Genomic DNA, 139,944 nt, shown 5'->3' with positions numbered 1-139,944 from the left:
ATGATAAGTCACTTGTTCCCAGACAGCAGTTATTTTGGGGTTTCAGACTTTCTGGCTTGTTTGAGGCACCGTGAAAACCCGGAGGCCTTTGGGTTGGGCTGGAGTTCCGAGGACCTTGAAGTAACCTTACGTGAGTGAGGGGGGAGGAAGCCGTTTGCAGGAGTTTGTGCTGCAGGATGCTATCGCTATGGCACCCATTCACAGTAAGTTCCAGGGAAGTTGCAGTGCTCAGAAGATGTGAATCAGCCCATAGCCCAATGCCAGGTCCAGGTCCTCACTCAGGGTCCAGCTAGGATTGCAGGGGTGAGAACTGACTCTCACCTGGGCCTTCTGGGCCCTCCAACCCGCTTCCTTCCCAGAGCCGTCCTAGAGTACGCAGCAAGCCTGGAAGGATGGGATAGGGCATCCCCTGGGCACCGGAGGGCAGGACATGGGCCAGACAGAGAGGAGGGCACCTCGGGATGGCCTGATGAGCGGTGGGTGAGTCAGAACCCACCTACAGAGCAAGTCCTGGGAATGCCATAAGGCCTTACATGAAGGTCCAAAAGTCCCGAGCACTGGGCCGCGGCTGGGCCGTGCTGCTGGACCCGCTGAAGAGAGACGCCTTCTGCTGGAAGGTGGCCACGGTGAAGCTGTGGCCTGGGCCCCCTTGGGGCTCCTGGGCCCTCGAGTCACAGCTGAAGTAGCAGAGGACGCAGGCGATGACCACTGTGATCACCAGCAGCACGGCCACCACGCCAATCACTGCTGTCTCCATGGCTCCTGCACGTGGCCGCAGACCCGCTGGGGCGCAATGGGGTGCCCTAGCCCCCCATCTGAAACAGGGGGAGGGGTTCTCCGTAAGGTCAGAGAGGGCCCTGTGCTGCCCCCGTGGCCCCCTAAGCCCTGAGGCCCCCAACTCAACGCGCCCTCCTGCCGCACTAGGCGCTACTGCAGTGTCCACGCGTGCGGTCAGGGACACCAGCTGCAGCTTCCGCAAGACGCACCAGTCCTGGACAAAGGAGCTCCGGACTTCCCGATCCCAGGGCCTGGAAGGAGGGGGCCAGAGGACTGGGCTCAGAGGGAGCTTCGCCAATCCGGCCCTCTGCTGACGCTGACGCCCGGCTTCAAGAGAATTCCTCTCTCCTCTCGCCTCCTCCTCCTGCTGCTGGGCTCAGGATAAGACGAGGCTCAAGGACCTTGGGGCTGGTCCTTGAATCTGCTGCTTCCGGAGCAGGACCCAGGCAGAGAGGGAGGTGGGCAGGAGGGCGGGGCCGCTGAGGGCCAGGAAGGAGGGGAGGGGCGTGTCCCTTTGACCTCCTTTTCTGCGTGGAGGTGGAGAGCTGCTGTGTCCTAGGGCAGAGGAGGGCTCAGAGTAACAGCCCCGGCAGGCGGCAGGCGCCGGTGCCCTGGAGCTGCAGAGAAGCCCATGCCCCATCCTGGCCTTCGCACCCCACCCCGCTTCCAACCTTTCCGGCTCGTCATCCTGCTCCTACCCTCGTGCCTGCCGCTCCCCGAGATGTGCACACTCACCACCACCGGGCTCTGGCTGTGTGTGGAGGGGGCCCGGATGGAGGGTGTAGAGGGGAGGGTTGCCAAGGATGAGCTGCTGTAGGCGCTTGTGATTGCTGACTGGGAATCTTCCTGCGATTGTGATAGAAGACCTGGCACGGGGGTGGGGGGCTGCCCAGTGTCCCCACCCCGCCCGGCCTCTCCCAGCCGCTCCGCCCTGCAATACTCCGCACTTCACCATCCTCTGGGATCAAGGGCGCCTCTACCCAGGACTCCCCATGCATCGCCAGGGCAGACCTTAGTCCTTCAGTTGGGGTCGTGACAGGGACACGGAGGAGAGAATGAGGACATACATAGGCTGCTCTGTGGGGTTGTCCTGGGCGCACCCTGGTGGTCCAGAACCCGATATCCACTGTCTTGGATACTGAGGCACAGCCGATGGTAGTGAGTGGTTAAAGGCAAGCTTGGCCTTTCAGCTCAGTGCTCAGAACCAAATTCATGGCTCTGCTAGTGACATGGGAAGGGAGGGAGGGAGAGAGAGAGAGAGAGAGAGAGAGAGAGAGAATGGGAAAGAATAAGTGACAGCAGCAAGGGAAGAGGACAGCCGACCTTTGCCTGTGATCAGACATGTTTGTCCCAGGGATCTTCTTGTGGCCACTGTCATCCTGAATCCCTTGATGGAACCACCCCAGAGAAACAAGGAGCAACCGGCATCTCGGCAAGAGCCCTCGTCCTCACCTTACCGCCCCCTCTTTGTGCCGAGCCCTTATTCCTCTTGGCAGATCAGATGGAACATGCCACTGTGGACCAGCCCACGTGCTTTCCTGTGCTCTTTGAAGAAACCTCTTGTGACCAAGCAGGCAAGATGGGTACTTTGAAGACCTGAGTCCAACATATCCCAGCCTGCTTTCTTAGTGGCCAATAAATCTCTTTCTTGACTGTGGAAACATGAGAATCAACAGTTAAGTAGACATTGCCCCTGTCCACGACCCCAGATGCCATGATGGTCCTGAAGAGACTGAAAAAAGACCACAGCCTAAGGTTCCATTGACGTCAACAGCCTAAAGGGAGGACCTGGCCCAGGGCACAGTTGGGGAAGGCATCAGAGATAAAGGGGCTATCAGAGACCATTGGCCAGTGGGTTACTGACTTCCCTCCATGCAGTGTCCACCTCTCAGGCCCCCACCACACACACACACACACACACACACACACACACACACACACACACAGTGGACATGGTGTACAGACATGGGCTCCCTCAGTGAATCCCAGGAAGCCAAAGATCCTCCGGGCTAGTCCTTTTAAGGCCCCACAGTTGTGCTTGGGAAACCCCAGGCCCCAAACAGCTAACAGCGCTTAACTTCAATTGCATTTACTTTTTCATTGAGATGAGGGGCTGAGAATCCTCCCTGAGCCTCTGAGGGATGGTGTGGATCTGTGCTGAGGGTACAGGGAGGGGAGGGACCCCCCAGGAGTGCCCAGATCTCTGAGGACAGGAGCCCTTGAATCCTGCCTGGCCCCAGGGAGATAGTGTGGTCAGTGCCTGCTGCAGCCAGGCAGGGAAACAGGGGCCCCTTGCAATGTGGATCCAAAAGGTCGTCGTATCTCCAAGCCAAATTAGCCCAAAGGCCTGAAGGCTGGAAACCTATTTTGATGCAGAAATGAGGCTGCTAGCATCAACTGAACCTCCTCAGGAGAGCAGAAGCTCCTGCAGACAAATGGCTGTGAACTTAGAAAAGAAGACCACAAAAGGTTCCAGTGGTTTTCTTCCATCATCCTCTTCCCCTGGTTGATGCTATTTCTTAAGGACATAGAAAGTGTCAAGTGGAGCCACTGGACAAAGCCCTATAAGACTATCACTGCAAAGGCAGGGAGTGCCTCCTGCAGCTTGGGGATGTCCACTCCTTAGCTTGGAATGTGCATTCTGCTCTCTCCCATCTGGTTCCTTCTGCGTGTGTTGCTCTTTCTCTTCCCTCATTGTCTTACTCATTGTCCCCAAGATGTCTTACTTCACTACACATCTCCTTCCTAAAATACTTGCTGTTGTTGTTGTTGTTGCTGTTGTTGTTGTTGTTTGGACTGCATCCTGCAGTGCTCAGGACTTCTTCCTGGCTCTGAACTCAGGGAATCACTCTGGGCTGAACTGGAGATCTTATGGGGTGCTGGGGGTCAAACCTGGTCTGGCCACATGCAAGGCAAGTGCTCTGCGGGCTGTACAATCCCTCTGGCCCCTGCTTTCTGAATTCTTTTCTTTTCTGGGAGGAATGAATGACAAACCTGACAACCTGGACTGAGGTCATGTTTAATTCTCCATTCCAGACCCTGACCTTAACCTTCAGTCCAGCCTGAGGTCACAGCTTCCTGTGGAAAGAGAAATGGGAGGGCAAGTTCCCAAACTGTGGAATCAAGTGGAACTTGGATGTAATCTGTAGTGGGGCTGGGGAGGGGGGGGGGGTCACGAGTGTCCACGTCCATGTCATGCACATGCTTGTGGCTGACTTCACCAGTCCCGACCCTCCTAGGCTGACCAAGGTGGGAGAAACAGAAGTGGCAACACTCCCATTCTTAAGTTTCCTCCATCCCACACTCCCCACTGTACCTAAGTCACCTGCAACTAACATATTAGGGATGACTCTCCGGGAGTCAAGCGACCTGCAGCGTTTAGCAGACACCCAGGAGAGCTGTTTCTTGAGGGAACCCATTTCTCCCACTTGCAATATAATGCATCAGCAGAAACATCCAGAAAGATTAACTGTGCATTGGAAACCCTTTGAAAAGAGCCCAAAATTCTTCCATTCTGAAGAGGCGGGGCCTCCCAAGAGTGCTCAGAAGGCTCAGGGGACCCTCCTGGGGAGACACAGGCAGCTGGGCCAGCAGGTCAGAGTGGTGCCAGGGGCCATCTGGGCCACGCAGATGATGTGGAGGAGCTCCCAGGCCTTTACCCAGTGATGCTGAGGGGCAAGGAGCTGTACCAGGGCTCAAAGCCACATGCCCTAAACTCTGTACAATCTCCCTGGTCCCAACAAAAATTCTTCTTGGGCAAAATTACAAGCAAAGAAGAAAGGGTTGTGGGGGGTGAGGATGGAGGGGAAGGTTGTTGCCCTCCTGACCTGGCAGAGATATAAGTGAAGAAAGTGGGGGGGATGAGGGAGGTGTTTTCCTGGACTGATGGCTGGCTCCAAAGGAGCAAAGAGGAGTGGGGGGTGGGTGCAGTGTGAGGATAAGGACCTAGAGGCCGACCCTTGCTAAGGACCAGGGGAGTTTTGGAAGATCCCCTCTCTTGCACCCCCCCCCTCACCTCCTTCCCCCCCAACACTCCAGTGGCAAAACCTCTGGAAGGCACAGAGCTCTGTGTGTGTGTGTATGTGTGTGCATGCGTGTGTGTGCACGTGTGCTTGTGCGTGTGTGCGTGTGTTTGTTGGAGGAATGGGTGGGAATGGGGGGCTACCCTCAGGAGTCCATATGGGGGGGATGTAAGGGAGGGAGCAGTGGAGGCAAGTTTGAAGGATAAAGGCAGGGATAAATTCAAAGATTGGTGACCCGTGGTCCACTTACCCAGCCCAGAGTTGTTGAAGGGGTCTGACTTCCTGTGACGCCTGACCCCGCCCCCAGCCCTGCAGACAAGCCACCAGGAAATGGAAAAGAAACAGGAAGCGCTGCTCCAGTGAGTCACCAGGCCCTGATTTTCCGGCCTGTTCTCAAGCTCCTCCTACCACCTGGGTGTGGGGGGGAGGGATACCTCCACTTCCCACCCCATTGGAAGGCCTCAGAGTGTAATTTCTTTCCTCTCTCAAACCCCACCGGCTGTTCATGGACCTACTTGGGATCAAAACTCCAGATTCTCCATCCCATGCCCGAGACAAACAGTCCCCCTTTGTTCTCTGGTCACCCCACTGTCCTGTTGCTGGCGGGGTTTGTGCCTAATGAGACCAGGATTGGTCCAAGAAGTCAGCCCTAACCTCCACCCAGCTCCTAGGGCTGTTATCTGTTCTTGAAGAAAACAATTTTCAGGAGAAAGACAGAGGAATAGAGTAGCTTTATAGAGGAACTAAGAGGAGAGAGAGGAAGCAAAGACCCCACAGAGGGAAGAAATCATAAACCCCACGCTGGGATGCAGGAGACCCCGGATGGAGTGTGCACTGCTTTTGCTTTTGCAAAGAAGTTGTTTTAGGCCTTTCCACGCTGGTTGTGCTCAGGACTGTGTGCAGGTGGGAGCTTTGTGAGGGCAGGGCCAGGTGGTCTCCACTCAGTCTTACCAGGGGAGCCCTTTGTGCTAGAGGAACCATTTCCTCTCCCAAGGGGGTCCAGCCTTCCAGACTTTGCGTGGTGACAACATAATTTGTATTCAGATCACCACCTTTGCTTTTGTAACTTCTGAAATGAATTGCCAAGGGCTCCCCCACGCCTACCAGGCTACTTCATTCCCAGACCAGCACCACGCCCAGGCTGCCTGGAGATGGGAAGTAGAAATAGGAGTCACGGATGCAACTGACCCATCTGCCAAGAAATCTCCACTTCAACCCATCCCGTGAAGAGGGGTTTCTGCAGGCCCTAAGCTCAGCTGGGTGGGCTGTGAAAGCACTGGAGGAGAAGCCTGTGGGGAGAGTTAGGGCATGCCGCCTGGGAGGAGCCTCACCATTCCTCTGTTTGAGTCCTCTGAGTCCCACAATCCCAGAGTCCCCCTGGACTTGGAGAGCCCTTGTGAACAAGGCCACATCCAAATCCTAATTCTGCTCTCAGGCCCTCCCTTCCCCCTTACCTACCAGCTCTGCAGAGTCCATCAGTCCCTGCTGCACAGCCAGTCTCCAAGCCCCAGGCAGCAATGGACTCCTAGACTCACGGCCTCTCAGTCACACCCGGAAACTCCCTTCCACTTACTTGAGTTGCAATCAACAGTCTCTTCACCAACTGGTTTTTTAGTGGATTTTATTTTCTGGCATTCAAGCGTCAAGGAATTGAGTGGGCCTTCAGCAAACGAAAGTGCTGGGCACCTTCCTGCTCCCTGACTGGCCAGAGGCAGAGGAGGCAGAGGCAGCGCCAAACTTGTTCATCTTTGCGTGTGCCCCCCAACTCCCCCGTTGCCGTCACTTCAGGTGGCTACAGGGAGCTGCAGTCCCCAGGTGGTGTCCCCCTCCAAAGGACCACCTCTGCTCTCACCATCTGGCATCCACAGCCACCCCAGGGGCTCCTCAGTCCTCTGCTTCTGGGGGTCACTGAGCAGAGTTTGTAGATGAAGCCTGAGTGGGACCCGGCCATAAGTCCTGGCACTCACCAAGGAGAGGCGCCCTGCAGCCAGGAGGACACCAGGGGTTCATTCCTCTGCGATGGCAGGACCACCGGGGGCTCCCATCAGCGATGGCCTCGGTGAGCATGGTGATGACCGTGGTGGTGGTGGACATGGTGGTGGCTGTGACCGACATGGCGCATAGGAGACACGTGTCCAGGACGGTGGGGATGATGAGACCGCCCCAGAAGGACCCGGGAGCGAAAGGGGTATGGCCTCCAGACTCGATTTCTTCTGACGTTTGGAGCAGGATTCCTCTCCACGTCCAGGTCCTGCTGTCCAGGGGAAAGGCAGGTGACCAGTAGCAGCAGCAGCATCAGAACAGCCATAACCGCACCTGTGAGCAAGCCCACCAGGGTCAAGCTCCCCAGGAGGTCTGGCATCTGCATGCAGCAGCTGGACAGTCCCCAGCACTCGGCGGCTCCCAGCTACTCGCTCCCCCGCAGAGGCCTCTGCCCCGTCCTCGCACTCGCTTGGACTGTGCTGTCTCAGCGCCCATGGGTTGGAGGGCAGCCAGGGAATGTGGGCGCAGCCTGTTTGGGCTGGCCCCACAGGCCAAGAGCAGAGCCAAGCTCCTGCTAGCGCTGGGGAGGCCAAAGGAAGGTGGGGTGGGGACAGAGGTGCTGCCAGACAGGGCCATGGGGGACAAGCTCGGGGGCTGAGGATGAGAGAAGGCAAGGTCCTCCCTGGCCTGGGCCTGCCCCATCCTCTCCCTGGGCCTCAGCACCCGTCTTTATCAGAGACTGCGCCAAGAACCTCGTCTCCAGAACCACATCACCCCAAGCTCTGTGATTGTTATGCCACTTAACTGCTCTGAGTTTCATGTGGCTCCTCTAAAAATAAGGACGAACAGAGCCCCCAGCAGCCGCTCGATCCCACAATCCAAAATCGCTGCCATGTCCCTGGCCAAACTCCATGAGGTGCCCCAGGTTCTCAATGAGGTCTCGGAACAGACCTCATCAGGATATTAATCTGCTGAAAATTCAGATATACAGGTTTTGTGGCTGAAATCTCCAGGCTTCTCTCTGGGTCAGGATGGGCTACTTTCCCCCACTGCCCTGTACTTCCATGAGGCAGGCTGGTGGTGGTAGTGATGGGGTTGTGGCGGGAAGGGAAGGGCGTGTTGGAGGATGGTGGAAGGGAAACTGGGGACATTGGTGGTAGGTGTGTACTGGTGGAGTGATGAGTGTTGGAACGTTGTATGATTGAAACCCAATCACGAACGGCTTTGTAATGGTTTTTCTCAGTGATTCAATTTTAAAAAAATCTTTTTATTTAAAAATAAAATTAAAAAAGGGTTTTGTTGCAGGCAGCAGACAGGTGAGAACCTAGTCATGTGGATTAAAGTCATTTTGTCTCCAAGACAAACCAGCTCAAAGGCATGGAGGCCTTTGAAATACAGGAGCCTATTGAAAAGGATGGAGGCCCTCTGAGATGCAGGAGTGCCTCGGCTGGACCCCCTGATAGGAGAGGTTCCTGCAGGAATGGGAGATGGAGAAGGGTGGGGTGAGCACAGAGGCTGTGACTGGACTATCCAAGAAGACCATCCATAGTTCCAGGGTCTCTCTTAATAGTTCTCTCCTCTTGCAACAGACTCTTGTGGGCAGCTTAAGAAAACCTTTTAAAAAAGTAATTTGGGGGGCTGGAGTGATAGTACAGTGGGTAGGGAATTTGCCTTACACAAGGCTGACCTGATTTCGGCTGACCTGGGTTCGATCCCTGGCATCCCAGATGGTCCCCTGAGTACCACCAGGAGTGATCACAGAGCATAGCTGGGTGTGGCCAACCTCCCTGCCAAATAAATAAAATAAAATAAAAATGTCCTTAAAAGTAACTTTTTAGAGGTTGCAGAGGGGTTGAAACTCCTTCCTCGCAGGCAGCCCACCCTGGTTCAAAGCCCAGGCACTGTGTATGTCCTGTTGAGTACCTCCAGGGGTAGTTCTTGAGCATAGAGCCAGGAGTAAACCCACTGAGCACTGTTGGTTGTGATCAACAAAACAAAAATTTAAAACAAAGTAAATAAAAGTAAAAGGCACTAAAAAATAAAAGTGACTTAATAAAAGCAAGTGGAAAGCCTTTCTGTCATGCAGATTTATCAGACCTCTGAGACGTACACTCTGAGCTCTATCCTCCGGAGAGGTCCCTGTTCCTCTGAACATGCTCCTCCCCTTTCTCTCCCCTCATAGTTCCCAAATATATATATCTTAGTTCACTATTCATCTCCTTCCTGAAATTCTAGTAACTTGGGCAGAGGAAGGGATGGACTTTCCTTTCCCACAGAGAGCAAATTTTTCGCTCCAGCTTCAGTTCTACAATTGGCCCTGAGGACCAGGAAGGGGAGGGGGAGGGGAGCGGTTACCCCACACCTTGTCAATCAAGTGGGACTCAGACTGAGTCTGACAACTGCCTCGTGGGCTGGTGGGATATGCATGTCCAGGTTGCATAGGTGCTCATGGCCAACTTTGCCCACCCTAGATCTCCCAGGTTCTGCCCCGGGATGAAGGTGGGTGAAGTGGGAAGGCAGAAGCACTCCCCTCTGAGGATCCTACCTTCCTCCACACTTCACCCAAGTCACAACATCCTCCCTCAGGGTTTTCTGAGGATGCTGAGGAAGTTAAGACCCAGAAAGCACTAACACCATTTGCTGCCACATGTTTGCCACTGATATTACTGCAGTGGCCTTTGGACTGTTCAGCCTGGTCTCTGGGAGCCTGTGACTGGGCCCACAGATAAGGAGCCCAGTTGGGTGGATTTTCATCTTCCAGGATCTCTCTCAGGGCACATGTTTCCTGCCCAGTGTGGGAGCCAAATGTGCCTGGGGTTAGTCCACAGCTGCAGCAGGCAGGATGGAGACCTTAGAGCTCAGAGACATGAGGCCCAGCTACAGCCTCCTGGTGCCTAGAGGAAGACACTGGAATCAGAGAGAGGACCCCTAGCAGTAAGTTTCAGAAAGGAATAAAATCAATCAGATGTGGGAAGTTCTGAGAAGTTCTCTTGCCATGCCCTGACCCAAAGTTCTGGCTCAGCCTTAAAACTGGCCTGAGGCTCAGCATAATCAGGATGTCCAGGAACTCAGCACAACTTCAGGAACAGACTCAGGAGACAACTCAGCAGGCTCTGAGACCTGCTAAGACCTAACTGCAGTTCACTGTTTCTCAAAACCTTTTCTCCCTGACCAACACCCTAGCAATGGACTCTATACAGAAAGCTCTCAAGCCAGGGAAGTTTGTCAAAACCCTGTAAAACCCGGCTTTGATTGTTTGTTTGGGGGCCATACCCTGTGGTATCCCAGCTCTATGCTCAGGATCACTCCTGAAGGCACTGTCCAGCTGTGCGCATGGCCAGCACTTCACCTACTAAGAACCAATTTTGGAAAGCAAGGGGTATCTTCCTCTGGAATTTCCACCCTCTCGACTTGGGGTGGATCACTTCTGTCCTTGATTTCATGGGGTTTGTTCTCTCTTGAGCATGTTTCCTTTAAGAGAATTTGTTTTACTTCATGGTCCATTTGAAAATTCTCTTCTCTGACATAGTGAGCGTGAAGTACTTCCAGTACTACATTGAACAGAAGTGGTGATAGTGGGCATCCTTGTCTTAACCCTCATCTTAGAGGGAAGGCCCTTAGTTTTTCCCCATTGAGGATAATGCTTGCCATAGGCTTGTAGTAGATGGCTTTAACTATATTGAGGAAGATCCCTTCATTACCCATTTTGGTGAGAGTTTTCATCATAAACGGATGCTGGATCTGGTCAAATGCATTCTCTGCATCAATTGATATGATCATATGTTTTTTATCTTTTCTTTTGTTGATACGATGGATTGGAGTGGGTAGGGCCTTGCAAGAGGCCAACATGGCCGACCCAAGTTCGATTCCTCCGCCCCTCTAGGAGAGCCCGGCAAGCTACCGGGAGTATCTCACCCGCACGGCAAAGCCTGGCAAGCTACTCGTGATGTATTCGATATGCCAAACACAGTAACAATTGTCACAATGGAGACGTTACTGGGCCCGCTCGAGCAAATTGATGAACAACGGGAGGACAGTGACAGTGACAGTGATATGATGGTTTATGTTGACTGAATGTTGGGATGGGGAATGGGGACTTTTTTAACCCCCTTTTTTTTAACCCCATCCACCCACCAACTATACAAGGGGGCCATGGGCTGTAAGAAGGTCCTAAGCCAGTACACTCCCTGCTGCCTCACCTCACTTGCAGGATAGCCAGGGCCCATCATCCCTGCCCATCATTTCTGCCCAGAGGAAAGCTTCCAGAGAGGAAGGAGTTAAGCGATGCCCAATAATCCTCTTCATTCCATACAAGCCTGGGGTGGCCCTCTCCCAGGGACAGGAGCTCACTGTCACCCCGGGTCACCCTATTTTCTCAGGGGCAGCTCCGAGTCTCCCACCTTCCCCCAGGCGTGCAGTTCTCCCAGCCCGAGGACTGTTTCCAGCAAGCATCTCCTGGAGAAGTGGGCATGCCTCTCCCTGGACAGGCCTGTAGGGCCAGCGGCCACCTCCGGGACCGTCTCTCTCTCTCTCTCTCTCTCTCTCTCTCTCTCTCTGAGGCCTCACTCTCCAGGAACAACCTTCTGTGGATGAAAAGGCCAAACATTCCCTTCAACCAAATTGGGCTCCAGGGGGGCAGCCGGCCTCGTGACTATTTCTCAGGGGTATGCCACTTGAACTTTTAATGATGCCGGAGTGAGATCTCTCTCATGGCTCCTGAGGCCCTGGGAGCCCCATAGACTCCCCTTGGGGCCTGTTAAGGAGGGAACCCGGCCAGAAGAAAGAGGAAGAGGAGGTGGTAAGGAGACACAAACTGAACTTTTCCCCTAGAACGTCTCTAAAGAGGCTCTGCTCCAACCCAGCTCCCAGAGCAGGCTGGGGCCTGACCCTTGCTGACATGGGCCAGCCTCTCAGCATGGGGCAGGCTGGAGGAACTGTGGCCAATTAAGAAAATACACTTGCCGTGAGGGTCCCCAGCTCTGCGGGAGCTCTGTAGGCGGGTAACCTAGTCAACCCTATTGCTGAGTAAGGAACGAGGACAGCTCCAGCGACACTGGGGAGCTCCCACAGAGGTGACAGGGAGGAGCTGGTACAGCTGCTGATGAGTCTGAGGGGACAGGGATTCAGGGGGAGATCAACCCTGCCTCACTCATGCAGACACACAGCCCCCCTCACCCCCCCCCTTATTTTTTCTTTCTTGGTTTTTGGCTTTGGAGTAAACCCAGCAGTGCTCAGGAGCTATTTCTGACTCAGTCCCGGCAGTGCTCTGGGACCATGCGGTGGTGGGATTGGGCTGGGTCTCTGGGGCGGGTAAAGCCTGTGCTGCAGCTTCCAGGTCCAGCAGGATCACCTCCACCCCTCCCCCACTCCCAGCAAGAGCTGCCCTCAAAGTGGGGATTCAGTGTCTGTTTTGGAGCCCCGGGGTAGGTATCGAGCCCCCTGTCCTGTGGGGCTTCAGAATAGACCGAGACCAAGGCTGGAGCAATAGTATAGCAGGTAGGGTGTTTCCTTTGCACACTGCCGACTCGGGTTCGATTCCCAGCATCCCTGAGCACCGCCAAGAGTGATTCCTGAGTGCAGAGTCAGGAGTAACCCCTGAGCATCGCCGGGTGTGACCCAAAAAAAAAGCAAAAAAAAAAGAAAGAAAGAAAAAGAATAGACCAAGGCCTTCTTGGAGGCCTGACTGGACCCAAGGGTCTGTCTGCAGCACTGTGACTTCAGTGAAACGTGTGGCTGGGATCAGGGATTTCCCAGAGGAGGAAGGCAGTCCTGTCCTGTTGTCCCCGTGTCTTGGAACCTCTGCATGCTGCCAAAGCAGCCTTGTGAGCTGAAGGACTGGGCTACCAGACCACACAGCGAATAAGCTTTTGGAGATTGTATCACTGAGCTTCATGAGGGGACTTTCCAGTGGGCAGAGGCTTATTACTGGCTTCCTCAGACCCTTGTGTACTCTGTTAAATCAGCGCTGCTCTCTGAGCCGGCTCCTGCACCAAAAACCATGAGTGCACCCATTCATGCACAGATGCGTCCAAATGCCCCCACACTCACAAGCTTGTGCCTCTACTCCCTGCCAGGGGTCCCCAACGGGCCACCATTGTTTTCTCTAATTGGTGGCACCACCTAGTGGTGATCCTGCAAATAAACCAGTTTCCTAGTCTGACCTCTCTCGCAAGATAGGGCCTCCTGATTTGGGTTTATAAATAATAACTTGAATCCATGCACTAATTTCTGTCAAAATCTAATTCTGGTCCGGAAATTGCTGGAAAATGTTTTTTATGAGATACAACACAGATGGAACCAGATCAAGGAACACAGTAATTAGGAATGGGGTTCTTGGGAGGGGGAAAGTGTATAGCCCAGCAGAACACTCCTAAATCTTATAAAAGATAACCAGGATGAGGGATAAAGAGCAGATGGGCACTGGCAGGAAGCAAGAAAATGGTTGGGCTCTGTACACACACGTCACTTGCCTACATCTTGGCCTTCTTTTGATATGTGCAACAAAAGCAGACTGGCTTGTAGGGCTCCTAATATCAGGTCAGTTTAAGAAAGATACTCCTTTGCAAGGCCTTGGACTGTCTCTGTAGATAATGAAAAGTTACCCAGACAACAGCAAGCTTCTCTCTTCCTCTCAGCAATTCCCCTAATCTAATCATGAAACACTAGATCCTCCAATCCAGAAAATGAAAACATAGACAACGAGGACTTTTTATTTCTCCATTGACTAAAACCAAGATACTTGAAAATCATCTACATGGTATTTTATAGGACTATTTTAAATTTCAATCTCAAATCATTGCAGATCTAGTTTTCTCTGTAGCATGAGGAAGTTGCGAAAAATTACAAGACATATAAAAAAAGGATGAAAAATAGAAAAATGACAAAATTCCAAATTTATACACTTTCTTTTTTTGAAATCTCTACACTTTCATGCATGAAATTGGCAATTTTGGTCAATCTATACCCAACTTTGGGAAAATGTATAAATCATGAAATTAGCTTTCAGGTTATAAATCAAACAAGGAAAGATAGCTGTGAGAATCATCTTCAAAATTCTGAGGAAAAAGGAGCGGGGGGAAGGAGGGAGAAAGATATATATAAAGTAAGAGAGAGAGAGAGAGAATGTCCAGGAAATTAAATATATTTATGTCATGGGCACTCTAAAAACTTGGAGAAACAATCACTGAATAAATAAAATGTCCTGAATGAAGAATTGTTTTTGTTTTGTTTTGTTTTGTTTTGTTTTGTTTTGTTTTTGGCCACCCCCCTCCACACACCCAGCAGTGTTCAGGACTTACTCCTGGTTCTGCTCTCAGGGATCACTCCTGGCAGAGCTATGGAATGCCAGAGAACGAAACCTGGTTGGCAGCATGCAAGGTTACCCACTTACCCACTGTAAGATTATCTTACCCACTGCACTATCTCTCCAGCCCCTGAAGAACTAAGTTTTTAGATAAAAAGTCATGTCAAATATGTTGATAGTTCTGAGTACTAGGAAAGCATTTGATGAGACCAGGTCAGACATGCAAGAATACCCAGGAGAAATTTTACCATTTAAAATGTGATATGATGGAAAGTATCATGTTAAGCGAAATGACTCAGAAAGAAAGGGATAGACATAGAAAGATTGCATTCATCTGGGGAACATAAAGTAACAAAATAGGAAACTAACACCCAAGTATGGCAGAGATTAGTACCAGGAATTTTACTCAATGACCCGGAGGACAACCACACATGTTAGGGGAAGGGGGAGCTCAGAAAGAGAAGGGAACACCAAATAAAGGGTGTTGGGAGGATCCGCCCACGATGGGAGAGCATGCTGAGGGTAGACTGTCCACCAAGCATGATTGCCACTCAGTGCCTCTTTTGCAGACCATGGCACTCAAAAGGAGAGAGAGGGAAGTGCCCTGCCACAGAGGCAGGATGGGATGGGGGCTGGGGGGGGGAGGGGATGCTGGGATCCGGGGTGGTGGGAAATGCGCACTGGTGGAAGGATGGGTGTTTGATCATTGTATAATCAAAACCCAAGCACAAAAATGTGTAAGTCTACAACTGTACCTCATGGTGCCTCACTATTAAAAAAAATGTGATATGAGGAAATTTATAAAGGAAAACAAAATTCTACAGCCAGAAAGAATATAGTTGGGGCCAGAAAGCTGGTGTAGGAGTTAATGTACTTGCCTTGCACACCACCAACCCTGGTTCCCAGAGCTCTTGTCAGGAGTGATCCCTGAGCACAGAGCCTGGAACGAGTCCTGAGCATGGCTGGGAGTGACCCCAAATTCAAAACAAAACAGAAACAGACGAACAAAAAAGAATATAGCTAAGCAATTTCTTACAAAACTACCATATGATTCAGCAATCACATGTCTTGGTATTTTTTGTTGTTATTTTGTTTATTTTTGGAACACAACAGGTGGGGGTACTCAGGGCTTACTCTTGGCTCTGAGCTCAGAAATCACTCTGCTGGGGCTTAGGATCCATACGAGATGCCAGGGATTGAACCCAAGTTGGCCACATGCAAGGCAAGTGACTTACCCACTGTACTATCACCCCAGCCCCTTACATGCCTTGGTATTTATCCAAAGGAAATAAAAACTTATGATAAGGCGCATATGCTGCCAGAGCCCATGTGATGCTTGTGCTCACATGGCTGAGCACATGAGGCGGCTGAGCACATGTGTCGCCCGCATCTCCCCTCTTGAGATGTGTACTTTCATGCTTTCGTGTCTAATGCTGGTATGTGTGTAGAGGCTCTCTCCGCCTTGGAGAAGCCTGTGTTCTCTCTTGAGTACGTTACTCTCTCTCACTCTCTCCCCCTCCACACCTTAAAATCCTCCAAATAAAATCTGTTTATTTAAAAAAAAACTTATGATAAAGGTTTGCAGAAGCTTTGTTTTCCATTTCCAAAATTCAGAAGCAACCAAAATGTCCTTCAGGAGATGAATAAATTATGTTATAGTCCAACAATGGAATAAGTGGGTGCTACAGATAAATGAGGTATCATTTCATGAAAAGATGTGAAAGAACTTTAGACACATATTACCGAGAGAAAAGACAGTCTGCAAATGCCATACTTCAAGATTCAATTATGTATCATTTCAGAAAAGGCAGAATTATGGAGACAAAGAACTTGTGATTGTCAGGGACTTTCCCAAAGGGAAGGATGAGTAAGATAAGTTGTTTGAACATGAGGCCAGATATCTGAGAAATTTCTATAGCTATCATTCAATTTTGCTATCATTAATTTTATTTTTACCGTAGTGCATTTTAATTTTAAAATGTGAAGTTTTAATTTTTCTTTTTAGTTTTTGGATCACACCAGCAGAGCCTGGATGGCATCTCAGCACTATGCTTAAGGGTGAGGACTGGGGTTTGGGGTAGTGCCCAGTCTCTAGCAGTAATTGAGGCAATTGAACCTGGTTTTTCCATTTGCAAAGATGGCCCTTTGAGGCATCTTCACAGCCTCTCAAATAGTCTATTAAAAAAAAAAGAAAAAGAACAAAGAAAATAACCTTATAGACAATGGGAGTTCTTTAAATGGTTTTCAAAGAATAGGTAAATCTTGCTGCATTTAAAAATGTATATAATTTACTTAATAACCTACTATAAGGCTGACAGCAACTCTGATAAACAACATGAAAACACTATAGACAAGTCTCCAAATAATGAAAAACAAACAGCACATTTATATTCCTAGCAGAACAGTGGGAGATGAATAATCCAAAAACAAACAGGTTATTCTAGGAATGCGAAGGTGGTTTGATATTTTCATGTCTATTGTTGTAATTAATTATATGGAAACTCTTTTTTTCCACTTCAACATCTCGTCATCACAACAGATGGCAAAAAATAAAAAGTTACAATTCATTTTTGGATTCCTGATATAATTAAACAACAACAAAAAATTGGGAGGTGAGCTATTAGAATGTTCTTTTAAAGTAATGAAAAAGGAAGCTCTCTCAAAAGTAGCCAATGTCATGATTCTTGATGAAAAAGCACAAATGTTCCCATTAAAATCAGAAACAAGCCAGAATGTTTACTTAAAGTTTTACTTAGTTTCACTCAATGAACTAAGAGCAAGAAATAAAAGGTGCAATGATTAGATTCACGTCATTGCATAGCTAGAAAACTCAAAAGAATGTGCTGAAAACTTGTTCTCACTAAGAAGAGTTTTGTAAATATCATTTAAAGATAAGAATACAGTGCAGCTCACAGATTAAAGTTGGAACAAATCCGGGAGAGCTGTCTGACCCTGCCAAGATGACACAGAATCACCAAGTGTTCCTTGGACTTGGGTTTTCCAAAGCAACGGGAGATGAGATGGGGAAAATTCTGTTAAAGGGGCCAAATGTGTGATGAAGAACAGAATTGGATTTTAGTGATGGACTCAGGCGAATGTGCACAGATTTGGATTTTTAATGAGGCATATGTGAAACTGAAAAATTAAAAACAAAAAGAAATCCGAAGCTATATATACCTCCACAAATAAATATCATGTCGTGTTCCAAAAGGAAAAAGAAATGGAAAGTAGAACGCATCCCCTGGGCTTTCTGAAGAGCAGGGGCGTCCAAAGAGGCCCACCGAATGTGGTCTCTGTGTTTTGCCTTTGCATATTTTATTTCATTCTTGATTTACATGGGCTGGAGCGATAGCACAGCGGGTAGGGCGTTCGCCTTACAAGCGGCCAACATGGCCGACCCGAGTTCGATTCCTCCGCCCCTCTCGGAGAGCCCGGCAAGCTACCGAGAGTATTCGATATGCCAGACACAGTAACAACAAAGTCTCCAATGGAGACGTTACTGGGCCCGCTCGAGCAAATCGACGATCAACGGGAGGGCCTTTACCTTTACCTATCTTGATTTACTACCTGACTGGGCGCCACCCCAAAGGAAAGGCTCATTTATTCATAAGCAATAAACTTCTGCCTTGCTGACCTACTTTATTTTCATGATCGTATTTTTCAGAAATCCTACCCTATCATAGTCCTACCCTATCTTTGGTCTATATATTCATTTTTCTTGGGAAAATGAGTTTTCTTAGAATCAAGCAAGTTGTTACACCGGCTCCTTGCAGGCCATGAAGAGACAAACTTTGAAACCATGGACAGGAAACCTCTTGCCCTGGGCAGGCGCTGGCTCAGCATGGCTCTGTCCACAGGGCCTGGACACAGTCCCTGCCTTTGAGAGTCTCAGCAATCCCACCAGCCCTCCATGTCCTAGCCAAGTGCCCCATCTCCCCTTCTGCCCCATCCAGGGCCATCTATAAAACTATCTGGAGTCTGTCAGCTCCTACCATGAGGCCCAACATGTCTCTTTCCTTCATCCCTGCCACCAACCATCTATCCTGCCTAACACGCTTATGTAGACAGAAGGCAGAGACAAATTGGAACTAGAGTCAAAGGTTCTTTCCTCTCTAATTTTCCAAACCTTCATCATTTCTCAAAAGCACTATAGTGGATAATCTTGTTTTTGTTTTTGTTTTATTTGGGTTTGGGTTTGGGCTTGGGGCCACACCCTGAAATGCTCATGGATTACTACTGGTTCTGCGCTCAGAAAATCACTCCTAGTGTGCTCAGGGGACCATATAGGATGCTGGGAATCGAATCTGGGTTGACTGTGTGCAAGGCAAGTGCCCTACCTGATGTACTATTGCTCCGGCCTCTCTTGTTGGTGTTTTGTGGTTGTTGTTGTTGTTGTTCTTTGCTTTGGGTTTTATTTCATTTGGTTTTCACAGTCACATTTGATGTTATCAGGGGTCACTCCGGACAATGCTTGGGAAGCCATGTGTGGTGTTGGGATTGAAGCTGGGCCAGCTGCCTGCAAGGCAAGCACCCTACCCTATACTCTCTCTCCTGTCTCTTTTAATGGTTGTTGCTTCTCTGCTAGCCAGCCCATACCTGATGTGGTGTGTCAGGCAGACATGAGGTGCCAGACATCAAAAGGAACTGGGCGATAAATCTCTCAGCCTTCTCTTTGTCCCCTGTGTTCATTTTTAAACCAGTATCTAGCCAGCCCCATGTTTGGTGCTGGGAGGAGGGAGAAGAAGGACACAGTCCATGCTCTTCGGGAAACTTTCACCTTGGACAGAAGGAAGATAGGGACACAAATGGCACAGTGAGCCAAGAAAATTCTAGAACTGAAGTGTACACAAGGATGCAAGGATGAACTAAGGAAAGGCTCATACATAAGCAATAAATTCCTGCCTTGTTAACCTATTTTATTTTCATGACTGCATTTTTCAGGGCTGCTGAAGTTTGTAACAAAATGACAGTCCGTAAAAACTCCAGTGCAGAGAGTTCCTGTACACCCCACACCCCACATTCCACCTCCTCCCCCATATATCCATCCCCACCAAATGAGCACTTGTTAACAGCTACAAGCTGACATTGACACCACTTGCAGAGAAAGGCTGGCACAGCTGTCCTGGTGACAAGGACGCTAATCACCCCATGCAGGGGCAGTGCCATTATTTCTAGGGTGAGAACAAGGAGCTCCCTAAGGTAATGAATCACATAATCCAATTCCATACCTCCTTAAGGATGAGAAAACACCTTGGGACAGTCAGAGACACCCAAGAGCACGACTCCCAGCAGAAAACTTAAAGACACTGTGCAATTATCACAGGTTATGAGTCTCCTGAGAGTCTGATAACACCCGCTCTTTCAGAATGGGTCTTAAGATGCCACTAGCACAGAACATTTCTGGATGATGTCCAGTAGAGAGGAGTTATTCCTTTGGTCTGATCTCAGAAGCTTTTGTTTTGGGATAGGAAGTGTGGATAGGTATCTCACATACCTCCACTACATAACACAGAGCTCCCCAAATTCAGCAGAACCAAAGGCCTTGATTGAAGGATAGGTCCAGACTGAAGACTCAGGGATTCAGTGAACGCAGGATCACTAGCAGCTTGTAAAAGGACCAGAAGTCCCTTCCTTGAGGAGCTGGAGGTTCAGGTAAGAGATAATGGCCATTTGCATCCAGACTGGGGGAAGAGGAGAGAGAGAAGATTGTAAAAATATTTAAGATAGAGTTTCTGATTCCTTTGATGAGGAGAATGAATGAGAATGAATGAGACCAGTTGTAGTTACTGGTTTTGGCATATCGAATACACAGCGGATAGCTTGCCAGGCTCTTCCGTGCGGGCGGAATACTCTCGGTAGCTTGCCAGTCTTTCCGATGAGGAGAATGAAGGCTATTATAATGCCTGGGTGTCTAGAATGAACAATTAATGTGGTAGAGTGAGTAGAGATAACTTTTTATTTTTGTTTTGCCACATCCTGCAGTGCTCAAGAGTCCTTTCTGGTGGTGCTTGGGAAAGTACAAGGTGTAGAGTATTGGACTGAGGACTTCACACAATCAAGGGAAGTACTCTACCTCTGATCCACATCTTGAGCTTGGAATAACTCTTTGGGTAGGATGCCAGTGAAAGGGGAGAAGAAAGATGTGGCAGTAGCCAGAGAGAAAATTATGCCATTGAAGGTTTTTCTTTTTGCTGTTTAGATCGGGTCTTACATTTCAGAGAATCATCAGGGGAGAAAGATGGCTCATGGAACGAGGTTCTTTCAGAAGAGAGGAGTGAGGGATGAAACTGGTGGGATGTTTCCATACTGACTTCCTGAGACTTGTGACACTAGTCACTGAGACAGAAAATTGGTGTTCAGTAAAAACCTCCACTTGTTTAAAAATTAATCAATATAAAATAAATAAATAAATATTAATCAATGTACTTCTTGGGGCCTGGTATGTGGCTCAAGTGTTACAGCACACGCCTTGCATGTGCAAAGACTTGAGTTTGAGTCCCATCACTGCACACCCCCACCCCAAGCACGCAGGTGTGGCCCCCATAATAATAAAAGAAAAAGGCTTGCTCTTCAAGCCCATGTTCTCTCTTGAACACATATCTTGCTTTTCTCTATCTCTATGTCTCTGTGCTTGCTTGTTTGTTCTCTCAAGATCATGTTTCATCTTGAACATATATCCTTTTCCTTCCCTCCTTCGGCATCTTTCTAAGTAAAAAACAAAACAAAACAAAAACAATAAAAAAGAAATATGTGTCTCTAATCACCAAAGAAAAAATGTGGAAATTTCTTCAAATCAAACAGGAAATTAAAATGTTATAAAATGAAATAGAAAGAGCATTTATATTAGAAAAAAAGGGAGTCTGAAATTTTATTTAGAGCTTAAAAATAAGACACAGTCCATTCTGGAGTTGCCCACATCTCAGTTTAGAGTGTGTAATTTCTCTTCTTTACATCTTAGGACTTTCTCTTTATCCTATTCCTAAATAAATCTACTTCGCTAGAAAAATTAAAAGTTTTTAAAAAGTTAAGAGAAAGAAATCCTAAAGTGAGCAGGTATAAATAATGAAGATGAGAACAAAAATTAAATACAGAATAGAAAAACAAGAGAAAAATGAACAAAGTTCAAGAGTTTGGTTTCTTTTGGGGGAAAATAACAAAACAACAAATCCTTAGCTAGACCAAGGAAAAAAGAGAAATAGCTCAAATGCATAAATGAGACATGAAAGAGAAGACATGAAAGATACACAAATGAAAATGAGCTTGAGGAATTATTCTAAATATTATATAACCCAAAATTAGATCACTCTTAAAAGAAATGGACAAATTCCTAAAACACACAACCTATCCAAACTGAAGGTTTTTCATTTTGCTTTTTAGATCGGGACTTACATTTCAGAGAATCATCGGGGAGAAAGATGGCTCATGTAAGATCAACAAAAAGCCAAAATAACCTACAAATAACAAGATCAAATCAGTAACTAAAATCTTCCCAACAAAAAAATCTAGGTGCTTCACAGGTCATCTGTGCTAAAAACAAACAAACAAACAAACACTCAAATAAGAATAAAAGCCAGTCCTCTTGAACTCTTCCCCCAAAATAGGAGAGGGAACATTTGCAAACTCATTTTATCACACTAGCATCATCCTAATGTCAAAGCCTTAAAGTCACAAGAATGGAATACCAACATACCAACATACCTGATGATCACAGATGCAGAAATTCTCAATAAAAAATTTGCTCGAGGCCCTCCCGTTGATCATCGATTTGCTCGAGCGGGCCCAGTAACGTCTCCATTGGAGGCTTTGTTGTTACTGTGTTTGGCACATCGAATACGTCACGGGGAGCTTGCCAGGCTCTGCCCTGCGGGCGAGATACTCTTGGTAGCTTGCCAGGCTTTCCGAGAGGGGCGGAGGAATCGAACTTGGGTCGGCCATGTTGGCTGCGTGCAAGGCAAACACCCTACCGCTGTGCTATCGCTCCAGCCCGAATAACACCAGCAAAATTATTGAAATACTGAATGTCTTAACAAATCATTATGAACAACTTTATAAACCACAGTGTTTATATAAAGTGTAAGGGGGCAATGTTTTTAATTAAAATTAAATAATTAATTAACTAAAAATACCAGCGAAATGAAGGCAGCAGTACATTGGAAGTATTATACACAGAAGACAGGAGTAATCATAAAACAGGTAGTGGCTGTCCCAGGTTTGATCCCCCCAGATGGTTCGTCAATCCCCCAGCTGATCTGGGAATGCAGAGCCAGGAGTAAGCGCTGAGTACTGCTGGGTGTGCTCTGCCTCAAAAAACAAACCAAAAAAAGAAACAAAAAGTAATATATATTGTAATCAGGTTCTATTTATCTCAGAAATGCAAGGATGGTTCAACACACTACAAATGAACAAAACTACACAAGATCACCTTAATTTTTCCAGGAAAAACATTTGACAAAATCCAAAATCCTTTCATTATTTAAAAAAAAAAAAAAGAAGGAAGCATCCTTAACAATTATATCTCTGGTTAAAAAAATTAAAAATTTTCCTCCAATATTGAAAACAACGCAGAGATACTAGGGATACGTCTTAGTTTTATCACTTTTATTCAACATTACACTAAAATTTCTCCTGAGAGAAATAGATTAGGCAAGAAAAAGAAATTAAAGTCATCTGAATCATACCAGGAGTGGCCCCAGAGCATGCCTCCCTGTCCCTGAGCCCCAGAGGGGGAAAAAAAAGGAGGAACAAAGCTGGAGTACTAACATTCCTTGAGTTTAAAACATACTGCAAAGCTACAGTAATAAAAATAGTGTATTTTGATTTCTATAAAAGCTTTATAGATCAATGGAATCACTTAATCATTTAATCACTTAATCCCCGTTATTCATCGATTTATTCGAGCGGGTGCCAGTAACGTCTCCATTCATCCCGGTTGCGTGCTAGTGTAGCCCAATGGTATCTGTTCGTTTTAGGAACATGTAGAGCCTCAAACCGATCGTTTAGGGTCTTGACGAAGAAGTCTGACCATCTTATAGGTGGGCGTCCACGTGATCTTTTGATGTCTCGTGGAATCCAATCAGTAATGGCTCTAGTCCAGCGGTTGTCTGTAAACCTCATTACGTGTCCAGCCCATCTGATTTTTGATGTCTTGGCAAATGAGACAGCGTCCCTGATTCTTGAGCGTTGACGAAGATCAGAACTCCGGATTCTATCTCTCATTTGAGTGAATCGTGATATTCCAAGCATAGTTCTTTCAATTCCTCTTTGAGAGACCCGAATAGTGTTCTCATCCTGTTTTCGTAGGGTCCAGGTCTCTGAGGCATATGTTAATGCAGGAAGAATAGTGGAATCAAAGAGATGTGCTCGTAGCTGGAGGTTCTTTGTCCTTTTAGTTATTTCTTCAATGCTCTTGAAGGCATTCCAAGCCGCTCTCTTCCTCCTGCGCAACTCAGGTGCCAGGTCATTCATCATGTTGATTTCTCGACCTAGGTATATATAACTGTTGCATTCGGAGATGGTGGTTCCGTTGAGAGCGAATGGAGCGTCAGGAACAAGGCTGTTTCTCATAAACATTGTCTTCGTAAGATTCAGCTGTAGTCCGACCTTTCCACACTCACGGTCAAAGTCCGCAAGCATTTGTGCCGCTTGGCTGATGTTTGGTGTTATTAGAACGATGTCATCAGCAAAGCGGAGGTGGTGTAGTTGCCGACCATCTATCTTCACTCCCATGTTTTCCCATTCTAGTCGTCGCATGATGTTCTCGAGGGTGGCACTGAAGAGTTTTGGTGAAATGGTATCACCCTGCCGAACCCCTCTCTTGATATGGATGATTACTTCTTTGTAGAATGGTGAGATCTTGGTAGTGAATCCGCAATAGAGCTCACGAAGGATCCTGATGTATTGAGTTTGTACGCCCTGATTGGCTAGGGCTTCCATGACCGCTTCCGTCTCAACAGAATCAAAGGCCTTCTTTAAATCAATGAACGTTAGACAGAGCGGCATCTTGAACTCCCGAGATACCTCAATGAGCTTGGTTATTGTGTGGATATGGTCAATGGTACTGAATCCTTTTCGGAATCCAGCTTGTTCACATGGTTGTCCTTCATCTAGTGTTCTGCTAATCCTATTCAGGATGACTCGAGTGAATAGTTTGTAGATGACAGACAATAGGCAGATTGGGCGATAGTTGCCAATGTCGTGGATGTCTCCTTTCTTGTATAGTAGTACAGTCTTGCTGGTTTTCCATTGGGATGGAACCTTGCATTCAGACAGGTAGCGTGTGAAGAGTCGAGCTAATGTATTGATGAGTACTGATGGTAAGTTCTTCAGGTGTTCAGGTCTGATCTTGTCTGGGCCAGGTGCTTTTTGTTTCTTTACCGACGAGATGGCATGTTGGATTTCGGAAGGGAGAACATTGGGAACGACATATCCATCATGTGGTATGTGGTATGTGGGCAAGTGGATGTGGCTATTAAAGAGATCTGAGTAGAAGTCATGAATAATCTTCTCCATTGCCCTTCTGGAAGATGTGATAGATCCATCATGATGTCGGAGGGCAGTCATCTTGGTTTTGTAGTTGGTGAAGGACAGGCGGGCATTACAAATGTTTTTCCCAGCTTCTGCTGCATCTACCAGTACTGCTGCTCTCCTGTTTTTGAGGTCATCCTTGATGACTTTTCTGCACTGTTTTGCCAGTTCGGACGTTTGCTTGTGGTTGCCTGAGGCACGTGCCACGCCACGTTGGCGAATAAGTTCAAGAGTGTTCGAAGAAAGACGGTTTTTTGTGGTTATCTCTCTCTTGGCATTCCTTGCACAATCATGGAGGTGCTGAATCATTCGATCGTATTCCTCATCAATGTTGTCAATGACGGCATCTTCCCATGTTGCTGCAACAGAGCCAAAGAGTTCCCAGTTGGTGGTTGTTCTGGGAGTCTTCTTCTTAAACCTTGCATTCTTTTCTCCTCGTTCTGTGAGGTAGAATTTTGCACGAAGAAGACGGTGGTCTGATCCCGTTTGGAATTTTGGGACAACAGCAACATCGGTTAGGCAAAACCGCCGACTGAATATGATGTGGTCTATTTCATTGTGGAACCGTCCATCGGGAGACTCCCATGTCCAACGTTTAGATTCAGCCTTTTGGAATTGTGAGTTACCATGGAAGGTTTTGGTTGACATGATGAACTCAGACAGTCTGTCACCTTGTTCGTTCCATTCCAGGCCATGGGTTCCGATGTGGAGTTCATCGACTGATCTTCAATGGAATAGTATAATAAATAACTCAGAAATAAGCCTTTAGTGAATATTGGACTGGAGTAATAGCACAGCAGGTAGGGCAGTTGCCTTGCCCACGGTTTTGATTCCTCTACCCCTCTCGGAGAGCCCGGCAAGCTACCAAGAGTATCCCGCCCTCACAGCAGAGCCTGGAAAGCTCCCCGTGGCGTATTTGATATGCCAAAAACAGTAACAACAAATCTCACAATGGAGATGTTACTGGTGCCCACTAGAGCAAATCAATGAACAATGGGAGGACAGTGCTACAGCACTACTATTGAATATTGAATATATACATATTCAAATAATCTTTGACAAAGATATCAAGATTATGCAATGAAAGATAGTCCTTCCAACGGTGCTGCAAAAATTAAATATTTCAATGCCAAAGAGTGAAGTTGCTGTCTTACCTAACATTATATGCAAAAAGTATTTCAAAATGAACTAATGACCAAAGGCTAAGTTCTGAAACAACAAAACTCTTAAAAGAAAACATGGGGGTAAATCATTACAACATTGACTTTTGCAATAAATTCTTAGGGATAATACCAAGGTCACAAGTAACAAGAGAAAAAATAGATAAGTTGGATTTCATAAAAATTAAAGTATTTTGTTCATCAAAAAACTGTTCACACAGTAAAAAAGGCAACCTACAGAACATAAGAGAACAATTTTGAATCAGATAAGGAATTAATATATAGAACTAGAGAGAAAAATTTTTTTTGTTCTTGAGCCACACCTGGCAGTGCTCAGGACTTATGCCTGGCTCTGAGCTCAGGGATCACTTCTGACAGGTTTGGGAAACCGTATGGGGTGCCAGGGCTCAAAAACCTGGTTAGTTGCATGCAAGGCAAGTGCCTTATTTGCTGCAACAACAACAAAATAAATGAGTGGAAAATGGACAAAGAATTTGGATAGGCATTTCTCCAGAGAAGGTATGCCAATTGGTCAATAAACATGTGAAAGTGGGTTTCAATATCACTAATCACTAAAGAAATGCTTATTGAAGCTACAATAACATGCCACCCACAACCTTGAGAATGACCACTCTCAGAAAAAAAAAAAAGATAAGCATTGAGGAGGATGTGAAGTGAGTGAAACCCTGGTACAGTTGAAAGAATGTGAGAGCAGCACCCAATAAGAGAGAGAGAACAAAAGTGTGGGATGGGGGGTATGGGGGTGGGAGGGATACTGGGATCCATGGTGGTGGGAAATGGGCACTGGTGGAGGGATGGGTATTTGATCATTGTATAATTGAAACCCAAGCACAAAAAAATTGTAAGTCTACAACTGTACCTCATGATGTCTCACTAATAAAAATTTAAAAAAAAAAAAAGAATGTGAGAGGATATAGTCACTGTGGAAAATGTTGTGAGGCTTCACAACAGAAACCAGAAAATAATTGCTATATGATCCAGCAATTCCAGTTATACACAATACAAATTGAAAGCAGGATCTCCCATGTTCTTAGCAGCTCCAGCGGGCCCAGTAACGTCTCCATTGGAGACTTTGTTGTTACTGTGTTTGGCATATCGAATACGTCACGGGTAGCTTACCAGGCTCTGCCGCGGAGGCGAGATACTCTTGGTAGCTTGCTGGGCTCTCTGAGAGGAGCGGAGGAATCGAACTCGGGTCGGCCATGTTGGCTGCGTGCAAGGCAAATGACCTACCGCTGTGCTATCGCTCCAGCAGGAAAACTAAAAGCAATCCACCTGTGTATGAACTGGTGAGTAGAGGCGCAGAATATGGTATGTGCAAACAATGGAACACATGCTGATGTATTTTGGGGGGCTTGGAGCTATACAAGTAGTGTAGTATTTGGGAGCTACTCCCTGCAGTGCTCAGGGGACTATGTATAACTTCTTGGGAGAAACATCTACTAAGTTCCCTGCATGTATTTTTTCATTCATGTCAGATATGGAACCCAAGCTGTCCCCATACAAAACATTCACTCATCCCGTTGAGTTAGCTCTTCAGCCCACAATGATATCTTTTTAGTCTAAAAGTAGCAGGAATTTCTGAAGTACCCTGCAAAATGCTTAAACCTTGAGAGCATTGTGCTAAGTGAAAGAAGCTGACGGGCTCATCTTTATATGGACTTGGTTCTCTTCCTCGCCTCCAGCAATTAGGATGACCATAATGATAGCTGGGTTTAGCAGCCCCCCCACCACCACCCCACCATTCTCCAGGATCCTGGTTCAAGCATCCACAACAACTCAGTGGGTCTGAGGGTAATTATCTCAGATACTATCTCCCTGCACCTGTCCACAGCTTTCTAACTTGCGTCTCTAAACTGTCTTCCAGAGTTTGCTGAGGCTTTCCTCCAGCTGCTTGTTGCTTCGGGTGGATGAAATGAGCAGACCACAAACCAGTTCCCTCATTGCAGTAATCCCTTCCTTCCTTCCTTCCTTCCTTCCTTCCTTCCTTCCTTCCTTCCTTCCTTCCTTTGTTTGGCTATGGATTCTTCCAACCATCCAGCTTCATTTGCTTGCCGTTCCTGAGCATTCCTGGTTCACTGAGGCTGCCGCCCCACCCACTTTCTTAGTGCTGTTCATTTTTTTTTTCAGGTAACTGTATACAAATTCCGTCATCTACAGCTTCTCAGAACGTCCCTGCCCAAAACCACTGCCACAGATTTAAAAAGAACTTAATTTGGAGGTCAAAGTTTGGACATACTTTTCTGATATGTGAAAGAACATCCAGATACACAAAATCAAATGTATATTGAAGGGCTTTTGCCCTCGTTAAAATGGGGTCAAGATGATTATAATCCCTAGAGAAAAAATAGTTTACGGCTTGACAACCATTTGCTGGGTTCTGAGACTAATACAGAGCCGGTGTCTTCTCTCAGAGTCCCCTGGGGGAAAAGGTGGCAGAGTAGATGGTGATCCTGAGAAGAAAAAGGAGCAGGAACACAGATTTTATGTCTGTTAGATTCTTACGCCCATGCTCCTGCAGTGCCAAGGCCTGACGTTCTGGAATGGATGGAGGGCTCCCCAAATAATCCTGCAACAGTTTAAAGAATGGCCTGGTGTTGTCCACTAGGTGGCACCCAGGAGCTGGGGTCATTCACTCAACCCAAATCTGTCCTGCTCGTATGACAGGAATCAAACACCAGCAAGAAGAGCTAATCACAGAAATACAAGGAAGGTTCACCAGCAAAGGGAACATTTAGGTGTATTGATGCACCTCACCTTGTAAACGTAGTGCAAGAGGAGCTGTGGTGACCAGGGCAGAGCGAAAGACCTGAGTTAGTGGAGAGACCAAGCTTCTGGATGGGAAGGCATCATCTGATTAAAAACATCAGTTCTACTGCCATAATAATAAACAAATTAAAGGCAAAAATCCCAGAAGAGGTTTTCCTGAAATTTAATAAGCTGATTTCAAAATGTTTCTAGGCTGATAAAATCTCAAGGCTGAACTAGGCTGCCAAAACGAAGAAGGACTAAAATGACTGTACTTTCAATGCATGTACACTGGCATCGGATGCATCCATCGAGGAACTGATGGTTCAAATGCGAAAAATCAAGTACGACATCATTGATCTGACCAAGGCGAGAAGACATCTATCATATCACACCATTTTCAACACTGAAGAACTGTTCCTCAGAACACACGACAAAAGAGGCGTCGGTGGTGTCAGTGTCCTTGTCAACACGAACTTGGCCATGAGCATTGATTCATTCGAATGCCTAACAACTCGAATTGGGCAATTACACTTGAATAGATGTGGCTCACTGCCAGCAGTTTCTATCTTCGTTGTCTACACACCAACATCCAATAACAATGAAGAAGAAATTGAGAAGTTCTACATGGAGCTGGAGAAGTTCTATAAAGAAACAGATACCAAATGGGACTGTCACTGTCCTTCCATTGTTCATCGATTTGCTCGAGCAGGCCCAGTAACGTCTCCATTGTGAGACTTTGTTGTTACTGTGTTTGGCATATCGAATACGCCACGGGTATCTTGCCAGGCTTTGCCGTGTGGGGGAGATACTCTCGGTAGTTTGCCGGGCTCTCTGAGAGGGGCAGAGAAATCAAACTCGGATCAGCCATGTTGGCTGCGTGCAAGGCAAACGCCCTACCTGCTGTGCTATCTCTCCAACCCTACTAAATGGGACAATAGAAGTTAATCTAACACAAAAAAAGGAAATTCAAACCCAGACTTAGCCATAAACAGTTGTTTTGTTTTGGGACCACAACCAGCAATGCTCAGGCATTACTCATGGCTCTACACTCAGGAATTACTCCTGGCAGTGCTCAGGGGACCATCTGGGATGCCAGGATCAAACCTGGGTCAGTCACATGCTAGGCAAGCACCCTCCCTGCTGTACTGTGGCTCTGGCCCCATCCATAAGCATTTTTAGTGTAAATAATCTAAACATCCATATCAAAAGGCAAAGCTTGTCAGATTGCATTTTTTCATTTTGTTTTCATAAGTTTGTTCACATTGATTGCATTCAATATTTCAACACAAATTCCACCACCATTACACCTTCCCACCATCATTATTTTGAATTTTCCTGCCACCATTCAAGTCTGCCTGCCAGGGGCAGATGCTTGATAATTTATTTACTATTGCTTATTATGAATATCATGAGAGGTCTGGAATTCTAAAATTGTAAATGGTTGGGGTCCAGAAACATCTCTGTAGGGAGCTAATCCATTTTGAAAGTCATTTGGGAGTCTCTGGATCAAGGCTGTTAATGCACTGGAATAACGCCCAGAGGCAGATCGTGGGCATGAGAGCCAGGACCCCAAGTGGACAGGGAGACGGGAAGGGACAGCCATCTCCTGGAGTCTTAATCTTTAAACCCGCATACCTGGGTTTTGCTTCTAGAAGCTCATAGCCATTGGGGTTTCACCTAGAGGGGGTGAAGAGGCACACCTGCTCCATCTGAGGTGCCCCTGAGGAATTGGCTCCATCCGGGTTCTGGAGAGATCTCCAGCAAACTGCTTTCTTCTGGGATTCACTGCTGTGTCTCAGATTGCATTTTTAAGGGCAGACACATCTCTATACTTTTATTTGGGGGTTACGATTGTTTTGGTTTGGGGAGATGAGCAGTGGTCAGAGGGCCGGGGGACACTCCTGCGATTCTCAGTCAACCAGGTTGTGGTTCAAAGCAGGGGCCCAAATCATGGTGCTTCTCAGATCCTGCACTGGTGTGGATTGCCCAGGCTGCCCTAGTACTGCTTGAGACCCCTAGAGACACACCCAGTGCTGCTCAAGGACTGTGGGTGCCGGGAATTGGTCATAGTCAAGGCATTCACCCACATTATCTCCCTGTCTCCACCAAGTAGTTTTTGGATAAAAGAATATTAACAGGGATAAAAGGCATATTTTGAAAGTGACAGAGGTGGGGCCCGAGTTACCTTGCACGTGGCCAACCAAGGTTCGATTCCCAGAATCCTATGTGGTCCCTTGAACACCGCCAGGGGTCATTCCTGAGTGTAGAGCCAGGCATAAGCCTGGGCATTTCGGGGTGTGTCCCAAATACAAATTAACAACAAAAAAAATGACAACGTATCAATTCAGCAGATGACTTAACAACCCTAACAGTTTCTGTGTCTAACAACAGTTTCAAAATACATAAAGCAAAAATGAACAGAACAGAAAGGAAAATTAGACAAATTGTGGTAGACAAACATTCCACCATCCCTTGCCTAGTCATTGATTCAAGTAGATAGAAAAGAAATAAGAACATAGAAGATTTGAACAATAATCTCAGTAAACTTACACATCAACATTTATAGAACACTCAGAACAGTTATCACAGGGGTAGACACCAATAACCTCCTCTAACTCTGAGGTTCAGAGGTTTTAAACTGCCATGGTCAGTGCATATGGGAAACTAGGGATTTCATTCCTCTCCTCATCCCCCAGTCATGGGAGAGATGCTCTACTCCAGATACCAGAGAATATGGGGGCTCATAGTTCATTCATCCCGGCTTGTGCACACTGGAAAGAGAAAAGTTGAACAGATTAGTACTGGGTGCTCCTAGCAGCAAAGCAGGGCTCAAACACTTTGGGAGGAGAGTTCATAAAAAACTTTCAAAAAGTAAATTGAATGGCATTTGATATATCTATCTCAACAAAGATAAAATAAAATTATTGTTATTTGCTACATGGATTACTCTCAAAAGAATTATACTAAGTGAAGAAAAAACAGGGGTTTTTTTTGCTTGTTTGATTTCCAGGTTTTTTTGTTTGATTGATTGTTTTATTTTGGGGCCACACCTGGCTGTACTCAGGGTTTACTCCTGGCTCTGTGCTCAGGGATCACTCCTACCAGGGATCAAACCTGGGTAAGGCAAGGACCTTACCCAGGAAACCATGGTTTTTTAGGATTCTAGAATAAATGAATAAGGTACAGTTGCAGTAAGCACATCAGTGGGAAGGGAAGGAGGTCTGAACTCTAAGAGGCTCAAGAAAGCATTGAGGATGATAGTAAGTCTAATAATCTTGATTGTCAAATGGGCTAATGACAGTAGACACATTATGTAAATATTAAGTAGGATATTATGTAAATTCCCGCCCGGGATCAAACCGGGGACCTTTCGCGTGTGAGGCGAACGTGATAACCGCTACACTACGGAGCGATAGCACATCTGTAGGGCATTTGCCTTGCACGCAGCCAACATGGCCCACCCGAGTTCGATTCCTCCGCCCCTCTCGGAGAGCCCGGCAAGCTACCGAGAGTATCTCGCCTGCACGGCAGAGCCTGGCAAGCTCCCCGTGACGTATTCGATATGCCAAACACAGTAACAACAAAGTCTCCAATGGAGACGTTACAGGGCCCGCTCGAGCAAAATTATGTAAATATTTATAATATTATAGGATTAGGCTGGAGCGATAGCACAGCGGTAGGGTATTTGCCTTGCACACAGCCAGCCCAGCCGAGCCGGGTTTGATTCCTCTGCCCCTCTTGGAGAGCCCGCAAGCTACCAAGAGTATCTTGCCCGCACAGCAAAGCCTGGCAAACTACCCATGACATATTCAATATGCCAAACACAGTAATAACAAGTCTCAAAATGGAGATGTTACTGGGCCCGCTCCAGCATTATAGGATTAAACAAACGTGCTTATATGTTACTTATCTTCAGTAAGAATACCAGGAGAAGACAGGAGGACTCAAGGACTAGAGCATGTGCTTTAGATGAAGCAACCCCAGGTTCAATCGTGGAATCTATATGGTTCCCTGAATATGACTGGGTATGGCCACCCCCTATCACCACTACCACCCAAAAAGAAAAAACGCCGCAAAAAATACTTATATATGATCACATGTGTAGTTGTCATGTGTAGGAGCCTAGAAGTAGACAGAGACACACTCATAAAGCCAAGAGTAGTAATAATCTTTGGGGAATAAGGACACAGAAAGGGAGTGTCACAAAACTATCCAGCACTGCTACCTCTTGTATTTTACATGAATATCACATGTACAACTTGTGCTAAAACACTGATTTGATTTTCCGATAAAAGAAAGAGCAAAATGGAGCTTGATAAGAATATTCAGACCTGGGGGGGATGGGGGGTGGGAGGGATGCTGGGACCCGTGCTGGTGGAAGATGGGCACTGGTGGAGGGATGGGTACTTGATCATTGTATAACTGAAACCCAAGCACAAAAATTTATAAGTCTATAACTGTACCTCATGGTGTTTCACTAATAAAAAAATTAAAATAAAAAAAATTAAAAAAAAAGAATATTCAGACCTCCCACAAGCACTGGACAATCCAGAGACTGTTGACTCTCTCTGGGGCTTCCGTACCACAGAAGTAATCCCAGCTGAGACAGAGGCACAGGCAGAGGGATGGGGAAGGTCAATTTGGAAAGGAAGATGCAAAAAACAAGGAGTGAAAGTACTCTGATTCAAAAGACTAAATGGACTGTACAAGAGTCATTCCTCTTCTGGAATGAGACAGTCAACCTGAGGAAGAGGCCCCTGACCCAGTAGAACAGGGTTCTGGACTGGCAGACCCAGGAGGAACCCTCAGAAGCTGTTCTGAGGGCACAACAGGGTGCAGAGGTGGAGAGGGGCTGGTGGTTCCAGATCAGGCTGCCTACGGCAGACTGAGAAGGCCAAGGGCAGTGCTGTCATGGGAGCCATGCCCTGCCTCTGCTCCTCCAGTAGGGAAAGGTCCTGAGTCAACACTGGCAGGGTGGGGGGTTGGGGGGAGGGGACAGGAGGACCCCAAGGACCCTGCTCTGAGATTCCTCAGGTCTGTCCTTATATACTGTCTTATACCCCCCCCCCATCCCCTCTTCTCGGGTTTTTCTTAAGATTCTGTTGAGAGTTGAGCAAGGGCTCCCTCTCCCCAGACAGCATGTCGTCTCTTCACCTCCTCACTCACATAACCTCCTAGTTCCCTCACTGTCCTTTGGCCCACCAGTTGTCATCTATACCATGCATTTCTTCATTCCCAAATATTCTGGAGCACCGCTGAATGGGTTCAAGCTTGGGAGGTTGAGTCTCCCTCAAGCTGAGCCTCTCTCCAAATTTTCCACCCAATTAAACTACCTAAGTAGACGCTCTGAGACTTCATCCCTGAAGCACCCCAAAGTTTCCAGCTAGCCACTTTCCCTTTCTCCCTGTAAATTGCTTTGGGGACCACAGAGTCCCTTGGCACCCAGGGAGCTTTTAAATGTGCTTCCTGCATTTAGCTTATTCCCTGGGAGACTGGGGGCCAGGAAGGAGCTGGGAGCTGCCCAGTCAAGGGGTCTCTGGCTGTCCCCTGTAAACTACTGGGTCCTCTGCTCAGTCCTGAGAATCCCCAGCTCCAGACTAGCCAGTCCAGCCAGTAATGATGCATTTTGAGCTCTTGGCAAATCTCTCCAAATTCTCAAGACTCCGCTCAATTCTCTCTTTATACCTATCTCAGTGAGTTCTCTGAAGTCTGGCTACATTCTCTCCATTGACAGAGATGGGTCAGCTGAAAGCTGGGGCCCTACCATGTGGGGGGCCCTAGGAAGAAGAAGCTTGGGAGAGCTCCTATGACTTCTGATCACTGTCCACAGCAGAGAGGACCCTTATACCTGCAGCATCCGGGGGTCCAGAGAGAAGGAACCAGAGGCACATAGAGGTGAGTGAAAAGTGGGAGAGTAGCGAGAGGAAGGGGAGTAGTGGAGACTCAGGCTTTCCAGGGAGGTACTGGGGCCTTGGCATCCCCTCAGCTCACTGTGTGCCGTGAGACTTAGTGGAGCCTGACTTGGGGGCATTTGGCCAGGAGGTGGGTGGAATGGTAAGGACATGAGGCTGATACACAAGGCGCTACCTTGTGGGTAGGTCAACACCCCAGTCTCGGCTCCCTCAGGCTCACCCCAGGAAAAGGCAGGCAGCGAGATGCCCAATGCTGCTCTGCAGAGACGTGGCTCAGGCTGTGTGTGTTCATGTTAGTGTGTGTCACTGTGAGTGTGTGCCACTTTGACTGTGTGTGGGGATGTGGATGTGTCAGTGTGGTTGTGAGGATACAGATGTGTGAGTGTGAGATATATGAGTGTGTGATGTGGGTTACTGTGTGTGACTGTGTGGATATGTCAGGGTGGGTATGTGAGTATGTGATATGTGTGACTGTGTGTGTGTGTGCGTGTGTGAGTGCGTGTGGAGATCTGGATGTGTCAGTGTGGGTACGTGACTGTGTGAATAAGTGAGTGTAGAATATGTGAGTGTGTGATTTGTGTATGAGTGTATATGGATATGTGGATATATTAGTGTGCGGAGGGAGTGTATGGATACTTGAGTGTATGATATAAGTGACTATGTGGGAGTATGTGTGTATGTGTGTGCATGTGTGTGTATGTATAGAGGTGTCAGTGTGAGTGTGTGTGGAAATGTGTGTGAACATGTGTTTGTGTGTGTGACCTTGTGAATGCACGTGTGTGTGGTGTGTTTCTGAGTATCATAAGTGTCTTAGCACACATACATGGTGTGTGGGGTTGGGGGACCCACGCTAATGGACCATGTTCTGACAGGAATCAAATGCTGCAGAGGTTCCTCCTGACTTTAGGGGTGAACACAGAGTACAAGTTGCAGGGGGCTGTAGCCTGGATCAGCTCCCGGAGCACAGGACAGCACTACGCTGCCTCTGGGCCTCGCCCCACTTCCTGCACCACCTGCTAATGCACACTATGTAAATGGGGCGCCTCTCCATGAACCCAGGCTTCTATATCTAGGAATAAACCTCTGATCAAGTTTTCAGGTCCCCCATTTCTCTGGAAAGGATCAGGCAGAGGTAAGATTCTCCTCTGAGTCCCCAGGACTAAGGCAGGACTCTCCTTTCTGGGGACGTGACCCTACATTCCTGAGCTCTGCCAGCTTTTGGGCCCCATGTCCATAGTGTGTGAGAGAAGGAGCAGTCGCGGGACCATGCAGCCTGGCCCACTGGTGGCCCAGGGAGACCCAAAGACCCCAGAGTGAGAGGGTCTTTGATGGGATCCCAGAGAGTGACAAGATTGAAGCTGGCTCAGGGCACCTTTTTTGGTCCTGCAGCACAGATTTAGGGACACAGTGAGGAGGATCCGTGTGGGACTTGCTCACTCAGGGGCCGCCAGCACGTGTCCTGGTCAGGGATTGGTCCCATTCCCGCTCGCAGTGAAGCCTCAGGGCTGAGTTACGCAGGAAAGGACCTCACACGACAGAGTCGCTGACAGGAGTTGGCGCTCATCCCAGACTGGGCCCTCCATAGATCTCTGACACACGATCAAGGCAGAGGGTGAGTCCTGCTCTCAGCTCGGAGGAGACCTTGGGGCTGAGGGGACAGCCATGACAAGAACATGCTGCCAGACAAGAACAACCAATATCTGGGCTTGACAGACAAACATCTGCTGTGAGAACAGGGCAGGTGCCGGGCTCTGTGGCCTGGTCTGAGACGCAACTTCCAGGAACCCTCTGGTGACCTGTTTCTCATTCCGCACATGGAGATCCATTGAGAGGAACCCTCGGGGCACCTTCCATGCAGAGACTCCTGAGTGGTTCATTATCCCTGAGGGGTTCTTGGACACAGAAAGTGGGAGTTAGGTCTGTGCCAAGAGGTCCATCAAATGAAGCTCCAAGGCCCCAAGAACAAGGTCTCCTGGGGGTGAGGTCACCCCTCTTATCTAATGTGGAGACCTCAGAGCTGCTGGGGTACAAACTCAGTGATAGATCCCACAGTCAGCAGCCCCTTAAAACTGGGCTGAGGAGACACTCAGAGGCCCACAAGTTCATAATCAGGAAAGAGCCACCCCCACGGGGGACAGTGTGAGATTGGGACCACAGGTCCTGAGAATAGGAGAGCCTTAGTGGCCCTCAAGTTCGTGGGTCTCAGAAGTGGGCCTGGGGAATACAGGGATAGTACTGCAGGTAGGGTGTTTGCCTTGTACATGGCCAACCTGGGTTCAATCCCCGCCATCCCTTATGAACCCCTGAGCCTGCCAAAAGTAATTCCTGAGTGGAGAATCAGGAGTAACCCTGAGAACTGCTGGGTGTGGCCCCCAAACCAAAATACAAAACAACAAGTGGGCTGGGCCAGAAGCATGGGTGCAGGTGCTCAGACCTGAGTGAGAAACTCTGTGGGAGCCCAGCAGTCAGTGGGGACCCACTTTTCAAGGTGCTTCTGAGGTGTGAGCCCTGACCTCACTGCCCCTCAGTGTAGGGTGCAGCCTGACCCACTGTTCTGTCACAGGAGGGCCCCAGGTCCAGCAAGTGGGAGACACCCATGTGGTGCGGAGCTTCAGGGGTCAGATGGATGGGCAGGGAAGTGCTTTGTTCACTTGGATGAATCCCGGAACCTCCACTGCCCACTAACATTTCTGTTCACACTCTCTCAGGGAACCCAGTCCTCAATATCTTCTTTGTTCCCATGGCTACAAAGAGGGTGAAGGCACAGGGGTTGCCCATCTCAGAGAGAAAATGTGTCAGGGATCAAGAGTGCACACAGCCCTAAACTTTTGTCTCTCCCTAAAGGCAGTTCTGTGGGCAGCCTCCCTGCGACCCTCTCCCCTCCATCCCAGCTGTGTGACCCCAGAGCCTTGCGGCATGGAGCTGCAGTTCAACTGGACAGAGGTGTCTGAGTTCTTCCTGAAAGGGTTTTCCGGCTACCCGGTCCTGGAACGCCTGCTCTTCCCTCTGTGCTCTGCCATGTACTTGGTAACGCTGCTGGGGAACACGGCCATCGTGACGGTGAGCGTGCTGGACCCCCGTCTGCACACGCCCATGTACTTCTTCCTGGGCAACCTCTCCATCCTGGACATCTGCTACACGTCCGCCTTTGTGCCCTTGATGCTGGTCCACCTCCTATCCCACCGCAAGACCATCTCCTTTGCTGGCTGTGCCATCCAGATGTGTCTGACCTTGTCCACGGGCTCCACGGAGTGTCTGCTACTTGCCATCATGGCCTTTGACCGATACCTGGCCATTTGCCAGCCCCTCCGGTACCCAGTGCTCATGAGTCACTGCCTGTGTGTGCTGCTGGCAGGAGCTGCCTGGGTCCTCTGTCTCATCAAGTCAGTGACAGAGACAGTCATTGCCATGAGACAACCATTCTGTGGTCACCGTGTGATCAGTCACTTCACCTGCGAGATCCTGGCCGTGCTCAAGTTGGCCTGTGGTGACACTTCCGTCAGTGAGGCCTTCCTGCTGGCAGGGTCCATTCTGCTGCTGCCTGTGCCTCTGACCTTCATCTGTCTCTCCTACATGCTCATCCTGGTCACCATCCTGCGGGTGCCTTCAGCCACCGGCCGCCGCAAAGCCTTCTCCACCTGCTCGGCGCACCTGGCTGTGGTGATGCTCTTCTATGGCACCATCATCTTCATGTACATGAAGCCCAAGAGCAAGGAAGCCCATGTGTCTGACGAGGTCTTCACCGTCCTCTATGCTGTAGTCACTCCCATGCTGAACCCTGTCATCTACAGCCTGAGGAACAAGGAGGTGAAGGAGGCTGCCAAGAAGGTGTGGGACAGGAAATGGAGCTCCCAGTGAGGAGGCTCTACAGGTCAGTAGTGGGGCTCTGACAGGCCCCCAGTGAGGCAGAGTGGGGTGAGAGCTGGGACCTGCACCTTCCCTCCTGAAAGTCAGCGCCAAGTCCCCAGAGAGCAACTCACAGGCCTGCTCTCTCCCCAGTGCTGCCTTGGACCTGCTCTCCTTACCCAGCTTCCAGGTTGCCTCATAACTTCCTCTTATTCTTCCTTCCATCTCTCCTCCCAGTCCTAGAGGAGGCTTTCTGAAAACCATGCCTGCGTGTGCCTGTCCCCTGACTCCCGACAGCCCTCAGGACAGACTCTGGGTTAGGAGTCCCCCATTCTGTGATTTTTCCTGTGAGGAAAGGAAGACAAATCTCTCTTGTGGAGCAGAAGGCAATATTTGGAAGATCAACCAAGAGTTCCAAGTACCCAGCCCAGAATCTGAAGACAAGTTAGAACAACGTTTGATAATCCAGATGTTTTGCCCATCAGTTTGAATAGATTACAGGCATCATCAAAGTCAGAACTACCTGGAAATCTCAACACTTCACACACATGAGTTCAGGCCAGAATCCCTACTAGGACTTAGTGCCTGTGTTTGATGACTGAATGGAATGACATAGGTGAAACCTCATTCCCTTTCTTTCCTCGGAATCCATTCAAATTTTTAACTGGTGGAGAGGCTCTCATAGGGGAAAATCTGTCAGAATGAACCGAGGCTTCAATTTTATGTTTTAATTAATAAAGTTATGGTTTAACTTTGGCTGAGACCTTTGATTTCCATTACCCCTGTGGTCCCATCCCCTGCTCCTCTCTGGTCTCAGCATTTGGTCCTCACCCCCAGTACATTTGCTTTTAGAAAAGTCACTGGCTGGGTCAATTTTTCACCCATGAATGTGGATCATTTTCTAATATCCATAGTTCACTAAGGTCGATGAGGAAATGTCATACTCTGCCCATGTGCTGAGAACAAATTTTATGAAGTTCTGGAAAAATAAGTAGGAAATATGAACCAAGCACCTCAGAAACTTCAGACCCCTTGACCAAACAGCTCAACCTGTAGGAATCTAATCAAAACAGAAAATAGAGGTGGAGCCAAAGATTCATGTATAAAGTTACTAATCACAGTTATTTTTCATAAGATAGCAATAATCTTAACATCACACCATTGGAAAGAAATCCTTATTTAGATTAATGACTGAAATGATGCAGTCACAAAATATTTTGGAAGAATGTCTGATTAGAAACAATATAATTTTTAAAAATTCAAATACATGACTGTGTTCATAATAATATGAATAATATTCCCAGTGTTTTCACATTGAACACAGACTATATGAATAAGGATGTATCAATTCTGGGAAATTATGAGAAAATATTCCCTAACAGTTGTTTCGTTGTGTGCTATGATTGTAAATGAGTAATTATTCCCTACATTGTTTATTATTTTTAATATGAATGGAATTTTGGTCTTTATATTCATTTTTAACCATTTTTATTGTGGTACTAGGATTTATAATATTGTTCATTATACTCTTCATGCATGCATCATTCCATCACCACACCCATCACTAGCGTGCCTCCTTCTCTCTACCAGTGTCCCAAGGCCCCTCCTAATCCTCCTATATAAGATCAGTACTATAGACAAAAATCTTTATTTCCAGTTACTGAGACCATTTGTGTTCCCTTACTATGGATATATATTTTAATTGTTAATCTTTTGAGGGGAGGGATGGGAGTAGGTTTTGGGCCTCACCCAGTGGTATCATTCCTGACTCTGTTCAGAGTGCAGTGCCCTGGCAGTGCTCAGGGAACAGCCTATGGTGCTGGGGATTTGAACTAGGGTTGGCCACATGCAAGGTGAACGCCTAAATCCCCATACTACCTCTCTAGTTCTTGTTCATTATTTCTAATGCCTTGAAAGCAACTTGACTCCAGAGTGGGGAAGAGATGAGCTAAGGTCATAGAGGAGAACCAAGCTGGATTGGGGTAGGAGATGGAAGCAGTGGAGCAGAGGGTGGAGCTGAGCAGTATGTGGGAGACGGACGGGTGAGGGCAAGAGGAGCACTTGAGGTGAAGCCCGAGTTGTGTCTATTGGGGTGGGCAGTGCTGCTCCCCTGTAAGACGCCCATGAGGGAATCAGATGAGGAGGTGGCAGCTTGCATATGATGAGCATGATTTACACGGGGTAAGCTCAGCGGTTCACGGGGTAGCCAGGTACACTGGTCTGTCATTGTCTAGAAAATCAGTGACAAGAAGACAAACGAGTGCCTTCCATGCACTCTGGTCCTGATCAAAGTAAAGAAAGACGAGTAACTTCAGAAGGAAAGTATGGAGCGGCTGATGTCCCATTCATATGCTTTGAACCCATGCACTGTGCTAAATGGGTCCCCTGGAATGCAAAAGAAGGGAGGAGAAGGGGACAGAGAGGCAGGGAGGGGAAAGCTGGAGAGATTCATGCTCCTGGTCAACCTGCTTAAGGTCTTATCAGTCTTTCACACCCTTCACCCAACACAGTCCTAAACATTGGTGAGTTGAGATCTTCTCCGCTGTTCTGGGAGGAGAGAAGACATTTCACAGTGTGGAATTTCCAGGCTAGGACAGGGATGCAGTCCCACTCCCAGGCTCCATCTAAGGACAAGAATGCATGAAACAACACACCCTTCAATCATAAGCCCAGTGGCCCTCCCTGCCAGAGCCCTCCGGGAACCTGCATCTCTACAGTCCCACTGCTGCCAAACTTGGAAACTTGAATGTTTGCAAAGTTCTAACTTTAAATTGGGCAGGGACTGTGAGGTCCCCAAGATCAGGGAGCAGGCAAGATACGGCAGTGTCAGGGGACCAGGATGCTAGTCCTTAGGGTCCTGGGCTGGCCCATCCCAGCACAATGTGACTGCTGGTAATCAACTTGGCCCTTGCCAAGTTTTGGGCAGTTCTCTGGATGCAGCTCTGACAACCATGCCAATGGAGGCCTCCCGCTCCTGGCTAGGAGGTAAGAGATGCTATTTGGCAAGTGCTTCATTCTCACACAATCTATCTAAACTTAGAGAAGCCACAGTATTTTCCTGCAGAAAGGGACATAGATATTAATATTGGCTAGCATTTATTTCATAACTACCACATGCCAGGCTCTGTGCTTTAAGTTTTATATGGACTTTTCACCAGACGCGCAAACAACCTCACCAAGAAATCCCAGTGTGTCTCTACTTTAAGGTAAGGGTCGGAGGCCGGGAAAACTAGCAGCTCTGATAGGTCTGGACAGGCCCCATTCAGCTCACTCTGAAATCAACAATCTCTTGATTTTCTACCCAGTAAGGAAGTAGTGAAGCAAGAATCCCAGATCCAGGAAATTTTGTGAAATTCTAACAGCAACTGTCTTATAATTATAGTCCTCATCACTCTTTTAAAAATAACTTGTGACTCTCTAACCAAGCATTAGATGGTTCAAACTGAACTGGTTAACTATTCAAGTTTATTTGATATTTAACTGGAAGATGAACCTGGTCTGTCAAACGGCAGGGTTGGTAGATGCTAGAAAAGAATGAGGAAATCTTTCAGAGGTGGCAGAGCAGTGCAGATGCTACACAAATGGCTCGATTTTATGGAAGGAAAATGTGACCAGGATTTTCTAGGAGACTCAGAATAAAGAAAGGAAGTTCAAAGGCCCTCTAGGGCTCATCCCAGGCCAGCCCACCTGCAGTTAGGATGTACAAAATTAGACGGTGGAATCAGACTATTTGTACGAGAAATACTCAGTTTCCTCTCACTCCATGGAGTTGGTTTCAGGCAGGGATGCAGTGTGAGGTGTTGGCAGAACTGTAGAGGCTCTCCAAGAGGACTGTGATTCTCCATAGTGCCCTCATGCTCTGGAAGCTTCTGGCTCTCCTCCCTCTGGACCCATGGAAGGGTCACCTGAGCCCCATGGCCAAGCACTGATGTGTCATCTGTCATATCTAGATGTGAGGTCTTCACTGTTGATGTGAGGAATACCCAGACCAAATAAAGCTGACATAATCCTGTGGGCTTTCTGGACACTGCCCACTGCTGCCCATCTGCCTGTATTACTGTGTGGCCCACAAATGATGCCATCAATATCCACATGGGCCTTGACAGGGGAAAGGTTCCCCACCACTGATTCAATGTTTAGGTGGTGGAGTTTCCACCAGTCACTGGCTCTGAGAAGGATCACATGGAGCCCAGCTCCTGGGACCGACAGTGCACGGCCTGATGGAGAGAAACATCTGTCCCAGTAAGACACCCAAATCTCCAGGCTGTGGGTGTTGCAGTGTAACTATCATATCTTAGCTGACGCACCAAGGGGCCAGCAACTGCCCCCCCCCCACCAGCCCCTGACCCAGTCTGTGCCCATGTGGTAGAGTTCAGGCTGTCAGTACCTGACAAGCTCCTTGGACCTTAAGTCCATAGCCTTGTGAATTGGACCTAAATCCATGAATATTTTGGATAGGACTACGTGATAAAGAACCCCATCCCCAACTTTTGATGGCATCTTCAGAGAGCAGCTCTTTGTGGGTAGAACCACCAGTGTTCTCCACTGTCCCCACAGTTGCATCATTCTGGTGGAACATGTTAGAGATGAGTGGTTCCAAGGCAAGCTGTATGGGGTGAGAAAAAAGTATGGGCCCTAGAACAACACTGAAGCTCATGCGCTTATCACAAATGCTCCTGGGACTGGGTCTTGTGGTGTGGCAGTGGTGATAGGCAAGTCCTGTGTCTACATTCACCGTCCAGTCTGAGGGAGAAATATAGCCAAACTCCACTCCACAGCACAACACAACCACCTGTGTGGATACAGAGTGAGCAGCTCCTTGAGGGGTGATCAGTGTGTGGTGGTTTTTGAGAGGGAACATTTGGGGTGCAAGGTGGGAGCTGACAGGAAGGCAGAGAGAGAAAAGCTGCTCCAGCCTGAGGGGACCCAAGAGAGGGAAGGGCAGCAGCAACGTGAGGGGCCATAGATGAGGGAGAGTTGCCGGGGGCCCAGGAAGGTATAAGCGAGGGATGGAAAGGTGGTGAGGCAGGAGGGCAGCCATTGGTCACCCCCATTGTCTTGTCATTACACTTTGGTTTTTGTGAGAGACAGAGAGTGACATCAACTCTCAATGCAGAGTCAAGTGTTTCACTTGTCACCTGCATGAACAACCACTCCTGCCCCCATGCCTGTGACTGAATCACAGGTGAGAGGACAAAGTGTGGAACCTTTGTCCCGTGGAACCACCTTCCCCTAGTCTCTGAACTCGTCCTGAATGTGATGAGTGACTATGGGCCATACTGGCCTCGAGATCAGACCCCAAAACCAGCTTCCCCTCAGCTCCCCAGATGTAAGGTTCACCTTGGTCTTTACAACCTGGGATTTTCTAAAGCATCCAGAGAGGAAGTAACATGTCCCTGGTATGTAAGAGAGTTAGGCAAAGCCTTGAAGCCCTTCAGGACAGAAGCTGCTGCTGCCCACTTCCGGCCCTCAGTACTGGCCGGGCACAATCACTCAGTAATGAGGCTATGGAGGGAGCAAACGAGGCTTCATTTGTGGTCCACCCTCAGCAAGACAACCCCTCCTTTTTTTTATTCTTTGAGGTACTTTTCTTTTATCAGTTTTTGCTTGTTTGGTTCCTTGACTTGGGGACTTCCCCCTGCAGGGCTGGGGAGGGGGGGGGAGGCTACACATAGATCAGTGCTTAGGGATCACTCCTAGAGGTACTCAGAGGAGCATATGGTGCTGAGGATGGAACCCGTGTCTGTTACTTGCAAAGCCCGTGCTCCAGCCCTTGATGCCTTCTCCCTGACTGGCCCAAACCTTCAAGGTCCGATGCGGATATGACTTCAGTATCTTTGGCCAGGGAGAGCGCCCAGAGGTCAGGGCCACAAGCAAAATGCAGGGACCAGTGTTTGGTCCCTGGCACCAAATGGCATCCTATGGTGTGGATATGGAGCCCTAGTGATCCACTGCAGATGCAACTTCCTCAGGCCTGAGTTTGCTGAGAATCACTGGGAGGGTACTCCCAGACCCTATGTGTCTTCTTGGGAGACCCCCTCCCCGCTAAAGATGCTCCACTTAGAACACAAATTAAACAACAGGTCAGTCAGAGAGCTCCTTAGCAGCCAGCCTGTCTTGGGCTAGAAGAGGGAGAAAGGCCCAGGAAGCCCATGGCTACAGGTATATCTTGAATGTGAGCCTGAGGAAGCACACGAAGATGCTGGGCTTTGTTGGGGGAGGGGGGTGGCCATACCCGGTAATGTTCAGGGGTTACTCCTGACCCTGCACCCGGAAATTACTCCTGGCAGTGTATGGGGGACCATATGGGATGCCGGGGATCAAACCTGCACTTTGCCTGCTCTTCTGTCTCTCCGACCCTGCACATGGAGGTGTTGGGCAGCTTCCCGGCCATTCCTGTGTCTCTGAGCTACACAACATTCCATTTCTCAGTGAAGCAACAGAGGTCTCAGAGAGGCCAGGTGTGCTGACCAATACTGTGCAGTGACAAACGTCTGAAGCAGGAGTGCAGATCAGGTGCCTGAGCCAGAGCCCCCTGATAGGGTGAGGCAGAGGCAGGAACGGAGTCCTGCTCTGACATGTAGCTGAGGAGACTGGTGAGCCATGTGTGAAGCAGAGGTGAGGTGAGGACTAAGGAAACAAGGGGAGCAGGTAACCCCACAGTAGCAGACATGGAGCAGAGGCATGGAGCTGGGCTCTGAGAATGAGCAGAATGCCTGCCCTGACAAAGGGGGGGAGGACAGGTTAGTATAAAAGAGGCACTTCTGGGCAAAGACGTAGAATTGGGGAAATACACAGGTAGGTGCAGGTAAGCAGCAGAAACGGCAGCCAGAGAGCAGAGACCCAGGGGCAACCAGAGTAAAGACATGGGGTACATTATTAGGGTCTCCTCCCCCCACCTCCTTCTCTTTCCTGCCTCCTCCACCTCCTCTTCCTCCTCCTCTTCTATAACCTCCTTCTCCTTCTCTCTTTCTCCTCCTTCTCTTTCTCCCTCTTGCCTTTTTCTCCTTTCCCCTCCTCCTCCTTCTCCTACTCCATTGCCTCCTTCTCTTTCTTTCTTTTACTGTTCTCTAACCCTCCTTAGGGCTGGAGCGATAGCACAGCGGTAGGGCATTTGTCTTGTGCGTAGCCAGACCAGCCGAGCCGGGTTTGATTCCTCCACCCCCTCTCGGAGATTCCGGCAAGCTACCGAGAGTATTTCACCCGCACAGAAAAGCCTGGCAAGCTACCCATGATGTATTCAATATGCCAAACACAGTAACAACAAATCTCAAAATGGAGACATTACTGGGCCCGCTCGAGCAAATCGATGAACAATGGGAGGACAGTGACAGTGACAATCCTCCTTATTCTCCTCCTCCTCCTCCTTCCTCCTTCACATTCTCCTTCTTTTCTTCTCCTCATCCTCATCTAATACTTCTTCTCTCCCCTCTCCTCCTTCTCCTTCTCCTCTTCCTTCTCCTCCTTCTCCACCACCTTCTTCTGACTTTTAGCCACACCTGGCTGGGCTCAGGGCTTTCTCCTGGCTGCCTACACTTTTTGCTCCTATACTATTCCTCCAGCCCCAGATTATTGCATCTTCTAAAAAGGAATGCTACCCTCAGCTCCTATTTCTCCTGTAGGCAATCAGGATCATCCACAGATCCGCAGTCCTCATTAGACTTTCATGCTTGGTTGACACTGTGGGGGCTCTGGTCATCCAGCACAGGCCGCTAGGCCAGAAGAGCAGGTGCTATCGGGAGAAAACTGGAGCCTCTGATGACTCACCCCTTTGTGCCAGCAGCCAATGATGTGCCACTGCCAGTTAGTGATCAGTGATATCACTGCCACTGGGTTAATGTAAAAAGCAATATGGAAGAAGCCATGAAACAAATCACGGGAACCAGAACCATGATCAATGATCCTATATGCATATTTTGTGTGTGCTTTGAAAAGTGCAAAATGAGGGCTTAGAGAGATGAGTGGAAATCACATTGACATGTGAACTGGAGTAGAAACACTCAATATTTGTCCCTCACAGCAACAGGAACTCATCATCATCAGTCACCAACCAGCCTCGAGGCTCCTTTCATCTCACAGCAGAGGCAGCGGCACTTGTGGCAATGGCCACAGCTTCTTCCTGGTCACTGTGTTCTCTGACCTCTGCAGTCACAGTGCCTAAACAAAACCCAGCACACGCCTGGGGCTCCAAAAACACTCAGCGAATATTAGGACCCTGAACTGCTGTAGGTATAAATCAGCCACACGAACTATTGACCCATGAAAGAGGCACCCTTCCACCAGACAAGGACCCCTTCAGTTCCAAAGCAGCATGTCAAGCCTGAACCCCAACTTGACTGCAGAGCTGAGAGGAATCTCGTGTACCTGACGCCCCCCTCTTTCCAACAGGGGGCGACGCTCACCTCCAAGCACAGGGCCTGACCCACCCAGTCCCCACAGCTTCCTCAGCTCCCTGCCAGTCAGACAGCTTCCCTCTGGGTGGTGTGGAGGGAAGGAGGGGAGGAGATGAGGGGGACAAACCACAGCACCACAACAGAGTTCGTCCTTCTGGGGCTCCAGGAGCATCACACCCTCGAGCTGGTCCTGTTCCTGTGCTGCCTGGGCATCTACTCCATGAATGTGCTGGGAAACTCCCTCCTCATCGTGCTGAACATGCTGGACCCCCGCCTGCACACCCCCATGTACTTCTTCCTCAGCAACCTCTCCCTCATAGACATCTGCGGCACCTCTGCCTTTGTGCCTCTCATGCTGGTCAACTTCCTGAAAGTCCAGAAGACCATCTCCTTCCCTGGCTGTGCCCTGCAGATGTTCCTCACCTTGGCCATGGGCTGCATAGAGTGTCTGCTCCTGGCCGTGATGGCCTATGACCGCTATGTGGCCATCTGCCGGCCACTGAGGTACCCAGAGCTCATGAGCATGCGGATCTGTGTGCGGATGGCCCTGCTGAGCTGGGGCACAGGCTTTTCCAACTCACTGCTACAGTCTAGTTTCACCTGGAGCCTCCCCTTCTGTGGCCACCATGTCATCAACCACTTCTTCTGTGAGATCTTGGCTGTGGTCAAACTGGCCTGTGGGGACATCTCTCTCAATGCCCTGCTATTGATGGTGGCCACCATCGTCCTGACGTTCACCCCCTTTCTGCTCATCTGCCTGTCCTACATCTTCATCCTGGCCACCATTGTCAGGGTCCCTTCTGCTGCAGGCCGGCGCAAAGCCTTCTCCACCTGCTCTGCCCACCTTACCGTGGTAGTGATTTTCTATGGGGCCATTGGCTTCATGTACTTCAACCCCAGCGCCAAGGACCCCCAGTGGGATAAGATTATTGCCCTGTTGTATGGGATCTTGACCCCCTCCCTGAACCCCATCATCTATAGCCTGCGCAATGCAGAGGTGAAGGCTGCTGCCTCCGCGCTGCTGCGGGGAGACCTGCTCTCCAGGAAGCTGTCCCACCTCTCCTGCTGGCCTTCCCGCTCGGGCTGATTGGGGCCTGGTCTTGTGGGCATGACATGCAGCCCTTAGTGGCAGCACACTGCCATGGGAGGCTTTCCCCCAGCTCCCTGACTGCTCACTGATGGGAATCTACACAGAATCAGCATCCCCTGGCATTCAGTGTCACTCCGCATTCCTGGAATGAGAGTTGTTAAGAGTCACCACCACCCCACTACCACCACACACACACACACACACACACACACACACACACAGAAACAAATAAGGAGACAAGCCAGGAACACTTGGGAGTGAGGGGAACAAGGCGCCAGACCTGCCGTGTAAAGTCTTGCTGGTCCTCTTCCTCCCAGATCCAACAGTACCTCAAACTCAAACTGGCCCCAATGGGTGTCACTGCTTCAGAGGATGAAACATGACCTCCAAGCCACCAAGAAATTGGCAGCTTTCATAGTCTCACCCCTCCAAGGGCCACCCCATGCGTCACCCCTGCTCTCCACTGATGCCTCCACTCCTTTGTGTCTCCAGTATTCAAGTACCACGACACATTCCTCACCTAACTCTCTCTCCAAACACTGCTCCCTGGCACTAGCCTCCCCAGCACCCACACAATCCCACTGACCTTCCCTCCAAGGGCTCCTCACTTCCCAGAGCTGAGACCAATACCGTCTCTTGGTCCCACCTCAGGGCTGTCGGCTACTCTCCACAGCCAGCCCCATGCTCCTGCACTGGCCAGGCCTGGCCACAAGCGCTCTTCCCAGTGCCCTCAACAAAGTCTGTCTCTGAGACCCATGTGCCCCTCTGGCTGCCCCCTCAGGGTCCGCAATTCCTATCCTTCAGCTGACATGTAGCAGACCCGGGTGAGGCCTGTGCTCTGTGCCACGGGCTCTACTTGTCCCTACAGGCCTTCTCTCTTACTGACCGGGAACAAAACACAGAATGGAACCTCTCAGGCATGACCCGAGAGGACACTTCAAGCCCTTGTCATGGGAACTCACTCAAGCCTCACCCACATCTGACTCTTCCACAGCCCTCTGCTTCAGGCGATCTGTTTCTCCCTCCTTTCTCCTGTTGTGGGCTTTCTGGGCCTGCTGTCTCTGCCCTGAATTCCAACTCTGTGGGTGCATGTATCCTGTGACCAACTCTGCTCCTTAATGGATCGAATTTCGGACACAAAACACTTAGCCCAGTCACCTCACTCCTCCTCACCACACAGCCACCTCTCTGTTCTGTGTCCCAGGAAATACATTTTAGAAGCTTGGACCATCCAGCAATGCTCACTCAGAGCCTTCTTACCCTTTCCCCTTGTCTCTGTCCTCTTCAATGAAATCTCTTATGAATTCAGCCATTTTAAAAGGAGGGTAGGGGTCGGAGAAATATCACAAGGGTTAAGTGCTTCCCTTGCATGTGACAGATACTGGTTTAATCCCTGGCACAGCATGTGGTCCCCCAAACACAACTAGGAGTGACTCCTGAGCACAGAACCAGGAGTAAGCCCTGAAGCTGAATGTCTTATTGACAACACTCCTTCAACAAATGGATGGTATTGAGAAAACTTGACAGCCATGTGAAAAAAAAAAAGGCCTCCTATTTCACAGCATATACAAAGTTATTGTAAAATGCATCAAAGACCTCAATGTTAATTCAGAATTCATGAAATACTTGGAGGAAAACATTGGTAGAACTCTCTAACATATTGACTTGAGAGATTTTTGTCAGTGATTCTACTCTACTGGCAAAGAAAACAAAAGAAAAATTAATAGATGGGACTGCATCAACAGAAAGGTTTTGCACTATAAAAAACAACAACCAAACCTAGAATAAAAGGATATCCTAATGAGAAAGAATACTTGCCCACCACTATATGACAAAAGGGTAATATCCAAGCTATCTAAAGTATTACAAAACTCAACAACAGAAAAACAAGCATTCCCAAATAAAAACATGGAAGGAAGCTGAACACAATTCCTCAAAGACACACACAGAGCCAATAGGTATACAGAAAATGTTCAGCATCCCCTCTAAGGGAAATGAAATTCAAAGTGACAATAGCTATAACTTCACACCAGTAATAATCTGTATTTAAAAGGATGGAAACAGCTATTGCATTGTGGATGTGGTGAAACAGGAATTATTTCAATGTTGAGGGGAGTGTCTGACTCAACATCTATGGAAAATGGTGCAGAGAGTTTTTCAGACATTTGCAACAGAAGCACAGCAATTTCATTTCTTTGCACCTACACACAAACACAAAAACATTTATTCAAAAAGATATACGTACATCTATGTTTATTATAGCCCTATTTATAATAGACAAGACAGATAAAAAAAAAACCAATGGCAGATGAATGGATAAAGAAACTGTGGTATAGAGATGCGACTTAACAAAACTGTCCCTACAAGAGTAAAAAAAGTTTATCTCCACCAGATCTGCACTATAAAAAAATGTTTAGTGTCTGAGGCTGGAGCAATAGTACAGTGGGTAGGGCACTTACCTTGCACACAGCCTACTCAAATTCAATCCCTGGCACCCCATTGGTCCCCCGAGCTGGTCAGCAGTGATCCCTAAACACAGAACCAGGAGAAAGCCCTGAGCATCAATGAATGTGGCTCAAAACAAACCAAAAAAATGTTAAGGGTCAGGGAGATAGCTCAAGTGTAGAGTGTACGTCTAGATGTGCAAGCCCCTGAGAGCAATCCCCAAGAAAACACAGCTCCACCAGCATGGCCAGTTGAAGCTCTAGTGACCTCAAAGCAACACCAGATCTGTGCACCGAAATATTAGGCCTAGAGCAAGGAAAACATTACCAGGAATGAGATCAGGGCCCCTGTACACCACTCAAAGTGGCTCCTATAGGTGTGTTATACCCAGCTTCATGAAATAGCTGAGACACAGAAGTGGAGTAGGACAGAAGTTTGTTTCATTGTGATGGACCCAGGGATTGTGTTGTGTTGTAGGACTCTAATCCAATCGGCAATGCTTCAAAAACAGGTTGCACTTACACCCAAAAGATACATTACAAAGAGTGTCAATGAAAATCTGGCAAGATTAACTACAGTCACATGCAGACATCAAAAGGGAGAGCAAAATACAGTTCACACAGGAACAAATGATCCTGTACTCCACTCAGGGTCGAAGAACACCTTCTCCCAACCTTTTTCAGCAAAGATGTTCACCATTAATCCCATAGACAGCAGCGGAAGCTGCTTAGAGTGAGGAAATCCAGCTTCTCAGCCCTCATCAACATGGCTATGACTTCTAATGACTCGGAACCCAGTAGTAGATGAATGATGCTCTTAAACCTTTAACCAAAGGATGTTGCTGTCCTTAATTAAGTGGTGTTTTAAAGAATTATAACAATAACTTTAGCATAACAATTAAACTAATTTTGGTTCGTAACAGGGCTGGAGCAATAGCACAGCAGTAGGGTGTTTGCCTTGCACACAGTCAACATGGCCTACCCGAGTTTGATTCCTCCACCCCTCTCGAAGAGCCCGGCGAGCTCCTGAGAGTATCTCGCCCGCATGGCAAAGCCTGGCAAGCTCCCCGTGGCGTATTCAATATGCCAAACACAGTAACAAGAAGTCTCACGATGGAGACGTTACTGGGCCCGCTCGAGCAAATCGATAAACAACGGGAGGACCGTGACTGTGACAGCAAACAAGATGTAACCCAAGGGCAGGGGTTTGGGGGAGGTCCTGGGCACTTTGGTAAAGGTGAGGTGAAGTTACTGTACACCAAGACCACAAATGTCAAATTTACTATAAACTCATCACCTTAACATTAATAACATTTTTTAAAAGAAGAAGTGTTGAGAGATTTCTTTTATATAAAAGAAAGAACCAAAAGTAAAAAGACAAAGTCTCACACAAGGTAACAAATACTATCACATAATCATAAAAAACATAGACAAGAATTAAATAAGACAAGGGGCTGGAGCGATAGCACAGCGGGTAGGGCGTTTGCCTTGCACGCAGCCAACATGGCCAACCCAGGTTCGATTCCCAGCATCCCATATGGTCCCCCAAGCACCGCCAGGAGTAATTCCTGAGTGCATGAGCCAGGAGTAACCCCTGAGCATCGCCGGGTGTGACCCAAAAAAGCAAAAAAAAAAAAAAAAAAAGAATTAAATAAGACAAGCAAAACAATCAGGGAAGGGAGGAAAGAAAACACAGCACACACAACACGCCCATGAGCTCCAGGAACTTCAGTGGCCAGCAGATGGTCAAATAGTGGTCATAGGCCATCACGCTCAGGAGCAGACACTCTGTGCAGCCCATGGCCAGGGTGAGGAACATCTGAGGGGCACAGCCAGGGAAGGAGATGGTCTTCTGGGCTTTCAGGAAGTTGACCAGCATGAGAGACACAAAGGAAGAGGTGCCGCAGATGTCTATGAGGGAGAGTTTGCTGAGGAAGAAGAACACTGGGGTGTGCAGGCGGGGGTCCAGTGTGATGAGGAGGGAGTTTCCCAGCACATGCACATGTGTGGAATAGACACCCAGGCAGTGGGCAAACAGGACACTGCTTCTGCTTGAAACTCTGAACTAATTGGATCAGGGGAATATGTCTCACTTAGATTGTGGAAGTTCTTAGCTATTATTTCTTCCTCCCCCCGCCCTCTCTCTTCTCTTCTGGAATTCCTATAATGCTAATGTTGTTTCTCTTAAAACTGTCCCATAAACCTCTTGTTCTTATAGCTTTTTTTTTCACGTCTCTTTTGATGATTTCCTCTCTATTGGCCTCAAAGTCTCTGGTTCCATTATTGAGTACTTTCCTTCTATTGCCCAGTCACTATTGTGTTTTTCTGTCCAACTACTAAAAGCTCATTCTTTCTTTGTCCAGCTACTAAGAACTCAGCTTATCCATTTTGCTTAAAGCTTCTTCTTACTTTCTCCAACTTTACTGATAGTCTCTTCTTTTTTATTTCTTCATTTCTGAGCCCATGGAGGTTCACCTGAGCCTCCACGGACTCATGTGACGACTGCCTCTTCAATGCTGCTGATGGAGATGCACCCACACAACTTCTCTAAGGCTCAGGAAATGACCAGTTGATTACCAGCAATCTCAATGTGCTGGGATGGGCCAGCCCAAGACCTTAACGACCAGTCTCCTGGTCCCCTGACACTGCCACATCTTGACAGTTCTGTAGTTGGGGAGATGGTTACTGACTAACAAAGACAAACAAGGAGCGAAGTCATGAAGATGATGATACAGGAAATTTTTGCTTTGCTCCCAAGAGAAGCAATTAGCAACTATCCACAAACAGGACACCATGAAAAACCCCCACAGCACAATGATGAGACTCAAGCACCCTTGCACAAAAGAGAGCACACAAAAGGCATCCGGAGGGCTTCTGAGGAGATTCTCACATCACTGGGGAAGGGGGTGAAAAGAGGCACAGAGTTAAGTGAGGAGAATGGAGGCCACATACTGCAGCCCAGCCAGGGACCTGGGATGAAGAGAGCAGAGGCAGTGTGGATGCATAGACAGATAAAGATTAGAAGCAGAGAAGTGAGGGAATTGCACACTGCTGGTATCTCAGCAGGGAGAACAACAGAGAATTTTTTTTAGCTGACACTCCACCCCCTCACCCATCAGGATGATCATGGTACATGAAATGCACCAATGAATATACTACCAAGATATCCCAGAGAGAAGAGATCAGGGTGGGGCCACATAGAGCAAGACCTCCCACCTCACATCTATAATAGTGGCTGACTGTTCTTACAGTAATTGAAAACTCAATCGCAAGAAGAAGAAAGAATGGATAAAAACATAACATCCAGATGCAGTTAACATCAAAGGTAAACAGGTTAGTTCTAAGTTGCTAATCCGTTTTCCAATGGGAAGGCAGAAGAATACACCAGGAAACCTCAGACCTCAAAGTCATAGGAGATTTCAAAGAGATCAAAATCAAGGACATGGACAAGTACATCCTTTTAATAAATGAACTACTATGTAGAAAATCACCGAGCTACATCACATACACTCTAAAACAGAACGAAACAATTTATGGAATAAGAAAGGAAATGCAGACCAGAAGGAGTTTTTCACCAATTAAACCAAAGTTTATAAAAATTGTTCTAAGATATGAGATATAAAAACACAAAGAGTTAAATAAAACCTACCATAGAAAGCATTCCAAAACTTTCATGGGAAGCATTTTTCCCAGGTGAAAGAATCAGTGAACTTGAAGTAAAACCCAGCATTTATTCAAATGGGAAAGAAAACAAAAAAAAAACTAGGATAAATGAAGAAACTATACAAAAAGTATAGATTTCAACTAAAATAGGAGACATGCATATTTAGGATAACAGAAGGGGGACTGTTAGAGGAGGGGATGGGATACCTATTCAAAGAAATAATCAGTGGAAGGTTCCAAACCTAAGGAAAAACTCCATATAAAAGTTCACAAAGTTGATAGAATTCCAAGATAATAAATGTAAAAATACATAAATCAGACACATCATTGCTTAATATTTTTTTTAAAAATCAATGATAAAATTATTAAAGAATGTTAGGGGAAATAGAAGATAAATGGACACCCGATCATCAGTTTTCTCAGCATGAGCTTCACAGTCTAGGAGAGAGTGAAATGATTCTTACAATTTTTTTACCTTTTTTTTATCAATTGAGATTCTGTGATGTACAATAGTGTCAATGACTATTTCCCATGCATACAATTCCAACACCACACCCCCTCACCACACTTCTCTCCCCTGGAACTCAGTTCTGTGCATCTGTCCTCCCATTGGATTGCCTTTGGATCTCTGCTGCTATCTTGCTTGTGTATCTTTACGTCCCACATATAAGAGATTATTATATATCTAGCCCTTTCTTTTTAAAAAAGATTATTTATTTTTATTTTATTTTTATAAAGTTGTTCACAATAATTTGTTACATTTAATTATTCAACACCAATCTCTCCACCATTACACCAACCAACCACCTTATTTCAGATGTTTACACCCTGCCACCCAAGCTCTGCCCCCAAAGCAGGACCTAAATAATTTATATTGTATTGCTTGTTATAAATAATCTACTAAAAATTAATCCAAAAATTTTTCTTAGAGGAAAGTAGTGAAGGTTGCTGTGTTTCACCCTGGGACCATTAAGCCCTTGTATAGGAATTTTAAAGTTTTAAATATGGTTATGCAGTTCAGGCTAATTTTTTTTTTTTTTTTTTGCTTTTTGGGTCACACCTGGCGCTGCTCAGGGGTTACTCCTAACTCATACACTCGGGAATTGCTCCTGGCGGTGCTCGGGGGACCATATGGGATGCTGGGAATCAAACCTGTGTTGGCCATGTTGGCTGTGTGCAAGGCAAATGCCCTACCCGCTGTGCTATTGCTCCAGCCCCTATTTTTTTTTAAATGTAAGAGTCCTGCTATTTATTCAGCCACTGATTAGCTGATTGAACTGGGCATGAACGTCACCTTACTTTTTTAAAATTTTTTTATAATTTTCACGGTCACGGTCCTCCCGTTGTTCATCGATTTGCTCGAGCGGGCCCAGTAACATCTCCTTTGGAGACTTTTGTTGTTACTGTGTTTGGCATATCGAATACGTCACGGGTAGCTTGCCAGGCTCTGCCGTGCGGGCAAGATACTCTTGGTAGCTTGCCAGGCTCTCCGAGAGGGGTGGAGGAATCGAACTTGGGTCGGCCATGTTGGCTGCGTGCAAGGCAAACGCCCTACCGCTGTGCTATTGAATCACCATGAGAGCAGCTACAAAGCTTTCGGATTTAAGTCTCAGTCATACAATGAAACACCCATCCCTTCACCAGTGCCCATTCTTCATCACCAAAAACCCCAGTATACCCTCATCCCACACCCTTCCCCTACCTGTGGGGGCAGATGATTTCCACATTACTCTCTCTCTACTTTGATCACATTCAATATTTTGACACCAGACCTACCATTATTATTTGGGATTTTACCCCAACACTGGAAGGATAGCAAGGGCTGGAGGGATAGCACAGTGGGTAGGGCGTTTGCCTTGCACGCAGCTGACCCGGGCGAATCAGGTTCAATTCCTCCGCCCTCTCGGAGAGGCTGGCAAGCTACTGAGAGTATCTCGCCCTCATGGCAAAGTCTGGCAAGCACTCTGTGACGTACCCAATATGCCAAACACAGTAATAACAAGTCTCACAATGGAGACGTTACTGGGCCCGCTAGAGCAAATCAATGAACAATGGGAGGACAGTGCTACAGTGCTACCCCAACACTAAGATCTGCTGAAAAGGCAAAAGTAGACAATTTGTTTTCTATTGCTGGTTAAGAATAACATATGATGTCACGTGGCTGCAGTAGTGGCCGCGCGTTATTGAAATTTCAAAATTTTAACACTTAAATCTAGAGGGATTTCTGCCAAAACCTGCTAGGTTCCGAGATTTGTTCCTGAGTCTCTGGGATCATGGCCATAAAGCAGCTTGATTAGGAGCCAGAAAAGCTGTTTATGGGCGGCGACTTGGGGTCTCCTTGGGGTGGGGAGGGAAGGGTTGACTCCACCCCCATCCTGTGACGCCCTACGTGTTTCGTCACTGAGGGTCCAAACCTGACTGTCCAGTGGCCTCTGGAGGATGGCAGCCACCGAGCCACCTAGGGGGAGCAGGTGGAGGGACAGCACCCTTTCACCCCTGGGGTGGCCCGGCAACAGTAACCTACAGCAGGATCCGAACGCATTTCTGCCAAAAGCTGCTGGGTTTTGAGATTTGTTTCTGAGTCTCTGGGATCATGGCCATTAAGCAGCTTGATCAGGAGCCAGAGAGGTTATTCATTGTCAGTGACTCGGGTTCTCAGGGTGGAGAGGAAAAGGGCCGGCTGCACCCCCATCCCATGAGGCCCTGCGTGTCTCGTCACTGCGGGTCCAAACCTGACTGTCCAGTGGCCTCTGACAGATGGTGGCCACCAAGCCACCAAGGGGGAGCAGGCAGAGGGACGGCACCCTTTCCCCCCTGGGGTGGCCCTGCGAGAGTAACCTACTGTGGGGTCTGGACACATTTCTGCCAAAGGCCATTAGGTTTCGAGATTTGTCTCTGAGTCCCTGGGGTCATGGCTGTTAAGCAGCCCAATCAGGAACCAGAGAAGCCATGCCTCCAATTATATGAGCCCGAGGTGGTTTGTGGGTGTGTCTCCCACATGCCTAACTTTTGGCTGTTTACTTTCTTGGAAAACTGCCCCAAGTTTTTGGGGTCTGGCCAAAGGCACAGCAGCAATTTGGGGGTATCTGGAAGTCTGAAGGAGCCATTAGGCTGCTGATGCACTCACCTCACAGATACAGATTGACCTGCTGGTGGCACCATACCCCCCATGGCTAATTTTTTTTTTTAACTGAATGATGACTTTGGAGTCCAAGGGCATCTCTATGGCATATAATTCTGTGCTCTCATCTGAGAGATTTATTTCTGAGTCTCTGGATCATGACCGTTAATGAGATTATATAGCGCCAGAGGCAGTTTCTGGGCGTGACTATCAAGCTATCAGAAACACAGAGAGATGAGGGTGATCACCCATTCCCGAATCTGTGTGGGCCTGGAGATTTTAGCCACAAATCCCAATACCTGGGTTTTTTCAGCAGATTCTCTCATGGATGAGGCTTGTCCAAGCCTGTGGAGATCGCCAGGAGCATGGTGGCAATTAAGTTCTGGAGGGTTTCTTTCTGATTGACTTCACTTAGCATGGCATCTTCTAGTTTCATCCAAGTTGCAGCTAGTTGTATAAGTTTGTTCTTTCCTAGAGTTTCATGGTTGAATATCACAATTTTAAAAGATAGGCACCACTAGTTGCAAAATATTTTATTTTGTCTGGAGCCAGAGTGGGCCAGAGTACTCCAGCTAGGGCATTTGTCTTACACACAGCTGACCCGGGTTCATCCCTACCACCCTGTACGGTCAACCAAGCCCATCAAGAGTAATCCCTGAGTGCAGAGAGCCAGGAACAAACCCTGAGTAAGTCCAGGTGTGTCCCAACCACTGCCCCCACAAAAAAGAATACTGTACCCTACAAACTGGGCCCGCTCCAGCAAATCGATGATCAACGGGAGGGCCTTTACCTTTACCTTTACCTTTACCCTACAAAAATGTTATTCAAATGTGATGAAGAAATTAATCTTTCATACTAAACACATGACAGTTGTAAAAATGCAAAAATGTCTACATTATTCTCAAATGCCTGGAAATTCAACAAAGCAGGGTTTATTTTTTCCAACTTAACAGTTCTGTGATTTAACAAAACTGTATCTGCAAGAAAAAATAAAAAGTCAACAAACTTTGCCACCTCCAGACTGTCACTATAAGAATTTATTGTATAAAACTATTTCTACAAGAAAAATAAGAAGTCAATGAACTTTGCTGCCCCCGGACTGTCACTACAAGAATTTATGCTACAAAACTATTTCTGCAAGAAAAATAAAAAGTCAAGAAAGTTTGCTGCTCCAGTCTGTCTCTATAAGAATTATTGTCTCTTTTACAGAAGGAGAAAAAGAAAGAAGACAAAATATTAAGCAAGGTAATCAACAGTATGGAAGGAGCAGAAACAAACATGAATGAAAATGAGACAACAACAAAGCATCAAGGGTGAAGGGGGAAAAATAAGAACAGCTTCTATTAAAAGAATTCAATACTAGCCCACCTGCAAAAGATTATTTTAGCTACAGAATGACTGATACAACCCTTCTGGGAAACACAAAGCAAAAAACATGGAATAAAGGCACAAGAAAAGAAAAATAAGTTTTGGGGGACTAGGTAATGTCTCCTTAAAAGCTTTTAGAAGAACTCACTATCTAATCCATCTGGACCCGGGCTTTTGTTCTCAGAAAGGTTTTTTAATTACTCTTTCAATTGCCTTACTTGGAATTACTCTGTTTCCAACAACAACGTTTGGTCTTTAGTATTTCTGAGTTGTGTGTTGTGACTTCCCCTTTCATCTCTCATCTGATTTATTTGCATTTTCTCTTTCCTTCCCTGTGAGTCTATCTAAGTGTTTGTCTAGCTTGTTTACTCTTAGAAACTGATAAACAGGAGCTGGAGCTACATTGGTAGTGTATTTGCCTTGCACTTGGCCAAACCAGGTTTGATCCCCAACACCCCATGTGACCCCCCCTCCCTGTGAACTGCCAGGAATAATTCCTGAGTGCAGAGTCAGGACTAATCCCTGAGCATCACCAGGTATAGCACACCCCACCCAAAAAGAAAAAAAGCCCAACACCTCCATGTGCTTCCTTGGGCTTCACATCGAAGCTACATCTTTATCTATGAGTTGTCCAGGTCCGTCCCTTTCCCTGGAAAAAAATTCTAAAAGACAAGTCACTGGATAAAAGGAAGTCTTATAGCAGCTGCTACTTTATTTAATTCTCTTTTGAAACTGTCAACTGTTCAAAGATCCTTCATTAAAGTGAAGAAAAGGAAGAACATCAGCAGGAGAAGGAAAATGTGGAGTCTCACACACTTGATACCTCCCTGACTTAGTGGTCACCCAAAGTGCTCAGGTCTCACACCCTATCCAGCAACCCAGGGTCTGTACTGGAAGGAGACAGTCACCTCAGAGCTAGGACTCAGAGAGCATGACAGAAAGGCACCTAGAGGCCCCAGAACCTCACAGGGAAAGGTAGGAACTCAGGGAAAACTTGTCTTCAGTGCTCAGGACAGGACTCCTCAGGGCCAACTAACTAAACCTCAGGCCCTCCTGGGGCAGAACCAGAACCCTGGACTCTAGGAACTCCCTCAGCCCCAAACCTGAAAACTTGTACATTTATAAAGTTTGAACTTTGAATTGGGGAGGGATTGTGAAGTCCCTGAGGGCAAAAACACATGAGCTGCGGACCAAGAGGCTGGTCCTCAGAGCCTGGTCTCCGGTGCATCCTAACTGGGCCTCTATTGACAGTGAACCCCATGCTCCGGGAGCCTCTTGGCAGTTGCCTGCCTGTCCCAGCCAGTTGCGTGAACAAAGACTGCTGGGCCTGGAGGACAAAGCTAAGAAGATGCATCTAGCTGGTTTGATATTCTCATGAAATCTATTCCAAACTAGATAAAAATGAAACCTTTTCTTGGGCAAGGGCAAACACCATATTCGTGTCAGCTACCACATATTGGTTTCCATATGCCAGGCATTGTGAGGAGAGGTTTATGTGCCTCAATCCCACAGATCCTCTGACGACTTCTGAGGGAAATACTATTCTGGGCTTTTTTGTTTGTTTGCTTGCCTGCTTTTTTGTGTTTGGGTCACAGCTGGTGGTACTCAGGCCTGATACCTGGCTCTGCATTCAGGGATCATTCCTGGAGAGCTCAGGGACCATATAAGATCCCAGTGACAGAAGCCAGGAAGGAAAGGAAAGGGAGGAAAAGAAATCCTAAGGAAAACCTCTGACCCACTATTCTTCCCTCTCATGGCACAGTAGAAGGCTGAAAAAGAAAAACCTGTCAGCAGAGGGCATGCAACTTGGGCCCTGGAGGTCTAACTGCAAAGCCCCACGCCCATGCTCTGCTGACCAGTAAGAGCAAGGGGGAGCAAGAATTCCAGAAGCAAACATTTCAGGGAAATTCTAAATAAGTGTTTTTGTACCCTGCTCATTATTCTCAAATCTGTTACAAATCCTCCAGTATCAAATTGTTCAAATTGTATGGATCAATCAATCACTTTAACATATTGGCCTTGCAAAATATCCTGGGTCTATCAGTCCACAGGGTTGCTGGAAAGAAATGAGCAACAGGACCAGAGAGATAGTAATAGGGATACAGTACTTGTTTTACAGATTGTTGACCCCAATTTGATCCCTGATACACCATATGGTCCCCCTGAATACCAGCAGGAGCACAGTCAGGAGTAAGTCCTAAGCACAGTGTGGTGTAACTCAAACACACACAAACACCCCCAAAAGGTGACAGATTAGCAAAGTCCACCCAGGCAAATTACCTCATTTCACAGAAGGAATTTGATTCAGATCTTAATAGTGAATCAGAACAAAGGTGAGAATCATCTAAGCCCTCACTCCCAGTTCAGGGCATATTCCAGGCCATCGCCCTGCAATCGGGAGGTATAAAATTAGACCGTGGAATCAGACACTTTGCATCAGAAACGCTCAGTTTTCTCTCACTCTGTGAAGCTGGTTTGGTATGGGGATGTAGTGCAAGGTGTTGGCAGAACCACAAATGTTCTCCTAAGAGGACTGTAGCCATGGCCCCCTCATGCTCTAGAAGCTTCTGACTCTCCTCCCTCTGGGCCCATGGGAGTGTCACCTGAGCCCCGTGTGTGGAGAGCTGATGTGACAATTGTCACTTCACTGCCACAGTGGGATGCTCTGGTGTGTTCTTCCCGGTGCTGCTTAGATAGGGAAGGCTTCACCCATCACAGTCTTTGAGGAGTAAGCCCTGGCCTCCAGCTCCTGAAGATCTGCAGTGACTGTGCAGCCTGAGGTGGGCACTGAGGTTTTGAGGCTGAGTGTTTCTGCAATGCAACTATCCCATCTTCACTGATGCAACAAGAGCTTCCCAGAGTGGGTGATACCATGCCCAGAGAGGGGTACTGGAACAATCCAGGGAGAGATGGCAATCTTCGGTGCAACTTGGGAATAATTTTTCCTCTGTTTAATCAAATAAGGTAGATTTGGAGCTGAAATTGAGTAATATTTTTTCCCTAAAAGGGGGCAGTAGGTCAAATGAATCCAGGAACCTCCACACCAAGGAAAAAACAGCTGCTGTTTCCCAGTCTACACCCCTATTGCAGAGCCCAACTTATTCCAAATCTGGAAGCATCGTATTTTCCAAGCAAAAAATTATTTCTGAGGCAATAGTCTGTGGCCAACTAAGCGGATCACAATGGCACTAATGTCCATAAAGGTGTTATTCTCAGACTCTTCGTGTAAGAGGAAACCAAACTTCCAAGTTCCTGATGCAGCTTTTCAGCCAACACAGCTGTTAAATGGAAGAGAAGGGACCCTCCTCCCCCAGACCTTCTACCCAGCTGCACACAACTGAATCAATCAGTGTGGAAGTGCTTTTGAGAAGCAGCCCTGGGGGATGGAAGCTTATGGGATGGCAGAGGGGAAGGGGAAAGCTACTTTAGCCTGAGAGGGCATGAGCGGAGGGAAGAGCAACAGCACTGCTCGAGGGGCTCTAGGTAAGGAGGAGTATCCGGGGTCCCAGGCAGGTGTGAGTGAGGAATGGAAGGGAGGTAAGGCAGGATGGCAGTCATTGCTCACCCCAAAGGGCCCCCATACCCCTGTCATGGTTTTTGTGAAAGACAAGAGTGACATCATTGTGGTGTGAAGTTGTCCCCTCACACACACACCCCCCCCACACACACACACAGACAGACACTATACATGTGTCTGGGTCAGAGCTGAGAGGGCAAAGGAATCTGTGAATCCACCTTCCCCTAGACTGTGCCCTCGCCCTGAATGTGGGCTAGGATCACAAACAAGCTTCCCCTCAGCTCCCCAGATAGTAGGTTCATCTTTGTCTTTAAGTCCCAGTGTTTCCCAAAGCTCTCAGACAGTAAGAGACACATTTGGGTCCACTGAAAGGTGAGGGAAGGAAAAGAGACTCTGATAGGAGAGAGGAATGAGGAGAAACACCCCAGGGAGCAAGGATGGGATCGGGCATACAACTGGTCAAAAATGAGGAGTAGGATTTGTCCAGAAAAGGGTGAACATTTTCCTATGACGTCGAATTAATTCATTAGGAGGAATGAGAAGGGAATAAGGCAGTCCTGGAACCAGACAGGCCATCCATAGGGAGTTAAAACTTAGACTTAGGTCACTCTTGCATGAACTGGGGCTATGAGGAGCTTACACCTTTTCAAAGTTAAAGGTAGATTCGTCTCTTGTTTCTCCTTTAGATCAAGAGTCAGGCCCAAAAGATGCATGGCCTGCCTGAACAAGACTCAGGGCCTTGGGATGCTCAGGTTCCTTCCTGGGAATAACCAGCAGTTCTCAAAGAGACTGTGAACCCAATGAGAGCTAGGGAAACCAATGGTGAGGAAAACGCAGCCTTGTGTCGGGCCCCACTCTTATGAAGAAGTCAATGGTCTCACATTGTCAGCCTGCAGCTCCTACCTACATGAAACAGCCAATAAGCACTCAGACTGCCAGCCCACAATCCCACACTTCATGAAGCAGCCAATAAGCACTCACACTGACAGCCTATAGTCCCTCCCTTCACGAAGCAGCCAATGAACATGCCAGAGCCGGGTTTTCCTCCCTTTGCAGCACTGCCTTCTCATCAGTTGTACTAGAAAGCAATAGAAGGCTCCAAAAAGGGAGTGATTGACTCGCATGACCAGGGTTCAATCCTGCGAGCTGGAACTCTACTAGATCGTGTAATATATTCTATTTTTTAAAAAAATGTAATTGTTCATGTGTTGATATGGTCTTAACAGCAATGATATTGGTGAGGTAATTACCTCACCACCACCACCAAAGTGTCCAGCATCCCCACACACCACCCCCTACCCCAATAATCAGTGACTTCTGTGTGGCTCCTTAAGATACATGACCAGAAGTTAAGCTAACTGTTCTGTGGAGTTGACATATTCAAGATCTATGGCCCTCGGAGCTCTAAGAAACATCTTCTGTCTTCGCTCACACCTACAGCCCATTAGTCGTAATTCGTGAAGGGGTATGGCATGTCCCCCGTACTCATCTCTCTTACTGCTGCAGCCCCAGCACCTAAGCAGGACCCAGCATTCACCTGGTTCCCAAAACTACTCAGTGAACAAAGGAACCTGGACTACGATGGGATCAATCAGCCAGGGAAAGATATAACCTAGACATTGCTTTCTTTGACACTCCAAGGCTCAGGTCCATCTGAATCCAACCTTGACTCTCAACTGCAGAGCTGAGAGGCGCCTGATGTCCCCCTCTTTCCAAGAGGGGGTGACCCACCCAGTCCCCATGGCTTCCTCAGCTCCCTGCCAGTCAGACAGCTTCTCCTCTGGGTAGTATGGAGGGAAGGAGGGGAGGAGATGAGGGGGACAAACCACAGCACCACAACAGAGTTCGTCCTTCTGGGGCTCCAGGAGCATCACGCCCTCGAGCTGGTCCTGTTCCTGTGCTGCCTGGGCATCTACTCCATGAATGTGCTGGGAAACTCCCTCCTCATCGTGCTGAACATGCTGGACCCCCGCCTGCACACCCCCATGTACTTCTTCCTCAGCAACCTCTCCCTCATAGACATCTGCGGCACCTCTGCCTTTGTGCCTCTCATGCTGGTCAACTTCCTGAAAGTCCAGAAGACCATCTCCTTCCCTGGCTGTGCCCTGCAGATGTTCCTCACCTTGGCCATGGGCTGCATAGAGTGTCTGCTCCTGGCCGTGATGGCCTATGACCGCTATGTGGCCATCTGCCGGCCACTGAGGTACCCAGAGCTCATGAGCATGCGGATCTGTGTGCGGATGGCCCTGCTGAGCTGGGGCACAGGCTTTTCCAACTCACTGCTACAGTCTAGTTTCACCTGGAGCCTCCCCTTCTGTGGCCACCATGTCATCAACCACTTCTTCTGTGAGATCTTGGCTGTGGTCAAACTGGCCTGTGGGGACATCTCTCTCAATGCCCTGCTATTGATGGTGGCCACCGTCGTCCTGACGTTCACCCCCTTTCTGCTCATCTGCCTGTCCTACATCTTCAGCCTGGCCACCATTGTCAGGGTCCCTTCTGCTGCAGGCCGGCGCAAAGCCTTCTCCACCTGCTCTGCCCACCTTACCGTGGTGGTGATTTTCTATGGGGCCATTGGCTTCATGTACTTCAACCCCAGCGCCAAGGACCCCCAGTGGGATAAGATTATTGCCCTGTTGTATGGGATCTTGACCCCCTCCCTGAACCCCATCATCTATAGCCTGCGCAATGCAGAGGTGAAGGCTGCTGCCTCCATGCTGCTGCGGGGAGAGCTGCTCTCCAGGAAGCTGTCCCACCTCTCCTGCTGGCCTTCCCGCTTGGGCTGATGGGGGCCTGGTCTTGTGGGCATGACGTATAGCCCTTAGTGGCATCACACTGCCATGACTGGCTCCCCTCCCCCCACTGCCTGCCGGCTGTCTGATTACTGGAGACTGCTGGGTCAGGATGGGGGTCAGCTATTCTCATCCTCGCTCCCTAGACTTGGGATGATTAAGTTAGTACCATCTGGAATTGCTGGTCATCAGGACAAAGGCAACAAGTTAGTCTGATATTTAGAGCTTCTGCTTATGATTTAGCCAATGCAGTCACATTGCCGAAGTGAGCAATGGTCCCCAGGAGCAGGGGACCACAGCCACCTTCATCTGGAATCCAGGAATTCTCTAATGGTTGCCACACCAACATACAAAACACTTGCCTTCCTGTCACACCCTCTTTGTCTGGCTCCATGAGCTCGTGGTGGTGACTTGTTTGGGGGTGAGATACCCAGGGTGGACCTGTGCTTCCCAGGATTTCCCTCTATTCTGCTCTGGGCTTGGGGGTGGGGGAAAAGGGGCACCAGAGAAATCTGCAGGAGGTTGGTTAGGCAGGGCAGAGGCAATGGGACCACTCCAGTGCACTCCCAATCTCTCTTCTCTCTCTCTCTCTCTCTCTCTCTCTCTCTCTCTCTCTCTCTCACACACACACACACACACACACACACACACACACACCTACTTTAGCTGTCCCTGTCCATGGTCAAGGCAAGGAGCATTTGCTTCTCCCAGAGGTCACAGGGTCACAGAGACAGACACAGTTTCCAGATTCCCATGGGCCAGTTTGTCCTTATTGCTCCCCCTGCCTGCTGCTCAGGGGCATTGGGACTAGCACCAAACGCAGTTTAAGGTTTTGTGCAGACACCGACACACTCGGTCAGGTCTGATCTCTACAACCAACCCCTCAGTTACCCAGAGCACTTCTGCCACTTGGGTCAAATGCCAACTTACCACTCCTCAGAGTACCCTATGTTGATGCCCCCTTACCACAGCATGAAGCCCACCTTCTCCAGCTGTGTCTCAGGTCTTCTAGACCCCGTGGATTCTTTAGCCTCTTTGTCCAGCAAGCTCTTCCCCTGGTCCGCCCACTTGCTGCATTCCCACTCATGCCTGCACTGTGTCTGTTTCTTCAGATGAGGAAATTCTTCAAAGGTCTAGAGATTTGGTTATCACTCTCTCCTCCCCCCGCCCCCCTCTCTGCCCCTTGCCCTGGGGCCTTCCCTCTGCCTGGCAGGTGAGATGCCATGTGAGCTCTGGAGGGCAGCTTCAGCTGGCTCAGTGTTCTCGATGCAGTTCCATGAAACCTCTCTCTCTTCCTCTCTTCCAAGAATTTTTCTGAGCTGGGCTGTTTTTAGACACCCGCATTCGGTCACCATCTGCTGCAGACAGATGTGGTATAGATGGTGGGGACTGGCATCTGAAGTGTCCCCCCAACTAAAACAGGCAAGACACATGCCCACTTGGATCAAGAAGAACAGGGCTGACAGCTTAGCCTGGCCCTTCCTTAAAAGAATCCCACAGGCACATCAAGTCAAACTATCCAAAAGAGAACTCCTCATCCTGCCCCCGTCAATCAGCATGCCAGAAAATGGCACTATCACCCCCAAGACATAAAGACAAACATTGGCAGCCCTCAGACTCCCCTCTCCTCGCCTCCAAGTGCCATCTCATGGCTATTTCACCACCCCTGCTCTCCACTGACGTGTCTCTAGTCTTCAAGTGTCCTTCGTGTCTCTAGTATTCAAGTGTCACACATCCCTCACCTCTCTCCAAATGCTGCACTAGCCTCCCCAGCACCCACCACATCCCGCTGCTCTTCCCACCGAGGGATCCCCGTTTCCCAGGAGGCAGGACAGACACCATTTCTCCGTCCCCTGTCACAGCTGTTGGCTACTCTCCACAGCCCCAGTGGTGCTCCTGCGCTGGCCAGGCCTCAATACAAGCGTTCTTCCCAGTGCCCTGAACAATGTCCACCTCTGTGGTCTGTGTCCCCCTCTGGCTGGTCCCTCAGGCCTCACACTGCTTGTCCTTCAGCTGACATGTAGCAGATCTCGGTCACAAATCAGGTGAGGACCATGCCCTGTGCCACATATTCTATTGACCAGCAATGAGGCTCAGGATGGAACTTTTTAGGGGTGACTCCCATACACACACACACACACATATACACAGATTCACTCACATGTACACTCACACATACACATTTTCATATTCTCATATTCTCACATTCACAAACACTCACAATACACTCACATAGACATACATACAGACTCACTGACATACACATCCTCACATTCGCACACATACATTCTCACATTCACATACAGACTACTCAAACATCCACATACACAACACACACATAGGCTCACACACAGTCACATATACACACATTCACATACGTATATACTCACACACAGACTCACACACCCATATATGTACACATTTACACACATACACATTCTTGCATTCACATACATATACACTCAAAGACACAGACTCACATACACTTACACACATACATGTTCACACACACATCCACATTCTCATATTCACATATACATATTTGTACATTCCTACACACATGTATATACATACTCTCACACATTCTCTCATTCACACACTCATTCTCTCTCCGGAAACTCAGCTCTGTGAGCACATGTCTGGTACTCTCACTATATGCATCTTTGTTGATGGAATATTTCTGAAGCAGGGAAAGAACAAGACCCTCTCCTGGGTACTGAACCCCAGCATGGGAGAGCAAAACTCTCATACCACGGTTCCCATTGCTCATTAAATCTGGATCCCCATGACCCTAGGGGAATCCTCTTTTTCTTGATTCTCGCACCCTTGGCCCCAGGAAACAAGAGAGCACAAAACCAAGAAATCTTCATTGGAGGCACACCACTCTCTACCTGCATCAATCCAGGTTCCAGCCTTGGCCTCTGCCCTCAGCAGGGTCCACCATCCCTCCCCCAGCAGGGCACAGCCTACACGCAGTCTCTGCACAGGAAGCCAAGGCAGTAAGGAGCCTTGAGAGCTGAAGGTGCCTCATCCCCGAGGTTGACCCCATTTCCTGAGGAATGAAGCTGTCTTCGGAGGCTCCATCTTCCTGGGAAGGGAAAGTCCTTGCTGCGGAGGGGACGCTGGCCCCCGGAGCCTTCAGTCCTTCTGTCCTCTAAAGACACCCTGGGCTGGGGCCGCAGCTCAGCTACAGAGAGGCAGAGTGCTTGCCTTGCACGGATGAAGCTCTGGGATGGATCCCCAGCACATAAAAACAAAAACAAGACCCAACAGCTAAGAGGGGCTCCATGAAAGCAGAAGGACCTGTGGCTTCGGCACATACTCTCAGTCCCCTGAGAAACTCCAAGTCCTCCAGAGTAAGTCAATGTCCTCAAAAAATACAACTTGTCTCTTGTCTCGGGGTGGGGAGTGTGTGTGTGTAGGGGGGGGGGGGGGTGATGGTCCAGGCCTCCAGGAACCACCCCAGAGCTTTCTGCCTCTTCCAGAGTGCCAGTGCCCCATGGTTCAGGCCCCAGGCCCCCTCAGCTGGTACAGATGCTGCTGACTGTGGCCCCTCCGGGGCCCACCAGGCCCAGCTCCTCCTGCTCGTTGATGCACAGCTGGTAGCCGCAGCCCCGGGGCCGTGCTCCTGAAGGGACCCGGGGGTCAGTCTTGGCACGCGGGGGCAACAAGAAGCCCACACTGCCAGCGATGAGCATATGCCAAATGCTGTGGATGTAGAAGTAGTTGTCTCGGGTCTCCACAAACGCATAGAGCAAGATGGCACTGCCTGCAATGAGGCTCCCGGGACACAGGTGGAAGAGCCAGCGGCGCCAAGTCGGCGGATAACAGTGGCGGCGGCGGACGCTGCGGATGGTCTGGGGGAGGCAGAGAAGGGGGTGCTCAGCCATGGGCTGGCTCTCCCAGGCTTCAGCTGAGCCTGACTCGTGAGCTGCCAGCATCTGCCAGCAGGAGCTGACAGACCCTGGATTTCACTCTCTGTCAGCCCCAAAACTCGTGTGTGCCCTTTCTTTGCAAAATTGTATACAGAGTATAGTAATAAATGATTTTTAAGTAATAGTGGAACCATTTTTTTAAGCCTCACATAATAGAAATGAAGATCATGAGACCTGGTCTTCAGTAGGAAACTGCCCATGTGGGGAAGAGCATACCATCCACCATAACAATGATGGAAGAAAGTGACCACCTTGGAGGAGGTCGGGGTGCTGAAAGGTGGTAGGGTGTCATACGTAAAACCCTATCAGTAACAGTACTGTAAACCACAGGACCAAAAGGAAAAGAAAAAAAAATTTTGGAGGTGTCTACCCTGAACCTGAAGGCAGGCTGAGGGGTTGGAGGGAAACTGGGGCCATCAGGGGAGGGAAGAGGACACTGGTGAAGGGATTGGTGTTGGAATGTTGTATGCTTAAAACTCAATCATGAATACATTTGTAATTCATGATGAATCAAGAAGAAAAAAGAAAAAAACAAACAAAAATATGCCTCACAGAATGGTCACACAAAATGCCCCCAAAAAAGTGGGTCATAAAATCTGCATCAATTCTGCAGTAAAATTCAGTGTGAGCAGGATAGCAATGACTCCAGGATCAATGCACCTACACCATAAGTAGGGGACCAGCCACTCAGGTCCCTGGGACACCATCCTCACTTCCCACCCCCCACAGAGCCCCTACTCCTTACCCAAGCCGTGGCCAAGATGCCCAGGGCAAAGAGACTGGGGCCGAGCAGGTTCCAGAGTCCATGGCGGTCCAGTTGCAGTGCCATGGAGAGCAGCATGGCCCCCAGCAGATACAGCACCTAGGGAAAGAGAACTCCAGGGTCCCAGCCACAATGTGGGCAGGGGCACTGGCAGGTGCTGGGGAGAGGCTGGGCGGGCACTGCAAGGACACTCTGGCTGTGGTTGCCCACCCCCAACACCCTGGGCCCACCCTGCACCGACCTGCTTGACCACAGGCTGTAGACGAGCCATGGCGATGACAGTGACCCACACAGACATGAGGGAGCCCAGAAAATCACAGAACTGCAGCACATCGTAGTCCATGATGCAGAACACCACGATGCCCGGCTGATCGCAGGCATGGTAGAACTGGAGGAAGAAAGGACAGGCGTTGGGGGAACTCGGAGTACAGGCAGGGGTGGAAGAAACCTGGAGAAGGTTATATGGCCACTGCAGTGCTGGCACTGGCATGCAGCAGTCAGAGACCCCGATTCCGAATTGGATTCCACCCTCCAACCCAAGCTGTGCAGTCATAGTAAGAAACAAAGGTATCCCCCTGGCCTGGGAAGAGCACAGAGCTCCCCTCCACAGGAGCAAGCTCCCCTACATGGAGGGGAAGGAGAGACGCTACTGAGAAGAGTCAAACGGCAGTGAGGATCTAAGAGGAACTGGGTCCAAAAATATCCCGAGCCCCGGAGAGAAGGTCCAAAGTTATGGAGACATTCCTGACATGTCTGAGGCTCCAGGTTCGATCCCCACCACTGTCTGGTCCCCAGAGCACTTCCTAGTGTGATCCTGGAATCCCTCCAACAAACACCGCAGCACTGGGTCAAGCACTAAACTATCGGCACCAAACCAACTAGTTGAGCATGGCCAGGATATTTTTTCCTTAAGATCTGGTGATTGAATGTGCTTTATCTCTGTCCCTTACAAGTCCCTGGGTCCTTTGGGGTGATATAACTCCTGAGAATGAGAAAGAAGTTGGTGTTCTTGACAGGGTTGGACTAAAACACATCAGACTGATGAAAGGAGGGTAGGAAGGCTCAGTGGGGAGGTAGCAGATCATAGTTTTTGAAGTGGCTTGAGAACTCACAGGTACCTTAGCTACTCCTCTCAGCCCCACTCAGTATCTGCATTCTATTTGGAGGTACCCGAGGACACTGAGCCCCTGAGAGAGGTCCCTCACAGACCCCAGACAGGCAAGAATCAGGGATCTCCAGAAGCTCAGCCCTGAGTCAGGGGAGAGGGCAGGGGTGTCCACAACTGAGGAGAGAGACAGAAGAAATTCATTCACTGGCCTCAGTGAGGCCTCCCCACACTCAGGGCAAAAGGGAGACAACCTGAGAACAAGAATAGGAAGACAAGAGGAGCAAGACTCCAGGGGGAAAGGAGCACAAGGTTCTGAAATCATATCACAAAACCTCACATCCAACCTTGAGCAAATAACATCGCCCCTGTGAGCCAGATAGAAACTAAAGCAGATTGGCCATCAAAATGGGCAGATCCACACCAGATTCAGAGCAGGGAAACAGCCTCAGAAGCTCAGGCTCTGGAGGCTAAAGAGGAGAAAGATATCACTGGCCTTTCTCTGGGTCCTGGTGAAAGGTTCCGCGAGTCATTCAAACTGCAAACAGTATAAACTTCAACAAAGGGCAAGGATAAATTCTAAGAGGAGTGTGAGAGCCTAAATCTTTAGGGAAAGAAATAAAAATTTAAAAGAAATGTTGAGGGTGCTGGAGAATAGCTCAACAGGCTGTTGTTACATAGCACATGTTTTACATGCAGGAAGTCCGGGTTCAATCCCCAACACCCCATAAGGTCCCAGAGCACATCAGGAATGATTCCTGAGCACGGAGTCAGGAGGAAGAAGCTCTGAGGACTGCCAGGTGTGGCCCCAAAACAAGAAAGGGAAAAAAGAAAACTTTGGGATAGTACTTGGTCATGGGAAACTTTAGGCTTAAGTCTTTCCAATCTTTGGTGCAAGATTTAAATGTCCGTACCTACCTTCTTCATTTTAGAGGTAAAGTAGCTGTCCCTTAAGGAAGAGACTGCCTGGAAACAGCCATAATTTAAGTTCAAAAGGCATATAACTCTGGGAACGTGGTTTTCTCTAAAGATACAAACGAAGAAATTGAGTTCTTACTGGGAAACTGACTTCTGAGGGGACCACATCCCCATTAAAAGGAATGTTTAACCGTGTCTAAAAGGTGTTTATTTTTCATGTCTTTGTTTCTCTGAAATGTGATTATTGGGAAGTCTTTTGTTCCTAAACAAAACTATATTGTAGGGTGTTTTTATTTTTAATTTTATCTGTAGGGCATTGATTCTCTGCCTTCAAGACCAGATATAAGTACTATAGGCCACTACATACATTACCCAAAGCTGTTTTATGATTTGGATTTCATTGTAAAGCACTGATTGTACATTTAAGGTTTAACCAAGTACTTATTCCCTTTTCCTGACTTTCACTCAGAGAAGAGGGAATGCCCAGATACTCTTGGAGGGAAGGGGGAACTTATATATCCGTTCATCTCAGATAAGGGAGACTCTATATTAGTAAAAGAAAAGCTAAATTACCTCATTACTGAGGACACACCTAAGGGAGTAATTAATTGAAGGTTAATTTTCCTCTAGGAATATCTCTGCACTGAATAAAACGCTGAAGATAATAGAGATATTATCTCTGGAGAAGGAAGGTTAGGGGAACTCGCTTCACTAATATTCAATGACTGATTATTTAAGTATACTCAAAGGCCAAAGACACTGTTTAAGGTTGCAGAAAATCCATAGGGGCAACATTAAGTTTAAATTGCAGCACACAAAAAAAATTTTAATTACAGTGTGAGGGGACCAAGGATGTAGCTTAGTGGCAGGCTTGCATGTGTAAGGTCCTGAGTTCAATCCTTGGTGCCACAGGAAAATAATTAAAAAGCATAGTGAGAATTTTTGTTCCACTGAAAATTGTGGGCTAATTTTCATATTGGTACTTATTGTTTTTGCTTTTATTCTTTTTTTGGGGGGAGGGTGTAGAGGAAGGATGTGAGAAGTGAGTTTGATCCACATCTAGCAGTGCTCAGGGCTTGCTCGTGATCCTGTGTTTAGAAAGCATTCCTGGCAGTGCTCCGGGGGACCATATTTGGTACCAGGGATTCATACACAAGGCAAGCACCTTAACCACTGTACTATCTCTCTGGCCCAATCTATGAGTTGATTGTGGGGGGAGAGGCAGGAGGGAGAGCAGGGGACGGGGGAGCCGAAGCACACAAGTGGTGCTCATGAGTCATCCTGGTGGTGCTTAGGGAGCTGTATGTGGTGCTGGGAATCAAATCAGGGTCAAAGTGGCCCATGCAAAGCAAGTGCCTTATCTCCTGTACTATCTCTCTAGCCCCTGTAAGTTTAGATCTTTTCACTGGTCCTTCTTAGCATCTAAAAATTTGAGAACCAGTACACTGATGCCAGAGGTTGATATATACTGCAGGACAGCTGAGAAACTGCAGTCAGGTGAGGAATTTAACCAAGCACATTCACTGCCCCTGAGAGAGGGAAAGAATAGAGCTTGAGGGGCCAGAGTGACATTACAGCGGGAAGGGTGCCTGCTTTGCACACAACTGACCCCTGGTTCAATCCCCAACATCCTATATGGTCATTACAGCAGGGAGGGTGCCTGCTTTGCACACGACTGACCCCTGGTTCAATCCCCAACATCCTGTATGGTCCCCTGAGCACTGCCAGGAATGATTCCTGAATGCAGAGCAAGGAGCAACACTTGGGCATTACCGGCTGAGACTCCAAAACCAAAACAAAACAAAACAAAAAAGAATAGAGCTGGGTGAAGAAATCTGAGTCAGGCATAAGGAGAACTTCGGTTCAATTCACCTTCAGTAAAACACTTAAGCGTCCCCTCCTCCATGGAAAGGTACAAATAGGCTGGGTGTCTCTCCATAAGGATAGTGCTAGCAGGAGCCTGCAGTCAGCCATCTCTGCCACAGAGCGCTGATTCAGTCTCAGGATACTAAGTTATAAAGTACAGCCTGTGGATTGTGGTTTTAATGGCAACAACAACAACAACAACAATCTTAGATCATATCTGTAAACTCCTGTAGAGTAAATTTGCTCCTGTGGCCCAGAGAGGAACTAATGCCCTATCGAAGGGCGGAGCCTCTCTGAATTTGAAGTCAGAGAAGAAGACTGTCATCTACTTTCCTGGGCTGCTACCTGCCATGAGAGTCCTGGTAGGGAGGAACCCAGGGAACACCAGGTAACCAGGAAAGCTGTAGCTGTATACTTCAGTCCTTGTGGGAAAGAACATGGGTTTGAACAAGGCACTAGAAAATATCACAAAGTCGTGATCTTTTGCTTATTGCTGCACTAAAAAAAGTGGAAGCTCAGTATGTGGTGACAGTCACTCTCGGCTGCCCTGTGATCCTAATGGGGTCAGGGGAGGACTTTTATTTGCAGTTGGAGACAGATCTTATTCAGAAAATGGGGTGTCTAGGACTGGTCACACTGTAGTCAAAGCGCAGGGGTGCTGGTGCAAAGCCCTGGAGAATGGACACACGCTCTCCACAGGCTCCAAGAGAGACTTGGATCCTCTTTCTAGCTGTGACCCACAGCAGATCTGCACCGAGCCACGAGGGAGCTGGGCAAACAGCTGTTGTGCGAGTGTCTGACAAGCGACCGTATAAAAGGCATCTGAAAATAGAAGGGAGAAACCCGCTCTGGTATAAAAATAGAATGAGGCACTGTCAGAGCAGACCTAAAAGGGGAGCCAGTCAGGCCAAACGAGGGTGTGCTATCATCACACTGCTGAGTGACCTGCATCTCTCTCCATAGCATGGTTACAGCCAATGCATCCTTATCGGCAGATGAATGTCCAGAAGGACTCTAGGATATGATCCTCAGTTTCAGAACATTCTCACACACAAATGTGCAGGGATTTTGCTGATTTGGATATCTGAGGCATTCATGCCGAGAGCAAGAAGTCATGGTGTTAGGTTCTGTTCCGTCCTTCTTGTCATGACCCGAGGCAAGTCTGACTCCATCTCAGATTTCTGCTGTCACTGTATGGCACCTGAGGCCAAGAGCCCCGCATAGAAAAACAAGATGAAGCATCTCAGAGAGGAAAAGTCTATATGAGCCCAGGGACATAACTCCAAGGGCTAGCATGCAGGCTTTGACTGTGGGATCCCTAGATCTGATCCCTGGCACCCCAAGGTTCCTGCCCCCATCCAGTACTACCAGCTGTGGCCCAAAATATGTGTATATATATAATGTATTTATTATACATATATATGTTTAATTGATCATATCAGCAGGCTCACTCCTCTACCTTCCTCACAGCACCTGAGGAGACTCACCTCTACCTTCTTCACAGCACCTGAGGAGACTCACCTCTACCTTCTTCACAGCACCTGAGGAGATTCACCTCTACCTTCCTCACAGCACCTGAGGAGACTCACCTCTACCTTCCTCACAGCACCTGAGGAGACTCACCTCTACCTTCTTCACAGCACCTGAGGAGATTCACCTCTACCTTCCTCACAGCACCTGAGGAGACTCACCTCTACCTTCCTCACAGCACCTGAGGAGACTCACTCTTCTACCTACCTTACAGCATTTGAGAAGCCAGCTTGTGAGATAAACTTTAGTGAGAAATGATAGGGGAAGGATAGCGGACTGTTTGGAACTGGATGACAAGATTTAAAAAACTATGGTAATCATCACCAAAATATGCTCCATTCGGGTGGGCTTTTGTTTCACTGCCACCTCCCAGGAAACCTCAAAAAATGAACATGCCTCAACACCCAGTAAGAGAGAACAAAAAGGGAATGCCCTGCCACAGAGGCAGGGTGGGATGGGGGGATGGGGGTGGGAGGGATACTGGGATCCGTAGTGGTGGGAAATGGGTACTGGTGGAGGGATGGGCATTTGATCATTGTATAACTGAAACCCAAGCACAAAAATGTGTAAGTCTGTAATGTACCTCATGATGTCTCACTATTAAAAATTTTTTAAAAAATGAACGTGCCTGTGAGGCATCTTAGGATGCCAAGAGCCAGGCAACATATAAATTATCCAACTATGGAGCTGCCCTCTGTCTTGCTCTGGGAAGTTGAGAAGGCCGTAGCCACTGCATGAGTCACTGTATTCTCACCTCATGAAGAAAGACATGCTAATGGTGTGCACATTCCTACACCCAACAGGGCACCACACAGGTGAGTCGGGGCCCTCGCATCGTGAAAGCATGTGAGGAGAGAGAAGACTTTACCTGAAGAAATGGGGTGCAAAGATCCAACCCCAGCAAGGGGAGCATGGAGAGGACAGGGACAGGTTTCCCCGGACCTGAACAGGAAGCAGAGGTCCCCTCAGCCCTCGGGGTGGACAGACAAGGCTCAGACAGCAGCCGCTCCCCACCTGCTCCTGTGACTGTTATCTTAAATAGCAAACAGCCTTGTTCTCTTAGCCCCATGAGCTTTAAAAAGCTCCTCCCCAGAAGAAAAAAAAAGAGACAGATGAGAAGCAATGGGGGGGCCAGGTCAGGGGGTTAAGGTACAAAGAGGGTGCTAAGGACTGATAGAGCCTAATACCCAAACCACAGAGTCAACAACACTGAAATCAAGAGACCGAAACTGGAACAGAGGAATAGTATAGCAGGTAGGGTATTTGCTCTGTATGTGACCGACTTGGGTTCAAGCCCTGGCATCTCATATGATCTCCTGAGCACCACCAGGAGAAAGTTCTGAGTGCAGAATCAGGAGTAAACCCTAAGCATCACTGGGTGGCACCCAAAAAGAAAAAAAAAGAAAAAAATCAAGAGACCCAAACTTTCACAACAGAACTTAGAAAGGAACCTGTCAAGAGGGCAGATGGGACAGAACCTGAGAACTCTGGTGGAGGGAAGCTGACACTGTGGGAGGGATCGGTGCTGTGATAGTGCACATCTACACCTCAACCATCAATAACTTGGTAAATCACGGTGCTTTAATTTTTTTTAAAAAGTGGAAAATATAAATAAGTAAAAAAGCTTTGCCTGTCATCATCTGGAAAGGGGGGGGTGGGGGGGTGCCTGGCTGTAAAAGAGAGCAAAAGAGGAACTACCGAGATGAGACGGGATCACCGTTTCCCAAAAACGAAGGGGAACTCGGCGGCAAAGGACTCTCGGGGGAGGCCGCGGTGCGCACGCACCGTGGAGAAGAACATGGTGAAGGCGTAGACGGCGGCTTCCAGAACATAGCGGCTCCGGATGGCGAGGACCACGGGAGGCAGGAACATGAGGTTGCTCAGGCACAGCAGGAGCGTGGACAGCAGCTGGAAGCCGTAGGTGAGCGCATCCTCACTGTCGGTGCAGCCCCAGCCCCGCCACCCTGCAGGGGTGGTGCAAGGACCCAGGGGGTAAGAGGATGAGGACCTTAGGCTGACAGCTGCCCTCCCGCCAGGCCCCCCCAAGTCCCCGCCCCCCGCGCTCACCGGCCTTGCACTCGCAAGCCGCGTACAGGTAGTTGTGCGTGCGCAGCAGCTTGCACTGGCCGTAGGGCCCGCAGTCGTCCACGCAGGGGGACAAGAAGGTCCGCAGCCGCACCTCTGCCGTGGCGTTCCGGCACCGCACGAACCTGCGTGGAGGGCACAGGCTCCGGATCACTGGGGGCGGCCCCACCCTGGGGAGGGGTGCGCCCTCCCTGGCCCCGCCCCTCCCATCCCACCCCGAGTCTCTCACCGAGGCCCCACCCCACACAGCGAGCGCAGGGTGAGAAACCAGGTCCCCGTCTGTGGGAAGGGGATGCGCAGCCTGGCCGTCCTGGAGTCGGCACTGACGGAGAGGAGAGAGCCGGCCAGAGACTCTGAGGGGAGAAGCGAGGGGCCCGTGTGGGGGCAGCACCCCAGGTCCCTCGCCTCGCCCCCTTCTCCCTCCGCTCCATCCTCCGCAGCCCGTGGCCCTGACTTCCAGGCCCCTCTCCCTTCCCGCTCCTCACCCCACCTTTGGAGCAGGTCACGGCTGCGTCCCCCAGGCTCAAGGGCACCTCATGAGTCAGACATCCGAAGACCGTCACGTTTTCCTGGCGCAAGGAACTCTGGGGACAGCGGATAACATGAGGGTGTCACACCTGCAGCCCCTGGGCCTGTTAACCCATCCACAGAAAACCCCTCCAGGCCCGCCCTTCAGTCCACCTGCCTGCCTGCCTGTCTCTGAGTCTGTCTCTGCTTCCGCGGAACAAGCAAACTGGGATTAAAAAGAACCTGGATGCATCTCTGGTCACAGAACACAGGTCCCACTTCAAAAGATGGGAAGCAACTTACACAGCTAGCAGGCTAATGCCCTGAGGGAAAGTGTTCAATCACAGGCAGGAAGGGCGAGTGGAAGGGCGAGTGTGTTGGGAGGTGGGGCTCAAATGTCTTGTGCTGGCTTCCACATGAGCAAAGCAAAGGAAGAAACAGGATGAGTTGCCAGCTGTGTGAGGGGATAACATGGAAAAGCTCCTCAGAGCCTGGGGGGGAGGGTCATTGCACCAATGGGGGAAGGGGGATACTCCCCAGGAAATTCTCCTCAGAGAAGCATGGAGTGTGCCCTAAACCTGGCTCCAACAACCACTCACTCACTCACTCCCCTCATGCAGGGGCAATGAGTTCAAGTGTGATTCCAAAATAGTCCATTGGGAGGAAATCAATCAGTGGGGGAAGAGCAAAGGTCCTCCAGGTGCACTGACCTCAGACTCAACTGTCCAGTTCTGAACACAAAGGGGAAACTTGACATACTGAGGTAGATGATGGTAAACAAAAGTCACTATGCCAGTAATGCCAGAATAAGGTTGAGGCCAGGAGACAGCGCATGCCCGGCACTGTGTGCCTCCTCAACATCACTCCTGAGCACTGCGAGGGTGGCCCTGGTGGTCCACAGAACTGCAGGACCCGGTGGCACCACATCCTCTGACCCCTGCACTGAACTGCCGGCTTGGTTAGCTAAGTATTGCTGGAAGTGGCCCCCAAGTTCCTAAACATGGTTGTGGATCCCCACCCCCAAACCCCCCTCCAAAAAAAATAGGGCTGCCCTGAATTCCCAGTCAAGCAATCACTTCAAGAGATGAAGAGGATGAAAGATGATGTCCATTTGAGTAAACGGTTAAGAACTCAGAGGCAGGGAGAGTGAAGGGCTAGGTGCTGGTGGAGTGGGGAAGGAGAGCAGGGTCTCTACCCCGAGCTAACAAGTGTGTCTGGTCTCTCATCTAGACCCTAAAGAGTCAAGATCAAACAATTCAGTCATTGTCCAAGGCAAAGCAACAAGCAAAGGTGAAACACATACACTCTCAGCCAGAAGAGAATCTGAACAGGAAAACAAGACACTGAGGCTGAAGAACTGGTCCTGTCCCGACCAGTAGGATCCCTAGAAAGCTGAGTAGTGGCCCACGAAAGACCACATCAAGCGATCAAACAGGACCCAAGTGGCCTGGTAAGAAATTGGTTTCTGCCTGCCCAGTGGCCCAGAAGCAACTCCTGGCCAGGGGACTAGACTCACCTCGCAGGCCACACTGCTTGTGTGTCTTCCTGTTGTCCAAAGCTTTGATTGGAAGAGGTAACCTAACACATTTTATAATTTTTTTTAATGTATACAACTGTGCTGAGGGGAGAAAAAAATAGGAAGGAAAAGAAAAAGACTCAAAGATGGGAGCTGCCACAAGGCCCAGGTGATGCAGCAAGGAATGGGTGAGCTGAGAGCAGGAGGGACAGGTGCCCACACCCTGCTCAGGCCCAGGGCGGAGGTCATAGAGTTCAGAAACACACAGACCCCGGGAAGATGCCCAGAGAAGACTGCGGGGGTTGGGAGAGACTCGAGATGCTGAGGCAGCAGAGTTCTGGGAAGGCACATTAGGAAGTCAGAAAGACTAAAAAATCACCAGCGGTGGTCAATGAGCCACGAGAGCACAAGATGTGAGTGGCAGAAGGTAAGAAGGGGATGATGGAAACCACTTCCTGCTCCATGTTTCTATTGGAAAAAGTCTAGTCACTGCAGCACTGTCCTCCCGTTGTTCATCAATTTGCTCGAGCCGGCCCAGTAACGTCTCCATTGTGAGACTCGTTGTTACTGTGTTTGGCATATCGAATACATCACGGGTGGCTTGCCAGGCTCTGCCGTGTGGGTAAGATACTCTCGATAGCTTGCCGGGCTCTCTGAGAGGGGTAGAGAAATCGCAGAGGAATCGAACCCGGTCAGGCTGGCATGCCCTACTGCTGTGCTATCGCTCCAGCCCAGTCTAGTCACTGAAAAGAATTTTTTAAAAATTTTTAAAAGATAGGGTTAGGGTTACTGGCTGGACCTTCAAAGATAAAGCTGAGAGGAGTAGGTTCAAAGGCAAGAATGTGGATTTTGACGGCACATCGGGATGGCGTCTAGGCATGAGACCAGTCCAGATACATGGGCTGCAGGCCCTTGAAAGGTCGTGAGCTCCCGGCAAGAAAAGCAAGAAAACTGAACGCCCACTGTGGAGAGAGGCCCGAGTGTGGGGAGACCAGCCTGCAGAAGGGGGTGACAGTTACAACCTACACTTTCCCTGCACAGGACAGGGAGGCACAATCCCTCCCCTGGAGCAGGGTGGAAGCAGTGGATAGGATTTCAGGAGGCCAGGACCCTCACCCACCATCATCTCCTTCAACCCCCAGCCCCTGATGTGGCCTCCCCGTTCCCCATCAAGTACCACGTTGAGCTGGAGCTCCAGGCTGAGGACGCCGCCACTGTCCAGCACCGGCAGCAGCCGCAGGGCAAACACGGCCGGACGTTCAGGGGGCAGGGCCACGCTGGGGCCGAAGAAGATGTAGAAGTGGACAGAGAAAGTGTCCAGCTCGTTGCGCAGCGTTGGGCGCACCGGCCAGCAGTGCTCAGGGGGAGCCGTGACCCCTGGCCCCTCAGCCGGGGCCCCAAGGGATGGCGGCTCTGCAGACAGAGGCTGGCTGCCCAGGGACTGGGGCATGTTCATGGCCGCTCCAGGGACCAAGGCCCGCGACAGGCTGGGCTGCGGGCATTCTGTGGGGCAGAGGGGACAAGAGCTGGGGCTGGCCGCACCCATGGCACAGCACCCTCCACCAGCCAGGCCACCAGGCTTCATCAGCAAGGTGAGGGAGGGGAGGATTCAGGCCCGGCAAGGCACTTGGGTCCATGGGGCTCAAGTGTCATGGGTAATGGCAGGGTCTGGCAGAGGGGCATCGAGGGGAGCCCTCCCTCAGGCATTGCTGAAACACCAGCCTGCATGAGCTCCAGCAAGGGCAGCGACCTACAGGCCCCAGGTGTCCCTGCTCTCCCCAGAAATGGAAAGAGAAAATGACACCAAGGAAAGGAGAGGGGTGAAAGCTCAACAGGCTGAGCGCAGGCTTGGGTTTAGTCCCCGGTACCCAGGGTTCCCCCAAGCACTGCCAGGAGCCACTACTGAGCACAGAGCTGGGAGCTGTCCCTGAAAAAAGAAGGGAAGGAGAAGGGAGAGGGGGATGGGCAGGGCAGGACAGGACAGGGGGTCCTTGAGCTCCAGACATGGTTGTAAAATGATCTAAAGGCCTTCCTGGGACCTGAAGCTCTGGTGGGAGGACATCAGGGAGTGCGACAGGGCCCAGCTGGGGAGGGGAGGCAGGAATGGCAGAAAGCAGGGGCTGGGAGTCAGGGGCACCCTCGGGGCTCTGACCTTGCAGCCACACGCACAGCTGGAAGCGGACGGGCCTGCCGGGGCCCCGGGATGGCATCTCCACGCGCACGTAGACCCAGTGGCCCCAGGGGGGTAAGGCCAGCTCCAGCTGGCACATTGCGGCACCCCCGCAGGCCACGGAGCTTGAGTTGTGCAGGGGTGGAGCCTTAGGACGCAGGCGCAGGGTCAGGGGGCAGGCCGCAGCCCCTCTCCCCCCCACACACACCAGCTGTGCAGACACCCTGTAAGTGAAGCTGGGTACAAAGACCCTGGGGGTGGGGGTGGAGGGACAAAGAAGACCAGGACAGAGAGGTGAGCAGGACACAGGAGAAGGAGACACCTTGGGGAAGGTAGCACAGAGGGGTGAGGCTCTCTGGGGTCTTGTCTCCAAGGAGGGGATGGGGTGCAGAGGGACCACCAGCCCTGGAAGCCCAGTTATTCAGGGGGGTGGGGTGGGGTAGGGGGACACGGGCAGGGAGGCCAGAGCCCTGTGCCTAAGGCCAGAGGAGGAAGAGGAGGAGGAGGGAGAGGGTGGGGGGGGTCTTTACTTACTTGTACAGGGTGGAGTGATTGTGGGGGGAGAGCGTTTGCTCCGAGGGTCGGCCAGGCACCAGCACTGCCACGTCCAGCAGACGCCGGACAATGAGCTGCGGCTGCAGGAGGTACTGACACTCATCCTGGAGGCCCTGTGACAAGATGGGGGTGAGGGAAAGGAGGGACAGTGAGGGGGTAGTCAGCAGGGCGCCCGTGGTACAGGGTAAAGCTGACCTGTGGCACTGCAAGGGGGCCTGGGGGGAGTGGGGTTCCTTGCGTACTCAGGTCAGGGTACTCCCACCTTCACCCTCTGCACTCGAGCCCCTCTTCCTGAGCACTTCCTGTAATGCCCCCAACCCCATACCAGCCCCTTCAAACCATCCCGCCCCTCCTGTACAGAACACCGGCTGGAAGTGGGGGATGCTGGAAATTTCCTGAAAGGCCTCCAGTCCATGGCTCCTTCATCCACTGGGACAGACTCCTCACCCTGGCCCTCTGGGGACTTGCCCGGCCTGGCCCACCCCATGTTCTTTTTTTCTGAAGGACAGTCCTAAGCAATGTGAGAGGAGGAACCCCCCCTTGGTTTCTGCTCCCCCAGACAAGACGCTGGCCAGCACGTGTCTGTGTGTGTCAAGAGGGTGCTTGGCAGCAGTTCCAATGAAGCACGGACAGAGGGGCCATTCCCACCCGGCCCGGCACTGCCTGCATCTCCATGAAGCCAAAGCCCTGACTCCCCAATCACTGCACCCCAACTCCCACCACCACCACTGCTGGGACCCATAGATATGCCTGCTCTGCCTCCGGCTGGGCTTCTGGACAACAGCCTCAGCCCGCTGAGCTGCAGGATGAAAGTCCTAGTCCCCGCGTAACAACCCCCCCATACCCCCGCAACATTCACGTCACAGGTGCTGTCCAAGCACCCGCCCAGGGAACACAGTCCCGGTTTGCTCTTTGCTCTCTCTCCTCTTCCAGCAGCTCAGGAGAGGAGTGGCTGCCTAATTCTGTGATCTCCTGGACCCCTGGCCTCATGCTGGCCCAACTGAAGCTCCCTGTTTATTAATGCAGTGACTCTGAGCAAACTCGGGGACCAAACTTCCAGGTTCTGGTGTCCCAGGGAGTTCTCTGCCCCAGAACTCCATCCATCGGGCTCTAAGGCGGCCTGAGAGGCACCAGGCCAGTCCTCCCCGCCCCAGGCACAGGCTTTTTCTGCTCCACTGCCTCTTGCATCCCCAGTGCCCAGTACAGATGAGGCGCTAAAATCCTGAACCTGTTGAGTTTCAAGAAGGGGTGTCAGAAACAGGGCCCCTTGGGAAGTCCCCAGACACACCTCAACTGTTTGGAATCCTCTGACCCTGCTCCTTCGTCTTCTGCATCAGACCCTAAGGACAAGATGTGCTCTCCTAAAACATTCCAACCCCCTCCTCCTCCTCCGAAGGCAGGAAGCACAAAACTCTGTGACAGACGAGCCTCAAGTGGGACTCACAGGCAGGAGGTGGCCTGTCCACCTTGCCAGACAGCCTAGGTGGAAGAACCCCTTGCTTGAAAGTCTGGCATCGTGGAGACCTCTGTGGACGTGGCCTCTCCAGCTCTCAAGAGCTTCCTTCCCTGAACTACCATAATGCACAGCCAATGCCTCTCCCTTACTCTGTGTGTGTCTGTGTGTGTATGTATGTGTGTGTGTGTGTGTGCGTGTGTGTGTGAGGAAGGAAGGGGGGGAAGGCTCAGTCAGCAGAGACCCCAGAAAGGGGAAGGGGGCCATGCCTTTAGACAGTGATGGGACCAGAAGGGTGCCAGCCATCAAACACCTCTGCCAAGGCAGAAGCCAAGACAGACTGGCCACCAGCAGTATTTGGTAGAAAGAATGAGGCCAAAGCAAGGATGCTTGAGAAAGCAGAAGGTCAAAGGGAGAAAGGGCGTGAGAAGCAGTCCGAGAGATCCAGGGGTGGAAGGCCTAAAGATTCCCCCTCCCACCCCCACCAGGGTTCTTTGAAGGTCACAGGCCTCAAGCAGCTGCAGCAGACCAAAGAGGCACAAAGACATTCGGCCACTGCAGTGGGAAAAGCCAGTCCCCAGCTCAAGCCCCAGCCCACAGCGGACAGGAAGGATGGGAGTGTTGGGCCATCGGTGGCGGTACTGTCACATCAGGGGAGGTACAGGGGGCAGAAAACACAGAGGACAGGACTTCTGAGCATGAGTCAAATCAACAAGACTTTTCCCTGTGGGGCTAGTTGGAGGGAATTAAGGTGCAAAGAAGTCAAGGATGACAAGTTCGAGGCCTGGTGTGCCACTGACCAGTAAGAAGGTGACTGGGATGGGAGAAGAGACGGGAGTCACAGGGAAGAGGCTTTCCCATTAGACTCTGCTTGGATTTCAATAGGCTTCATCTGAGATACTTCTTAGACATCCAGTCGGAGATGTCATGTGAGCAGGTGGTTATACTGTCTGAGATTCAAAAATGTAGGGAAGCGCTAAATACACCCGAAAACATTGGCTTCCAGATGGTCTCTAAACTCACTGTGCTGGAGACATCTATCAAGAGGAGGGGGAAATAAAAGGCACCGTCCCAGGAGCAAGTACTGGGGAATCCAAAGTGTAGGGGTCGAGTAGAGGAGAAGGCAACAAAGGACATGGGAGGAGGGGACGATGGAAAGTTCCGGTGGACAGCAGACCAGGACATTCTGAGAAGTCAAAAAGGTGAAGAGAAAGTGTTTAAATCAGGAAAGGGTACTACAAGGTAACTCTGGCAAAGGGAAGTTGGGGTGGGAAAGAAGACTTTTCACTACACTTGCCCGCTTGAACATTTCAAATATGGTACCAGGTGCCTACATTACCTATTTGAAATGTAAGACAAATCACTTACAAGGAAGAGGAAAAGCAGAAATTAAGGGCTTGACCCATGTCTACTGAGAGCTTGAGCCACGCTTGTACATGGGTGGTGGAATCAGACAAATTCTTTTTTTTTTTTAGCTTTTTTTTGGGGGGGGGTCACACCTGGCAATGCACAGGGGTTACTCCTGGCTCTGCACTCAGGGATCACTCCTGGCAGTGCTCAGGGGACCATATGGGATGCTGGGAATCGAATCCGGGTCAGCCACATGCAAGGCAAACACCCTACCCACTGTGCTATCACTCTAGCCCCGAAATCAGACAAATTCTTTACTTTCCTTATTGTTGTCCTCATGATCTTACCAACTTTCAGTTGTGGATCTGAGGAGAAGAGGCATTCGGGAACAGCACCCCTAGGCCTCAGGAGGGCTTTCCCCATCCAAGTCATCTGAGTGCCAGATGTTAGCCCAGCCCAAAGGCCAGCCTCTCAGGGAAGCCCGGCAGCAGGGCCCCACAGGGTGGACATGCTCCAGAACAGAAGGTCTGGGAGGTGCAGAGCATGTGTCCAGATGAAAGGGCTGAGGGGACAATGGGAGGAAGAAGGAGGACACCTGAGATCAATTTTGGGACATGAGTTTTCAAAGATGGCAGAAAAGTGGCCAAAATTTGCCCAGTACATAACAACTGGCCAAAGGTAACAGACCCTGAGAACTGGTTTCTAGAACTGAGTTTATTAAGGGCGGAGGAAGGGTGGGGGGTGACTGGGAGGGAACTCGGAGACAATGGTAGAGGGAAATGGACACTCCAGTGGAGGAAAAAACCCTATCATTAACAGTACTGCAAACCACCATGCTTCAAATAAATGATTAATTAAAAATAAATCAGCAAAGAGTGAAAAAAAAATTGCCACCTGGTCACAATGTACCAGGTCCAGTGCTGGGTGAGAGCGCCTACTCCCACGGATACAGGAGGTAGGAGAATGGGGTGGCCCCATTAAATCTCTTCTATTACAGCCTCTTAAGATTTCTGATCATTCTCAGAATAAAGTTCCAATTTCTGGGCCCTTCCTGATCTGGGCTCTGCTCACCCCTCTGGTTCCCTCTCCCAGGCCCCCATAAGTACCATCCAAAAGCAGAACCACTTCAGTTCTTTCCCTCCCCCTCCACCAAAGCTTTAGTCTGCTGTTCCCACCATCTGGAATACCTTTCCCTGCCTCCTCAACACCGGGCCTCCCTCCTAACACCCGCATTCTCTGGCTGAGTTACCTCTCTTCCTGGTCCTCATCCCCTGGGTCTCAATAATGCACATCTGATCTGTGTCCCTGAATCCTGTCCAAGATCAGGGGCAAGGAGGTGCTCAAGGACTAAGGTTTCTAGGCCCTCTAATGAGGGCCTAGAAACAGTACTGGCTCTGAAATTCTTCCATTTCTACCCATGGGTATCCCCAATCCCTCATCATTGCCTGTATTTCCCAAGCCTCACAGGAAGCCAGCCGTGGACAAGGAGGAAAGAAGTTGAGTAGAGCCCTGGTGGAAAGTTCTGAATATCCTTCACAGGCATGAATCTGAATCATTTACCAGAGCACCTGAGACTCTTAGATAAGATTCCAAAAGTGAGGCCAGAGAGATAGCCTTGCACATGGCTAACCTAAACTCAATCCCTGGCAACATATGAACTGTGATTACTGCCAAGAGTGAACCCTGAACACAGAGCCAGGAGTAAACCCTAAATAGAATCAAATGTGGTCGAAACCCCCAGTCTCCCCACCAAAAAAATAAATAAATCAAAACATTCCAAAAGATTATAAAATTCATGTGGTATGGAATGATGTATGCATGAAACTATCATGTATTATAACAGTATTATAAATCATGGTCCTTCAAAATATTGATAAATGCTTAAAAATTCTAAGATAATTCATTGTTGTTCCGTTTAGTTAGGGCTGGAGTGATAGCACAGCAGTAGTGAGTTTGCCTTGCACGCAGCCAATATGGCCAACCTGAGTTCGATTCCTCCGCCCCTCTCAGAGAGCCTGGCAAGCTACCAAGAGTATCTCGCCCGCACGGCACAGCCTGGCAAGCTACCCGTGACGTATTCGATACGTCAAACACAGTAACAAGTCTCATGATGGAGAAGTTACTGGGCCCGCTCGAACAAATCGAGGAACAACGGGAGGACCATGACCGTGACCTGTTTAGTTAGGGGCCACACTTATCAATGCTCAGGTGTTATACTACTGGCGGTACTCAGGGGACCAAACAGGGTGCTGGGGATTAAACCTGGTCAGCTGCATGTAAGGCAAGTGCCCTACCCACTTTACGATTGCTCCAGCCCTTAAGATAAATTCTTAGGGAGACACCAGGAATATTCTGGCATCTCAAACCTCTAGCTCAGGATCCACAGAGCTCTGGCTCTCACGTTCAAGAGATACTGTGTCCTCTCCTCTCTAACCTCCCAACTGCCCTCAGGAGCTCTGCTCACCAGGGCTATAGCTTACAGCACCAAGTCCTCCAAGGCCCACTTTTTACACTGAGATGCAAGCCTGGTGCTGACCTCTCTTAACCAGGCTTCTTCTAATCCCAGTCCCGCCTATGTACCAGGTTCCTGTGGCTCACCCAGAAAGAGAAAAACACAGACAGACATTCCAAAACCCCTAAGTTCTAAAGGGAGACAAAACTGACCCAGAACCCAGAGGCATTTCTATGATACCCCAACAGGAGGGGTCCTCTCCTCAGCCCCCCGACCATGACAGGAAGCTCACTTGCCCATCACAGGAAAGCCAGGCCATATCATAGATCACCAAGGCCTATGATGTGACCTCAGGGAAACAGTTCAAAGGGATGGAGCATATGCCTCACATGTGCAAGGCCCTAAGTTCAATCCTGTCATCATATGATCCTGTTGGCCCCCAAGGGCCACCAGGCTCAGGGAGGGAGGGAGGGAGGGAGGGAGGGAGGGAGGGAGGGAAGGAGGGAAGGAAGGAAGGAAGGAAGGAAGGAAGGAAGGAAGGAAGGAAGGAAGACCTCAGCTGTAGCTTTCATCTCTGATGTTAACAGTGCCAACACACCTGTCCCTGTGTGATTCTCAGCTCATTCAGACATATTACTAGCAGTTCTCGGAGCCCAGAGCTCCAGCAGGAAGTGGGAAAGCCCGTCTGACACTGTCACAGAGCACCTGCCTACAGACAGCCTGCATAGATACATCCGGATCCTCCCTCCACTTCACTAGGAATGTCTGCCCCATGCAACTCCCCACACCCCACCTGACCCAGTTCCAACAGGCATGGCTTCCAGTGTTCAGTGGCCAAGCCTTGTTAGCTCTCTTAATCTCCAGCATCCTGCTCTTGACGTCCTCACTCTGCTCAGGCTCTGTCCTTTCCCCTTTGCCCCATAGGCAAGCATCTCACTTTGACAAAGGCTGCTTATCACCCCCTGCCTCCCTCCAACCAAAGAACCCTACAGATCCTCTCACTAGCAGGAGGAGATCTAGTCTGACCCATCTGGAGGTGAAAGAAAAAGATGGCGGCACTTCCGGTCCCTCCCAACAAAAACACAGTAGCAATGACTTTCCTCAACTCAGCTGATCCTTCTCAGTCCCAAATTGCCTCCTACAAATCATGGCTTCTGGTCCACCTGTGGCCTCTGGCCTCATGCTACTACCTACCCCTACTCACCTTTGTGCCCATTACCCAGCCAGGCACAAGGCTGGGGCACCGTGAAGCTCAGGAAAGGAATTCAGTGAAGACAGAGAAAGAACTCTGTCCCCTGTGCCGCCCCACCCAGCCCCGGGCAGCATAACCAGCAACTCACCTTGACAGAAATGTGACCATGGGCCTGAGGAAGGTGAGCAGCTAGAAACCAGTCCCCGGGTAAGGGGCTGCTGACGTTAAAGATGCCTGAGGTGCGGTTGGGCAGTGTCCAACTGAGGGTCAGGGAGAAAACCCCAGGAACAGCTGTGTCCCCTGGAAAGTGAGTATGCAAGGGATTGATGACAGGGGGTGCCCCAGATCGGAAGTACCTGGAGGGAGAAGAATCAGACAATGGAATAGGAAACACAAAGAGAGAAAAAGAAGAGAGAATTATTACTCATGCCTAGTACAATAAGTGGATTCTGTATCCTGACAACCCAGTGGTTCCAGGTCAGGGGTCAAGGGGTAAAAGGTCAACAGTCAACTGAGGCACTCACAAAGTCTCTCTCTCTCTCTCTCTCTCTCTCTCTCTCTCTCTCTCTCTCACACACACACACACACACACACACACACTTCAGGAAGTAGACAGGAAACCAAGGTCTTAGTCCCCAGTCACATTTCACATTTCATTGCAGACAGAGGTCGGGGTTTAGAGTGAGGTCTGAAGGTCCAATGGGATACTCAGAGTCACCATTAAGTTTGGCCGGTGGTCTGGGGGTAGGGCACAGAGGTTAACTCTGACACTCACACAGTCACACTTTGATCAGGGCAGTGGTCCCCAAATGTTCCCCCTTGCTCCTTGAAGATGATGAGGTTCCAAACAGCCAGAAAGGTGTCCTCAGGCACATGGAAGTGGAAGAGTTCAGTGCTGGCAAAGGAGCGGAAAGGACTCAGCTTGCGGGGCGAGCAGGTGGAGTAATCTGTCAGGAAGAGGCCTCCTGGGGAGAGGGGGACAGAGGTGCTTACATTAGCATCGGGCACCCGGGCTCTCCCCAGGGCTCTCACACTGCCCCAACTATTTCTTGCTGTGACCCTCATAATAACGGGGGGAGGGGATGGGGGTAGGAAGCATGACATGTTTGTGTGTGCGGTGTTTTGTTTTGTTTTGTTTTTGCCTTGTTGGTTTGAGGGTCTCACCCAGCAGTACTCAGGGATGACTCCTGGCAGTTGGCAATATTCAGGGAACCCTATGTGGTGCTGGGGATCAACTGGGGTCAGCCACCTGCAAGGCAAGCACCTTAACCCCTGCCCTATCTCTCCCACCCCAGACTGATTTCACAGATAAGGAAACTGAGGGGCTAACCAAGACTAAACAAGGATTCAAAACTCATTCTAAATCCAAAACCAAGACCCTATATACGACCCCCACAGTAGCTCCTCATTTTTAAGTCATTTTATCTATTTCTAAACCTGACAAAATGAAGGGGTGTGTGTATATATATATATATGAATGTGTATGTGGGAGTGTGCAAAAGTGTGTGTATGTATGTGAGATTGGTGTAGGAGGGTGTGTGATGGAATGCATGTGTATGTATATGAAATGAGTGTTACTATGTGTGCATTATGTGAGAGTATATACAATTATGTGAATGTAAATATATGCATGTGTAGAATGTGCATGCACATGAATTTGTATGAATAATGTGTGTGAGAGTTATGTATAGGTGTGCATAAGCATGTGTGACAGCATATGTGAGACTGTGGTGAGTGTGGGGTGTGTGCGTATATGTGACAGTGTGTGTGTGTGTGCGTGCGTATATGTGACTCTGTGTGTGTGTATGTGTGTTGGCCTGGGCGCGTGGGTCATGAAGCTGGCTGGAACTCCAACACTGGCTTGGAAGTCAGCAAGGAACTGTAGCTCCTTTGTTGCCTCTCTTTCCCTTCTGGCCCCTGCGGTCTGCGCAGTCAGAACCCTCCAACAGTTTACAAGAGCAGTCCATAGGGTGGCACAGGGCAGGGATGGAAGGCACAGTGTGGGGAGCCTGCAAGGGGCCTATGTGGGTGGCAAAGGTTGGGAGAAGAGCCAGCAGGCTCCTGCTCCTCCTGAATCCTCCTCCACCCCTCCATAGAGGAAGAGAGGAGAGTGTAATTTTCTGCCAACCAGCAGCAGAGGGGCGCCAGGGAGGTGGTCTGCTGCTCACCCCTAGGTCCTCAGACCACTTGGGAATCCTAGTGTTTGAGAGGTGGAGAGGAAGTGGTCGTCTCTAGCAGAGACGCTCTGACCCCTGACCATGGGCATCAGGAGTAGAGCCAAGGTGGACAGGAGCGCACAGGGCCAGCACCTAGCCAGGCCACCTGGAGGCTGGACCACCATCCTGGGGATCATCTTCCCATAGCTCAGCTGGACAGAGAAAGACCCCAAGTGGCAAACAAAGATCTGGAGCACCTAATTGCTCTGGAGACCAAAGCCCGGTGTGGAAGCCAGAGGGTGGGCAGGACAGGGAAGAGACTGGGAATTCAAGAAGCTGCAGAACAACTCTGCAGGAAGGCGGGATGGCAGGAGTGGAGGGAGCGGGGGAGGGAAGCGAGGGGGTGTGGGGATCGGGGAGGGTTATGTTGGCAAATTCTGGGACAGAGGTTTTAGCCAAGTAAGAAATCCCACTGCTACAGGGGCGGGCTTGAGGGGTGGCTGGGAAAATGGGGACAATGGTGGAGGGAAGGTCACAGTGGTGGTGGGATGGGGACTGGATACTGAATGTCTGTAACAAATGCATCATGAACAACTTGGTAAACCATATTGTTTAAATAAAGTGGGGGTGGGGGGAACTGCCCACAGGGCTTACCAAATCTGACACTCACTCTGGAGATGAGTGTCAAACTCCAAACGAGGGAGGTCTTTGAAGTCACGGGGGGGGGGGGGGGGTGAAGACATCTGGGAAAGGAAGGGGAAGGACCAGAGAGAACCCACTAGCAGCAGCAACCTCAAGCCGCCCTTCCCAGAGCCGCCTTCATGACGAAGGGGCATCTCCGAGGTAATGCTCCTTGCGAGGTATTCGCAAGGCTCACAGACTGCACAATTCATCCCAGTTGTCAGCAAGGAAAACCTGTCACCTGGCACGCTGATGGCCACCCGGGAGCGGCCCAGAGCAGCATGAAGACAGCAGTGGAGCTGCATGCCAGAGGGAGGACAGGAAATGAACCAACTGACAGGAAAGGGACATTCCTAGGAGGACAGGCTGACTCGAGAGAGCCAAGTGAAGTGAGCCAGAAGGAGAAGGGCAGACGCAGCACGAGCCTGCACATATGCTGCACACAGAGGAACATAGTAGGGGAATAACAATACCCAAAGGCAACCGGAATTGAGAGCTGGTCTGAAGCAGGAATCTTACTTTGGGGGGTTGGGTGGGGCGGGAGTACCAGGAAAATGGTGGAGGGAAATGGACACTCTGGGTGAAAGGGTGCTGGCACTGGAGGTTTTTAATGTATGAAAACTTGCTTTAACGGGTCTCCAAACCACGGTGCCTAAGCTGTAGAGCCCAGATACCAAGTTAGGAGAAAGCTGAGCTCTGGGGTGCCCTCTGCTGGAGGTGGAGAAAGACTCTCCTCTGCAAACCTGGTGCCATGGCAGGGTAGTGGATGAACCTAATGACAGTCATTGGAAGAGATGTTAGCCCCAGACAGTCAGAGCTGAACATGAAAAAGCTGTTAATGACCCTGGGAAGACAATGAGAAGACCAGCACAATCCGAAGGAAGTGGTTAAGCCACCCCAAAGTGGCAAGAGATAGGTTGGTGGGAAAAGAGAGCGAGCAAGAAGAGCAGAGTATGCTGGAAGGAAACTAGAAGTCCCCAAGAACAGATGCTTAAGGAAGCATCGAGGTCTTCAAGAGTTGGATGGGGCTTTGATTCAACAGGTCCATATAGAGCCATGTCCCTCAGAAAGTCAGACCTAACGCATGCTCAGACGAGACTGTTCTAGATGCTCCAATAGTTCCAGATGAAGCTACAGCAATTCTCCACCACCATCTGGAACACGAACACGAACACACACACACACACACACACACGCACGCACGCACGCACGCACGCACATACCACGCTTTTAAGTAGAACAAAAGACCTTTTATTTTCTGGCACAGCCAGGCAGGCCCAGGGCTATGCAAGTGCAATGAGCCCAGGTGACCCCAGGGGGCACCTTCTGTCTGGCAGTAAGACTAAAAACAGCATTACACACATAATGAGACCATGAAGATGACGCTGTGACACTGACAGACTGTCCCGGGGTGGAAGCCAGCTCCGCTCCTAGGTCATGGCACAGACCTGCAAGCCTGGCCATAGTTGCCCACCAACTGGCAGCACATGGGCGGCCCTGCCAGCATAAGACCCAATTGAGTCCCCTTACCCCACCCCATCACAATTCTCCCCAAAAACTGCTTCAGGCCAACCAACTCTTAATGCACATCTCTCGGCTTCTTGCAGATCTGGGACTGCCCCCTGCCTTCCCTTGCCAGCCCAGAGCTGTTCCATGGACTTATGAACAAGGCACAGGGAAGATATGAATCAGGCTCTGTCACACCAAATCTGAAGCGCAGACCTGCGACCACCTCTGTAGACAGCACCATCACCAAGTCCCTCCTTGGCTCCTGTCTTCATGAGGTCTGGCTGGGTCCGGCTGATTATATATTACTAAACACAGATAATATATACATGTCTTGTGAAGCACCAGGTAGGGTGTTAAGCAAGCAAGAAACGAGCGACTTGGTTGTTGCTGTTTGTTTCTGGACCACACCTGACAGTGTTCAGGGCTAACTCCTGGCTCTGTGCTCAGGAAATCACTTCTTGGGGGGGGGGGGGGGGGCTGGGGGACCATTTAGGGTGCCAGGGATAGAACCTGGGTGTCAGGATGGATCCCTGCAAACCTGATGCCAGGGCAGGGTAGTGGATGGGCTGATGACACTGTTATTGGAAGAGATGTTAGCCCCAAGCAGTCAGAGCTGAGAATGAAAAGCCGCAAATGACTCCGGGAGTTTAAACAATGAGAAGACCAGCACAAAGAGCCCTGCAATTCACAGGAAGTGGTTAAGCCACCCAAAAGTGGCAAGGGATAGGTTGCAAGGCAAGCACCCTACTCACTGTACTATGGCTCCGGCCCCAGAACTAGCTACTTGGGAAGAGATACTTCCAGGATCTGTGTGGAGAGAAGCAGGGAGAGCTGACGAAAAATATGCCCGGGTCACAGTACAGGTCCTCTCCTTTTACACATGACACAGGCACTCAGAGGACACACAGGCTCCCATGTCCCCCAAAGAACACACAACATGTCCACACACTGTACAGGCCCGTGTTGCCACAGAGCCCTCGGACAGGGACATACACATCCATACATACACACACACACATACACACACACACACACACACACACACACACACGTCCACAGACACCGGTGAGCACAGGCATATAGACTGTCCATCTCCACAGAGCTTTGGGCTGTGCTGATCTCAGAGCCCTGAGCTCCCGGGAACCCAGCCCCCATCACAGCTGCTCTCTGAGTTGCTCTTGCCAAAGGCTCCCTCAGGCATATCCCGACCCTGCGCTAGACACCGCTGGCGGGGAAACCAGAGTCATCTCTTCATCGCCTGCACGTGAGGCCATCTGGATGGCACATATCCCTCTACCCATTAAGAAATGGACCCTCTCCCCGCTCTTATCACTTCATCACTTCATCTCTGGAAGGTGGCAGGAGGCAGAGAAGTTGACAACTGAGGAACAGCATGTGGATGAAGCCCCCTAGTGGGGAGACAGGGGAGAGAAGAGGCTAGTCTCAACTTGGGTCAGTTCTCCTATCCGCTAGTGCAGTGAAAAGGACAAAGAAAAAGGAAAAGGAAAAAAAAGAAGCACTGATATGAGATGGAAACCAGAATCCTTGTTTCCCCAGCCACATAGAGCTGTGTGCCAGCGAGTAAACTGCTTCCTAACTGGACCTCAGTTTTCTGATTGGTAAAAACAGCCACTGAATTTTTCAATTCTGCTCTAAAAGTATCCAGAATTGAGGCTGGAGAGATAGTACAGCGAGTAAGGTACTTGCCTTGCACTTGGTCAAGAGCTCAATCCCTGACACCACATACCGTCCCCTGAGCACAGATCCAGGAGAGTAAAGCCCTGAATGAACACTTCCAGATATGACCCCAAAACCAAAAACAACAAATGTAAAAGTATCCAGAATTCATCCTAAGCAAATCAAGCATATTGGAAGCAAGACTCACTGTAACCAGAAGACAACTCATAATGGCGACTAACCCCTGTTTGCTGCACATTACTTTTCCAGAAGGAATTTTTAATGGTTTAGACTAGATCTTCTCACACTGGTCTAGAAACTCACTGACTGGGGTGTATGTCTCTCCCATCAAGCTTCAAGAACAGGAGCAAAGTCCTCAAGACTTCTTGGAGAAAAGTTGAATCAGGATAAGACCCCCAGGAAAGAAACATCCTAGGGCCTAGTGACCAGCCACCTCCAAGTGTCACGCAAACAATACTCATTTGACCCTCCCAATTCCTCTCCATTATGTAAAACCTTTCTCCTCCCTTTCTCCCTTCTCCCCCAGTCATCTGGCCGCCAGGGTCCCACTTCTCTCTGGGTTCCTCCAACCCGCCCCTCCCGTCCACATGCCCACCCCTGCCTCAACCTTGCCTGCTTCTGCACTCACCAGCCCCCGGGCCAAGCACAGAGAACAGCAACAGCAGCAAAAGGGCTGGCGGCAGCTGGAGCCCAGACCTGAGTCGAGGCTGGGAGAGGGGCAGGGTATGAGAGACAGTGCGGAGTAGTGGGAGAGACGTGGGCAAACACAGAGATGAGGGCAAAGCCTGAGCTAACGGGTCGGGCTGGGCAGGGTAGCGAGGCTGGTACAAGGGCAGGGCATGGGGCGAAAGGAGGGGTGGTGATGAGTGGAGCAAGGGCAGGAGTCTGGCCCTGGGCTGAAACAGACACGGGAGCTGAAGCTGTCTCAGGGGTTGGGCCGGGACTTGTGACAGGAGGTGGCACAAGGGCCGGGGTGGGGATGGGGGCCAATCAAGGGACTGGAACTGGACGGGGGAGCTAGGTTGGGACCCGGATCTGAGCATTCGCTGGGACCCAGGCCGGGACGGGGACCAATCTGGGACGCGGGACGAGGGCGGGGCCGGGGGCCAAGGTCCGGTTCGGGATAGGACAAGGGGCCGGGACAAGGGCTGGGCCATGGCCCGGGGCGGGGGCGGGGCCGGACCGGGCCAGCACGGGGCGCTCGCAGAGCTGACCCGCGGCTCCGCTCCCCACCCCCGGGGGGTGGCCTCCGTTGTCCTCGCGGGTCCGGTGCCGGGGTCGGGCTGGCTGGAGCCGGGCCGGGGACCTGGGTAGGAGTTCAGGCCTGGGCGACTCCGGGCTGCGCTGGACCGGCGTTAAGCAGGCCCCGCGGCGGCGGCCTCACACTGACGTCGGGCGACGCTCCGCCCCCTGGCAACTTCGATTGGCCTTTCCCAGGAAAGCCCGCCCCCCTCCTAATTCTATTGGTCTTTCCATTGGTCCTGCTGGGCCGAGGACAGACTCCACCCAACGCCTTTAACCCCAAACACAGCCCCCAAAGCGCCCAGCTCAGATCCTCACGTCCTCTGTTAACTGTCCCCAGGGGCAGCTCCCAAGAACTCTACGGCGACCCCCGCACACCCAAACACCTACAGACGTCTTCACTTTTGGCCTCAGACCCTTACCCGTCTCCCAGATCCCGCACAAACCTTCTAGGTTGTCCCCCCGCCCTGCTCCAGGTCCAATGCGGTCTCCACAAGAGACCTCACCCACCGAGAGGTGACCCGACTTCTGTTGCTACGGAAACTGCTGGGCGTTCCGGTTGCCCTGGTGACGGAGCCCACCTCTCAGAGCTGGGGTTCCAGCGTCTCCAGTCAGGCCCCTTCCTTCACCCTCCTCCTCCGGCTCTCCCCTCCTCCCCCCCCTCCCCCCTCCCGACCATCCGGAGATCTGGCTCTAATGCTTTTGCCAGTCTCTGCAGGGGTCCCCAAGTAGAGACTCATTGACGCCCCCCTCCCAGGAGCACCCCCAAGTCAGCTAACACTTGCCCTCCTCACCTAAAGACCTATAACAGCAAAGTCAAAGCCCAGAGGTAGGTCGTTCCCCAAGAGCTCCTCCTCCAAACCCTCGCCCAGTCCCCTTCTAAGCCTTCTCCCAGCCTCTGTACAACCCCCTCCCGTTCTGCATTTCATCCTTGCTCTCATAATGCACCAGGTTCATCCTTCTTCCATTCCCTCCCCATTCTTCTTCCCACCCTTCCCCTCCCCCATTCCCTAATTCTCCACCCTTTTGCCTCTGAAAATGGGTCTGATCAATTTCCTCCCTCTTCATGCCCTTACTTCTGCTTCCTGTCCCCAGCCTCCCCTATGAAAAACTCCTGATGAACTTAGATGAAATGTTTAGGAGACTTAGCAGGGAAAGTTAAGGTTGAAATCCTTAGGCAGTTTGCAAATGATGACTGTCTTGAATGTCAGGGCCAAGAAAGCTGGACTCAATCCTTAAGCTGAGTCACTGAATGTTTTTCAGCCCAAGAGTGCCCTTGTTGGGCTTGCATTTTTAGAAAGATCTCAGTTGGGTCATCAAGAAGGGCTGATCTCTTTGGGACATCCTTCCAATATAAATTAAGCACATCTCACTTCCCAAAGCATCCTGGCTTACCCCTAGCATTAACGCCAACTCATTTGTATTGTATTTTGCTTCATAGATCTCCTTCTCAGACTCTGCTGAGTTCCGTTCTTAGCACAGTGTCTGAGTGAAAAGGATTAGGCTCCTTATAAAAATCTCGTTTCTGTAAATCATGAGAGAATAAGGGAGTCAATATGCTGGGCAAAAGAGCTGAGGGACAAAGTAATTACAGAAAACAGGCAGAAAGTGATGTGAACTGAGCAAAACTGCAAAGAAGGGTTCAGAGAAATAGTAACACGAGTCAGGCTCTTGACTTGCACACAGCTACCTGGGATTGAGTCCTGGCAACACATATGATTGCCCAGTGCCTTCAGAAATGATCCCTGAGCAGAGACAGGAGAAAGCCCTGAATACCAGCAAGTGTGGCTCAAAACAACAACAACAAAAAAATGCAGAAAAGTGAGAGGTGAGAATGGGTTTCAGGACTATTCAAAAGCTAGACAATAAGAGCTATAGTATAGCAGGTAAGGTGCTCGCCTTGCACATAGCCAGTCTGGGTTTGATTCCTGGCACCACATGCATCCCCCCCAGCACCCCTCCAGGAATGATTCCCTGATCACAGAGCCACAAGTAACACCTGAGCACCACCAGTGTGCCCAAAAAAAACCCAAATATAAATAAATAAAATATCCTTGGTGCCTCCTTGAAGATGAAGGCTGAGGAAAAAGGAAAAGACTAAGATAATTCCAAAGTTCAGTTATGATGCCTGTGGTACAGCCATTTGTCAATGTTCAATAGACCATAGAATATGAGTATGACATTCAGACATCTAAAGAGAACTGGACTTGAAATCAGATCAGTTTACAGCTGGAAGCGGTTGCAGCCCTGAACAACATAAACAGATATCATCAAGGGAAGCTATGTTAATTCCAGACAAAATGACTATGGGCAGAGCCCTGCCTAATGCATCATGTTGTCCTCTTGAGCTCCTGAAAGTAAGCCCTCTGGACGAGAAAGATAGTAGAGTGGTAGAGCACTTACCTTGCAGGCACCAGACTAAGGTTCAATCCCCAGAACCACACACATAAGGTCCCCTGAGCACTGTCAGGAGTGATCCTTGAATTTAGAGCCAAAAAGTAAGCTGAGTACAGGAAGGAAGGAAGGAAGGAAGGAAGGAAGGAAGGAAGGAAGGAGGGAGGGAGGAAGGGAGGGAGAAATAAGGGGAGAGAGAGAAAGAAAGAAGGGGAGAGAAAGAGAAAGAAAGAAAGAAAGAAAGAAAGAAAGAAAGAAAGAAAGAGAGAGAAAGAAAGAGAGGGAAAGAGAGAAAGGAGAGGAAAGAGAGAATGAGAGAAAGAGAGAAATCGAGAGAGGGAAATGAAAAACAGGAACCCTCACTTTGATTGGTGTCCCCAATCTCTAGAAGTTCAGAGTCTGACTCAGGGCCCTAGAGTATTCCTAGCTCTTGGACTAGCACCATGTTGCCTCAATCTTCCTTCTGTGATCTGGCCATCTGGTCCCATCTCTTCAGAGGTGCAAACTCCTTCAGCCATTCAGTTCCAGCTCCCTCACAACCTACCTGTGATCTGGGCACGCGAATTAACAATTAAGTTCCCAGTTCCTAACTCGGGAGCTCACCTTGCTTTCCCACATGTGAAGTCTTAGGAAGTACTGAGAATCTTCTCCTATTTCCATAACTCCCCACCACCTTGAACCTTGACTTGCAGACCCACCAATTCCTCCTTGACTTGCAGACCCACCAATTCCAATCCAATAACATGTGTACTCTTCTTCTGCACCTAGATTGAAACCGACAAAGACATGGAACCTGATGCCAACATGGATGCCAAGCAGCAGAGTTCTTCATTGGTGCCCTCTGCTCAGAACTCAGAAGAGCCCATTAACTCTAAACCGATCTTGGAACCTTCCACCTATGATTACCCAACAGAAGCCCTGATCTCTGAGTTTTTTATGGAACTAGCCACTTTAGAGATACCTAAAATCTCTTCTCCAACCTCTGAGATACCTTTAGAAACCCATTCCTCTGAACATTACATGAGGCCCATCTCAAGCCAGGAATATTCCGAAGACCAGGTCCTTGAAAGCCCCTTGTCTTCCCCCTCAGAGACCCTTTCTGCTGAATATGAGAAGGTACAGTATGTTCCTCACACCAAAGAAGAGACTGTCATATATGAGAATCCTGCACTGAAAATGGAGACTTCCATTTTCCAGACCTCTTTTGGACGCTCTACTAAGGAAAAACACTTGGATTTTCAAGTCCATCCAGACCTTGTCTCTGTGTCTTCTTTTGATGATTTGCAAGAGCTTACTCAGACTTCCGGTGAGCTCTCATGATGGACAAAGGGTCCTGGCCAGAGCTCTAAATCTAAAATTCTTCAAAAGCCTTCCCTTTTTCAGATTCTGACCAGGACCTTCTGCAGGCACTTGTAAAGTGGAAGGAAGCAACAGAAAAGCATGAGGAGAGGGCGTCTACTTCTAAGCCAGCTCAGTCTGAACCCCAGTTGGGCAAGAAGCAGGAGAAAAAAGGTGTTGACTATAATTGTTTCTACCCTTTCCCCGCCATTCTCACCACTGTCCCTTGACATGGCCCCCAAAGAGGGAGGATGGTCACATTTCTGTTGTTGTTACCAATTTACTTTTAGGTAACAAGATTATGGAATTTCAGAGAACACGGTTCATTGTTCTGTGTGTATCATACCATCAGAAGAGTCACCACCTACCCCTCAAATCCTCCCCTGGTGCCCCTTCCTTTCTGGTACCCACCTGAGTTTTCACCAAGTCTAGGAGTTGGTTTGGTTGTTTTTAGCCAACTTGTTTGCTTTAACAATTTATATTCCATATATGAGTGAAACCATCTGGTAATTGTCGCTCATTTCCTTCCTTCACCTCCAAATTGAATGGGCTACTCTGACCTCCTTGAGATTTTAGGGTCTTCTCACTTCCCCCTTGGTTACTGATCCCATCCCTCCTCAGGTTTTCCAGAAAGTCCTACTAAGCAGGCAGAAATGGCTGACATGGCTAAGGCACTGCACAGACAGAAGTTTCATTCTCAGGGGAAACATCTTTTCCATTGGGCTGAGAACACATCCCTGAATGCCATCCAGTCAGGTGAGCTCAGGCAGCATTTCAGAGACCTGGGACTGGCCCATGCACATCCACAATTTTAAGGACCTGGAAACCTGCCAGGTTGAATAACTGACCCCTGTGAAAATGGCAGTGCCACCCACTGGAATATGGAAGGGGTGATAGGATCAAGGTGAGTTGTGTGGATATAAACACAAACACACCCCCAAAATGTAAATAGTCACAGAAAGTTTGGCCAGGAACAGGTGGTCAAATTGAAATTGCTAAAAGCAGAAGCAATAATGTTGTCCCTTGAGATATAGTGCAGTGGGTAAGGCCAACCTGGATTTGATCCCCAGCACCATACGTGGTTCTCCAAATCCTCCAGAGTGATCCCAGAGCACAGAGCCAGAAGTAAGCCCTGAGCACAGCTGGGTATGGCCAAAACCACATACACACACACACACACACACACACACACACACGAAAGAGACAAGGCAGGGGTTAGAACACTTGTCTTGCATGTGTGAGGCCCAGTACCCCAAAAAATAAAATAAGAGGTAATATAATGGTTCATTGGAGCTGGAGCAATAGCACAGCAGGTAGGGCTTTGCCTTGCACATGGCCGACCTGGGTTCGATTCCTCCATTCCTCTCAGAGAGCTTGGCAAGCTACTGAGAGTATCCCACCCCCACGGCAGAGCCTGGCAAGCTCCCCGTGGCATATTTGATATGCCAAAAGCAGTATCAACAAATCTCATAATGGAGACATTACTGGTGCCTGCTTGAGCAAATTGATGAACAGGAGGACAGTGCTACAGTGCTGCAATGGTTCATGGGCTTGCCTTGCAACCCCCTCCACCTGCCACCCCTGAGGCCAGCCCCAGATCTAGGGCTCTAATAGCCAGCACTTAACATAAAGCAGTGATGACCAAGGACCCTGGACAGTTGCCATGAGGTACTCTGACTGTGCAAAAGCCTCAGCACCTTGGTGGAACACCATGAAAGGGGCTATTACACGGTCCAGGGAGATAGCTCAAAGGGCTGCAGCGGATGCAGTGACATGTAAAAGGCACCCAAGAATCAATGCCCTCCAGCTCCCAGCCCCGCTGGGTGTAGCCCGTGTGGCCCTCAGCACCACTTGGCCAGAGCAGCATTGTACATCCAGACTAAGGACCATCAAGGAGTAGCCCACAGGCTCTATAAGCACTGCTAGGAGAGCCAATCCTTCCCCTCAAATCACCTGGGCACCCAGAAGTTTTAAATCTCATCAGCAATCTGCTAGTTCTTGCCCTGTTATGTTCAAGGTTCAAGTTTCAAACCCATAATTAATTCTCTCATCAATTTTGTTCATTGCATGTTGTGTGGATATGCAGGGAGGGCAGAGGAATTATTTAAACACAGACATTGTGTATGTGAGCATATGTGCCCATGTTACTGGGCATCTGGAGGGATTAAGAGGGCCTCCTTGACCTGCTGGGAAGATTCTGGAGTTTGCAGGTAGAATTCAGTAGATATCAATGCATTTTTCTTGACCTTCCCTTCTTTATCTCCCATTATGATGAGAAGAGGGTTATGGCAAAACCACATAGACCTGAGGTAAATTGACATTCAGGTCATTCTATTCCTTCTCCTTCCGTGTAATTTACACTCATCATTCCCATGTAGGGCCCATCCCTGATTAAGAAAGCTTTAGTGATTTCATTTGTTTCTTTGTCTCAATTCATATATGGAGTGGCTTTTCTTGTTTTTTTGTTTGTTGGTTGTTTTGCTGTTTGTTAGGGGTGGGGTGATGAAATCCCAAGTGTGGGATAGACTAGAGAAAAAAAGAAGACTGAAGTCATGAGACTATATTGTCAGGCATCAGGAATAACCCAGGGAAGAAGTAGGTGGAGTAGGGAAGAACCCAGATCTGAAGAGATGGTACAAGGGTAAGATACTTGCCTTGCATCCCCACACATCCTGGTGCAACTTCCCAGCACTACATATGGACCCTCCAACACTGCCAGAGAACACTCCTGAGCATAAAGCCAGGACTAGCCCCTGAACACTGCTGGATGTGTTCCCAACACCCCCCCCCCCCCAGAAGAAACAAGTGAGTCTTGGGAAAGAAAAGGAAAAAAGTAAGAAGATACAACTATCCACTGGATCCCTGAATAGGGGGACACATTAAAAGACATCCAGGGGACCAGAACAATAGTACAGCATGTAGAACATTTGCCTTGCATGTGGCTGGTACCCCATATGGTCCCCTGAGTCTGTTAGGAGTGGTCTCTGAAGGTACAGTCTGAAGAAAGTCCTGAGTACTGCTTGGTGTAGCCTGAAAATAAAAACTTCCAAGATTTCTGCATGACAGGCTGGATGATGGTGTCATTGAAGGAATGATTCAAATAGAATAATAAGTGTGTGCTGGATGAAAGACAAGGGCCGTTTGGGAGGAATGACTAAGTGTTGCACATTTTACTGTCCTGGGGAACTTGCTGCTGAAAGCATCTAGTAGACAGCTGACTCTTGGGGTCTGAAACTCAGGAGAAGGGGCGGAGCCATGTAGCAGGTAGGGCATTTGCCTTGCATGCAGCCAACATGAGTTCAATCTCTGGCATTCCATATGGTTCCCCTGAGCACTTCCAGGAGTAATTCCTGAGTGCAGAGACAGGAGCAACCCCTGACCATTTTGGGTGTGACCCAAAAAGCCAAAAAAAGAAAAATAAAATTCAGGAGAGAAGCCTGGGCGGGAACTATGCTCCTGTAAAGATAACGGTATGTTATGGGGGAAAAGTTCCAATTACAGATTCCATGCAAGTGGGATGATGTGACGGAAGTCAGAAATACTGAGACCAAAGGGCATCTGAAGGCTGCCCTAGAGACAGCCTCTGCCTTAGACAGAGAGAGCACCTGTCTAAGGCACTTGCCTTGCAAGCGGTCAGCCCCAGTTCAGTCCCCAACACTGCATACAGTCCTCCAGCCCTGCCAGGAGTGATTCGTGAGCATAGAACCAGGAGTAACCCTCAATTTATGCCAGGTGTGACCCTAAACCCTCACCATCCCCCAAAAAATATCATCTGAGATCATATTTCCTCCCTAATCATATTTCCACCAATCCTTGTCCACTCATAACCAGATTCAGGTGAGTAGTTGAGGTCCCTGGTATGGAATACACAAGCAACTGTAGTGGAGACTGAGGTGTGGCTGTCAGTCTCCCTGTTCAAACGCTTCACCTGAACTCTACCCACATAAGTACTTAGACCTGATTTTCCCAGACCCTCAGGCCAGGCAGTGATCACCTCTGTCCCTCGGCCTGTACTTGCAGTGTATCAGCTTCCTTGGAGTTCTAAATTCCTCTGGTGGAATCCTAGAGTCACTCACACCCTTTGTGACACTGCCTTGCATGCTACCTTTCCCACCAAGCCTCCCTGGGGTAATGGAAACACTGGATGTTTCACACTGCCAGTTTCCATAATGAAACAGCAAAAAGCAGAAACTACATCTGAAAAAGACTTAAAATCCTGAGAGATTATGGGTAAGTAAGAAAACCTAGTGGGACAATTTGACACAAACGTAGGAAATGTGACCGTTGGGGCATCAAAGATCAGAGGACACAATTTCTCACCACCCTTATGGAATTCCAGGGTTATACTTGGAGGACGGGGCCATTCTGTGAGGAAAGGTGAAAGGGGAAGGAAAGGGATAAATAAAGGAGAGGAGAAGGGAGAAAAGAGGAGGAAAGGAGAGGGGAGGGAAGTATGGGGTAAAGAAATGGAAAGGGAAAGGGACAGGAAAGGACGTTCAATTGGTCAAGTAATCCATATTTTTTGAACATCTATCCTGTGCTAAGACTTAGACATATGGATGAAGAGGTCAGACTCATCCAACGCCTGCAATAGACTCTTCCAAGGTCTGCGATAGACTCTTCCAAGATCCAAAACAAAAAGTCAGACTCTTCCTTGGAGTAACTTTGACGTGAGCAGGAAGGTGAACAAAAACAAAACACTGTGCTGTGATCAAAGCAGTGCCAGATGCTGTGAAAGGCAGAAGAAGGGAACCCTAAACAGAAGAGAAAAACCTTTTCTTTTTGTTTGTTTATTCTGGGGCCACACCCTGCTGTGCTCAGATCTTACTTACTCCTGGCTCTGTGCTAAAGGATCATTCTTGGTAGGACTCAGGGGACCCTCTGTAGTGCTAGGGTATTGAACCCTGGTAGGGTGTGTGCAAGGCAAGTGCCTTACCACTATACTGTCTCTCCCCTATTATTATTTTTTTTGAGGGGTGGAATTTGTAATGGAGATGACTCAGAACCTTTCTATGGGAAGGAGTCCTACAGCTGAAGATTGCACTGCTTGGGTATCACACAGGAATCCCAGATGGAAGTCAGAGGCACTGTCAGCTCCAGGGAGGAAGGGAACATCTGAGTGCACAGGACTATCTGCTTCTCCCTCATCTGTCCCACCTCACCTGGCCACGAAACCAGGTTTCTGTGAATGAAATCTGACTCTTCTCCCAATCATGCAATCCCTCTGCATCTAGGTCTCTACATTGGCTGGCGCTGCCCCCATTACCTCTGGGACTGTTTTCAAATTGGGAATGAGTCCAAGTGCTTCTGTGGTCATTTACTGAAAGAGCATAAAATTCTATCAGGTAAGAAAGATTACCTAGCCCTTACTGATGGGTAAGGATAACCACACCACTGTATGTCATGATCTGTGTGTGTGTGTGTGTGTGTGTGTGTGTGTGTGTGTGTGTGTGTGTGTCTTGTGGAAGGGGGCACTGAGGAGGCATTGAAGTGGGCTTGGCCTGAGATTTCTGGCTGATCCTACCTCCTCTCCCCATTCCTGTAGATATATCTGTGCCCTGCAGTGTTAGCCAGTGTCGCTGCCTCATGTTCTGCTTCATCCCCTCACGCCCAGAAGAAGTAGGTGAGTTCTGGCTCAGGAGACGAGCCTTCTTTGACCCCAAGGCCTGGAGGGCCCTATGTCGCTGCAAACACAGTCATGAAGAGCATGCGGCCACCGGTGGACATCCCTGCAGAGTCAAAGGTACCTTCCAGAGCAAGGGGAGCAGGGAAGGGCAGTGGTTAGGGATCAGAGGCCAGTAGTTTGGGCACAGATCTGAGGGACTGTGGTCATAAAGGAAGAGATAACAAATAGTCCATGAAGAAGTCCCAATTTCCTCCATTCTGCCCCAGGCTGTTGCTGTGTTTGCTTTGAATCTAATTTCCTGTGTGCGGCCTGTGACCGACGCTGGGAGGAACATGAAACATTTTTTGAGACCGAGGATACCCGGCGACGAGGAGGGAGGCCTCATGGTGAGAAATAAGGGTGTCGTTCCTGTCTCTGTAGTCAAAAGCCCAGGCAAGAAGGCACCCCTACCTTCAACCGCCCTGCCCAAGACTACCCCATCCTTCTCCCCTGCACCTGTTACTATCTCCCACTCCCACAGCAGCCCCCACACCCCGCAGCAAGCAGACTCTGCACTTCTCTCTCTTTTTCTTTTTCTCTCTTTCTCTCCTCTCTCCTCTCTCTCTCTCTCTCTCTCTCTCTCTCTCTCTCTCTCTCTCTCTCTCTCTCTCTCTCTCTCTCTCTCCGTGCTCCTGACCCTGGGAAGCACTCCAACTACCCCAACTCCCACCTTGGATGCCCCCCTGCCTTGTTAACTCCCTTGGGCCATTGTGAGCCTGACCCAGTGTAAAAATAAAGGGGAAGATGCTGGAATCTGACCTGGTTCTGCATGAGGCAGATAAGGCCTGGACCAGGGATAGACACCCACACACTTTCAAATTGGCACCAGTTGGGAGCAAGAGAGCAAGTTGGCACCAATTGGGAGCAAGAGAGCAAACAATATGCCACATAGCTGGCTTCAGGCCTCTGCCTCCACCACACCCACCACCTTCAGTGCTGGTTCTGGCATCGGAAAGAGAAAGTAGCTCCAAAGAAGCTAGGCAGGGAGCATCTAGAAGGGTAGAGGGAGCAAGGATGTTAGATGCAGCTGAGGGCAAAGAGACTGAATACTCCCATTAGAAGGTCTCTGGGGACTGGAGTGTGCCATTCCAATGGTGCCATAGAGGCAAAACTCAGAGTGACTTTGAAGGAATCTAAGGATCGTAGATAGCAAGAGCAGTGGGGAAAATCAGGCAATACCCAGGCTGGAGTGATAGCACAGTGGGTGGGGCATTTGCCTTGCAAGCGGCCGATATGGCCGACCGGAGTTCGATTCCTCCATCTCCAAGAGGTTACTGGGCACGCTCGAGCAAATCAATGAAGAATGGGAGGACCGTGACCATGACCCAGAGGGGGGGAGTGGAGTCAAGGAAGTGTTTTGTTTGGTTGGTTTTTTATTTTGGTTTGGGGTGCCATGCCTGGACAGTTTCTGACTGCTTTCCCTGAATGTGCTGGGGGCAGGGTGGCATATTCAGTGCCGGGGACTACATGCAAGGTAAGCCCCTTCACTCCTGTACTATTTCTCCAACCCAAAGAAGCATTCTATAGGAAGAACCAAGCAGGCAGAAGAGGAAATAACCTGGAGAAGAAAAGAGAGAAATGTCGGGTGAGACAAGATCCCAGAGATATAGGGAATCTCTCAGAACAAAAAAACCCACCTACCAAGACCAAGAGGAAGGTAAAAAGGAGAAGACTAACTGAAGGAAGCACGACCTTCTAGAAGGACCCGCCGATGGCTTCTCTTTCCCCAGTGAACAAGGAACAAAGTCGATGTCTTGTCATGCACAAATCAGTGACTGATTGGGAAGGAGAGAAATAAGAAAGGGGATATAATCAAGAGGAAAGAGGTATGGGATTTGGAAGGTGAATGTGGCGGGGTTAGAGGGGGAAAAAAAATCAGTAGTTGGGGATATAGATACAGTTGGAAAGAGGATCTGAGAGAGGCAAAGTAGCAAAACATTTGTATTAGTGAGCAGTGGTGAGATAATCAGGATGATGAGGCAGGATGAGGGACAGAGATAGAGCTGAACAATTTAAATAGAGAAAATGAAGCTTGAAAATAAATGGACTGAATGAGAAAAGGAGCAAAGGAATAGAAATCCCTCAGGTTCCATAACAGGTTCAGTCGTGGCGATAGAGTACAGCAGAGTAGTCAGGCCCTGCAGAAAGCTACAGTTTTCAGATCAGAGGCACTGCAGGTAATCACAAATGGAAGGGGGGGGAGGGGGGAGGATGCAGGGAAGGAGGGGAGACAGTGACCAGGGAAGTCAGTGAAAGTGAGGAACTAAGAAGTCCACAATTGACTTCTTTTTGTTTGGTGGCCACACCTGGCAGAGCTCAGGAGCAATATGTAGTGCTGGGAATCAGATCAAACTGGAGTTGCAGCCACAGCTGCCTGCTAGGCAAGCATCTTAACCTTTGTACTCTCTCTACAGCCCCACTGATGACCCTAAAGGGGGGGAGTAGGTGATCCTGACAATGGGTTCTGTGACCCAGAAATAACCAGTTTTAAGAATTTTATACTTATATATCCCTTCTGGCTTAGTTCTTCCTCTAAAAAGTATCTACCTAGATTACTTATCTAAAGGCCACTTTGATTTTGATCGCTGGCTTTGGAGCCACACCCAGAGGTGCTCAGGTCTTACTCCTGGCTCTGTGCTCATGGATTACTCTTGGTGGGTTCAGGGGACCAACCATATGAGGTGCCAAGAATTGAACTGGAACTAGCTGTGTGCAATTTCCTATCTGTACCATTGCTCTAGCCCCTCTGTTTTATTCTGGTTTGTTTTGGTTTTGTTTTGGCTACACCCTGTGATACTCAGAGGTTAATCCTGGTTCTTCACTCAGGAATTACTCCTGGAGGTGCTGAGGCGACCATATGGGATGCCAGGGATCAAACCTGGGTCAGTCTTGTGCAAGGTCAGTGCCCTACACACTATATTATCTCTCCAGACTCTGTTTGGTTTTATTTTCAAGCCATACACTGCTGTGCTCAGGACTTACTCCTGGATCTACACTCGGATCACTCAGGGAGCTCAAGGGACAATAGGGGTTACCAGGGTTCACACTCAGGTTGACTGCATGCAAGACAAGTGCCCCACCTGCTGCACTATCTCTGCACTATCACAGCCCCATCTACACTGCTTAATTCTCATAATTCAGAGCAGCTCTAGAAACTTTTCCTCTCCCAGATGTTCTACAGAGAACTGTAGCCTCCAGAGCAGTGGTCTTCATTTACCAAGGCTGGCAGTGGTAGAGAGTTGAACGCCACTGGTCTACAGCCTTGGTTATAGGTGTCGGTCCATGGGGTGGTGTGCAGGACTGGCACCAGTCCACAGCTGTGGAAAGGTTAAAGAGCACATCTCTAGGGTACACATAGAGGTCAGTCCAGATTTCCTCATTTTTAGGGAAGATATACCGGTGTTGGTCTGCAATCTTTTCTTGACTGTGGTCCCTTCTGTCCTTGTTTCCTTGCTGTGGACACCTAGTCTCATGTCTGGGGCCCCTATTTATGTGATTTTTCACCTATGGCCCCCTTAGAATAGCCAGTTGAGAAATGGTGGTCTTTGCTTTCAATGTAAGAAATACATTCCTGGCTGCTAGAATTCTTGGAATAAGTCACAGGTCAAAGTCCTTTGACCCACAGGTCATTAAGTCCTTTCTCTCCACTAGGAGAGAAAGGACTTAATATAACTATGCTAAATGGATTTTGATATTATCGTCACAGGTAAAAAAAAATTTCCTCATTACTTAGTTATATGCAGTTAATGCAACAATGTCCATTCAAAACTGAAATTAATTCAACTTATAGTTTACAGTGGAGGAAGAGTTATTATGATGAATTCATTCAAAGAAGTCATTACAAAGTCAAAGTGGAAGAATATGCAGTATGTCACCAGAAAACTGGTTTAGTTCCTCATTGGCAGCTCCTTGGGATGAAAGTTTAGCATACAAAATTCCAGATGTTTATGACATAACCATTATTTATGTTAAAACTTTCAGAAGGTACATTCAGATCCCTGATATTCATTCTCTCTCCCAGCCTCATTCTGGTTCCTATGTAAGCCATCCTTGGTCTACGCTCATCTCTCACTGATTTTATCTCTCAGGGTCCACACTGGTCTAGTGCTGGTCTGTCTAAGCCCCCAGCTGTCATCTTGGTCAGTGGTTGATGATCTGTGGTCTGTCACAGGGGCTCCACGGGTGCCTCTCAAGGCCCTTAGCCCAGAAACTCTTTGTCCCTTTGGCTTCCTTAGTTCTCCAGCCACATGCATGTGGATAAGAATCGCTGCTGCTCTCCTGGGGCACAGGTGAGGGGTTAGAGAGAAGCTCAATTTGCAGGACAAGAACATTAGAGCAAAGAGACTGCTGTTGGGTCTGGTGCAAAGTGGGGTCAAAGAGGGATTGCTTGACCTGTGTTATCCTTTAAGTGTTATTATTCCCTCCCCTCCCTAGCTATTTCCATTAATTATCTGACTGGCCACCTCTTTGGCAGACAATATTTAAAAGGGCCAATAAAATTAACTAGATTACTAGGCAGCACTCCCCAGTGCTCTCCTTCTACCACAGACATAAAAGAAAATGAAAGGGAACATGAATTGTTACCCAATTCATAAATAATCATTAAGTACCTATGAAAAGCCATATGCTAAAAAAAATTTTTTTAATGCAGTGTTGGCTTTTGTCCTTAGCTCTAAATGTCTCTAAACTTAACCGGTGTATAAGTATTTTGTGTTTAGTATTTTAATTTATGTCAAAATTACATATTCCAACAGAGTGAAATACACTTTTGGGGAGAAAGGGGTCATTTGTGGTGCTCAGGGGTTACTCCTGGCTCTGCACTCAGGGATCACTCCTGCAAAGGGATCAAACCTGGGTCCTTCACATGCAAAACCTACAGCACCTACCCGCTGCACTATCGCTTCACCAGCCACCCCCTTGAATTATCCTCCTTGTTTATGATGCAGTTCCCTTATCTTCAACAGTAAACTGCTGAAAATGCCATCAAGCTAACCTTATCTTACCTATTTAAATAGGAAGGAGCCTGCATCATATACTCCTTTGCTTATTAACAAGTTGGGCAAAGAGAGGACACTCCCAGTCTCGCTCAACAACAACAACAACGACAACAAAAGGGCCAAGAAAGAAAAATATCCCCTGAAAACAAATTAAAAGTTGTTTTCTCTTAGAATATTAAGAATATAAAACTGAAACATCCTTAGATGAGTTAAAGTTAAGCTCTTTGAAATGTTCAGGGCGCTGAAACTATCTTATGGGAAATACTGGCCATGAATTCATCTACCCATGAACTTACAAAGCCTCTCGGTGGCCGGGTAAGGTGCTTTCACGTAGCCTACCCCGGTTGGATCCCAGGTACCGCACACGGTCCCGGAGCACCCTGAGTAAGTAAGGAGTAAGTCCTAAGTACCGCCAGGTGTGGCCCCCAAACTGAAAAACACCGGAGCCTGCCCCAGTTTATCTTTAACCTCGCTGTTCTCTTATGCAACGCGCTCTCTTGTTTCCCGGGACTCCTAGAACCTTGGACTCCGGCTAGCTGTTAGTTCAAGCACCCAATAGTTGTCCAGTACCTCAGAGCCCCACCTTCCTGAAGGCCAATGAGGTGAGTCCACAATTTTAGTGGCTTCTTGGAGGCCTGGGAGAGCGAGCCAATGAGATGGCGAAGCTGACTCCTGGCCCCGCCTCCGGATCTGAGGGCGGGGCTCCGCGCAGCAGACCGGAGGATGGCGGCGGCCGCGGTGCTGGCTCCGGTGCTGCGCGTGGCGCGCCGGGCCCTGGTGGCTGCGGGGCCACGGGGGGCACAGGTGAGAAGTGGCCGCGGGGTCAAGGAGGGGGTCCCGCAGGCATCGACCGCCCTCAGGGCCGGGAGTCTTTCGGCCCAGATCCCGGCTCTGCGCGCCCGGCCCCGTGGGGCGCCCTCCAGGGCTGTGCACTGACGTCGGACAGGCCCTCGCGGCCGCCTGAGCTGCCTGGCGCCGAGCTGTGTCTTTGCAGAGGCGTGGGCAACGCGGGGAGAAACGGGGTTCAGCCGTGCCCAATTACTGCCTTCTCTTAAGCCCGCCGCGAAGCCCAGGCCTGCCCTGAGCCGGCCTCTCTAATGCTCCCTGCAGGGCGCGAACCTTACCTTGCAGCCAATCCTTGCAGCAGAGTTAACCTCGCGTCTTCTCCAGGAGCCAGAATGCGTCCAGGCTCAGATTCATCCTGTCCATTTTCCCCCACCCCCCACCCTAATGCGACTGCCTCCCGCCCCCAACCTGGTCTGTCCCGCTATACACGGGTAGTCGAGTTCACTCACTGAACAGCTTCCCCGCACAGATTCAAGCCACTGGACTTAAATACACAGTTGAGAGATGAAGGGGCCAGCCGGAGAAATAGGACAGCATGTAGGGCGCTTGCCTTGAACCTGACAACCCTTATTTCATTCCCCCGAGCACCCTTGGGAGTAATTTCTGAGTGCAGAGTGAGGAGTAACCCCTGAGCATCGCCGGGTGTGACTCAGCCCCCCCCCCCAACCAAAAATTAAAAATAAAAAGAGCAAGGACCTGAAAAGATAGTACAGCGGGTAGGATGTTTGCCTTGCATGCTATGGCCCAGTTTGGTCCCTGGCACCACATGTTTACCTGAGCCCACCAGGAGTGATCCCTGAGCACAACCCCTATGACTTGCCAAAAAAGCAAATGTGACCGACCAGAGACCTCCTGCCAAACACGGCCATAAAGCAAGAATAAAACAGGTAACATTCCTTATAAGTCAGAAAAGAAAGTGGGAACCTATTATCAAGGTGAGGACAAATGGAAAGAGCTGGCAGTCTTAAGAGAGAATGCAAACCATTCCCAGTCCCTCTGTATTAGAAGGATTTGATCTCAGGTAACATAGGAACTGTCCAAGTGCTCGTTCTGCAGCCTTTCTGCAGTCTTTCCTTTGAACAGCACCACATTTCCTTGACATAGGCACAAGAATCAACTGCACTGCAGAATCCTGTATTGTGTAACTTTTGTTTTGCTTAGGGGCCACACCAAGCAGTGTTCCTGCTGGGTGCTCAGGGTCGCACTGGAGGACAATGTGATGCCTGGGATCAAACCAGGCTTTTGCATACAAAGTATGCACCTGCCCCCACTGTGCCATCTCCTCAGCTCCAGTGCCTGTGACTTAACCTGTTCGCCCCTGCCAAGAAAGCCCATGTCCTATCTCTGCTGTTGATGCCTTGAATATGAACTTTTTCTTGGTGTGGGAACCACAAATAGGTTGTTAGAAGGGAGAAGTTAAGTACTATTAGAGCCCAGCCTGTGCCAGCCCTGCCTGAATACATGGGAGAGGTGTCACCAACTCCTGTCTTGGCTACATCTAACCCACGTTCAGGTCCGAGGAGTCTCAGGTGTGACTGATGGGAATGAAGTGGCAAAGGCCCAGCAGGCAGCTGGTGGAGGACCGGCCCCAACCATCTTCTCCCGTATCCTGGATCGAAGCCTTCCAGCTGACATTCTCTATGAGGACCAGCAGGTGGGGTGCCCTTAGGACCCATTCAATCCCCTTAGGAATATCACAGCTAACATCCAGCCTGTTGAAGTAACATGGTCACCTCTGGCCTGCCCCAGTGTATGGTATTCCGTGACGTGGCCCCTCAGGCTCCTGTACACTTCCTGGTCATTCCTAAGAAACCCATTCCGCGGATAAGCCAGGCTGAAGAAGAAGACCAGCAGGTAGGAAGAACAGGGCCAAGGTTTGACGGGGACCAGCTAGAGGTTTGGCTCTCTGTTCAGTGAAACCACCTTGTCTGTCTGCCCTTTCAATGTAGCTTTTAGGACACCTTCTGCTTGTGGCCAAGAAGACAGCAAAGAGTCAGGGGCTGGGAGATGGATATCGAGTAGGTATGTAATTTTCAGCTTTCGAAACCCTGACCTATAAATTCTTACACCTGCCTCTCAAAACAGTCTTTGTTCTGTGACCTTCCCATGATCCGGACCCACTCCTAACCTCAAGTTCCATTTCAGTGATCAACGATGGGAAAATGGGCGCACAGTCTGTGTATCACCTGCACATTCACGTACTTGGAGGGCGACAGCTCCAGTGGCCTCCAGGCTGAACCTACCAACTGATCAAAGACCCCAGACCTGGATGCTTGGAAGGGTTGGAGGAAAGGGGACCCTGTGATGCTAATAAACCTGCTCACTCTCAATTTTGGATCCTTGTCTTAACTATTTTTGAAGAACTGCCCCAAGTAGACACATACCCTTAACAGTAGGCTTAGTGAGAACATTATCTATTGAATCATAGTGAGATATACAGTTGAACTGGATTGAGTTCATTTATATAACTTTCCAACACCTATTCCTTCACCAGTATATATTTCCCATTGTAATGCCCCCAGTTTCCCTCCCCCTCCCCCTGATGTAGGCAGGTAGACAGGGAAGGCCCCCCTCCCGAAGCAATGACAAAAACCAGCCCTGCAGAAAACAGGAACTAAGGCTAAATATAAATAAGATCCTCACCTGGCTTCAGCAACAGACCCAAAGAAGCTCCTGCAGGAACAAAAGGCCAGGAAAGGAATTTCAAAGAAGACCATCACCACTCCCATCCTCCCTGGTAACCTCCTTAGCAACAGACTTTTACCTGGGAAGAAGTCCCACGTGGGGGCAGGTTGGAAAAACCCTATAAAGGCCACCTTGAACAAAGGAAGGGCGTGCATATGCTCCCCGAGCCCATGTGTGCTTGCGCCCATGTGTCCGAGCACATGTATCGCCCACATCTCCCCTCTTGAGATGTGTACTTTCATGCTTTCGTGTCTAACCTTTCTCTCTCTCTCTCTCTCTCTCTCTCTCTCTTTCTCCCCCCCCCCCACTCCGCACCTTAAAAATTCTCCAAATAAAATCTATTTACTTCACTGCTTGTCTACTCCCGAAATTCCTTTCTGTGAGGTGAGACAACAGCCCAGTAACCCTGGGTCCCAGGTGGCAGAGGCGGTTGGGGAGAAAGTGACTGTCTTTCTCCTTCCCACTTCACATAAGTCACCCGTGGGGCCCACCGACATCACCCCCACCTGCCTCTGTCAGGCACTTTCTCTCTGTGAGAACTTTTACCTATAGATATGTGAGTTCTCGTGATTTGTATCTGCCTGGCTTAAGGGTCTAGAAAAGTAGTTGAAATATGACCAAATGAGTAGATAAAGATTGAAACAGAGTGAGACCTGGTCTATCCAAGCCCTTATTTAGACACCAACTTTACAATTGGGGGAGTAGAAATGAGGCTGGGAGCATGGTGTGAGGGATCAAACCCAGGGCTGCATGCATGTGATTTGCCACCAAGTCCCCACTTACCCCCAAAAGCTAGGGGTTAAGGGGATGTGGAGGTAATGTGAAGGCCTTTCACTGATGCCATTGTGAAAGAATCCATATTAGGGCATCAAATTTTTGTGTACTTCAGCTAACTTGCAACATTGCTTTCTGTAAAACTGCTTGGCTGCTTTGCACCTGGGGGAGAGGGGACTTGGAAAGTGAACAGGGCATAACTTCTTTCTAAACCAAGTGTGACAGGATTCAGGTGTATTTACTGTTCCTGAAATGTATTGTCTCAGTAAAGCACCCTGCAGATTTGGGTAAAGGATAACTCAGGATGCGGGTGGTTGGGGGAAATTGCCCTTTCCTGGAGTGTATTGTCTCACTAAAGCACCCTGCAGACTTGGGTAACTCAAAACGAGGATGGTCAAGGGAGATTGCCTAAGGCTTAATGATTCCGGCTATAACCTTGCTTGTGCTGACAATCGATGTACGTAAATGCTGATCTTTGAATCTATAGGCTAAGGAGTGAGGTACTTTTAAATGGATTGGTTAAGAAAGTATATGTTATTACAAATCTATTGGCTATGAAATGTGCGGGCTTTGCTGTAACGGCCAGTGAAGGCCTATATAAGATCCCCTTTGAAGAAGTTCGGGGCTCTCAGCCACTGCTCATTTTGGGGTATGCTGCGGAGCCCCAGCATGCTGGTCTAAATAAACCCCGTTTTTACTCCTGCAGGAATTGTGTCTATCTGGTCTCTCCGTGCCTCCCAGGGCTAGGGAACTCCCGATCCCAACAATTGCATCCCCAAAATTTACTTCCCTTTAAGTAATAACACTCCCCTTCCCCAGTTATCACTACCTTTAAACTACCACCTAAACTATTTTCATCTTTGAAAAAATTGAAGACTCCCCTCACTTTTGAGAATGAAATAAAGGGAAGTTACTGTTGCGCCCCCCCCCCCCCCCCACCAAGAACACACCAAGTGGGCTTTTGCCTGATACCACAGCTCTGCGCCTGTTCGCAACACAAAGAACCACCGCAGAAAAACGCAGACGACCTGAATGAGGTACCCGTGGCAAGACCTTTGGCCGCGGAACCTTCAAGGCCGGGCTCAGGCGGAACCGAAACCTGACGGACGACCGGAAAGCAGGCTTCCCCGACCGTGGCGACTTCCGCCCGGCTTGAGTTCTGCGCAGACTCTGGAATTATTTACCGTCGCTATAGCAACCTGGGGTCGGTGGCTGAGCGCAGCAGGGCTCGGGCTCGAGGCGTGCTGGGATAGACGTCGCTGGACTTACCTCTGCCCAGTTTTCGCCAGCGTGGGCGCGTTCACTTCCTTTGGAATCTGTAGACTTTTCATCCCAGTGGAGAAGAATCAGGCTCGCGTGCAGAAGATGTTCCCGAAGCTACAAGTGCTGCAGCCTTCTACACAAACTGCAACCGCCCCAAAGTTGTCCTCGGCCGGCTGTGACCCTGGGTTGCCCGTGCCTCCGTCTTCAGGCAGACTTAAGGATGAGTCTTGCTCCAGCGTGTATGTTACCCCGGAGATAGGCTATGAGCACGTCCGTGGTCCCAGCTATGCCCGGGACCCCACCATTGCCCATGAGCCCTGTCCTGGCTCGCCCCCTCCCTGTGAGCCCCACGCCGGTGTTGCTCTCAACACCGATGCCCTCTGCAGTCCGTGCGATAAACGAAGTCCTCAGAAACAACCGCCCTGCATGCCTCTGCAGCCCTCGGAGCCCAGCCTCTACGGGGTACAGAAGCTCCCCGTAGACAAAGGGCCGTGTCCAGTGTTCACCGCAACCCCGCCAAGAGGCCAGTGCCTTCTCCACAACTGGACGGAGGAGGTAATGAAGCTTTGACCCGTCCCATTCCCTCAAGGCTCCCGAGGGAGGCAGTAGTGTAGGACAAGGGTGGGTTTCCAGAAGAATGTCCGTGTCACTCAACTTGTGGCCCACAGAGAGCCACCAACCACTTGGATCAAGTCCCAAGCATGCAGGATGGCTCCGAGAGTTACTACTTCCGAAACGGACACCAAGGACTGCTGACCCTGCAGGCACCGGCACGCCTCAGCACCACCCAGCGAGATTCATATCAGCACCCAATGCGGCTGGGGCAACCATCTAAAGGTGTAACACATGAGAGATTGAACCAGCATGGGTTCGTGAGAAAGCAGTTTCTGTAGGATTTTGGGTTGTTCCACCCTGATGAGTTTAGTATCCCCACAGCTATGCTACTCCACCCCACCCCCCCATTTCTTCCTTCACTTGTGTCTCCCAAGGGTCTGCTTCATAATCACGGTCTCTGTTCTGTCTCTCCCTCCACCTCACACAGGAAAACGTGAAGCCATGACTGAGATACTCCTGCACCATCAGATCAGGTGAGAGGTTCGGTTGAGGCACAAGGGGAGCGGGGGAGAAGGCAGAAGCCAGGGGAGCAACCCCTGACCCTCTCAGAATTCCGAAGGAAAGAGATGCAGGCAGAAGAGAAGCTCACCAGAGTACAGTGTGAGATGGAATCCGTAATGCACCGGGACTATAAAAGGGAGCTGGTGCAGGCAGGGCCTCCTGCCCCTAAAAAGGTGAGATACCCCAGCCCCAGCCCCCCTTGCACAGCAGGAGCTTCCAGCCAAGAGTTACTCCAAGAGTTATCCTGTCTCTCCTCTCCCAGCCTCATAACTACCAGCAGGAGCAGCCGGAAACCTTCTGGTTACAGAGAGCATCGCAGCTGCCGGTGAGACACTGATGGGGCGTTGGCAGTGAGGAGAGGAGGAAGAGGCTGTGGTGGTTTGGAGGAGAGGCGGGGGAAGGGAGGGGGAATCTGTCCTCATTCTGGTCTTCTTCCAGGGGGTCAGTTACATCAGGACACTGGACACGCCATTCCGGAAGAACTGCAGCTTCTCAACACCCGTGCCCTTGTCTCTAGGGCAGCCACTGCCCTATGAGTCTGAGGACTAGTCTTAAGGACAGGGAGGATTCTCTCCTCCCTTGCCATCAAGCAAGAGGGCAGGGTGGTGGGAAGGGACAGAACTCCTGTCTAGGGACTGAGGGTGGAAGCAGGGTATAGAATATGGATTCTTATTTGTCTGCTGCACAGGTGGGAAGTGACTTCCATCTACACTTGGTGAAAAGCATTAACATAAAATGACCTCACACCTCTTGACATGGTTTATTCCACGATTCCATAAGCTGCTTCTAGTCCTTGAAGATGCCCCTAACCCAGACTGTCACACCACAACTTTTGTTGTTGTTCTATATTTGGCCAAAATATTCTGGTTTAGATACAGATATGTACAGAAGGTCGAAAGGAAGGGGAATCAGGCAAAAAATGGGGGGGGGGGGGGCGGGGGCAGGTCTATGTACAAGGCTGAGCTGCAAAGGCAACAAATTCCAGACGAGGTTGGGTTTGGGGGCTCGCTGGTTTCCAGCTCATGTGATAGTGTCCTTTTTTGGTATGTGAAGAAATAGTGGCCTCTGCCCACCCAGGCTCCAGCCATAGAGACGGTATGAGTTGAGAGGAAGTGGGCCTTACAGGAGCCCCGCAGGTCCTTTCCGCTCTCCCAAAAGCCAGTAAGTTCGCATCTTGCCTTTTCCCTGGAAGAAGGCAGTGGAGAAAATTCAGATTGTTCTCTTCATTCCTTTATCTCTCTCGCTTCCCCATGATTCCATAATCACTTCCAGCCTCCCTTTCTTTGACCACCCCCTCTCCATAGCCTGCTGTCACCTTCATCTCCACATCCCCCCGAAGCTCTAGCTGGAAGCATCCAAGCTCATCCAGGGCATCTTTGGTGGTGGAGGAGACATGAATCTTCAGGGCTGGAAGGATGGAATGGGAGTATGGCAAGAATAGTTCATGAAAAAACAACAAAGGAATTTGTGGTCTCAGAGAGAGCTTCTTCACCCCCATCCCTAGGTGTTCTTCATCTCCCCAGTATATATGCATTTGTTTGAGACTCTGCCCAAAGATGGGGTAGTTGGAATCGAGATGAGAAACCCTGAAAGGAAGAGAAGGGCAATCTGCTAAAGCTATGGCAGAGGAATGCTATCTCACCCTGACCATTAGACTCCATTCGGGACGCTGTGTTCACTGTGTCTCCAAAAAGGCAATAGCGGGGCATCTTCAGGCCAACGACCCCAGCACAGACAGGTCCTATGAGAAGAAACAGGTTGGAGATCCTAGAACAGGTTGAAGGTCCTGGAACAAGGGCTCGAATGAGAGTCACCCTTACCTGTGTGGACCCCGATGCGTAATCTCAGCTGGTCATGGGGCCGGTGGCGGATGCGGAAGGAAGAAACTGCATCTAGCAATGCGAGGGCCATGCGAGCAATTTCTGGAGCATGGCGTTGGCCATTTCGGCCAGGGAGGCCAGATACCACCATGTAGGCATCTCCAATTGTCTCTACCTGGTCGAGAAAGGGATCCAAAGGTCACTACTACCTTATAAGGGAGATTAGGGGAAGGTGGGCATACAGCCCACTCAAAATAATTGCCATGGTCTGAGGCTTTGGAGGACATTCAAGCCCTTGGCTCAGCACCTGGTGAAGAGTCAGCAGATGTTTGCTGAATGAACAGGCATGCTGACACTACCATAGCATGAGCGAACAGGCTTTGTTGTCAGAATATTGAATGACTAACACGGGGCTGACCGGAAGAGCATGAAGGCTGATGAGGAAGCCCAGCAGGAACCTGAACTGGGCTCCAGACAGCCTGACCACATGAGAGTGGAGAGTTGCTTGAACTCATTGTTCCACTCTGGACTGTTTAAGGGATAAAGGGGTGCTGTGACTGAAACTTTTTTTTTATTAGTGAAACACCATGAGGTACAGTTATAGACTTACAATTTTTTGTGCTTGGGTTTCAGTTATACACTGATCAAGTTCCCATCCCTCCACCAGTGCCCATCTGAAACTTAATCTCCAAGAGTTCCAGAAACAATTTTATAGACACACGAGTAAATATTTTTTAGTGATACTGCTGGGAGACTACTAAATTATTAGTATATCTGGGTAAGAGAGTGTATAAGTTCTTTGTTCCAGTAATAGAGAAATATAATAACAGATGACAGGGTTAGTCCAAAAGTAAGAGACAGGACTGACATTATGTGTACAATGTTGGACAAGTTCCACAACCATACTATTTTCCCAACATATTGATAAGATACCTTCCAACTCAGGAAACTTCTGCTGCCTGCCGAAGGCCACACACTTAGCAGCAAAGCCAAATACACCAATCCAGGGCATCGCTGTTCTCTCAATCACAAGAGGGGCTGCCCCCTACCAACTCAGCAAGTTCGACAGAAAATGTTTATGTCATAGTCAGATCCTGCAGCCCTATAAATCACTCTGTGCCCATATCCTGTATGGTGTTTCCATGAGTGGAAAAGAGCAAAGAGCAGCAAATCAATCATATGATGGTGCCAACTGAGGAAGCTTAACAATTCCTAAGATGAGACTGCAATGTAGGCACAGAACCAGAACCTCATTTGCCTATGCTGAGAGGCTGGGGGCCAAGATGACTCCAGGTTAGGGCAGGGGTGGTCTGTGGAGTCCCAGAAGACTGGATTTTAAAGTTGGTGTCAGGAGAAAGGTAGCCCTAGCTCTCACCTTGTAAACATCAAAATTGTCGATGATGGCATCAAAGCAGGTGTACAGGTCATTAAGAAGTGTCACCACCTAACAGGATGGCAAAGTAGAGGCCCTGAGTCTTGTGCCCCACTTGTGACCCACAGGCGGTCTCCAGAACAAACCTTCCCTGTTAGCAGGGTCACCCACTCCACCCCGGTGTCTCATGCATAGCTCTCACCTGCATGGGGGTGCTCTCTGCTGACAACGCGGTAAAGCCCACAATGTCACTGAAGTAGATGGTGACACTGTCAAAGGCCTCTGCCTGCACAGTCTCACCCCGCTTTAACTGCTCTGCCACCGAGCTAGGAAGCAAGCAAGAGTGAGAGTTGAGCCCAGCTCAGAGATAGAGCATGGGAGAGGGAGGAAGGAACAGTGTGTGTGTCTGGGACAAGCAACTAGGATCACAGAAGCAGAGGCTGGCAAAGGAGAAGGAAGGTAGAAGGGAAGACATCATAGTCTAGCCCAAAGGAAGGTGTGTAAGTGGGGGCTGTGGGCAGAGATGAGAAGGGACCCCTCCCCCGGAATGGAGTAGAAGAGGGCTGGGGAAGCCAAGTAGACTCCCTGGGCCACATTGAAGACGGGGCCTCCAGCCAGAATGGCTCAGCATGGTGAGACGTAACAAAGCAAGGGGTTAAGGATAGGAAATAAGTTCTTAGGGGTGTGATGTGAGGCAAAACCCAACAGAGCAGAACACCAAGGGAAAATTCGGCGCAGGGACCCAGGGCCTCACTGGGGCAGAATTTGGTAGAGCAGCGCCTCTGCCTTGCGCTTCTCCTCCAGGTAGGCCTGCGTGCGCTCCTCCACTAGCTTCTCCAGGTTGTTGGCGTACTGCTCCATACGCAACAGGAGGTTGTCCAGGATGCTGGTGCCCCCCTCCCTAGGGGGAGACCAGGAGATGGCACCTACTCCAAGATTCTCACTCTCAGCTCTGCCTAGTCACACAGCCCTCTGCCCCCCGCCCCCCTCCCCCCACGGCCCCACCTCATCCACTGAGACTGGCTGGACTTCTATCCCTGGGCATCTCTGCCCCCTAGTGCCTTCTTACTTGTTAAAGCGGCGAATGAAGCCCTTAATCTGCCCAAAGTCAGGTCGCTCTGCTGGGTCCTGGGCCCAACATCGCTCCATCAGCAAAACTAGCTCTTCGTTCAGTTGGGTCCGGTCGATGCTTGGTCGGAAATAAGGTCGCTGACCATTTCGGACCTTCTGCACAATCTCTGAGGGTTTACACGAAGGGTTTAGATGAAGAACTGGAAACTTCTTTTATTCCTGTATAAAAGAGTCTACGGGGAGGAGATTGACTCACCTTTGGGACTGAGATCAAGTCCCTCCAAGTAGAAAGGACCACTTCGAAGAGCTATCTCCTGTAAGATGATCCCAAAGCTATAGACATCAGCCTTCTGCATGCCGGCAGTTGGCAAGGAATTCCCACTGAGAAGTTCTGGGGCAGTCCACAGCTTCTCTGAAAAGAGGGACCAGGCTAGTCAGGTCCCCTCAAAGGGTATCCCCAAGACTACCTAGCCTCATTCCCATTGCACTCCCCATCTCACTGTTAGTTCTATCTCCCTCTACCACCCGCCTTGGTGGAAATGATCAGGACCACAGAGCAACATAAAGTGGACTGTAGGGGAAGGCCTCACTGGCATAGAGGGCGTGGCTGTCATCAGGTTCTGCGGTTGATCGGAAGCTGGCCAGGCCATAGTCTGTGATTTTGAGCACAAAACGACTATCCACCACACAGTTGGAGGACTTGAGACTCCCATGGGATGCAATAATGCTGTTGTGGAGAAAGGCCATGCCCTGCAGGATACAGATTAAGTCATAGGATTGGGTAATCTCTACCAGCTCTCCACAAAATGGGATTTAGGTAGCTGTCAAAAGATTTTGGGATCACAAAAACAATAAGCTAATTTTGGAGGGCCTCCTTTACATGATTTCCACCCGAGGAGGCAGACGAAATAGAAAAATTCTCCCTTCCCATTGCTTTAGGCAGTCTATAGGCATCCAGGTTATCAAAGATAGGAGAAACACTTTAGGGAAGAAATAAGAAGAGCCAGCCATTATTATGCTGGAAAGGTATCCTTTGAAGGGTGATGAAAACAGAGCTCTTAGAACTCCAAAAAGGATATGACATTGTGGTGCCTCAAGTTTGTGGCCACTAATTCAGAAGACATGGTTTGAAACACAAATATCAGGAGTACCTAGGTGAATGAAGAAGACTAACCAATTGCAACTTGAAAACACAACCCATATAGGCAGTCGGAATGGAGGAATAAGGTGATCCACTGAAGGACTTGTGAGGTCAAGAGAAAGTGGAGAAAACAGTAAGTTAGAAAAATCTGGGAAGCAGCCATGTGAAGTGCAGCTGTCCAGCCAGCACAGAAGACTGGCACTTCTGGCCCCCCAGAGTCAGAGTCTTTGCCCCAGTCTTTGTCCCATGGGACTATAAGGCTATAGAGTCAGAAGATGCAGAGTGGTATTTCCCAGCAGTGATCCATCTGCCCAGATGGAACAGGGTGAGGACAGTGATCCATATGCTCACCAAATACTAAATGCTAAATGCTTAGCTCTGGGCCTAAACAATTCATTGTTATAGTCTGTGAACTCTTATTTCTTATTCATTTTGATATTTGCAAAATCTTTGGAACTCCCAAGATAACTAAAAGCAGAAAAAAAATTGGCCTTCTTATCTCGTTCTTAATTTTCTTCTTTAAAATTATTGTTCACTTGGGGCTGGAGACATAGTACAGCAGGTAGGGTGCTTGCCTTGCTTGCAGCCAACCTGGGTTCAATCCATGGCACCCCATGTGGTCCCCCAAACCAAGCCAGGAGTGATCCCTGAGCACAGAGTCAGCAGTAAGCCCTAATCACTGACAGATGCAACCCCAAAGCAAACAGAATCAAAACAAATTATTAGAGTCATGACTGTCTTATGTTTATCATCACTCGTCTACTTGAGTACCACATCAAATTTTTCTAATATTTTTTTCTCATTTGAAGGCAAACTTTCATGCACACATACAAAAGCAATTTTTAACGACTTCATGTGAATTAACCAAAAGACCAAAACAAGCTTCAGGTGTGGCATTAGCAATACACAAGAATGGCTTGCTGACTATGGGACCTGCTTTTCTTTTTTTTGTTTGTTTGGTTTTTGGGTCACACCCGGTGATGCACAGAGGTTACTCCTGGCTCATGCACTCAGGAATTACTTCTGGCTCGGGGAACCATATGGGATTCTGGGAATCGAACCCGGGTTGGCCATGTGCAAGGCAAATGCCCTACCCACTGTGCTCTCGCTCCAGCCCGGAGGACCTGCTTTTCAACATCTGTAAAACTCATGTAAGATTTATATTTATTTCTCCACAAATTTATGGATTTAGGAGGTGCTTGAAAATACCTGGATCCCAGTATATTGGGACATTTCAAAGTTGTAATACAATTTCCAATATTTCTCTTAGATTTACTAGTAAATTTTCTAATATTTCCACTTGGGTGGAATGAAAAAGACAGTACAGGGGTTGAGGTGCTTGCTTGCATGTGGCTGATCCTGGTTAGATCCCAAGCACTGCATATGGTCCCACAAGCACCAGTGTGGTCCCAAATCCTCAAAAAAATAAGATTTTTGAACAAAAGAAGATATGCCAAATGTTGGTGAGTGAATAAATGAGAAAAGCAGGTGATAAATGCATTTGAAAACCATCTTTTCCTCACTAAAGAATTTCATTCTAAATTCTTGGAGGGTTATTAAAAATGAATGAGAGATGTGAAGCCTAAGTCTAAAGAGAAAAAAATCCTCTCAAGTACAATATTCTTTGTGACAGAAAATCTCATTCTCCCACCCCATGGTTATTATTCATGTCTTTATCACCCAACTGTAGAATAATATCCCACATGGAAAGAATCCGACTTTGAGAGGGCTAGACAGAGACAAGCAAAGACAGAATGAGAGAGGCATTTAAGAGTGGGGAAGACTCACCTTAACAAGGTCGTTAATGAGTGAATAACGGAACATCCAGTCCAAGTTGATGCTGTCATTCTCCAGAATATCCTGTTAAGCAACACCAAATGCTGTAGATCTCTGGAGTCTCTCTACCTAGCACTTGTGGCCAGTCAGTGTAACTTAGGGCCTCTCTCCCCACTGCCAATCTCCCGCTCTCCCTCACCTGCAGACTCCCACGAGGACAATACTCTGTGACAATACAGATGTTGGGAGGGTCTATACAGGCACCAATGAAGCGAGTGAGATGGTTGAACTGAACATCTCTCATCTAGCAGAAAACAAGGAAATGGGGTGGAAACGGTCATGGGAATAGCTATTAGAAACAGAAACCCAACTAGTCTTTCTCTTGGCTACCTGGAGTTGAAATCATTTCTAAGTAACCCCCTTGCCCTCATCCAAACAGACCCTCCCATTGCCTTCCCCACCCCCTCTCCTATTCCTAGCTGACCCCTCTCTTGAACCTATACCCCATCACATACATGCTTGAGTTCAAACAGAACCTGCCGGGTCAACTCAATGCGCTTCTTATTCACATGTTTGATGGCAACAACATTTCCCTGAAGGTGAGAGTGAGAGGAAAGAGGAAAATTAGCATCAGAGAGAGTTGCTGGGAGCCAGGAAATAACTGGAGAACTGCAGAGCATCCGGATGCTCAGCCAGGCACAGAGAGGAAGATTCATGGGAAGACAGAGGTTCATGGGAAAAGGTGGCAGATGGGAATGAGACAGGATGAAATGACGGGGACCAGAACAAGCGGATGACTGTTCACCTTGAAGTGACCGGTGTTGGCAAAGATCTGGTATTTCCCATGGGCTGTCATGAGCGAGCCGTAACTGGATCCCCGCTGGGGCCAAAGGCAACATGGAGGCGGAAGGATGAAAGACACATTAGATGGTGGTGGCAGTGTGGGGACCATCATTCCAGGCCAATGCACTGGGAAAGATCCTGGGGAGGGGGAGACGACGACAACGGACTCAGAGGGAAGCAGAGGGACAGCTGGGACCAGGACTCACCAGCGACAGAGTCAGGCGGCTGCCTGCACCTTTATGGCAGCGCTCCGAGTTGCCAAACTGCAGCTCCTCCCAGCGAATGCGCCAGAGCATGCTCGCCAGCTCCTTCTCCAGCATGAGTTTTCTGTAAGGACTGCACACCTCAGTTGACTGGCCAGCCCAGTCCTACCACCCCAGCAGCCAGCAAGGAGGGCTGCAAGCTCTTCCCCGCAGCTCCTGAAGCTGCCATCCTCAGTAGTCCTGTAGCTGGGATGGGAAGCGAAGGGAGCATTCCCTCCCCACGCTCTGGGAGAAGCCCCGGGGCTAGAGGTCAGAGTTCTTTAAATGGTCGCATCCACGGAAAATCCCCCTTAGCAGAATCACTGTCCAGATAGTGGATCCAGTCCAGAATGACAAGTGGGAAAAGGAACGCCTAGGCTCCAAGACAAGGAAGAAGGCTCATGGGATCAGGGCTGTGACTCAGTGGCAAAGGACAGGCCTTGCATGTCTTAGACCTGGGTTCAAACCCCAAATACTGCAAACAAGAAAAAGAAAGAAAAGAAAAGAAAGAAAGACTAGAAAGGGCAGTATTGGGTATAAGTGACAACCACCACTCTGAGAGGTTGTTTCTCCCACCCACTGTTAAGGGACTAAAAAGTGATCTGGAAATTTGGGAGCTCGGGGGAGAGGGGACAGGGTGGGGGTGGTGGAGGCAGGGTGGGCGAACAAGTCAGTGAAAGTACAGAACTCACCGGAAAATAAGGAAGCTGGAAACCCCAAACATGATGAAGGTGATGCCCGTGCCCAGCGCCACAATGGCCAGAGTGGAGAGTGGAGCTGCAGGGGAGAGGGGGACCCTGAGAAAGACTGAGGGAGCAGTGAGGATGGGGAGGGGGTGATTCCTGGGTGGGGGACAAGAAGAGGCGCAGTGTCAAAGCAGAGGTAAAAATAAAACAGAGCCAGCGTGGCGTAGCGGAGTCAGGGGGCAGAGTCAAAGGAGGCAGGGAGAGCGAGGAAGGATGGATTGCTCCCAGTCCCTGCACACACCCACTTTTATCACAGGACGGGTCGTCCAAGTCAAAGGCACAGGGGGGGTTGTCCAAGGGGGGCGCCCCTTTCACCCAGGGGATAGGCCGCCCTGTCCACCAAATCTGCTTCTCGGCTCCCGAGTAGTGGGCTGCAGGCTGCGAGGAAGGACAGAGCTAGGCCCCCGGGCCTGCTTCCCTGGCCGCCTCCCCCAGACCGCAGCTCGGGGGCTGCTTTTCTCCTGACCCTCTTCCCCTGCCCCGCATCAAGTCCCTGCCACTGGTGCCTCTGCTGCTGGCCCCTCCGCCTTGCACCCTGGAAAGTAGGACCTTCAGGGGCCCCACTCTTCCCCGCCTCCTCCCCCAGCACCTGGAAGTCTCCAGAATCCAGGTCTCCCATGGCCCACAGGACAAAATCAGTCTCTCGGTCATTGTTCTTGTCCATAACAACCAGCCCGGTCACACCTAAGAGAGAGAGAAGAGTGCTCGCTCCTGTGAGATCTCCACTGAGTCCCTGGCTCAGCCCTGTGGTCACACCTGCACCCTGTCCTCATGAGGGATCCACTTTCGGCCATGTTCTCTGGCCCCCACTAATCCTGCCCCTGCCCACATTTTCTTTGGCCCACTCCACTCCCTAGCCTGAGGGCAGCCTTTGGGGGTCGTGCTGACCCTCTTTATTACCATGGTATCTTCGTCCCTGCATCTTCTCCACGATTCGCAGGCCATCTTTCCGGGTTCCCCCTTCCTGTACGGTCTCATTCAGGACCTCCGCATACAGCATGATCCCATCGTAGAAACAACCGGCGATGAGGTTCATCTGGGGATGGCAACTTTGGCAAGTGCTCCCCCAAAATCCTGGCAGGCCCCCTTCCCCAGCCCACTCTCCCACCATGTGGGTCTTCCAACTCCTCTTGCCTAGGGTTTGCTCTCTGTCGTTTGTGCATTTCTATGGTGCCAGAGAAGGGAGGTTCCTGGAGGGATTACACAGCACCTCACAGGGGCGAAGTCGGGGGAAGAGCTGGTCCTCCAGCCTGACCTCCTCAGAGAAACAGAGACCTGCTTACCAGGGAAGGGGCCAATTCCACACCAAAATCTTGCCGTGCTCTTCTCAGCAGACGATTCTGAAATTCCTGGTACTCAGGATTGGGGGGTTCCCGGTAGGTGATCACCAGCACCGTCTGTACCAACATATGAGGAAGAGTGAATAGGCTTCAAGATGGGCATTAGGGAGGAGAGGAAGCATGGTAGGAAACCAGGAGCATAACACATGATAGAAAAATAAATATGGGTGAGCCTAAAGGCTGAAACTATACTAAATGTGTGGTCTCTGTAGGATGAATGCATCCATAGAGAACCAAAATTTCACCAGAAATAATGAATTCATTCAAGCAGCAGGATACAACATCAAAATGCATACATCTGTTGCATTTCTTCTATATACAACTGAGTTAAAGGAAAGAAAAATTAAGGAAACAACCCTAGGGCCAGAGAGACAACACGGTGGGTAAGGCATTTGCCTTCCATGCAGCCAACCCGACTTCAATTCCCAGCACTCATTGGTCCCCTAAGTACTGCCAGAAGTTTCCCTGAGTATGACCCAGGAATAAGCCCTGAGAACCACTGGGTTTGGCCCAAAAAAACAACCAAACAGGATCCCAGCTATAACTGCACCAAAGAAAGATAAGGACCAGGAAGTAAACTTAACAAAGAAGGTAAAAGACCTAAAGACAGAAAGCTCTTAGATATTGTTAAAAGAAACAGAACACACAACAAAATGGAAAAGCAGCCCATATTCGTGGGTTGGAAGAATAAATGTTATTAAAAGGTCATGTTGGGCCAGAGAGAGTGAGAGACCTCAAGAGACTGAGTGACTGCTCTGCATGCAGGAGACCCAGGTGCAGCCTCCAGCAATGCCATAGTCCACAGAACACCACTGGGGGTGACCCCAGGACACAGAGCCAGGATTAGTCCCTGAGCACCACTGGGTATGACCCAAACAAAACAAACTAAAATCATAAAATAGCCATCTTACCTAAATCTAGCTATAGATTCAAAGCAATCCACATCAAAATAGCTGTGGCATGTTCAAGGAAAAATGTTTCTGGAATCACAAAAATACCCTGAATAGCCAAAGCAATTCTGAGATTTAAAAAAAAAAAGAAAGAAAAATGAAGACATCATACTTTTCTGACATCAAAGTATATTACTAAGCAACAGTAATTAAAACAATATGGTATTGGAACAAAAATAGGCCCACAAACTGATGGAATAAAGAGCCAAGAAATAAATCCAGACATATATGGACAAAAGAGTCAAGTCCATATAATGGAAAAAGGACAGCCTGTTCAGTAGGTGCTGCAGGGAAAACTGGATAGCCTCATGCAAAAATAAATAAATAAATCGCTAAAATTTGATGCAAAAATTAATTCAAAATGGGTTTCGTTAAAAAGTTGGATAGCAGACCAAATTCATAAAATACATATAAGAAACATAGGTGATACATTCTATCACAGATACATTTGGAGACTCAATTTCATTGGTAAGGGAAACAAAAGCAAGGATATACAGACAGACCTACATTACATTTTAAAAGCTTCTACAGAAAAAAACATACACAGAAACAAAGTGGTGGATAGCTTTTGAGAGAAGATATTCATATATCTAAGTAGGCATTGATATCCAAAATATATAAAGAATGCTCAGAAAAGCAAGCAACCAAAGCAAAAAAAAAAAAAAAGGTAAACGAGAGAAAAATACCTCTCCAAAGGGGACATACAGATGGCTCAGATGCATGAAAAAAAATACTATCTCCAATTATTAGAGAAATGTAAATCAAAACTAACAATTCACATCACTGAGAATGCCCTGTATCAAAAAAGATCGGAAATGACAGATGTTGGTGAGAATGTCGAGAGAAAAACAGCCCTGGTACACTGTTGGTGACAATGTAAATTGGTATAACCACTATGGAAAATGGTAAAAATATTTCTTTAAAAAAATAAAAGTGGAAGGGCCAGAGTAGTAGTACAATGAGTAGGGCATTTGCCTTGGACAGGATTAGCCCAAGTGTGGTCCCCCGAGCCCTGCCAGGATTGATGTCTGAGTGCAGAGCCAGGAGTTACCCCTGAGCATTGCCAGGTATGGCACCCAAACCAAAATTAATTAACTAATTAAGTAATATGGAATATGATCCAGCAATACCTCCCTAAGCACTTAATCAAAGGATACGAAAACACTAATTTGAAAGAACTTTTATACTCCTATGTTCATAGAGGCATGATTACAATTGCCAAAACATGAAACCAGCCTAAATGCCCATTGGCCTATGACTGGATAAAGAGGTGATAAGATGATAAATATACTCACCAGAATACCAATCTGTCATGAAAAAGATAAAACTGTGGCTTTAGGGGACTGGAGAGATAATACAGAGGGTAGGGTGCTTGCCTTGCACGACGCCGATCCGGGTTCAATCCCTGGCACCTCATATAGTTCCCCCAAGCCCCATGAGGAGTGATTCCTGAGCACAGAGGGCCAGGATTATGTCCTGAGCACCTTTGGGTGTGTGCACTTCCTTCCCCCAAAAAATAAAAAAAAGAAAAGAAAACTGCCTTTTGGAGGAAAATGAGTGGGACTTAAAGTGATTGTGCTAGGTGAAATAAGGAAGTAAAAGACAATTACTAAATGGGTTCATGCCTATGTGTAATATAAATAAGTAAAATTGATTGGCAAAAAAAGCAACAGAACTCTTAGTTAGTGAAAGCTGTGGTGACCAGCATCAAAGCTTGGGACTGGTGGGAGGAATGGGAGGTAGAGAAGGTTTGGGGGAGGTGGAGCAGCATGGGACCTGGAACTGTGGGTATAGTGAGCCCCATGTACAGAGGTGCTGCGCGATGGCCCTGAAATTCAAGGACACTGTAAGCTAATTATGACTCAACTAAAAAGGGGGGAAAAAACATGAGGGGAGGGAGAGGCGCTCCTTCCTGGAAGGTTAAAAGGAATGCTCTGGGAAGACAGAGCTGGGAAACTGAGAACACCAAACATCATCCTGGAGCCCCTGTTCCCATCAGCCTCCCCAGCAGGCTGCCTTCCCCCTCCCCGCTTTCCCTTCCCCCCAGATCCTCTGCTCTAACTCCTTCCTTCCTGCAAGTGGCTCCTGCTCCAGGGCTCCCTGTGAAGCACGAGAGCAGTGAAGCAGTGCCCCCTACTGTAACACCATCAACAAAATGCGCAGGGTTCCATCGAAGCCCCTTGAACGCTGCAGTATGTTAAGGAGATTTCAATCTTCTGCACCAGGGGAAATTCTTCCCCCAGTGATCCCATGTATGAAAAGCTGGGAGCACTTTCATTTAGCCCTGAAAGGCAGTGCCTGCTGTCAGCATTGCCCCTCCCACCCACCCCCACATACACACTGGCAGGGGCCCCAACACTTGACAGCAGATGTGTGTCCAAGAGAAAATCCCGTGCAAGTATAAGTAGGCATCACAGATGAGTAAGTGGCACCTGTCTGCGTGTCTCTGCCTCTCCATGTGCCTGCTTGGCTCCCACGGGCCTCCCACAGTTCCCCTGCCTGAGGCTTCCCCATCTCCTCAGGCTGCCACTAACCCTGAGACCAATCTCTAGCCTGGAGAGAAAACTGGCTGTTCCACTTCAAGGCAAGCCTTCAGATGAAAATGTCCTGTGACAATGTGGCTGTTCAAAACTCAGCAGTTGACCCTCTCTCTACCTGTGTTGTTGATTTCTGTCTTAGGATGTCCACGAGACCATAGCAATACTCAATAATCACATACGATCTGTTACAGAACAGCCTACTGCAGGGAAAAGACAACAAAGTCAGATCTTTTAAAGGGAGAATGTAGGGGCTGGAGCAATAGCACAGCGGGTAGGGCGTTTGCCTTGCAAACGACTGACCCGGGTTCAATTCCCAGCATCCCATATGATCCCCTGAGCACCGCCAGGGGTGATTCCTGAGTACAGAGCCAGGAGTAACCTCTGTGCATCACCGGGTGTGACCCCAAAAGCAAAAAAATTAAATAAATACAAAGTAAAAATAAAGGGAGAATGTGGGATTTGTTTCTTATTTCTTAATTATTATTTATTTATTTATTTATTATTGGGTGGAGGGCACACCCAGCTGTGCTTGGAGGTGTCTGACTTTGTGTCTGGGCGTTGCTATGGTCTCAGTTCTCCAAGAGACCATCTGGGGTACCAGGGATCAAGCTGGTATAGACAGCAGGCAAGGCAAGCACCTTAACCCCTGTACCATCTCTCCACTTTAACCCCTGTACCATCTCTCCAGCCCCTAATGTAGGTTATAGCAGATTAAAGTTGGCTTTACAGTATCACTATTCTTACTGATGTATTTGAATGTGCGGATTCTCTCACTCTTGGGCAAGACTGAAAAATGAGAAAGGCCAGAGAAAGGGGTTGGGTCATTCATTTAGAGCTCTCCCAAGAATGGGAGAAAAAAGAAGGGAGAATTTTATAGACAAACAATGAAAGAGTTGGAAAAGAGTTGGGAAAAATTAGAAAAGATCAAATCGAGCACAATTTATATTTCAATGTAGACTGATGAAAGACTCGTTTTGTTTTTCATTCATTTGGGGGGAGGGGGTTTCCCCAGTGGTGCTGTCACTCCAACTGGGGCTCCATGGTGCTACAGAACCAGCTGATACCAGGGATAGGACCAAGGACCTCTGCATGCCAGGCATGTATTCCAGCCCTCTGAAGTACCTCCCTGGCCCTGATAGGTTTTTACTCTTCTGGGGGGTGGGGGAATGGGAGGGTGTGGAGGTGATGGGGCATACAACAGCACTCACAGGTTACTTCAGGATAGGCGCTCAAGGAACATGTGGTGCTGAGGCTAGAACCCAGGGCTTCCACATGCAAAGTATGTTCCCCAGCCCTTTGAGTCATTGCCCCGGACTGATTATATGTTTTTACTGCTTTTACAACACCTGGTAATTCTCTAGGTTGGTCTGTTTGCTAGACTGGCAGTTCACAAACTCTGGCTTCCTAACCTCCTTTGCTACGAAAACTTATTAAGAATCCCAAAGAGTTTTTGTTTATTTGGATTATTATAAACATCAATATTTACCATTTTAGAAGTCACAACTGACAAACTTTTGAAACACAAGAAAACACACAAATTTTTTCCAAAAAAAAATGTTTTTAAAATGAGAAAACACAAGCACACCTTCCATAGCTGCCAGAGTGATAACATCATCACTTGTCACGTAGCCCCTGGAAAACTCCACTACACACAAGGGAAGAATGAGAAGGAGAGGCAAATAACATCTCAGGAGTTTAAAAAACTATTTTTAAAAGAGTTTTGTCCTTGTGCTGCCCCTAAAAGGATTTCACGGGCCCCCAGGATCCTAAGACCAAGACCACACTTTTAAATGTGCAATGTTAGATTCTGTTTTGCTGTGGGACAGAAGGAAGGAGGGAGGGAAGGACACAGGGGCAAGAGAGAAGGGGAGGTAGGTAGTTGTATCCCATTTCACAATAAAATCCAAGAAAATCCCTGCTTATTAATTGTGAAAACGATTAATAAGCAGGGACTGGGCCATAGCTCCATGATAGAGCACTTGCCTTGAATAGATGAGACCCTAAGTTTGCCCTATGGCATCCAATAATAATAATAAGAGAAAAAAGTAAGCAAGGGATGCCAAAAATGGTGAAAATTCAGTGGTAAACTGGAATCAAGCATGCAACAGGAAATGTGCATGGGCAGGAGATGGCCACATCGCACCCCCACACCCTTCCTCCCGATCCCACCTGGGCCACAGCAGGAGGCCCCATCAGCTGCAACCTAATTGGACAAAGCAGTCTCCAAGAAGAGATTCTGCCTTCTGTAACACAAAACACATGCCTTAGTGCTCGCCTCCCCTCCTGTAACCAGTGGCCCCAGCCTTCACCTCCTCTCTTGTGAGTCACCCAGGTTGGCCTGCCCAGGTCTCTCACCCTGGAATCCTCAAGCACCCAGCCTGAGTCTTCGGACCCTCCCAGCCCAGCCATTTGCTTACTTCGTGCCACTGTTTCTACTTCATCTTGCTTGTCCTGGTTGATCATCCTGGATTACAGCTCTCACCAACATACTTCTGCTAGGCTGCACCACCCTTCCTGTTCTCTCTTCCCCAACAGACACCCAACACAGTGGGGAAAACAAAGATAACCCTGGCCCCTGTTCTCTGAAGGAGAGGGAAAATTCTCTTCAGACTACTCTTCCCTGGAAGTCTGAAGCCAGCATGGGGATGGAGGGGGTTTCTCTTGAGGCTGACACTCCCACCCTGGGAAAGCTTTGGGCATCTGCATTCAGGAGATCCCCAACTTCTCTGCCAGATTTTCCAGGCAGGCCTGGTCCAGACCCCACGGGAGCAGCTATCTCTCCGGGGTCAGTGCTCTTTCACCCCTGGTTTTATTCTGCATTGGGAAAGGATGTGCACACCTCATCATCCGTTTATAGCCCCCACTACCTCAAAGTACTGGTTTTCCCCTCCGCATATTCTTAACTGCCTAGTTTCCTTCTCCTGAGTCATAGAAAAATTTCTCTTTTTTCCTTCATCTTCATAGTGCCTATGGTGAGTGAGAGAGCTGAGAATTCTTCTATGAAGCTGGTTGTTCGCTAGCAAGATCCCTGGTCCTCAAGTGTCAGGGGCCCCTTGGCTGTAGGAATTCACAAGAGAAGAGGTCCCGGAAGGTCATAAACTCTCTCTCCCTTGGCCACATTAGCTATGGTACAATTTCTTGGTCATTTTTTTCTCATACCTAACTCTACTCTTCTGTTATCTTTCTTTTTTTAGTGACATGTCACGACTTGTTTGCTTACTTGATAACCTGTCTCTCCTATTGAGGATAGTCCCTAAAAGACAGGAAACAACATCCATTATGTTCTCCACTGGACCCCAGTCTCAAGCACAGTAACTGGGACCCAGCCGACACTGAAGATAAGTCAGTCAATAACAGTTGGATTCAAGCAAATCCAACACAACTGAAACAAATTCTGCATCCTACAGCAGAATCTCAGCACAGAGCAGGAAATAGCCCAACCTGGGGATTTAGGGACTGTTTCCTAGAAATCTGAGTTTCAAAGACCCTACAAGCATTGACCAGACAGCGGGTAGGCTGTTGTCAGCCAAAGTTACAGTATTAGACAAAACCTTTACTGTCACCACCCATGTTCAAGAGTGGCGATCACAGGTGCATACACATGCAAACACACATGCCAGTCAGAATCCCATGCAAAGATACAATCCCCGCCATATTTGATCTAATTTACTGGAGAGGAGGGTCACCCAAGTCCAGCCGTATGTACATCTACTTAGAATCAAAGAACCGAGAAGGGAAAGGCAGAGTCTGGATAAACACTCAAGGGGAGAGTGGTACAGTAGTGAGAGAATCAGAGAACAAAGCAAAGGTATGGTGCGGGGAGACAGAGATTTGGGGTGAGAAAAGTAAGAGGGTTCCGGGCCAAAAGAACAAATGCTGAGGGCAGAGAGGACAAGCGCCTGTGGGTTCGAGAGAGGTCTGCCAGGCTGTGGTACTCAGCGTGGGGTAAGAGGAGACCCAGTGGAAAATGTGGGCGAGAGGCCTGGCACGTAGCTCAGTGGCAGAGCACATGCCTCACACATGTGAAGCCCTGGGTCCCTCCTCAGCATAGCAAAAAGAAAAAGAAATGGTTGAGAACTGACACAAAGGATCCTAAATGTTGCTATAAAGAGTCAGATCTTTATTCTGTAGGAAACAACCTACTGGGCATTGAGAGCAGGGCTGGAGAGAGCTCAGTCCAACTGTACTCAACCAGAGTGACCAGCCGGGGGCCGAACTCGAGGGTCACCACATGGTGCCCTGAGCACCTGGGGACTACTCAGTGGGTGCAGCCCCAAAATCCAAACAGAAAAACAAAACAAGAAAGTTTGGAGCAGAGAAGTGACGTGAATAAGCAAATCAATTTCCCCTACAGAGAGATCATTTCTGAAACACAGCCCATCCCTGTTCACCTCACGCCGCCTCCCTCCATTCTCACATGCCGCTGCCTTGGGCTTCCTCTTCTCATCCCACCTGAGCTCTGTCACTCCATTTCTCTTCACAGGAGAAGTCCAAGTGCCGCATTCCAGTCTGACACCCTTAATCGTCGGCTCAGAGCTCTCCTTAGTCCCAGCCTACCTTTGCCACACTCTTTCCTCTCCCTGATTTCTTGTCATGTTAGTATCTTGCTGGTCCCCTAGAAATGCTCATCCCCTTCTCTCTGTCCCACTCTGGAACGGGACTTCATCTTTAAAGTCAGTCTAGAGCCTCACTTCACCGACCCGCCCCTTCTCCTCCACACACACTGACCCTCCCTCCTCTGAGCCACTGCAGGTCTTGGTGTCTGTTCCAAGACTCAGGATCATCTCCTTTCTCAGCCTTGTCTCTAACTGCACCCATAAATGTGTCGCAATTACCCAGAAGTGTTGGGTTAGGAGGAGACCATCCTCAGGGCTATCAGGTTTTTTTCTGAGTGTTCCTCCCCCACAGTATAGTCTCTGGGGAAAGAATTTTTGGGGTCTTGAAAGCAACACCTGAGGCACAGAAGTGGGGACAGAAAGAAAGGATGGAGGAGGAAGGAAGGAAGGAAGGAAGGAAGGAAGGAAGGAAGGAGGGAGGGAGGGAGGGAGGGAGGGAGGAGGAAACGGAAGGAGAAAGGGAAGAAAGGGAGGGAGGGAGGGAGGAGAAAGGAAGGAAGGAGGAAGGGGAGAAAAAAAGAAGAGTGGGAGGGAGGGAGGAAGGAGGAAAGAAGGGAGGCACGAAGGCAGGCAGGGAGACAGGAAGGAAGCAGTCAACTCAGAAAGCTTCTCTTTACTCTTGCCCTTCATTGAGGGAGGTGTGTGGGAGGGTGTTCCTGGGGGCGCTTGTGAGAGCTGGAAAATCTCCAAAGAAGGAGGCCCACCTCCCCCTCCTTCAAGTCCAGCATAAGTGATACCTGGAAGGCCTCTTTGAGGGCCTGGGCCTGTTCCTGGGTGCGGTTGTCCTGCCATGGCCGGCCAGGAGAGCGTGTGGGGCCTGCGCGGAGACTCTCCCCGAAGACGTCCAGGTAAAAGAAGACGTAGTCTCCATTGGTCAGGTTCTCCCTCTGGGCCTGAAGCAGGATCTCATGCAGCATCTCCAAAGGGCCACAGATGTACACAACTGGGAGCGGGCACAGGATAGAAGGGCACCGTGAGAGCGAGTCCAGCCCCCAGCAGACCCCTCTCAGGACCATCTGTGTCTCCCTCTCTAGCCAGGAAGCATGAGCCCTCTCCCCTCTGCCAGATGCTCCTCTGTCAGGAGCACCCTGAGGCAATGCCGGCCATCTGGCAGGAGGCAGAGCCCCACTCCAGACCCTTGAGAGAAAGGGCTGTCAACTTGAAACCCCCCTCTTTCTAGAGGCTGCTCCCCATCCACCCCACCCCATCTTCCCCTCCCTGGGCTCCAAGTGCTCCGAGCATCTGTGTGGGACCCCTGCCTGTCTTTCCCAGCCAAAACTGCCACCCCTGGCCACTTTCATGCTGACCTCGCTATGTCTCTACCACTGAGAGTCCACGTGCCTCCGTGTCTGCCCACTTATGTATTTTAAATACATAAAGGGGCTACTCCCATCTCAGTGCTTGAGCCTGGCTCCCACTGCTGCTCAGGGGACCATGCAGTGCAGGGGACAGACCCCAGACCTCCCTCATGCAAAGCTCATGCTCCAGCCCACTGAGCCTTCTCCAGAGCCCAGATACACACTTTGGTGTGGCATCAACCACATTTCACTACTCTAGGTACATGCACTGCTCCCCCAAATTCAATATTCCCTCCAAATCTACAGTCTCTCTCAACAGAAGCCACCACCCCTCAAGCAAACCTGCCCTGGCGTCCATCTGCCCTGAGACCCACTGTCCCTCCAATCCCCATTATAGCCTGTCACAGGTGTGCGGTTCAGCCCCCCTCCCCATGCCCTCACCCCTAGCACCACACACAGCCCCTCAATGCCTCTCTCGCGGCCTGATTGACTGTTTCCCAGGGAGGCAGTGGCCCTCCTGCTGGACCCTGCCAGCCAGGGGGCTACACTCACTGCGGCCGTTGGCCCGGATGAAGTGCGTGGCCTGCTCCGGGCCTCCCGGCTCGCGCGCATACACCAGATGTTGCACCGTGAGGTTGCTCCCCTGGAGAGCCTCGAAGACGCCCTCAATGGTGAAGTAGTGAGGCCGGTCATCGGTGCGCGCGTCCAGGTACAGCAGGGCAGCACGGGCCGTCCAGTTGAAGTGCCCGTGCAGCGTCACCACAAACTCCCCCAGCTTGGGTGCTGAGGGACCCGTGCGCACCAGGGTGCGATAATGGTCATTCTTAGACGCAAAGCCAGAGGCCACGGCGCCCGCTGTCAGCAGGGGAAGGTTCCAGTGGGAGGCGAAGCGGGCCACGGAGGCCGCGGGATACACGCACCCAGGGCCCAATAGCAGGTCGGGGTCGTGGTACAGCTTGAGGTCCACCGCGCGCAGCGGCGCCAGGTACTCAGAGCAGACACCCTGCAGTTCCGAGCTGACCACCCGCAGCTCCATCGGCAGCGCCCGGCCCAGCGCCTCCATGGCCAGGGCCACAGCAGGACCCACGCGGGGCCAGGCCCAGGCATAGCTCAGATTGCGTTCTGGCAGCACCACGGCCAGGGTCAGGTTCCGCGCCCCGGGAGGTCGCACCCCACCTGCCAGGGCCGCCACCAACAGCAGGAGCGATGGCAGGGCCATGGGGAGCGAGCGGCAGCCCTCCGGGCCCTGGCACCTGGGGCACCTCTGGCCTAAAGGGGAGCCACGGGCACCACCCCCACCACCCAGCCTGGAACCTGGGGAAGGGCAGCCGAGCTGGAGAAGCTGGGTGGGCTGGCACCCAGAAAGGGCTGTGGGGGAGAGGCAGGGGGCAAGCGGAGGGGAGCCCCCCACAAGAGCTGGGGAGCCTAGGACCAGGACTGGGGGGCAAAGGGAAGGTGGCAGGATCAGGGAGGGGTCAAGGTGGGGTGCCTGGGCCCTACAGTGGCCTGATGGATCTTAAGCTGAGCAGGAACGGGGACGCGAGCTGGGGGTGGGCTGGGGGGTAGCAGGGAGGCCGGTACAAAGGAAGGGGCCGGCAGGGCGGAGAGCGGCGCGCAGGAGGCCCCGGGGGGACGGAGGTGGGGTGGGGGTCAGGTGGGAGCGGGCGGGCGGGCGCGGCGGAAGGACGGGGACCCCGGGCGGCGGGGAGCCAAGCGAGGCCTGGGCCGCGGGGCCGGGAAGGCAGGGGCCGAGCTCCGGCGCAGGCGGCTCCCGACGCTCCGGCCGGGGACGAACGGGCCCGGGCGCTGGCTCCCTCCGGCGCGTCCCGGCTCGGCTGCCGCGTCCCCCTTCCCCGGCCGCGCGTCCCGGGCCCGGGCGCCGGCGCTGCCAGCCGCGGCCTCCCGCCCGCCCCCCGCCTGGGCCCCGCCGCTCGTCCCCGCTCGGCTGGCCGCGGCCCGGCCCGTCTCGCTCGCTGCGCCCGCGGCGGCGGCCGAGGGTGACTCCCCGGGCAGGCCGCCCGCGCCCGCCCCGCGCCCCTCCCCGCGCCCCACCCTCCGGCGCCCGCGGCCCCCGCCCCCCGCCGGGGCCTGCAGCGCTGCCCGGGCCCGAGCCCGGGGCGCCCCCTACCCCGCGCCGCCCCGCAGCGCTCTCGCCGTCTCCCTCATTCCCGGGACGAGCTCGGGGTCTCGGTGCCCGCCGCCCCCCGCGCCGCGCGGACCCTGCTCCCGAGCTTCTCCCGCGCGCGGGGCTGCGCTAACGGGCCAGGTCCCATGGGTGGTTGGGGGGGCTCGGGTCCCTCACCAGCCCTGCTCCCGGGGAGCCTGACCTCCTCTTCGCGGCTCTGACCACACTGTCCCCCACCCCGGGTCTCCAGTGGCTGATTTTGGAGAGCCCACGAGTGCTCCGGAGCGCTCAGCCCACCACGCTCCCCAGGTGCCGTGCCAGGCCCCTCGCGTGCCAGCCACGTCCTCAGAGGGCCCCCCCCACCCCCGCCCAGCCCACCACGTGCTGGGGCGGACGCCCACACGGCCTCTCACTTCCTTTGTACCCCGCGCGTCCACCCACCCCGCGGTCCAGCTCGCACCTGAGACAGGCTCACAGATGGACCAGGCAACGGGCCCCGAGGGTGCCACCCCGCTCCCACGCTCCGTCCTCCTTAATGTCCCGCCCCACCCCAGATACCCCATATCTGGAGGGGCTGGACTATTAGCAACTTGCAGGGGGATGAGATCATGCTTGCTGGGAGGGTCTGCTATGGGACCTTGGGGACTTGGTTCGAACTGTCATTGAGACGCACATAAGCTCTTCCCCTCCCCCTGTCACAGCTGGTGTCCCCCTTCCAACCACTTCCCCAGAAAGCAGGGTGCCAAGACGTGGAGATTCGCTTTGGAAAGGGTGGGGGGGGGGGGGGGTTGGGAGCGGGAGTGGGGGGGGATGGGAGAGCAGGGAGGCGGGAGGAGCCTGCGGAATTTCTCCGAGATGAAGGCGACACCTAGTGGTAGAGAGAAATTAAGACTTTTATTCTTAGGGAAGATGCTGCTTTTATTGAACGTCCCAGAGCTGAGGGAGAGAAAACCGGAAAGATAACATCCCTACCTTTAAGGAGCTTACAGTTTCACTTCCTGGGGGAAAGACAAGCCTCAAGCCTAGTAGAAATGGAAGCTCCTTGACCATGGCAGCAACTCCAGCTCCCGACACTGTTGATGAGGAGGAATCTTATTTTGATCGGATCGAAGGGAGAAAGGATGGCATAGTCCAAAGGGCACTGAGAGGGGTCGGAGGGATAGCAAGATCTTGGGTTTCATTCACAAACTGCAAGAGCACCCAGCCGCACCAGGAGCTACCCTAAGCACAGAGGTGGGAGTCACTGCTGAGGGTCACTCCAAAATAAAAGTCAGTGGGAGAGTTCAAAGGGCATGGTCTATGTGCAGACCCGAGTTAGGTGATACCACAAGGTTCTCCAGGTCCCACTGGGTGCAAGTACAGCCAGGTATGATAAAGGACTGTGGGGCCAATGAAAAATAAATGGACCAAGCTTGACTTCCAGTGATCAAATACAGATGGTCCAGGGCTAACTTAGCAGTGGTTCAACTTTATTCATTCATGGGACGAGAGGGGGCCGTTGGCACACCCAGCAATGCCAGGGATTGAACCTGGGCCTTTCACACTCCAGCCCTTTGAGCCATCTCCCCAGCGCAGGATTTTTCAATTTTACAGCAGCACAAAAGTGACACACATAC

At 49.6% G+C, this 139,944-nt stretch overlaps 9 protein-coding genes and 1 non-coding gene across 13 annotated transcripts; 6 read left to right on the top strand and 4 right to left on the bottom strand.

Moving 5' to 3' along the window:
* Window positions 1-450: 450 nt before the first annotated feature.
* Window positions 451-828, bottom strand: SPAAR (small regulatory polypeptide of amino acid response). Its single transcript, XM_056117374.1, has one exon. The coding sequence runs from the start codon at window positions 755-757 to the stop codon at window positions 530-532; it is 228 nt and encodes a 75-aa protein (XP_055973349.1). The 5' UTR covers window positions 758-828; the 3' UTR covers window positions 451-529.
* A 31,052-nt stretch (window positions 829-31,880) lies between these two features.
* TRNAV-CAC (transfer RNA valine (anticodon CAC)) lies at window positions 31,881-31,952 on the bottom strand. The gene has a single exon. It is a non-coding gene; the product is annotated as a tRNA-Val (tRNA).
* Window positions 31,953-37,369: 5,417 nt separating this feature from the next.
* LOC130026594 (olfactory receptor 13J1-like) lies at window positions 37,370-38,311 on the top strand. The gene has a single exon (XM_056117437.1). It carries the CDS (start codon window positions 37,370-37,372, stop codon window positions 38,309-38,311), a length of 942 nt encoding a protein of 313 aa, XP_055973412.1.
* Window positions 38,312-46,804: 8,493 nt separating this feature from the next.
* Window positions 46,805-47,779, top strand: LOC130026593 (olfactory receptor 2K2-like). The gene has a single exon (XM_056117436.1). It carries the CDS (start codon window positions 46,805-46,807, stop codon window positions 47,777-47,779), a length of 975 nt encoding a protein of 324 aa, XP_055973411.1.
* A 15,927-nt stretch (window positions 47,780-63,706) lies between these two features.
* Window positions 63,707-64,681, top strand: LOC130026592 (olfactory receptor 2K2-like). Its single transcript, XM_056117435.1, has one exon. The coding sequence runs from the start codon at window positions 63,707-63,709 to the stop codon at window positions 64,679-64,681; it is 975 nt and encodes a 324-aa protein (XP_055973410.1).
* A 3,450-nt stretch (window positions 64,682-68,131) lies between these two features.
* Window positions 68,132-95,519, bottom strand: TMEM8B (transmembrane protein 8B). The gene is made up of 13 exons (XM_056117012.1): window positions 94,757-95,519; window positions 88,860-89,049; window positions 88,233-88,440; window positions 81,617-81,750; window positions 81,065-81,333; window positions 80,090-80,415; window positions 77,380-77,473; window positions 77,119-77,242; window positions 76,872-77,014; window positions 76,590-76,768; window positions 69,627-69,773; window positions 69,368-69,484; window positions 68,132-68,544 (listed from the first exon to the last, which is right to left on the bottom strand). The coding sequence occupies exons 1-13, from the start codon at window positions 95,283-95,285 to the stop codon at window positions 68,209-68,211; spliced, it is 2,796 nt and encodes a 931-aa protein (XP_055972987.1). The 5' UTR covers window positions 95,286-95,519; the 3' UTR covers window positions 68,132-68,208.
* Window positions 95,520-98,568: 3,049 nt separating this feature from the next.
* FAM221B (family with sequence similarity 221 member B) lies at window positions 98,569-105,125 on the top strand. Its single transcript, XM_056117434.1, has 5 exons — window positions 98,569-99,070; window positions 99,724-99,858; window positions 104,337-104,447; window positions 104,648-104,845; window positions 104,995-105,125. Exons 1-5 carry the CDS (start codon window positions 98,569-98,571, stop codon window positions 105,123-105,125), a joined length of 1,077 nt encoding a protein of 358 aa, XP_055973409.1.
* A 5,334-nt stretch (window positions 105,126-110,459) lies between these two features.
* Window positions 110,460-112,940, top strand: HINT2 (histidine triad nucleotide binding protein 2). Its single transcript, XM_056117288.1, has 5 exons — window positions 110,460-110,568; window positions 112,124-112,264; window positions 112,360-112,464; window positions 112,560-112,632; window positions 112,756-112,940. Exons 1-5 carry the CDS (start codon window positions 110,488-110,490, stop codon window positions 112,845-112,847), a joined length of 492 nt encoding a protein of 163 aa, XP_055973263.1. The 5' UTR covers window positions 110,460-110,487; the 3' UTR covers window positions 112,848-112,940.
* A 1,162-nt stretch (window positions 112,941-114,102) lies between these two features.
* Window positions 114,103-117,275, top strand: SPAG8 (sperm associated antigen 8). The gene is made up of 7 exons (XM_056117433.1): window positions 114,103-114,110; window positions 115,392-115,887; window positions 116,001-116,169; window positions 116,375-116,420; window positions 116,507-116,621; window positions 116,711-116,773; window positions 116,887-117,275. The coding sequence occupies exons 1-7, from the start codon at window positions 114,103-114,105 to the stop codon at window positions 116,995-116,997; spliced, it is 1,008 nt and encodes a 335-aa protein (XP_055973408.1). The 3' UTR covers window positions 116,998-117,275.
* A 40-nt stretch (window positions 117,276-117,315) lies between these two features.
* Window positions 117,316-137,571, bottom strand: NPR2 (natriuretic peptide receptor 2). 4 transcript variants are annotated; one of them, XM_056117079.1, is made up of 22 exons: window positions 136,756-137,571; window positions 135,643-135,848; window positions 126,743-126,856; window positions 126,360-126,495; window positions 126,049-126,143; window positions 125,705-125,837; window positions 125,406-125,490; window positions 124,678-124,807; window positions 124,434-124,508; window positions 124,144-124,221; window positions 123,828-123,932; window positions 123,641-123,712; window positions 121,302-121,461; window positions 120,968-121,123; window positions 120,710-120,878; window positions 120,395-120,541; window positions 119,843-119,966; window positions 119,644-119,712; window positions 118,269-118,443; window positions 118,091-118,189; window positions 117,764-117,855; window positions 117,316-117,633 (listed from the first exon to the last, which is right to left on the bottom strand). In XM_056117079.1, exons 1-22 carry the CDS (start codon window positions 137,420-137,422, stop codon window positions 117,568-117,570), a joined length of 3,153 nt encoding a protein of 1,050 aa, XP_055973054.1. In that variant the 5' UTR covers window positions 137,423-137,571; the 3' UTR covers window positions 117,316-117,567. The 4 variants fall into 4 exon arrangements, with proteins under 4 accessions (XP_055973054.1, XP_055973055.1, XP_055973056.1 ...); XM_056117080.1 differs by having other exon boundaries at window positions 124,678-124,798; XM_056117081.1 differs by lacking the exon at window positions 124,434-124,508.
* Window positions 137,572-139,944: the final 2,373 nt, after the last annotated feature.

Source organism: Sorex fumeus, unplaced genomic scaffold (assembly GCF_029834395.1).
Source record: "Sorex fumeus unplaced genomic scaffold, SorFum_2.1 ptg000034l, whole genome shotgun sequence".
In the NCBI taxonomy this organism is placed as follows: domain Eukaryota; kingdom Metazoa; phylum Chordata; class Mammalia; order Eulipotyphla; family Soricidae; genus Sorex; species Sorex fumeus.
Note: the sequence above shows the minus strand (reverse complement) of the source record. Positions and strands in the feature narration are given on the sequence as shown.

Excerpts from the sequence above, each read along its gene's own strand:
- LOC130026594 (XM_056117437.1), top strand. The coding sequence starts at position 37,370 with ATGGAGCTGCAGTTCAACTGGACAGAGGTGTCTGAGTTCTTCCTGAAA.
- TMEM8B (XM_056117012.1), bottom strand. The coding sequence starts at position 95,285 with ATGGCCCAGCCCTTGTCCCGGCCCCTTGTCCTATCCCGAACCGGACCT. Across the intron at positions 77,474-80,089 it reads TGGAGCTCCAGCTCAACGTG|AGTTCCTTGCGCCAGGAAAA; the intron begins GTACTTGATGGG and ends CGCTGTCCCCAG. Across the intron at positions 76,769-76,871 it reads GGCTTGCGAGTGCAAGGCCG|GGTGGCGGGGCTGGGGCTGC; the intron begins GTGAGCGCGGGG and ends CCACCCCTGCAG.
- SPAG8 (XM_056117433.1), top strand. Across the intron at positions 116,421-116,506 it reads CTCCTGCACCATCAGATCAG|GAAAGAGATGCAGGCAGAAG; the intron begins GTGAGAGGTTCG and ends AGAATTCCGAAG. Across the intron at positions 116,622-116,710 it reads GGCCTCCTGCCCCTAAAAAG|CCTCATAACTACCAGCAGGA; the intron begins GTGAGATACCCC and ends CTCCTCTCCCAG.
- LOC130026593 (XM_056117436.1), top strand. The coding sequence starts at position 46,805 with ATGAGGGGGACAAACCACAGCACCACAACAGAGTTCGTCCTTCTGGGG.
- SPAAR (XM_056117374.1), bottom strand. The coding sequence starts at position 757 with ATGGAGACAGCAGTGATTGGCGTGGTGGCCGTGCTGCTGGTGATCACA.
- LOC130026592 (XM_056117435.1), top strand. The coding sequence starts at position 63,707 with ATGAGGGGGACAAACCACAGCACCACAACAGAGTTCGTCCTTCTGGGG.
- FAM221B (XM_056117434.1), top strand. The coding sequence starts at position 98,569 with ATGGATGCCAAGCAGCAGAGTTCTTCATTGGTGCCCTCTGCTCAGAAC. Across the intron at positions 99,071-99,723 it reads AGAGCTTACTCAGACTTCCG|GTTTTCCAGAAAGTCCTACT; the intron begins GTGAGCTCTCAT and ends ATCCCTCCTCAG. Across the intron at positions 104,448-104,647 it reads AGAGCATAAAATTCTATCAG|ATATATCTGTGCCCTGCAGT; the intron begins GTAAGAAAGATT and ends CCATTCCTGTAG.
- HINT2 (XM_056117288.1), top strand. The coding sequence starts at position 110,488 with ATGGCGGCGGCCGCGGTGCTGGCTCCGGTGCTGCGCGTGGCGCGCCGG. Across the intron at positions 110,569-112,123 it reads CGGGGCCACGGGGGGCACAG|GTCCGAGGAGTCTCAGGTGT; the intron begins GTGAGAAGTGGC and ends ACCCACGTTCAG. Across the intron at positions 112,465-112,559 it reads CTGAAGAAGAAGACCAGCAG|CTTTTAGGACACCTTCTGCT; the intron begins GTAGGAAGAACA and ends CTTTCAATGTAG.
- NPR2 (XM_056117079.1), bottom strand. The coding sequence starts at position 137,422 with ATGGCCCTGCCATCGCTCCTGCTGTTGGTGGCGGCCCTGGCAGGTGGG. Across the intron at positions 126,144-126,359 it reads GCAGGGACGAAGATACCATG|GTGTGACCGGGCTGGTTGTT; the intron begins GTAATAAAGAGG and ends TCTCTCTCTTAG. Across the intron at positions 121,462-123,640 it reads TCATTAACGACCTTGTTAAG|GGCATGGCCTTTCTCCACAA; the intron begins GTGAGTCTTCCC and ends TGTATCCTGCAG.